Raw genomic sequence first — 144179 nt, forward strand, 5'->3', positions numbered from 1 at the left:
TTTTGAAGGATGCGTGAGATGAAATTGACGGAGCATCTCTTTATCAAGGATGTTAGCCTGAGGCTCCCAAGAGTTTTCTTTGGGGCCTAAACCCTTCCAAGAAAGGAGGTATTCAAGTGTTTTGCCTCATCTTCGGACATCAGGAATCTCTTTGACCCTGAATTCTAGGTCAACTTCTGCGTTGATGGCAGGTGGTTCCTGAGTCTTGGAAGAGAATTCACTGAGTATGAGAGGTTTCAAGAGTGAAATGTGAAAAGCGTTGTGGATGTTTAGTCCAGGTGGTAACGTCAGACTGTAGGCGGTTTTGCCAAGACGTCAAAGGATTGGAAATGGTCCAACGTAGCGAGGAGCAAACCAAGTGGAGGGTAACTTCAGTCTGAGATGTTTGGTAGATAACCAGGCTTTGTCACCGGGCTTGAAGACAGGCGCTTGAGAATGGTGAGCGTCATAGAACTTCTTAGCGCGGTCACTTGCTTTAACAAGCATATCTTTCATCTGAGTCCACAGGTTATGGATTTCATCAGCAGTAGATTGAGCTGCTAGAGATGGCACTGAGAACTTCAGTGGAAGTGGCAGTTTTGGAGAGCATCCATATACCCTCAAGGCACTTTGGAATGAGACAAATCTTCGCTTACACCAAGCGCTTCCCGGGCCAAGAGATCTGCTGTCAGACATCGACGCACGGCTCCTGAGTTCCTTCCTGGCCAGAAAGTCTGGTTAAGCACCCGTTCTATTTGACTCAAGATACCTTCTCAGAGGTTTGCACCAAGGTATATTGGTGGTTTGCACCAAGGTATATTGGTGCAAACCATCATTCGTTGTGTCGGACCAGTAACTTACCAACTCCGGCTGCCACCTACATTGGGAATCCACAATACATTTCACGTATCTCTCCTTCATGAAAGGCTCCTGCACCTCCTCCACTGGTCGCAGAGACTGACACCACTTATAAGGTCCACAAAGTCCTTAATGTCCACCGTAGGGGCTGCTGGTGAGAATACCTCCTTTCCTGGGAGGGTTACAGCCCTGAAGAAAATTTGTGGGAGCCAGCCTGTAACATCCTGGATAAGAAACTCCTCCTCCAGTTTCATCGTGCCCATCCGGGCAAACCCAGATCTCCAAGGGGGGGGGGGGGGGCATAGATGGGGGGTACTGTTATGTGTGCAGGCCACAGCAACACGCGATGATGTGAATTAAAACTGCACCCCATTAAGCTATCGATGGAGCATAATTAATGCTCTAAAAGACATCAATAGTTGGGGTTAATATGATGGTCCCATAGAATAAAATACTATTTAGTGTTATTTTTGATGAATACGTGTTTTGTTTATAATTTATTGGTTCGTATCATCTTCTAAGGCTTTTTTCTATAATCATTAGAAGACTAAAATTTGGCAGCACAGTAATTGCTTCAATTGCCCCAATACTGACTGGGTAAATATAACATCAGGACATGCTAAGGAGGAAAAGATTACAAATGAAATAAATGACTGCTTCATGGAGCAGCTGGTCTGGGACCTAATGAGAATGGGAGTCATTTTAGACCTAATTCTTAGTGGAATGCAGGATTTGGTGCAAGTGGTAATGGTGGTGGGTGTTAGGGTCTGAGTAAGACACAGGCACCAGAAGCTCACTTCATCAGCAGTTTTAATGAAAATGACATAAGCAGCGCTTTCTGTCTTACAATAATGCAGGAGAATAAACAAAGTAGCCAAAAGGCTTCCCTTACTGGAAGAAATGACGGCAGAAAAAGGCCAAATGGCTCTCTAGTCTGCTCAGCAATTTGTTTATGGTAGTAATTACTAGGGATGAGAATAGTTTTTTGACGATTTAAAATATCGTCTGATATTTTTTAAATCGTCAAAAATCATTAAAGAGTGTGATACAATAGAAATTCCCCCGATTTATCGTGAAAAATCGTTAATCGGGTTTGTGTCCACTAACGGGAGTTATTTGGGGGGAGGGCGGGAAAGCCGGCACACCAAAACAACCCCTAAACCCACCCCGACCCTTTAGAATGAATCCCTTACCTTCCCCCACCCTCCCAAACCACCACAAAACATTTTAAAATCACCGGGTTGTCCAGTGGAAGGCCCGGGACCGATCGCCCGCTCTTGGGCCGTCAGCTGCCACTAATAAAAATGGCGCCAATGCCCGATAAAAAAAACCCCACCCTGCCCTTTAAAACTGACCCCTTAGCCTCCCCCACCCTCCCGACCCCCCCCCAAAACCGTTTTAAAATTACCTGGTGGTCCAGTGGGGGCGCCAGGAGTGATCTCCCACTCTCGGGCCGTCGGCTGCCACTAATAAACATGGCGCCGATGGCCCTTTGCCCTTACCATGTGACAGGGTATCCGTGCAATTGGCCAGCCCCTGTCACATGGTAGGAGCACTGGATGGCCGGCGCCATCTTTAAAGTATGAGCCTGTGTGTGAGAGAGAGCTTAAGAGAGTGAGAACCTGGAGAGAGAGAGAGAGAGAGAGAGAGAGAGAGAGAGAGAGACTCTTTTAAAGAGCCAATCTGACACTGTAAGAGGGACACTTTCAACTCAGGATGGGGTTTTGGGGTGAGGGCAGTGTTACAAGGGTCTACAGACCCTTGAGCTCCATGCTGAACAATACAACCCACCCTGAGTTGAAAGTGCCCCTCTTACAGTGGAAAATGCAAGGGTTATGTACATGTCTTGGCCCCACCCCTTTTCTGCCTCCTTATTCTTGACGCAAGCACAGATATGTAGACATGTACTTCCTGGCTTCTTCAAATTCATGTTGCTCCCATATACGCATCTATGGGGCTATTTTTGCATGAGCAATGCTTTTAAAATCTACCTGTCTGTGTATATGAGATAGAGCATACAAGAGTGGGATCCTGGGTGAGAGAAAGTTAGTGTATGAGGGCGCACATGTGAAAGAGAGGAAGGAAAGAAGACAAGAGAACAAGAGAAGAAATAGAATAAAAGAGACACTGAAAAAGGAATAAAGAAAAAACAGACAAGGGGGAAAAAGAGACTGGGACCAACTGATTAGAAAAATAAGATCAGACAACAAAGGTTAAAAAACAATTATTTTGCCTTTCAGCAATTGGAATAAGCCATCTTTGGAAATGTGCACTTCTTATATATTTGTATTTTGCTTCTCTTCATTATTCTAGAGTTCACAGAGTCTGATTTCTCTGACTTTCCATTTCAGTTTTGCCTGTATGTTTATGTTTCTATTTTCAATCTTTAGCCCCATATTCTGTATTAGGTGTGGCACATGTAGAGAGAGGCTGCATGTGTGAAAGAGAGGTAGTGTGTGTGAGAGCATTGGCATGTATATGAGTGAGGGAATGTGCGAAAGAATGAATGTGTTAGTATGTGTGTGTGAATGAGAGAGATCTCCTACTTCCCCCAATCTATGATAATCTTAGGGTGAGTAGAAATCAAAAGGTCCCAAGTATGGAGAGCAGGAGATTTTGTAATCCTTATTATTGGGTGTAATTTTATATTTCTATTGTTTTGAAACATTTTCGTTTTTTTAGGGGGGAATATTAGAACATTTTTTAATAATTGTATGTTTTATTCATCAGATGTTTTGAAATATTTTATTGATGTTTGGGAGATAGAACAAATTTGTGCAAGTTTTTAAAATTATTGGATGTTCGTCAGCTGTGTTGACATTTATTTTTTTTATTAGCATGGTTTTAATATTTTGAATGATATCTTATATCTCTTGATTTTATTGCTTGATGTTTTACTAGGAATAATACAGTTGGGCTTCTGATTTCCAATACAGTTTTTATTGGCACAGTTTTTGTTGATGAGGGTTTGTCTATATTTAAAAGGTCCAATTCTTGTGTTACTTTAATTCTTCCTATGAAAATGATGGTACTTATCATCACTCACTTTTACAGCACTATGGTCATCTCGTTCTCATTTCTATTTGAAACAGAAGTTTGTTCTTTATTAATTTCATTTGCATGCAGAAAATGGTTTTGAATATTCCTGCAGAAAATATTTTTTTCATTCACATATTTTATGTTTAAAATCATGAGAGGTCTAGAACGGGTAGATGTGAATTGTTTTTTTACTCTTTCGGATAATAGAAAGACTAGGGGGCACTCCATGAAGTTAGTATGTGGCACATTTAAAACTAATCGGAGAAAGTTCTTTTTTACTCAACGCACAATTAAACTCTGGAATTTGTTGCCAGAGGATGTGGTTAGTGCAGTTAGTATAGCTGTGTTTAAAAAAAAATTGGATAAGTTCTTGGACGAGAAGTCCATTACCTGCTATTAATTAAGTTGACTTAGATAATAACCACCGCTATTACTAGCAATGGTAACATGGAATAGACTTAGTTTTTGGGTACTTGCCAGGTTCTTATGGCCTGGATTGGCCACTGTTGGAAACAGGATGCTGGGCTTGATGGACCCTTGGTCTGACCCAGTATGGCATATCTTATGTTCTTATGTTCTTATTGTAACTGCTGTTAGTAGATTAGGCGATTATTTTAAGGGATGGATTTAGCTAATTTTCCCTCTAAGGACTGAGTTGCTATGAGCATAAAATTGATAGGCTTTTTGCATCACAAGGTAATGTAGGAGGATGGACTGTGTTCACCTGGCAGCAGCAAATTTTCTGGTACACCATCAACTGCAGCAGTCACCCTACATCCCTGCTCATATAGCTATGGTATAAACCCCACAGCATTTTTGTGGCTTATGAGGTAGATAGTATAACCCACAAAGGAGGTGGACATGTTCTATATTCTCCATTATAAAGCTCAACATCATCCCCATTAGTCCCCACAGGGATCCACCCCTTACATAAATGCCTTTATTTGCTTTTCCAGGCCGTGTTCCATAGCTCAGTGCAGGAGTAACTTTGATGGTCTCCCTTCTAAGTGACTATTTCTTATTGCTTTCTCTGACAGGATAAATTAATTTTAAATTTTCTTTTCCTCCCATTGAAATAACTGGCAGTTGATCTCACACACACTTTTTTCATTTACTCTGTCCAATCACACTGGAATCAAATCCAAATAACAGTTCCAGAAAAGTTGAAAAAAGGAATTCCTATCTCATGCTGTTTTTCATCATCTTGAAAGAAATAATTCCACTTTTGCTTCTGGTTTAAAATGAGGGGTTATTTATTAAGCTGCGGTGGGATTTACTAACCCGCAATACTAGGTTCCACAAGTTAGTGAATCCCACTGGATTGTTCCCAGAGATTAAAATACTATGGCAAGATTTAACCCACACAATTGCAGCACTGCATCCTGGGGCCACCATCTTCTTTAAAAGGATCCTTTCAGTCCCAGTCTACCCTACCCCACCCTGGTACCAGTGTTGACCCCAGTCATCTTAAGTAGCCAAATTGTAAAAAAAAACAAACACAAATGTATCTGTGGGTTTGGCCCCACCCGAGTCCAATACCCTGCCCCCTCTAGGCTAGTAGGGTTGCCAACTGGCTCCACATTTTCAGGACAGGTTGATCCAGTCCTGGTTTTACCTTATTGCATGCTGGGACTTATTCTGATATCTATATTGCATTCCCTAAGAAAAGCAAGCCTATAAGTACCTGCATGCAGGGGAGTTAAACCAGGACTGGATCAACCTGTCCAGAAAATCTGGAGCCAGTTGGCAACCTTAGCCCCTCATGAATTGAAAATTGCTCTCCTAGCCTCCAAATCTCCCCTACCCAATCCCATTCCCCAAAAAGCTTTCTACAGCACCTAACAAGTCCCTAGTGGCTAGTGGTTCCTTGAGCACATCTTTGATGTCCATGTCTGGCTAGCCATTTTCAAAATAGTGCCAACCGGCCACTGATGGACATTTGCACCTATCATGTGATGAGACTGGAGGAACTGGAGGTTGAGGGGGGGGGGGATTTTCATTCACAAGGTTTGGGATGGTGATGGGGCTGGGTTCGCAACATTTAAATTAATTTTTTAACAACTCTGGCTGCCTCAAGGGATGGCAGAGGATGGGAAAGCAGGATTTCATGAGGTCGTCCTGAGGATTTTTCAGTGCCACTATGGCATAGGGATAGGGGTGGAGTCTCTGGGCTACATGGGTCCTTTAAGACAAATACTGGGAGCATAAGGATGTATGTTACCATCCTGATGTTCCTAGGAAAAATAGCTATACCTGTTAAAATGTAGACAACTTTTGATCAAGTAAGGCTACTTGTGAATTTTAAAATAAGCTGCATTATTTCATTAACATACAATTTCACTATTTACCTGGTTTGCATGCATTTTAATGCTGCTTTGTATCAAGTGTTTTGGAGGGAAGATAATGAGTGGAATTTAAAATTCTGCACACTATCCTTGTTAAGGCATTTTATTGCACAATAAGGTTTACCACACAATAAACCTCAACTCAACTCAGTAAATGACTCCTTTAGTATAAAGGGATCAACTAAATCAAGAAGGGCAGGCACTTGGCACTCTTGCAGTTCCCACAATAAACTGAGTCTCTATGTAGTGAGGATCTGGGGTGCTATGAAAACCCCAGGTCTTCCATTTCTTTTGCACAGGAAAAATACTCAGCCACTGGGGTACTGGGGTTATTCCAGCAGGGAGAAGGTTTATATCTTCAAGGCCCCTGGTGCATAAGAAGGACAACACACTCAGTCCAAAGCTCAGTTTTATGGGTCAGTGGGTACTAACAGTGATCTGTGTGGAAGGTCGATGCTCTCTTGAAATAAAGTATGGAAACCAGTAATGGTGTTCAACTGAAAAAAATCTTTACTTCAACAAACAAAATAATTATAAGAACATAAGAGCATAAGAATTTGCCATGCTTGGTCAGACCAAGGGTCCATCAAGCCCAGCATCCTGTTTCCAACAGAGGCCAAACCAGGCCACGAGAACCTGGCAATTACCCAAACACTAAGAAGATCCCATGCTACTGATGCAATTAATAGCAGTGGCTATTCCCTAAGTAAACTTGATTAATAGCAGATAATGGACTTCTCCTCCAAGAAATTATCCAGACCTTTTTTGAACCCAGCTACACTAACTGCACTAATCACATCCTCTGGCAACAAATTCCAGAGTTTAATTGTGCGTTGAGTGAAAAAGAACTTTCTCCGATTAGTTTTAAATGTGCCACATGCTAACTTCATGGAGTGCTCCCTAGTCTTTCTATTATCCGAAAGAGTAAATAACCGATTCACATCTACCCGGTCTAGACCTCTCATGATTTTAAACACCTCTATCATATCCCCCCTCAGCCGTCTCTTCTCCAAGCTGAACAGCCCTAACATCTTCAGCCTTTCCTTAAAGGGGAGCTGTTCCATCCCCTTTATCATTTTGGTTGCCCTTCTCTGCAATTATACTTAGCTCAAAGTCTTTGTAGCTTGGTCCTGTATTTTGATCCTTTCCAGGTCCTGCAGTTGATGTGGATGCTGGATCTGTGATTTGTAGATCTTCTTTTTTCAATGTGTTCCTATGCTTTAATAAGTAAAATGGGGAGGGAATAACTACACTCTCCACGACAATGTTCCAAAGGTATACTTAAAGCAGTGTTAACTCAGTATGGTCCTGAAGACTTGCTGGTACTGTATTTTAGTTAAAGGGAAAAATAAAAGGATAAGTCATATTTTCCTTATTCTCTCTGTGTGGAGAGAATAAAAGATGGTTAATTTCTTTTGCAGCAGTTGTACTAACTGTAGAATTCACACTATTTGTATCTGCAGCACTTTCCTTTCCTGGCACAATAACTGTAAGTCAGGGGTAGCTCTTTGCTGATTCTTCAGTTAACTTGGATTTCCTTTGCTAAGGATTATCAGATTCAACTGTTGTCCTGTGTAAAGTTTAACAGTTTCTAATATAGAAGGTTACAGCAGCCTTTACTACTGACTGGCTGTGGTAAAACTCAATCTCACTCAATCTCAGAGATAAATTCTTAAATTATTCTGGAGTAAAAACAATAGTGAGTTCTTTCTTTAAGGGACTCTCAAAGATAAACTTTGGATCTCCTAATAGAAAAGGTGGTATCAAATACATTTTTACTTTCAAATTCTTTCAGAAATAAAGAATATACAGTCCTCTCTTAATAAACTGAATATGAATAAATGTGCATCTTCAACTGGGCAATTACTGACTCTTGATTTTTATCTTCTGTACTCACCATACGCAATAAACCAAATATACTTATTAATTTATAGTATCTTCTTCTTTTAGGCACTGAAGCAGATTCTGTGGAATCACAGGAGCAATGCTTATTCATTTGTCCTGTTCCAGCTGTTTTTCCTTCTTTTCTTGCTTTTAATCTTTGCTGTTTTTTCTCTCTGCTACTTTCTTTTTCAACTGATGCATTGCTTCTGCCCAAAGCATGTGTAGCCAGACCCTTTTTTTCTGACCTGGGGTACCCATCCTTTGTTGATGATGTCAGACAAAATAATGCCCTGGGGTAGCATTTACAATTACATAACATTTTCCTTTTCCCCTGCTTGTAATAGCAGGAATGATAACTTTTGATACTGTCTAGATAATTGAAATAACTTTCAGTAACCTTAATTAAACTGAAGCACTGCAAGAACTAGTGTATTCTTCCACTGGCCTCTTTACTGCATCCTCTCATGTGGAGAACACCTCATGGAATTTCTAATTACTTAGCAAGATGCCAAGCCTGAATGTCAACAAGGAAGTTACAGCAAAATCCTTAACTGAAATCTTGCCATTTAGAGGATCACAGTCATATATTAACATTGGTTTCTGCCTATATCATATCCAACACTTTATTTTAAGATAGTTTTCTGTTTTGAATCTGTTGTAATGCAATTTAAAGGAGCTGAGGCACAAAGGTGTTTTTGACCACTTAAAATCACTCAGAATCCTCATGCAAAGGTAATATACAGGTAAATATTATCTCCACACATGAATCCATCACTTTTCACCTGATTTTTAAGATTTGATACACTTTTAATATTGCAGCCGCAAACTTGAATTCAGAGCTTTAAAAATGATGCAGTGGTTTCCTAAGCGCTCCCCCCCCCCCCCCCCACACACACATACACACACCCCTAAATGTGGGGAGTTATTTTACTTACTTTTATGTTTTTCATCTGTTTTTAACTTTATTTTTAATCATGGGAAAGCCCACTTCTCAGGAAAGGATGTGACATCATCAGCCTTTTTCCTTCCATTGCAGCATATGACCTGACTTCCTCTCTGCAGCAGGGGATTTTCCTGAACCAGTTGCTGGATCTAGCTTCCTGCTTGCAAGCTCCAGTTCACAGGACTGCTGCTACCAAAATGAAAGTTAACAGTGCAGCTCCTGCTTAGACCCTCAATCCTTCTGCCTCTTATAGTTGAGTTCTGGCTCTCTGACTGCACTGGGTCTGCAAACAGTTGACAGCATAAAAACACACAGCATGCTGCCTTTCTTTATCCAGCCCAGCTCTGCTTTCTGCAGCATAGCTATTATGGTTACTGGCCCAGGCATTGCTTTCACAATCCAGTAGCCAGGTAACTTTTAATTTACTGTTCTCTTTTTAATCCTCTGGTTTCATTAACTTCTGCTAAGAGGGTTCTGGAAATGTGTGCAGAGTATAAGGCAGAGCTTTCCAAACTGTGTGTCGGGACACGTTAGTGTGTCGCCTGCAGTGTGCAGGTGTGTCGCGCAAGCCCGGTCAACTCTGATGCAAGTTTGGGCTTTTTTTTTTCTAGAGATTCACTTTTTTTTTTCAGTTTATGGGTTGCTTATTATTGGGTGATTTTTGCTGTCAATCGCGTTTTTTGGGGGGGCTTGGTGGGTGGAACGAGCCCAGCCATCCTTGCATTGGCTGCTGCTGCCGATGAGGCCTGGCCATGAGGAGTACTGACTGCAAGCAGCAGTGTCTGGTGATCATGGAAGGGAGTGAAGCACTTAACTGGCAACAATCAAAAAGACGAGGTACATGAGTGTGGGGGCCAGACATGTGCTGGGGGGAGAGAGATGAGTGAGTAGGGGGCAAACATGCTGGGGGGACAGACATGTGCTTGAGGGGGAGAGATATGAGTGTGTGGGGGCCAGACATGTGCTGGGGGGAGGAGAGAGATGAGTGTGTGGGGGACAGACAATTTGTTTTATTATTGTTTCTCATAAATTATAACAATAACATGAATCTTGGAATATATATTTTTAATATAAATTTAAGGTTTTCATGAGATAGGTTGTGTCATGAAACATTTTATTTATGTATATATTTAAGGAAACATACATAAATTGTCGAAATATGTTTCGTTCGTTTAACCTTTAACCTCTGGTTTACTAGTAGACTGAATTACCGTGTCGTGAAATTATGTTTGTCTAAAAAGTGTGTCACCAACATGAAAAGTTTGGAAAGCTCTGGTATAAGGGTTAGTGTAAGAAAAATAAAAAGAAATTGTTCAGGAATAAGTATTTGTTTTGCTGCTTTGCTGTTATGGTCCGTTGTTGTCCTCTTGCAGTTTCTCTGTGGAAGGTGACTCATAGTGCGCCACAGAACTGTCACTAGATAAAATGGCGTCCTATCCCCCTCAGCTCCCACCAGCTTGGTAACTAGGTGGTCACCTTGTGTATGTCATATTATTTATGAAAAGCTGTATTTGATCTTCTCTGAGTAAGGCATATTATCCTTTTATGGAAGGGACAGCTCTTATTCTAATCTTTTTCTTTTTAGAATATGCAGTTGAATTGTTTGAGCCATGATAAAGTGATGTCAGATGTGGTATTCAGTGTTGCCAGCCCATCGTCTTACTATGTCTTTGAGCAATTATCATAAATAATGGGAGATCCTTTGAATCAAATGATGGCTGCAAAAGAATTCAATAAAGTGGTGGCAGAGATGAGGTTAGTATACATGTTTGCTTATAAAGATTGCAGCACATGATTACTCTCCCAAATGTCCCTGAAATAAGTCAGGGATATGTTTAATTGCTGCTGTTGTCTCCATTCAATCCTATAAGACCAGGGTAAATTAGGTGTTATGGGGATTGAAGCATGAGAAGTGTATTCTTCTTCATGGCATTGGATTGCGCTGACAATGTAGCCCCTACATGTTCCTTGCTGTTCCCATGCCTTTTTCTATAGGGGACCAATGTCATGCAAGTGACTTTGCAAATCTGATAAAGAATAATGAGGATCATACATAAGGAAATAAGGCTATTAATGTATCCTGCAGCTCAGAGTGAGATAGGAATGATTTCCTATGAAAGTTGCCTTCATTTGGGTACCTGGATGGGCCCTGCTCCAGGAATGAATTGTAAAAATGTTGCTTCCTTCGCTACAGTTTTATCCCTTTCTCTTCTCATGATTATCCTTTTCTCTCTCCCTCCCTCCTCTTTTGTCTTGCTTCCTCCCACCATCATATAGATGTTGCTTTCTGTGATGTCATGTTAACTATTCTTTTTTCTTATAACACATCAGTAATATATAAAGTGACCTAGCATACTAGTTCTGTATTTGCAAGTAGATACTTTGAACTTTGTCTTTATATATAACCCTGATGAATAGTTCTGAACACTGGGCCTGACTGCTTGGCAAATATGCTATATTTTTTGATAAGATGCTGTTTGAGTTTATCTCGTAGCAAATCATAAGAACATAAGAAATTGCCATGCTGGGTCAGACCAAGGGTCCATCAAGCCCAGCATCCTGTTTCCAACAGAGGCCAAAACCAGGCCACAAGAACCTGGCAATTACCCAAACACTAAGAAGATCCCATGCTACTGATGCAATTAATAGCAGTGGCTATTCCCTAAGTAAAATTGATTAATAGCCATTAATGGACTTCTCCTCCAAGAACTTATCCAAACCTTTTTTGAACCCAGCTACACTAACTGCACTAACCACATCCTCTGGCAACAAATTCCAGAGCTTTATTGTGCGTTGAGTGAAAAAGAATTTTCTCTGATTAGTCTTAAATGTGCTACTTGCTAGCTTCATGGAATGCCCCCTAGTCCTTCTATTATTCAAAAGTGAAAATAACCGAGTCACATCTACTCGTTCAAGACCTCTCATGATCTTAAAGACCTCTATCATATCCCCCCTCAGCCTTCTCTTCTCCAAGCTGAACAGCCCTAATCTCTTCAGCCTATCCTCATAGGGAAGCTGTTCCATCCCCTTTATCATTTTGGTTGCCCTTCTCTGTACCTTCTCCATCGCAACTATATCTTTTTTGAGATGCGGCGACCAGAATTGTACACAGTATTCAAGGTGTGGTCTCACCATGGAGCGATATAGAGGCATTATGACATTTTCCGTTCTATTAACCATTCCCTTCCTAATAATTCCTAACATTCTATTTGCTTTTTTGACTGCTGCAGCACACTGAGCTGACAATTTTAAAGAATTATCCACTATGATGCCCAGATCTTTTTCCTGGGTGGTAGCTCCTAATATGGAACCTAACATCTACTTATTGTAGAGTCAGGAGGCTATTAAATATACAAGAGACTTTTTATTTGCTAGTCTAGGTTGGAAGAAAGGAGACCTCAACAAACTGTATCCCTTTGTACATTCTTCCTGCAACTAGATGTTGCCCTTGACCTGGGCAATGATACCATTGCATGATTAAACTATCCCATGAGACTCTGTGCACAAGCAGGCTCATTAGGGCTCTCTGGCACAACAACGGACCCAATGCAGTTACAACTTAACCATGTATAGTTTAGCACCAATGCCCATGGAACTGAATCAAAATGGATGTACTGCCCTGGCGACTTTCTATCATACAAAAATCATGTAATCCAGCAAAGTGATTTTTGGATTGTTTTTATAACCACATGTACTGTCTGGTATGTGAAGCGTTTATGCTTGTCCAAAACCCCCAGAAGGAAGGGACCAGGATTAAAAGAAAAAAATGTTTTTTTTAATCACACCCATCATTGATTTATATAAATCTTACACTGTTAGTAGGCACTTGTACATCACCGTTTAAATTGAAATCAGTACTCTCTGCATGACAGAAATGTGCTTAATCTCCTGGGCAGGCATATCTTCTGGTAAGAATTACATAAATATTTATCAGAGTCAAACAGGAAATATTTTCCCAGAAAAGCAGGGTTACATTAGGTCAGGAAAACTAAAACATGGCTTTGGTTTTACTTTTTTTCATGAGAATTGAGCAATTAGCCTCATATTTAGATAACCTATCGTGAAATGTTGTTTGTTGTGTGCCGCCACTTTAATTTATCAACAGATTTGTTAAACTTCCTGTCTAAATGTAATTTATTCCAGAAGTTGTAAAAACAGTTGACATGTGCTAAACTTTACCTTCAGAGAATGTAAGCACAGTGCATTCCAAGTTGTATAGCGTAGGGCCCACTGATTCATACCAATGTAATACAGTTATAGGTTAGTTTTTTATCAGAAAAATAACAAAATGTACTATCTGACTCAGTTTTTACTTGCATGGAAATAAAGGTTAACAAAAAAATAATAAATACAAGAAATAATAAGATAATAACCTTTAAAAGGCAAATTTAATATATTTCTTGATTAGCTTTTGGGAGCTCTTATTCCCTTCCTATTTTGACCCGAGGAATCGCTACCACTCTGAGGGAGCACTAGGGATTATATAAAGCTAAGTAGTTGGTGTGCCTGGGCAAACTAGATAGGCCGTACATTCTTTGTCTATCTTCACATTTCTCTGCTTCTATGAAGTAATAGTTCCTGAAAGTCAGTCACAAAATATATCGTTAGTCCTATAAAAAAAGTTTCATCTTCTTATTTTGTTAACCTTTATTTCTGTTCACTCAAGTGGACTAACTCAGCAACCACTCAAGGATAGCAACTTTTAAACAGACGTGCAGGCACACATGCGCGCGATCGAATAGCCCGCGCCCAGGGACACGGTCATTTTATAACATACGTGCCTATATGGAAATGCCTTTGAGAGTTATCCTCTCAGGCCCTAAAGTGCATGCTAAACCAATCCCAGAAAACATTTGCATGCATGCACTGAGCTCAGCGCACATGCCCGTGTTAATGAAGGAATATTAAAAGCTGATTTGGCTTTAGTGAGCATGCAGAAATAGTGGGGTATGGTCCTGTACTCACTAAGGCCTAAAATTTAACATTCATTTTGTAGTACGACAAATGGTTGGTGCCATTATCGGAAATGGCATTGACATTCCTCTAACTGGGGGAGGTTACCCCTGTAATGCATGTGAAAAGGTGTGGTCAGGGGGGCCCAAAGGGGACAATGGGGAATGTGAATTAACCCTGGGGACATGGGAGAAAACCTAGGGAGCTTTTTGAAAATGGTGGCCAGTGTTTGGTTATAATGTGCATTATTCTAAAATTGCATGCACTACAACCAAACAAAATAGAATGAGGAAAAAAAAATGACATGGGGAGAAAACCTAACCAGGCTAGAATTGAAACAAAACACATATCCCTAGTATGTTGTCCTTGCAATATCTCCTTTTAGTTTTGCCCACTGCTCTTCTACTTGTGTGAAGGAGCAGCCTAGTAGTTAGAGGGGTAGGCTCTGAACCATGGAGGCAAGGTACAAATCCCAATGCCACTGTTGTGACTTTGGGCAAGTCACTTTATCCTCCATTGCCTCATGTGTCAAACACACCTTGTGAGCCCTCTTAGTACTTGAATATAATCTGCTTTGAAGTTACTGAAAGGTGGAATATTAAATAAATACTTCCCCATTTTAACATTAGTTTTCCTGAAGTCTAGGACCCTCACCTTTGAATAAGCCAGCAGTAACTGTGCTCTAATACTGAACCACAATCTGCAGTGATCCCCCAACTATAACATCAGAAACACTCTCCCCATTTGTAAGTGCCAGGTCTAATATCAGCCTTTCATCCGTTGATTCTGTTAATAGCTGCCGGAACAGTTCTTCCTATTGACAATCCAGGACCTCTCTGCTTCAAGATGAGACAGCAACTGGGATGTCCCAATCAAAATATGGTAGGTTGAAATCACCTTGCTGCAGTACCTCCCCTTTCACAGCAATTCTGTGAATGTCGTCAATGAAATCTCTGTCCATTTCTCCTCCCTATGTAAATGGATGTTCCATTCCTGCTTTCCAGATTACTCCATGGTGCCTCCTCCTTACCTTGCAAGACCTGCAGTTCTCTTGCTTTAATATTATTTTGTATATATCTCCTCCCTTTCTTCCTGCACTGTTCTGTATTTAGAGCCTGGTATGACTATATCTCAGTCATGGTTCCAAGTCAGCCTCTCAGGGTTGGAACAAGGGTGTTAATACAATGGTCTTGCGTGTAGCCCTACCTTTGGTCTTGCGTGTAGCCATTCCCCATCACCTACTGGTGGCAGCTCCAGCACAGTCAACCCCTTCCCCTACCAGCGGCAGTGACTCTAGCACAGCACTTACAATGACAGTGGCTCAGCACAGTGCTCCGTTCCTTGGCAGCATTGACTCTGGCAGATCATCCCCCTTGATCTCTTCATTCACTTTTTGCCCAGCATCACCCTCTCTTTGCTCCCACCCATATTGCCCAGCCTCACCTCTTCTCGCTTCCTACCCAGCATCTCTTCTTCTCTTTACTTCTCCCTCCTCACATAATTCCCCTCCACTCCATGTCTAACATACCAGCATTACCCCACTCTCATTGCCCTCTTTCTGCACTGCTCAGCACCTTCTCTGTCTATCCACCTCCACCTACCCCCACCTTCATGCTTTCTCTACTCCGCCACTAGCTCAGCACACATTCTCTCTCTATAAATCTGAACCACTCAACACACAATGCTTTCTTTCTTCAATCCCCACTCACTCAGCACTTTCTCTCACCTTCCTCCACCCACCCACTATATGCCCTACCCACCCAGCACCTTCTCTCTCTCTCTCTTTATACCCTATCTGCACAGTACCTTCTTTATCTCTCCCTCCACCCCTCCACCCCTCCAAACTTCCCAGCAACCATTCCCCTCTCTCTCTTCCCTCCTAATGCGGCAGCTCCGGGCCTCATTCTGCAATCTTCAGCCTCTCGCCAGATGGACTCTGCCAGTGGCCCCAGACCTCTTCCTATTCTTCAACTGCTGAAGAGATGCACTCCATCAACAAGCCTATGCCTCTTTCTGTTCTTCAGCTCTAGGTGGGAAGGGTTCCACCAGTGGCCCTGTCTCCAGACCTCTTCCTGTTCTTTGGCTGCTGGCGGAAGGGGATCCTCAGCAGCCTTGCCCCTGGATCACTTCTTCTCCAGCTGCTGGTGGGATAGGTTTCACCAGTGGCCCTGGGCTTCACACTGATGGGATTTTTCCACCCCCAAAATTTTGTCACTCTAGGCAACTGTTTAGTTCACCTAATGGAAGTGCCAGCCCTTCTGCCTTTCGAGCTGGATTCTTTACTTCCCATACTATGAGTATTAGAGTGCATAGCTTTCCAGATATTGTTTTTTCCCCTCTTTTCTCTACATATCTTTAAATATTTACTTACCTGAATACTTTAACTTACCTTAGGGCTTTAGCCACCTATCACCTATGATCCTAGTTTAAAGCCTTCCTCATTAGGTTTTGTAAGCTGCTGCACCCCCATCTTTGACAGGTAGATCACCATCTCTGCTCCGTCCATGGATGTGTGTGTGTATTTCTAAAAATATTTAAAAAGTTATGAACATAAGGTTTTGATCTGTGAGGAATCAAGTATTGCTCTGGAAAACTGATCCAGGTTTTGCTAATCAATAAGAAAAAGCTAAAGTCTCCTTATTAAGTATAGCTAGAGGGACTTGCTCTTTTGTGTGGATGGTGCTGGTCAGTATTAATTAATGATCCCATGTAGTAGTGCACATTGCTAATAGGTAAAGCACGACTCTTAATATAATGATTCCAACTCGTGGAAAGGCACCTCCTCTTCCCTGTGCCAATCTTCTCCACAGCTAGTACAGCAATTATGTCACTCTTCGGTGTTTTGGTTTTCAGGGTCTCATACTAAAAACCAATCCTATCGCATGCCATGATCTGTATTAGATGTTTTTAATCTAGAAAGGTTACTCAGAGCATGATTCCAGCAAGATGACAGCACACAGTGTTTGACAAGTCCCATTCATCTTCAGGTAGAAACTGAACTCACCAAGCAAGAATTCAGCTCCATTAGCTAAGTCAACAAGAATCGAGTTTTTGGCATATCAGAACAAGATACATGCAACTTCTTCATTCCAAATGCTATTTATGAAGCATCTATATGAAGTATTCTTTTATCTACGGTTTTCTTTACTCTTACTGAACTATTCTCATGTTTGTTAATCATTCACTTTAGGTCTTCAAAAATTCTGCCAGCCAGTGTTTCTGGAAAGCTGTAATTTTCCAAAGTCGTATATATTTCAGTTACTTAGAACTGAATATCAGAAGGCCTTTCTTATCACTGCCCCGCTTCTGGTTTAGCTGCTGAGAACACATTCTAGTCTTGGGGCTGTGCTCCAAAATAAAAGCAGAGCGGCATCGGATTCCCTACTAAAGTACAGCACGGTGGTCAGAATAGGACGGTGGAGTAGTTTTATAGAAGCAGGCCATCTATTTTACAGCACCCCACTTGTGAGACTGTTGCACTGGTTGCTGCCGGTCCCTAAATAAGGTCAGGACCCCTTGTGGAAGTGTGGACTTTTAGTTAGAACTCAGAGATTGAGGTGTTTTTTTTTTTTTAGTTCCTGGTTTATGCTTAAGAAGAAATTCTAGGCCCTTATACCTTGCACCCTAGATTGGAAGGATTCAGAAACTTTCTCTTTTGAGAAAACAGGCTTGTTTGTGGACTTTCTTTGAAGGAAGTTTTCCCACTCCTTCTTTCTGTTTTGAACACTGGGAATGCTTTCATTTTGTTTTTTTCCGTTTCTCTCCAACTGAGAGTCACAGCACTCGTCTAACCAAATTCTGAAGAGGACTGAAGTGGAACCCATCCGGTGCACAACCTTTGTATATAACTGTAACCCAGGTACTTTTCCGTGTTACCAGTAAGTCCTGGGGTCATATAGAGTAGCGCAGTTAGAAAGATAATTAGGGGGAGGATCCATTCATTGGCAGCCTTCCCATTGCAGTACTGTAATGGATATCCCCTGCAGGAGGTTTTATAGCAGAGCTCTGCAAAGGGTTCTGGGGGCAGTCTTAGTTGAGCGTTTGAGAGGCTGGTTGGAGTTTTTCCTGAATTGCATTTTGAGCCTACCTGGAGCCTTGGAAGCCCTCTGAGATCCTCCATTCTGGTCAGGACTCCACTGCTGTTCTCTCCACCCGAGGTGCAGAGTGGTTGTCCAGGGACTATTTTGCTTGGTAGGAGCCCTGCTGATCATCCGGGCCTTTCCGAGACTCAGGGATTAGGGGACGCTGAGTTGAAGATGCCCCTGAATAGGGAAGACCTGCCCTGAAGGGATTTCTGGTGTTGTTTGTTTTTGGGGAACAGAAGAGATTGATTTCCAAGACCTGGGAGGAAGTATTTTTTTTTCTGTCCCTCTTCCTACCCATCTGTGGACCTGTGAGATCTGCAGTTCCATACAGGGGATTCCTTCCATCAGGGATCCCATTCAAGATCAAAGACCTCCAACTATGAGTAAGAACTCATTTATAAAAGGAGGACATTCAATAAGAACATAATAGTCTCACAACCCTGGGGAAAGAGAGAAATTCGCTCTTTGTGCAGAGTCAGAGTTTTGCCACTGGGGAAGGGTTTCCCACCCACTAAAAAGGCCCTAACGAAAGGGGACAATTGCTCAGCCTAAGTCAGGAGGGTGGTTGGATTCCTGGCCTTTCTATGAGACTCTTGCACAGATAGAGGATACAAACTTGTAATTAAAGAGAGATAAAGAGAGAGAGAACTGTGATGCTGGATATTCATATTTATTATACCATAAATTTATTATTTTGGACATTGATTCAGTGGTTCCTGCGTCTTATTTGGGTACACAGTGGGGCCAATGGAATACTGTGCGCTCAGCCGAGCGCACAGTATAAATCACAGTCAGACGCGGGCGGGTTAAATAGGCGCTAATCCACCCCCTAATGCAATAAGGGGATTAGCGCCTATTTAACTCTCCTCGACTTGGAGTGAATGAGTTAGCGCTCATCACATGCAAATGCATGTGAATGAGGCTATCACTCATTCACTCCAATGCAAAAAAATAAATGTGCGTCTCAGATGCACATTTATTGCTCAGCTATTAACGCCTGCCTGGAGCAGGCGTTAATAGCTGAGCACATTGAAAAGAAGTACAGAAAAGCAGAAAAAACAGCTTTTCTTTGAAAGATAAAAAAAAAAGAAAAAAAAACCCTCAGCCGGTCGCATTGAAGACCGACACCGATATGCTCGGTGTCAGTTTTCATAACCGGCCAGCTGCATTATGAAAACCAATGCCAATAAACTTGGCAGTTATGAAAATAGACGCAAAGTTTATCGGTGTCGGTGTTCATAACCGGCAGACCGCGGTAACCGCAGGGTTGGGTTAGCAAGGAAGTGCTAAGGTAGCACCCGCGACCCTAGCGTCTCCTTGCTAGCGTGACCCCCTAATTTCTTTATAGCATAGTGCCCACCCTTGCAGGCACCATGCACACGTTAAGAAAGCAAATCCCACTTTTCGCATTTATTATAGCATCGGCCCCAGAGTATACAAAATTTACATCACCCAGGAAAATGCCATGGAGGAAGTCAACCACCCTGCTCTGGGACCTGAGAGAACCCCTTTCTGCCCCCAGTCAAAAGGACCTAAGGGAAGTAGAAGAGCTAGCCAGGGTCCCTGCCCCAAAGAGTAGATAAATATGGCCACACCCATGCTGGACCTGCACACTGAGTGGGGTTACACAGTGTTCCAGTAGCCAGGAATTGGAGAAAGAGGTATCCTTCAGCCTCATCAGGAGCAGGAAGTTGATACCAGGACATTTGAGTCAAGATATGGAAATTGTAATTAATTATCCTGCTAATGTGCACAATCCAGGAAAGAACCCCAGCTTCCACTGAGTAGAGAGGGATATGTTTGAGATTGCATTATTGAAGAAAGTGTCCTAAATGTTTTCTGGATGTTGCAAAAAAAATTAAAAAAGAATTGTAAGAAGTGTCATGTTTCACTTTAAAAGAAGCTTTTAAATAAAGTTGTGTTGGAACTCAAATCTGTTTCCAACATGAATATCACTGGTAGACATAGAGAGGTTAAAGAAAACGCCCAGGAGGTTATCCTTCCACCCCTCCCCCTCAGTGAAAAAATCCTGTATATATTGGGGTAGAATAACAAGTGTCGGAAAATGTTCAGCCCTCAAGAGGTGAAGTTTGAGCCCCATGCATGCCTAAAAAGGCTTCCAGTCCAGGGGTTACACAAGGATCATGTAACCTCCATTGTTTTTTTTAAATTCAGACAAAGTAATTACCTAACATGTTAACTGGAGCTGTCTGCTTGTTAACCCCTAAGAACGCCATAAAAAATGTTGGATGATAGATTTATTTACTTATTTTAAACAATGAGTGTGATACAGAGAAAATAAATACTATAATCACCCAAATCCATACGACAATAATAGATGAAACACGTTGACAGAAGCTACACCGGATCTTGGTGGGAGCGGGTAAGTGCAGACCCGCTTCCAGCAGGAAGTTCTAGGAATCGGGGGGATGGAGTGAGGGTCCGGGGTGGGAGGTGCAGTGGGGAGAAGATTGAGATTGCACGGTAGGAGGATGAAGGTGGGAAGGCCTGCAGTCAGTGCTTTTTTCTAATCCAGGGAAGAGGCTTAGGGAAGGGAGGAAGGCTAACAGTACACCCAGGATATTTGTGATTTAGGAGGGGGTGCAAGGCCCAATAGGGCATCTGTTAAATTTGCTGGGGGGGGGGGAGGAAAACTGGTAAACAGGCCCCTTTAGTTCTTTTCCCACAGCGCTATTTGCCCAGATAACTTCAAAAGATATCTGGCCACCCAAGGCCAGGTAACTTTAAAACCTAAATGGATATAGTCGAACGTAACCGGTTTGGTTTTAAAGTTATCTGGCTACATGTATATCCAGCGGGACATTTCTCCCACTGAATACACAAGACAAGTTATCCGGCTAACTTTAGCTGAGTAATTTGTCCACTAACCAGCCTACTGAATATGACACCCACTAACTATCCCAGTCTACAGTGACTGCACAATAACAAAGTCACCAGAAAAAAAATGGGGTAGATTTTTAAAGAAGCGCGCGCGGGGTACATTTGTGCACACTACCCAGCGAGCACAAATGTACACCCGGTTTTATAACATGCGCGCGCTGCCGCGTGCATGTTATAAAATCCGGGGCCGGTGCGTGCAAGGGGGTGCACAGTTGTGCACCTTGCGCGTGCCGAGCCCTAGGGGAGCCCCAATGGCTTTCCCCGTTCCCCCGAGGCAGCCTCAGAGGGAACTTTCCTTCCGCTTCCCCCCACCTTCCCCTCCCTTCCCCTATCTAACCCACCCCCCAGCCTTACCTAATTCCCCCCCCCCCCCACCTTAGTTTCAGGAGTTGCCGGTGAGCCATCCCCTGGTACGGCCTCTGTGCTGGAGGCCTCAGTCCCGCCCCCGGACCGGCGCCCATAGCCCCGCCCCCTTCCTGCCCCTTTTTCAAGCCCGGGACATACGCGCATCCTGGGGCTTGCGCGCTCCGCCGAGCCTATGCAAAATAGGCTCGGCGCGCGCAGGAGGGTTTTTAAAGGGTTATTCGCGTAATATACGCGCGTAACCCTTTGAAAATCTACCCCAATGTGTTCTTCCCCAGAAAATGTACTCATCATGTGTACTGTCTAGCACATTGGACAAGAACGAAAATTAGTATTAGGATAACTGTAAACACTATTGCTGTACTTTTCCTTATTTATTCTCCTTCCATTTATTATGTCAAAATTTGTGTTATGATCACTCTTAGCAAGCAGGTCCATCATCATCATTACTCCATGTACCAGGAGTAACTTTTCCAAAAGTTACAAATGTAACTTCTCCAGGATATTCAGTATGATTGACTTAGATAAATCTGCTGCTGAATATACCCTGAGAAAGTTAACACACAGACGTTTACTCAGATAAATTTGGGATGGCATTTTTCTGACCATACTTACATGCGTAACTTTAGCTAGAGAGCCCACAATATGTGCACTCACAGGCTAAAGTTTAGCCCACCTACCTTTAGCTGGCGTATTGGTAGTTCAGTGGTAAAATTCTTGGCTTCTATGCAGAAGGCCCAAGTTCGATTCCTGGCCAATGCAGCAGAAACCCTTTAGGAAGTGGCTCAGTGAAACCTAGAGCTGCTTTATGATACAGGGGTTGGAGGTTTGATTCCTGTCCAAAGATTTTAGGGGGGTACTTGTAACCTGGATTGGCCACTGTTGGAAACAGGATGCTCGATCTGACTCCGTATGGCCACTTCTTATCTTCACTTCATAATGCCTCCAACAACATCCCTTTTTATCTGGATAAATTCTGTGTCCACAATGAATTATGTGGACAAAATTAATGTGATCAGCAAGGGGAGTTATTTTGAATGGATTAACTCCAAATGTACCTACAGTACCTGAATGTAATCCACGTTGAAGTGCTGAAAAAAGTGCAAAAAGCGGAATATAAATCTAAATAAATAAACAAATAAATAGATAGATAAATAAATGTATCTGCACAAAGCCTTTGAATATTGGCCTCTGTTTTCTTAGAATTCCCCAATGAGAAATTCACTCGGGAGTAATTTAAATCCATTAGTACTACTGTGTTTCCAATTTTAGCAGCCTGTCTTATTCTTGTTAGCATTTCATAGTCTGTTTCACTAACTGGTCAGGTGGATATTCATATACCCCAACTGCTATACTCTGCTCCATCAAGCATGGAATTTCTATCCATAGCAATTTCAGAATACAATTTGTTTGGTTTATGGTATCCTTCATGACTTAGTAACATGCAGGCCGATACAGTACAGTGCGCTCCGGCGAAGTGCACAGTTAATCCGCGTTTGGAGGCGTGTTTTCGATGCGCTAGCTTTCTCCCTTATTCAGTAAGGGGTAATAGCGTGTCGAAAACGTGCGTCCAACCCCCCCCCCAAAACTAATAGCACCTGCAACATGCAAATGCATGTTGATGGCCCTATTAGTTATTCCCGCACGATTCAGTAAGTAAAATGTGCAGCCACGCTGCACATTTTACTTTCAGAAATTAGCGCCTATCCAAAGGTAGGCGTTAATTTTTGCCGGCACCGGGAAAGTGCACAGAAAAGCAGTAAAAACTGCATTTCTGTACACCCTCCGACTTAATATCATGGTGATATTAAGTAGGAGGTCCCAAAAGTAAAAAATAATTTTAATTTTTTTTTTTTTTTTAAATCGGCCCACGGCTCACGGGTTGAAAATCGGATGCTCAATTTTGCCGGCGTCCGGTTTCCGAACCCGTGGCTGTCAGCGGGTTTGAGAACGAATGCCGGCAAAATTGAGCATCGGCAGTCAAACTCGCTGACAGCCGCTGCTCCTGTCAAAAAAGAGGCACTAGGGATGTGCTAGTGTCCCTAGCGCTTCTTTTTACTGCGGGCCCTAATTTGAATTTTTTTTTTTTACTGAATCGTGCGCACAGGAGAGTGGGCACTCGCCCGCTCTCCCGTGACTTTTACTGTATTGGCCTGATAGTAAATGAGGGCAGATAAAAATCCAAATGGTCTATCCAGTCTGCCCAGCAAATTTCTTGGTAACTGCTGCTCAATGCAGGCTACCCATATTCAGAAATGTTACATCTAAAGTTAGCAATAGTTTTCTCCTTTTCTTCATTTCATCCTCTAGCCATTAGGGATCCTCTACGTTTATCCCATGCGGCTTTGAATTCCATTACTGTTCTTGTCTTCACAACCTTTTCCCGTAGGGCATTCCATGCATCCGCCACCCTTTCCATGAAGAAATATTTCCTGACATAATGCCTGGAGTTTCAAATCATGACTCTCACTTCTACAGCTTCCATTCTATTGGAATTGATTAAGACCATAAATCTTGCCATACTGAGTCAGACCAAAGGTCCATCAAGCCCAGTATTCTGTTTCCACAGTGTCCAGGTCAGGCCACAAGTACCTGGCAGGATCCCAAAGGGTAGATAGATTCTAAGCTGCTTATCCCAAAAATAAGCGGTGGATTTCTGCAATGCTACCTTAATAATGGTTAAAGGTCTTTTCCTCCAGGATCTTGTCCAAACCTTTCTTAAACGCAGCTGTACTAATAGCTTTCACCATAGCCTCTGGCAATGAATTCCAGAGCTTAATTATACATTGAGTAAAAAATATTTTATCTTATTGGTTTTAAATGTATTACCCAGTAACTTCATTGTGTGTCCTCTGCTCTTTGTACTTTTTGAAAGAGTAAACTGATTAACGTTTAATCATTCCATTCCACTCATTATTTTATAGACTTCTATCATATCTCTCCTCAGCTGTCTCTTCTTCAAGCTGAGAGCTCTTACCTCTTTAGCCTTTCTTCATAGGAGAACTGTTCCATCCCTTTATCATCCTGGTCACCCTTCTTTGTACCTTTTCTAATTCTGTTATATCTTTTTTGAGATACAGTGACCAGAACTGCACACAATACTCAAGATGAGTTCACACCATGGAGTGATACAAAGGATTATGATTCTCCATTCCTTTCCTAATAATCCCTAATACCGCACATTTTGTTTTACCTCCTCCCATCTAACCAAGTCATTTCAGCAACAATACTCAGCCATAGGCAACCCTTGGTACACATGCAGCCTGAGCTTGAACCTTGTTAGAGGGTGCTGTTACTGTATGATAATTTGGATGCCTTCCCTTTTTCCCCGGGTCCATGAACTGTGTAGGGATGTGAATCGTTTTCCATATCGTCTTAATGATAGAAATCGTGTGGCAGGAGAAGAAAATCGTGTTTGGCACGATTATTTCATTGAAAAATCGTTAAAAATCGTTTTTTCCGATTAGTGCGCACTAACTCGAGTTAGTGCGCACTAACTCCCCGTTAGTGCGCACTAACTCGAGTTAGTGCGCACTAACTCAAAATGATACAAATAGACACTTTCCAGGTCACTGAAGGTCAGTTAGGAATGAATATGTGTTCCTATTGGCTGGCAGCCCTCTTATCTATTGATGTTACCAAGGTTTCCACTGAGGTGATGGTTGGGGGGATGGGAAATGGAACTGGAAACTCATGAACACCAACAGAAAATGAAACAAAGTGTTCACACTTCCCAGGTCAGTAAAGGTCACTTAGGAATGAATATGTATTCCTATTGGCTGGCTGTGCTCTTATCTATTGATGTTACCAAGGTTACCACTGAGGTAATGGTTGGGGGGATGTGAAATGGAAACAGTTGGAAGCTTCACATGTGATGATCAGCACTCACGTGACTAGAACTTCTTTGTTTATTATTTTTGTTAGCAGGCACCTGAAATGCTAGTGCATGTTGAATTTGCCAATCACTGTGCATTTTAGAAAGGTGGTCCTGGCTGGAACTGTACACAGTTCAAATATATGTAATTGATTGTTGGTAAGTGTATTTTTTAAGTAGCCACACTGGCACAAGTATGTTTACTTTTCCTCCTACTTAACTCACTAGCTCAGCTTTGTAAGAAGGGCTTCTCTGCTTGAGTGAGGGTCAGGCAGCTCCCCCCTGTCTGTGAAGCCAGCCTCTCACTAGTAATGCAGGGAGGGAGCTGTCTCAGACTTCACCATCCTCCTCCCCCCCCCCCCCCCTCACCCACACACCATTCACTAGCTGGGACATGGGGGAAGTCAGGAGTGAGGGTCAGGCAGCTCCCCCCTGTCTGTGAAGCCAGCCTCTCACTAGTAATGCAGGGAGGGAGCTGTCTCAGACTTCACCATCCTCCCCCCCCCCCCTCACCCACACACCATTCACTAGCTGGGACATGGGGGAAGTCAGGAGTGAGGGTCAGGCAGCTCCCCCCTGTCTGTGAAGCCAGCCTCTCACTAGTAATGCAGGGAGGGAGCTGTCTCAGACTTCACCATCCTCCTCCCCCCCCCCCCCCCTCACCCACACACCATTCACTAGCTGGGACATGGGGGAAGTCAGGAGTGAGGGTCAGGCAGCTCCCCCCTGTCTGTGAAGCCAGCCTCTCACTAGTAATGCAGGGAGGGAGCTGTCTCAGACTTCACCATCCTCCCCCCCCCCCTCACCCACACACCATTCACTAGCTGGGACATGGGGGAAGTCAGGAGTGAGGGTCAGGCAGCTCCCCCCTGTCTGTGAAGCCAGCCTCTCACTAGTAATGCAGGGAGGGAGCTGTCTCAGACTTCACCATCCTCCTCCCCCCCCCCCCCCCCTCACCCACACACCATTCACTAGCTGGGACATGGGGGAAGTCAGGAGGGAGGGTCAGGCAGCTCCCCCCTGTCTGTGAAGCCAGCCTCTCACTAGTAATGCAGGGAGGGAGCTGTCTCAGACTTCACCATCCTCCTCCCCCCCCCCCCCTCACCCACACACCATTCACTAGCTGGGACATGGGGGAAGTCAGGAGTGAGGGTCAGGCAGCTCCCCCCTGTCTGTGAAGCCAGCCTCTCACTAGTAATGCAGGGAGGGAGCTGTCTCAGACTTCACCATCCTCCTCCCCCCCCCCCCCTCACCCACACACCATTCACTAGCTGGGACATGGGGGAAGTCAGGAGTGAGGGTCAGGCAGCTCCCCCCTGTCTGTGAAGCCAGCCTCTCACTAGTAATGCAGGGAGGGAGCTGTCTCAGACTTCACCATCCTCCCCCCCCCCCCCTCACCCACACACCATTCACTAGCTGGGACATGGGGGAAGTCAGGAGTGAGGGTCAGGCAGCTCCCCCCTGTCTGTGAAGCCAGCCTCTCACTAGTAATGCAGGGAGGGAGCTGTCTCAGACTTCACCATCCTCCCCCCCCCCCCCCTCACCCACACACCATTCACTAGCTGGGACATGGGGGAAGTCAGGAGTGAGGGTCAGGCAGCTCCCCCCTGTCTGTGAAGCCAGCCTCTCACTAGTAATGCAGGGAGGGAGCTGTCTCAGACTGGTATCAGGGTTAGGGCACTGTGTGCAGGAAGATCACAACACTCCTGGTATTAATAGGGATAGGGCACTGTAAGAGATGACTGTAGTAGATTGAATAAAGATCTGATGTTTCTGCTCTCCTCACACCAAACAAAAACAACACACAAGCAGAGAAGCCCTTCTTACAAAGCTGAGCTAGTGAGTTAAGTAGGAGGAAAAGTAAACATACTTGTGCCAGTGTGGCTACTTAAAAAATACACTTACCAACAATCAATTACATATATTTGAACTGTGTACAGTTCCAGCCAGGACCACCTTTCTAAAATGCACAGTGATTGGCAAATTCAACATGCACTAGCATTTCAGGTTGCCTGCTAACTAAAATAATAAACAAACAAGTTCTAGTCACGTGAGTGCTGATCATTACATTACTTTTTTTGTCAAGCTTCCAACTGTTTCCATTTCACATCCCCCCAACCATTACCTCAGTGTTAGCCTTGGTAACATCAATAGATAAGAGCACAGCCAGCCAATAGGAATACATACATACATATTCATTCCTAAGTGACCTTTACTGACCTGGGAAGTGTGAACACTTTGTTTCATTTTCTGTTGGTGTTCGTTAGTTTCCAGTTCCATTTCCCATCCCCCCAACCATCACCTCAGTGGTAACCTTGGTAACATCAATAGATAAGAGGGCAGCCAGCCAATAGGAACACATATTCATTCCTAACTGACCTTCAGTGACCTGGAAAGTGTTTATTTGTATCATTTTCAGTTAGTGCGCATTAAATCGAGTTAGTGCGCACTAACGGGGAGTTAGTGCGCACTAACACGATTTAACGATTTTTAACGATAAATCGTTAGAATTTCTATTGTATCGTGTTCTATAACGATTTAAGACGATATAAACATTATCGGACGATAATTTTAATCGTTGAAAAACGATTCACATCCCTAGAACTGTGTCCCCAGCCCTTCCAAGCCTCAAAAGTTGGAAGTGACTCTGAATAGCCTAGGTGACCTGTAGGAAAGCACAAGGTGTTGCCACTGAGATATCAGAAAAACCCCAGGACAGTTCTTTATTAATATGTTATATAATATCTTGTAATATGCCAGTATTTCTATTTATTTGAACAGAGATGCATTGTTTTAGTTTTTCGATAGTGTAGCTCATAGAGAATGGGATATCCCAGTATGGTTAACAATATAGAAAATTCATAACAGAAACCAGACACACTGCATTATTTCCTAAGACATTTCCGTTGGTCAGTGCAACTGGTTGTTTCACAGGCTGGAGATAAAAGGAGGTAAACAGATGTCACTTTTAAATAAATATTCTGCACAGTGTATGTGTGCAGGATGCCTAAATGAAGGCAAGAGTGACCCAGTCTTTTATTCTTTTTAGTTCCTGGCAAATGCAGCTTCCAGATACTCAGACCTACACTCCTGTTTAAATTTGTTGGACATCTTCTTCAGAAGCAAGAGTCCCACAACACAAGACTTTTGTTAAGATTGTACTTTTGTGGAACTGCAAACATGAATGGGCAGAAGAAACGGCAGCTGAAGACTTACCTGATACTTGCAGTGCTGTCTGCTCTCTTAGCCCGTGTCTTCTGTTCTGATGCTGATAGCCATCCCACGACGGACGTCTGCTCTACAAACACCATCTTACCTGGACCAAAAGGTGAGGAACAAAGAAAAAAATCCCTTCGTTTTGGAGCTTGTAATTCAACCTGTTTTTACCAACATGCAATAAAAATGTCCTCTCTGGGGGTAATATCTCTAAATGGGTCAGTTATTTGGTGCATACCGTAACAGAGCAGTGGTGTTATAGGGCACTCGAGAAGGATCTACGAGTGTTGGACTTGGGATGATGACAATAACTTCAAGGTACCGAGATACAGAATAATACAAACTAATAAAGGCTCTAACAAAGGCTGAGGTATATAACTCCTAGACACAGCAAAAATACAAATGCAAATTGTAAGGCATGTTAGAGATAACAAATGACATTATCCCATACTTCAGTGATAATTCCAATTTAAAGTGCAGCAGCTCTACAACCTTTCACTTTCTCACTTCAGTTGCCCTCAGCATCCCCATGCCTATTAATAATTAGAATATTTTCCTTCTGGTGATGGAGTGTCCTGATTGAATACATTTCAGAAATGCAATTGTTTAAAAAAAAAAAAACCCACACTGCCAGGCATTGTTTGTGTATTGCTTGTGCTACTGATAAGAACATTTTGGTTAATCGACTGGTCTTTTTATTATTTTGAATTTCCAATCCATGTTTTAAACTCAGAGGAGGAATGTGTGTGTGTGTTTGGGGGGGGGGGGGGGGGGGGCAGGCAGAGGGAGAAAAGGATGAACAGGGATGTAATATTATTTTTACCTGTTCCTAAGGTCCATACTTGGTAAGTAAAGATCAAAAATATTAATAGGAGACTGCACAGAATATTATAATCTTACTGTATTTTAATTCCATAGACATTTTTATTTTAAATATGTGTTCCTTTCCCTTCTCCCTGGTTTGTGTCCATGACATTTTCTTTATTTCTTCTGCCTCATTTTTCACAGGAAAGAATGGCAGATAAATAATTTCTTTTATTGCTGTGCAGGAGGGCAAATCAGCAGTAATCTGCTCTTAGGTTTCGGCACTGCTTATATAGTGCCCAGTAGATACTGTAAATAAATATGTCTAAATTGATATGTCTGCCTGTAAATAGCGCAGCCCATTCCAGATTGGGAAACTGGCACACTGGCATTTCAAGTATCACTTATGTGTGAGAAACTTTCAGAAGAGGAAAAAATTGGAAACTGTTATCTAAAAATGTTGTTTGAGATTTGTGATTTAGTAAATAAATTGTGTGTGATGGAGAAAACTTTTCTAACTTTAAATTTTTAGCATGTAAAATTTACTCTCATGAGCGTGAATAGCAACTGAACAAAAGGTGCATGTATGTAATCATAAGAACATAAGACTTGGACATACTTCGTCAGACCAAAGTCCATCCAGCTCAGTATCCTATTTCCAACAATGGCCAATCCAGGTCACAAGTACCTGACAGGATTCCAAGGGGGTAAATAGATTCCAAACTGCTTATCCCAGGAATAAGTAGATTTCTGCAACTCCACTTTAATAATGGCTTATGTACTTTTCCCATAATCAAAAAAAGAGGAAAGTTTAATAATTTTATTTGTATTCACAAAGGGCCTCATTTTCCAATATCGCATTGGTAATGCATTAGGGGGCGTTACCAATGCAAATGAGGCTTCTTTCGTGCAGTGGGGAAACATCGCGTGCGGCGATGTTTTCGCGAAAACATTAGCACCGCACGCGATGTTTTCCCAGTGTGCGATGATTCTTTCGGTGTTTCATCGCAGTGCACGATATTTGCCGGTTTTTGCAAAGAGATTTGGGCAACGTTCTCTCAACCTAGGTTGAGAGAACCTAGGTTGAGAGAACGTTGCCCAAATCTCTTCTTGGAGTGAGTGTCCTCACTCCGGCGGCCAGCAAATCTTCACTAGAGACCACTGTTCTTTCCGTATGTCTCATGTTGAATGTGAAAGTGGCCCCCAACCCCCTACACTCATACCTAATCCCCACCTCGAGTTACTAGGTGGCCCTCCGATAGGGATACAAATACCTGTCTAGGGCATAGGCAATTAAGAGACACTATTGTGAAATCATTTTGAAATTTCCCACGTATCCTATAAAAAGACTACAATATTTTTTCAGGCGATAGTGTCAAAATGAACGAGTAACTGCATGGTCCTATCTCAACGGGGTTGTGAGCCCTTGGGTCATGGCGTGACTCAGGGAGGAGCCCCAAGACACACTGCTAGAGGTGAGCAGGTACGAGCATGGGCAGAGCAGGAGCAAGGCTGGACTGGAGACAAGGCAAGGAATATCCGGAACAGGAACTAAGCAGGCTCAGCCCTCCACTGGACCTACACGCACCAATGAGACCCAGCAACACAATGCTGGTCTCGAGAGTAGCCCTCTGGCCACTTGATAGCCCTTTCGGACCCGCCACTTGGGAACGACGAGTGTGTGAAGCCAGTCGGAGGCTAAGGGCAGGAACAAGAAGACTCAGACGAAGACTCAGGATACTCGGAGGACTCAGACGAGGACTTGGGTTGCTCAGAAGACTCAGACGAGGATTCAGGTTACTCAGAAGACTCGGACAAGGATTCAGGTTGCTTGGAGGTTTCAGGCAAGTATTCAGGACTCAGCAAAAGTACTGGGTGAGAACTGCAACACAACGTGCCCTACACAGCCGCCCATGGCTGGTCACGGACCACATTGAAAGTGAAACAGACTCCAGACGAGGCAATGGAACTTGAAGTCAGGACATGACGAAGATTCAGGAGAGGCCTGCACCGGGGCGCGCCCTACACAGCTGCCTGTGGCTGGTCGCAGACCACGCTGAAGTGGAGCAAGTTCTGGCAGAGTCTTAGGCATGGACGGAAGCAGGCACAAGGAACTCTGAAGACCGGGACAGGATTCAAGACTCAGGATTCAAGACTCAGGATTCTCAGAAGCAAGGTATTAAAAACAGGAGACGTCCGGAGGCTTGCGCTGCAGATGAGAAGAAGCCCTTGTACCATGAGTCGCCCTATACAGCCCCCCATGGGCTGGTCATGGACCACGACAGTGGCATGCCAGGAGAGGTGGACAGACGGACCTGGAACTGGACGAAGAGCTGAAGATGATACAGATGGAGTCAGGACAGGAACATCGGACATCAGGAACATGGAACATGGCACCTAAGAACACGGGACATCTGAACACGGAACATCTGGACATCAGGACACCAGGAGAACTGGACATCTGAAACATCAAGAACATGGAACAAGCGACAAGGGAGCTCAGGTAAGGGACAAGACCAGGAACATCAGGATGAAGAAGTTCAGGAACATGAAAAACATGGAACGAAGATCCATCAAGGCACAGGAAGACCACGGAGGACCTGGATCGGGAAGAAGACCACAGACGCTGTGAAGACCGGATCCGAAGGCCCTGAGGAACTGAGGCTGGGCCCTTTTATAGGGCTGGTCCGGCGAAGACTGATGACATCACTGGAGAGGGCCACAGGGCTTTTCCCGCCGCTGGCCCTTTAAGAAGAATGAAGAGGTACGAGCCCGCACCTAAGAGACATCCGGAGGGAAGGCTGCATCAGCGGCATTCCTGCAATGTGGGAGGCCAGGAGGACAGTGGCTTCCCTGCCGCTCAGCCAGAGGACCCCGGTGGCGCCTTAGGGCCGTGAAGGCAGAGTGACTGCGGCACACAGCCGCAAAGAGGCAGAGTCCCAGCGGTGGTGCTGTGCTGTGGAAGTCCAGGAGCAGCAGTCCGGGTGGTGGCGCTAGGACCGCGAAAGCACTGGCCCAGCAGCGGCCTCTGGGCCGCGCGAAGGATGGCGTTGACGGCTGCCTGCCGCCAGAGATAAGGGACTGCCGAAGGCAGAATCCCAACAGGAACTGAAGTTCGCCAATTCTGAGCCTATGCAAGGAGGTAGCCCTCAGTGAGAACAGCACCCGAGAGAGAGAGAGAGAACAGGCACCCTGACATGAGAGTACACAGTTAATTGAAGCATATGTGATGCTTGCACAGCAGCTAGCAGACTTGCTGCACTGGACCAACACAGAGTACCTAAATATGCAAGAGCACAAGAAGAACGTGGCAGTTCTGAAAAGCACCATGCAGATATTGCCGAATCAAGAGACACAGGCACAGGCCAGACATGAGTGTGATCAGGAGGAGATTACAGCTCTGCGTGCAGCCACCAAGGCACAGAACCAGAAGCTGGACACTGACCAGGAATGCATCCGCCTCAAGTACACTTCTCTGGCGAGTACCCAGGAATTAGAGCAGTGTCTCCAAGCCACAGTGAATGAGCTCAGGCAGCAGCTCAGGCAGGAGAAGAGCTGCAGGGTGAGTCAGGAGGCAGTGAAGGAAAAACAAGGAGAATAGGAGACTGCAGGCTGAAATGTTGTCCATTCTGGAGTAGGAACAAGTGCTCATGCATTGGGTGCAGGAACTAAGCAATACTCTACAGCAGCTGCAAGAAATAAAAGCAGGCGGATGGATCATGTGAAGCAGGAAATGTTTGAGGCCATGCAGCAGACACTGAAAAGAACCATCAAGAACCTGCAGGAAGAGCTGCACATGACAACAGCAGGGCATGCGCACGAGCTAAAAGCACTAATGGCAGCAGGAGCAACAGAAGGCCTTTGAATATGTGCTGGTGAAGGAGGCACCGGTGAGAGACACTGCTGCATCCCAGAACCCCCTGGCAGAGAATGTGACTGCTGTCCAGGCTAAGGACATGGAGTTAGAGTTATACCTAAGGCTGGCGCTGCAAGGGAAGGAAGTACTAAAACTTCAGCAGGAAGTGCAGTCTGCTAAACTAGGGATGCTGGGGACACTTTGTAGTTTTCAGATAAAAGTTAGCGGCACGCACGGAGAAAGTGCTCCACTGAACCAGGAGCATCAAAATGAGTCCATCAGAAGGCAAGAAAGTTTAAAGAAACTCCTACAGAGTCTCATGAAAAGGACGTTAATGCCCTGCAAATTAGGCTGGAAAAGATTTCTAAAGAGAAGGAATCTGTGGAAAATAAGCTTGAGTATGCCAACAAGGAGAATACAGGGGTGATAGAACTTTGGAAGGCAAAGCTGCAGTCAGAACTACAAAATGTAATAGAATGTTTAAAAATCAGCCAAGATGCTGAGAGATCTGCTCTGGCAAAGGAGATTGATGCTCTGGAGAATACACAATTAGACACCATGGAAGGGAAGAGAAACCACAACAGCAGCACCCAAGAGAAGTTACAAGAGTCCTACCGGAGAAAAATGGAATCTCAGAGCTCCCGATGAACTCAGATTAAGGACTATGGGTGGATGGTGGTATTAGTGCTGTCTGGGGTAATCCTAATAAGTGGGGGTGAGCGTGACCCTAGAGCCCCGACCCCAAGACTAGATGGCAGGAGGCCAGATGAAGGGGAGTGGGGAAGAGAGGCACTTCCGTGGATGGGATCCAGGAGGAGTGAAAACGCTCAGATCAATGGGTCCAGGCTGAGGGGGGGGGGGGTATGTGAAGGAGTGGCCTTGTTTCCCCTCCTTAAGCAGGCATCTAGCCTGGTCCACCTTAAATCCCACAGAGGAAGAAAGCTTTGTGGGTGGAACCCTGCTTGGCAGGTTAAGAGGGCCCCCATGTCTCCAGGATAAGAGTTCCCGACCCTCTCTGAGAAGTTGTGTTGGAAGTATATTGCAAAAGTAGGCAGTTATTGTTAGATATATTTTCTAGGGATGTGAATCGTGTCCTCGATCGTCTTAACGATCGATTTCGGCTGGGAGGGGGAGGGAATCGTATTGTTGCCATTTGGGGGGGTAAAATATCGTGAAAAATCGTGAAAAATCGTGAAAAATCTAAAAATCTAAAAATCGCAAAACCGGCACATTAAAACCCCCTAAAACCCACCCCGACCCTTTAAATTAAATCCCCCACCCTCCCGAACCCCCCCCAAATGACTTACATAACCTGCGGGTCCAGCGGTGGTCCGGAACGGCAGCGGTCCGGAACGGGCTCCTGCTCCTGAATCTTGTTGTCTTCAGCCGGCGCCATTTTCCAAAATGGCGCCGAAAAATGGCGGCGGCCATAGACGAACACGATTGGACGGCAGGAGGTCCTTCCGGATCCCCGCTGGACTTTTGGCAAGTCTCGTGGGGGTCAGGAGGCCCCCCACAAGCTGGCCAAAAGTTCCTGGAGGTCCAGCGGGGGTCAGGGAGCGATTTCCCGCCGCGAATCGTTTTCGTACGGAAAATGGCGCCGGCAGGAGATCGACTGCAGGAGGTCATTCAGCGAGGGTTCCGGCGCCTCGCTGAACAACCTCCTGCAGTCGATCTCCTGCCGGCGCCATTTTCCGTACGAAAACGATTCGCGGCGGGAAATCGCTCCCTGACCCCCGCTGGACCTCCAGGAACTTTTGGCCAGCTTGTGGGGGGCCTCCTGACCCCCACGAGACTTGCCAAAAGTCCAGCGGGGGTCCAGAAGGACCTCCTGCCGTCCAATCGTGTTCGTCTATGGCCGCCGCCATTTTTCGGCGCCATTTTGGAAAATGGCGCCGGCTGAAGACAACAAGATTCAGGAGCAGGAGCCCGTTCCGGACCGCTGCCTTTCCGGACCGCCGCTGGACCCGCAGGTTATGTAAGTCATTTGGGGGGGGTTCGGGAGGGTGGGGGATTTAATTTAAAGGGTCGGGGGTGGGTTTTAGGGGGTTTTAGTGTGCCGGCTCACGATTCTAACGATTTATAACGATAAATCGTTAGAATCTCTATTGTATTGTGTTCCATAACGGTTTAAGACGATATTAAAATTATCGGACGATAATTTTAATCGTCCTAAAACGATTCACATCCCTAATATTTTCTGCTTATATTAATAAAATTTGCAATTGCATGAGAACATGCTGGAGTCAGTGTGGTCCCTGCTTCAGCCCACAAGCTCAGTCATTATCACAGATGGGATGCGTTGGTTAAGAGGTGGGGATGGGGAGGGGTCTAAGTGAACCGGTGGAGGTCTGGATGAACTGGTGGAGGTGTTGGTGGAGGTCTGGATGAACTGGTGGAGGTGTCGGCCAATTGGCGATTAAAAGTCCGTGCGCAAATAAATATTTTCATAAGCGGGGTACACGCATACATGAGAAAATGCCTGCCTCCGCTCATAAACTGAGGGCTATCACATGAACAGGTTACAATTACTTCCCGTGTAAAATATAGACGTGCACTTTTATAAAAATAGGCGCAGAGATTATGCAAATCAAGTATGCATGCTGATAAATGCTTGATTACTTTCAGGGCAGAGATATTTTACAAAACATGCAACTGTTGCCACGCAGTTTATTAGACACAGCCTTAACCTATGACACTATGCACACATGTCATGACTCGGGCTCTCTAGTGAAAATGGCCCTCTTTGTTTTTCTGACTGTGTGGTCCCTGACAGTCTATTCTTTATCAGATTCTCTGCTGCCAAACTCACAGAGTAACATGGTAGATGATGGCAGATTCAGGCTGCACAGTGATTCAGCTCTTCACTTTTAAGGCTATATCCCAACCGCCAGCCATCAAAGCTTGACAGCTTGCAGGATATTTCACTTATCAAAGTCCAGTTTTTGTTGTTTTCCTCACTGGTTCTCCATCATCCTGAGCAGATGGGCCATACAAGCAGGATTGTCCCTGGGTGATTGGGGAGAGGGGGTAGCCCTCCAATGACAGCCATGCAAAAGCAGCCGTGTCAGAGCTTACTTCCATCCCTGTAATGACAGCGGCAGCACTGTGTCCCCAGGCAGGCGTCTGGGTTTCCCACTTCTTCCAATAACCCTGTATATAAATTCCCATACTTAATCCAACACCCATCAAACCCCTTGCCTGCCCCCCCCCACCTCCATATTTTACCACAATGCTCTTTTCTTCTCCCAAGACTCTCTCCCTCATGCTCTGCTGTCTCCCTCCATTCACATACTGTCTCTCTCGCTCTATTTGTGACAGGACTTCATTTACTTAAGTATGGGATTTACAACAATTTCCAGCAAAAAGCTATTTGCCAAATTCAGTGAATAAAAATAATCACATCCTATACTTTAAAAAGTGGTTCAGAGGACCTACACAAATCTGGAAACTTGAACTCCCATTTGCAGATTTTTCCACCAGCCCCTGCAATGATTTGCTTAATTCATTGACAACTTCCTTATACTATGCATGGTTCTCGTTAGGTGCGAGCAAAATCTTTTCTTTCATGGCATCTTTTCATTTCATTTTGAGCTTTGGGGATTTTTTTTTTTTAATCATTTTCGTTTTTGGGCTTTAGTGCTTGCTGAATGGTACCCGTCATGCTAACATGACTGAGCAGATGCTAAAACTGAAATCCAAAATGAAATGAGAAAGTTTGCTTTCTTTTTTTGTCATTTCGTTTAAACATGACTGGAAACATACTGAATTGTGACAGCACACCCCTAGTCCTCATTCACCCAGCTTGGATATGCAGAGTGTTTCTTATGATTCAGCATCTGGATTTCGACAGAGAAAGTGCCCTGAAAAGGCTCACGCTAGAATGCGGCTGGAGCAAAGGACGAGATGGTTGCATGCCAGTTGCCACACGACCTTGTTTGATTATGCTTAAACCAGTTACACAAACCAAAGCAGAAACGGGAAGTGAGAAAGGGTCTCCATCAAATAGCTCACTTCCCCACTGTGGGTAGCGGATAGTGCAGGGGTGGCCAACTCCCGTCCTCGAGAGCCTCAAATGGCCCTGGTTTTTCAGGATACCCTCAATGAATATGCATGAGAGAGAACTGCAGGCCCTCCCTCCGTCGTAGGCAAATCTCTTTCTCTCATGGATGTTCATTGTGGATATCCGCACAACCTGGGCCTGTTTGTGGATCTCGAGGACTTGGTCACCCCCTGGGATAATGACAAAATGTCTGTGGAGTCCTAACATAAGGGTCCTATTTGGAAACACATCTTTCTGGATGAGTATAGGTGTGGTAGGGGGGTGCTCTAGGTAGAGTCCCGGAGAATAAACGTGGTGGAAATGGAGCCATTATGTGGGGTGGAAGCACTTACCTTTCTTTTCCTGGGTTGTTCTGTGTAACACTATGAGCTGTGGATAGGATTAGAAACATGGGGTCCTTTGCTATTAAAGCATCAGTTGCACCTTTATGTGCAGGAGGCTAGTTAATCAGTTACAGAGAAAGAAGACTAGATTCATGGAAAAAGGTCTTTTCCCCCCTGTTTTAATACATTAGTCCTTCATAATTTAAGCTGCACATGCTTTGTACCTTTCTTTAGCATAGAGGTGTTGTTTCTGGCAGGAGAGAGTTTGGTATGTGTGTTTTTTCCTGCTGCTTTTTTTTTGTATTGTTTCCTACAGGAATAAGGACACAGAAATGTTTGAACGTGCACGTTGTTTTGCCCTTTCTTCACACTGATATCACGCCATGAACACGCTCCATTTCTTTCCTCTGCTCTATTCCAGATGTTGCTGAGGTCAGAAGAATGACTTTGCACTTCCAAAAAGGGGATATTAAACATTATCCATATGGTAATGAATGAAGCTGTAAGGATTATGTGCCAGAGAGTGGGGGTTTATTTGGCTTCTCTAAGATGTCTGGGGGGGGGGGGGGTATCTCGGTGTCTTCTTTTAAATGTGGGACCTGAATAATTTTATTTGGCCAACTTGATATCTTTTCCCTGGAAATATTTCTAAGTCCCAAGTGGATTGGATCAAGTTCAAAGTGTTTCAGATTTAATATCTGTCATGTGGAAATCAATAGTTTAATTTAATTTATTTATAGCCTTGATTTACTGCAATTTCACATGCACCTTCCCAGTTCAATAGAAGTAAAGAGGCCAATATTTTTTTAATCATGAATGCTTATCAGTGCTGTACATTCACTTTATAATCTCTGGCAACAAAACGTGCGTATCCAATGATCAGGGCATCTGACTAGTCCACTGCTTTCTTTCTGGTGATATGGAAAAGGTATTTGACTAAAGGGTGAATCAGGCAAAATGTAAGGACAACTGAAGTCAAACTAGGGGAACAAATTATCTTCTGTCCTTTGGCTTCTCTGTGCCAGTGTTGTGCTGGAAGGGTCTCCCTGGAGCTCCCAAGAATCATTTTTTAAAATAATTTTATGAAGACAAAGAGAGTCTCACCAAATGGTGCAGAGCTGACAACTGTCCCTTGATAAAATATTGTTTAACAGCAAGATCCTCTTTAGAGGAACTTGATTGCACCTCACTGCTTTGTCCTGTCTTCCTTCTTTGAACTTCATTGCCTTTGGGAGGCATGCATTTCTGGAGTGCCACAAACAGGTCCGGTTTTCAGGACATCCACAATGAATATGCATGAGGTATATTTGCATACAACGGAGGCAGTGCATGCAAATATATCTCTTGCATATTCAGCGTGAATATCCTGAAAAACAGATGTGTTTGTGGCACTCCAGGACCAGAGTGACATAGCCTTGGTACCGGTATGTCACACAGGGCACAAATCCTTGTAGTCACATGTTCAGTACTCAGAGAAAATTAGAACCTGCATATAATTGGCATTAAAGAGAGATGAGCTTGCTTTTAAATTCATTCTTGGTGTAACAGAGATTATTATATTGCTCACAAGTCGAATTAAATCAAATAGGTGAATTCAGAACAGTGCTTTTTGTGCAATCTGCTATATGCTAAAGTCACTTTTCAAATTACAGTGTGTTTTTCATACATAGTATTATTTTTGGAGAACCTCTCTAGGCCAACTTAACTTTGGTCATGTTTTTTAGGCTTCACTGGGTTTCTGAAAACCCAACTTAGTTAAAGGCCTAACAGCCAAATTGAACACAAGCATTTTAAAGTGGTTTGTTTGTTTTTTAATAGTAAAAACTTAGGAAACCATACATCTTTGATACCAAACATTTACTATCTTAAGATGAAGTTAAACATATCTACTGTTGATGTTATTGTTGTATTGCTCATCATGCATTTGGTTTACAAAACACTGGGCTAGGCAGCCGGTTCTTCCTCTGTGGCCACAAAGTATACTACCAAATTAGAAACTTAAACACAAAATTCCACCCCCTCTACCGGTGCATGCCCCCAGCTACACCTACCCCGATGGATGCATGTGGAACCTAATTGAGTAGGAAGTGTTTCTGTAGTACAGTCACCCGGGCTTAACTCTGACACCATCCCTTAGCAAATCCATTCTGTCCTCTGCTGGCTCCATTTCTCGTTCTCCTCAGTGGGCTGCTAATACAACCACCCACTCTACGTCCCTCTCCAGTCAGTATGTGTCTTTTGATATTAAGTCAGTGTCCCATTTTCCCTCCAAGCTCAACATACTCACAAAAGCTTGTTAGACTTATTTTTCACAAATCCCTAACCAGCTTTGCCTTCATAGCTCCCAAAAATATTCATAACTCCTGGGTGTGAGAACCCATGTCTCAAAGTCTGGCTTCTAATTGCACAGTTTCTCACCACCCAGCCCTGCTGGGAGGGAACTCAGCCCCTTCTATGTGTTTTTGCCTAAATCACTCCTTTGGCACTCTGTGAACAGCACTGATTATTATCTCCTGACAAATTGCAACAACAATCACCTTAGAAACTGTATGGGCTCCAATTTAATTGTTGTAAAAGTGAATTGATGGCTCTTTGCAGCTCCAGTTGAAACTAATGCCAACTGATGGTTTACAACAAGACATGCAAATACATTTCTGATTTTTCTTTCTTCCAGCAAAATTTCTCCAATTATTCCAGCCAATTTTGGGGGGGTAATTTGGCCTCTCACTTCTCACTTTTGCAAATTAAGCTACAGGTCCTCCCATAGGAATGGGAAAGAGACAGTTCATCCCAATTTAATCCCAGCTTTCAAGAAAGTCCCAAGTCTCATATCTCTCCTATAGTTTCCTCCTCTCCTCCCTTCTCACCCTGCGATACCAACGGAGCACCTGTATTTTCTCTCTTTCCAGATGACTCTCGCCTGCGTCTGTAGCACAAAATCTCAATCCACTCTCGGCTCTCCTCAGGTCCTCTCCCAAGTAGAAAGGCACACCCCTTTTCTCCAGACACCCCAAAAATCTCTGAGTCCCTTGGACCTTGGGGTCCTCAGAAACACAAAATGAATTCTACTCAAAAACGACAACCAGAGGAGGAAAAATACTTCCTCCTCTGACAACCAAAGTAGTTACCAAACATGGACAAAACTGTTGGAGGCGCTTTGTCTCCTTTCTAGCCCCACCACCTAATGAACCGAATCAGAGCGGCTGCCCCTTAGCAGGATAACGCCGAACTCCGACTGAAGAACCGTGCCCTGAGATGGAGGCAGGGGCTTAGAAAGGCTTCAAGCACACCAAGGAGGACTCTGATTTCTCAGCTCTCTGTACCTCCCCAGGAATTTGGCTCAATCTTTACTGGTAAGGAATCCTATGGTTCCTTACATATTTATAAAAGTTAAACAAACTGCTGTCTGAGCTTTGAATGATGGATCATTTTGTTCAATGCTTTAAAAACATGAGCCAAGGGCTTGAATACTTTGCAATGGGTTAATCAATTTGACATCCAGAGATTGCTTGGAAATGCGTTTTGAAATCTGAAAGGTGAACAGTAGGCTTTAGTGCCACCACGGCTGTGTGCCATATATTATTTCCCATAGAAGTGATTTTGACACTTCTTGAATACTTTTTCACTTGGAAATAATTAAGAAATCTACCTTTATGAAACCTGTTTGTTTACACTATCACATAAAAGCTACAAACATTTTGAAATACTGTCTAAAGTTTTTCATATAAAAATTATTTAAAGTGCCAGTGCAGCTATTTCCACAAGAGATCATGGTATTCACCTTTAAAAAAAAATACTTTGGCCAATTCTAAAGTCTGTGGTCTCCTATAGGACATGTACACCATCTCTCCTAGACCAGTATAGTTTTGTTCATTCTATTCAGATCTCACAGCTCTCCATTTATATTCTGCACACTTACAACATGTATGTAAACTCATTTGTGTACATACACATTTTATCTTCTTCAAAATGCAATACAGTCAGGGAACCAGGTGTTGCGGACCTGGATCCTTGGGCTCAGGGGTGGTTCTATAATGAGGCAGGATGAGGCGGCCACTTCAGGGGGCAAGATTTTGAAGCGGCAAAATTGCTCCCTGAAACCTTCCTGCCATAGCCTCTTCATTCAGGCAAACTCTGCTGGCAGAAAAACCTGCAGTGCTCGTGGCGTGGAGCAGCGACATGCTGGCAGGGTTCCCACTCCTCGGCAGCAAAAGAAAGGTCACGTAGTGACACAGAATTGTGACATGCTAGCAGGGTTCCCACTGCCTGCCAGCAAAAGAAGGGTCCCACTGCGGCGTGGAATTGTGACGTGCCGGCAGGTTTCCACTCGCTGCCAGCAAAAGGAAGGTCCCAGCAGCGTGGAACAATGATGTGCTTTTGGGATTCCCACTCCCCACCAGCAGGCGCGAACAAAAGTACGCTGGATTTTATGAGATACACGCGTAGCCGCGCGTATCTTATAAAATCCGGGGTCGGCGTGCGCAAGGGGGTGCACATTTGTGCAACTTACGCGCATCCCGGGGCTCTGTGCGCGCCGGCGGCCTATGCAAAATAGGCCGCCGGCGCGCGAGGGCCCTGCGCGCGTAAATCCGGAAGGATTTACGCGTGCAGGGGTTTTAAAATCCGCCCCTAAGGGACCATCAAGCCCAGCATCCTGTTTCCAACAGTGGCCAATCCAGGCTACAAGTATCTGGCAAGAACCCATAAACTAAGTCTATCCCATGCTACTGATGCCAGTAATTGCAGTGGCTACTTTCTAAGTCAACTTGATCAATAGCAGGGAATGGACTTCTCCTCCAAGAACTTATCCAAACCTTTTTTAAACCCAGCTACACTGACTGCACTAACCACATCCCCTGGCAACAAATTCCAGAGTTTAATTGTGCATTGAGTGATAAAGAACTTTCTCCAATTAGTTTTTGATTATATTTTCCTTTTAAATCCATTATGATTAACTACTTGAGCAATATGCTGAATCACTTTGGAGACCCAGATCTCAAAGATTTTAGATTACCTAACATGAATAAAATAGTTATTACTTTGTATCAGCAAACAGTAAAGAATCAAACCTCCATCTTGCCAATCTCCCATTAGTAGCCTATGTGGTAGCCTAGATTTTTTCCCCCCTCCAAATAGATTTAGATATAAAGACATATATTATTTTTAGATTTTTTTTTAAACAGGTGTAGTCGAAGCATCTTCAGGACATTCAACTATTTGGGTAATAAAATAATTTTGAATACATTCATTCTTCCTGCCAAGGATAACTGGATGACTTCCACAGTTGACATTTAAATTTCATATTATAAATAAGTAGGGAATAATTCACATTATATAGCTGATTTAAATCTATTAGAAGCCTGATAGGGGGATTCCCACATTTTTAAAGGAGTCTAACACCCATTTTAAAGAAAAATCAGATCCCTATAACCTTAAAATGCTTGGGTATATTCCTAAGGATTCACATTAATCTAAATTCAATTTTAATCCCAAAAAAGAGCCAAAAGAAAAAAAGTTCAGTATCAATTCCATTAGAGTGTTTCATGGGTGGGTTGGTCACATGTACTAGCATATCATCAGCAAATGCTGCAATCTTAAATTCATTATATGAACTCTTTCAATATTTTTATTAACTCGAATTTTCCTCAATAACGGTTCCATTGATAAAAGAAATAATAATAGGTGAGAGAGGATATCCCTGATGTGTTCCTCTTTGAAGATCAAACTCCTCTGTTTTGAACCCATTAATTAATAACATAGCCTTAGGATTTGAATATAAAAGTCTCATTACCCTCATTAATTTCCATCAAAGCAAAACCTTTCCAAAACAAATACAAATAATCCAGGTCTACATGGTCAAATGTTTTCTCTGTATCAAAATTGACCAGAGGTGATGGAGAGTTTGACACTCTGACACACAAAAACCCCCAAAATGTTTCTTAAATTAGAAATGGGATTTATTTCCTGTATTTCCGAAATTAAATTAGGGAGTATAAGGGCTAACCTATTTCCCATAATTTTCCTAGGAGTTTGAGATAAAAATTAAGGAGCAAAAGTGGTCTGTAAGACTCTGGTAGCAAAAGATATTTCCCTTTCTTAGGAATTATATTAACCAGTGCCTTATTGGTTTATATTGAAAAGTCCCCCTTTTTCAATTTCCTGTTTGAACATGGCACCAAATGGCAGTGCCAAATGGTCTTATAATAGTTTATAAAACCCTGCATCATACCCATTGGGGCTTGGGGCTTTCTATAATTTAGCTTGCTTAATTCCTGTTTGGATTTTCAGTAGTGTTATCGGCACGTTTAGTGTACTCAGCTGTGATTTGTTTGGGCAGTTCAAGTATCTGAAAGGCTGTTGAACATATTTACATTAGACGATGCAGTGATGAAGTGTGGGCAAGCAGCTTTGAGTTCTTGCCCTTAGGTTGAGCTGATGTTATGACATGAGCATGTTCAGATCAATTCTTCTGCCCAATTTCAAGTGTTGGCAAGATCAGGAGAGCAATTCTGCCTAACCAAAAAGGGATAGTGAGAGCCAGGCATATTACACTGTAGCTGAAATGTTTTAGAAGAATTTGAGAAGGAGCTGCCTAAAAAACAAAAATTGGAAGCTTATTCATTTTTCTTGAGCTTCACAAGGCCTTTGAGATGCATTTTTAACAGTAAATGCAAATATTTATATTTGCAGAAAGTAAAAAATATCTCTCTTAGCTGAAATATATTCTAAGATCATCTTCAAGGTGAATCAAGCCCTTGATTTATACCTTTAGCATTTGTAAATGATTTCATTTTACTTAATACTAATAAACCAAGTTAATATTAGCATTTCACTTTGAAACACAGCCCTTCTGTTTCTTGAAATAATAATCCAAAAATGCAATTGATGCTAATTCAAGAAAAATATTACATGTGGATAGTAATTGTCCGTTTTCCTCAGTTTTGTGGGGAACCACTAGCCGCAGGTTGCGTCATTGGTAAACTGCCTCTTTTGCGGAGGTGGTTCTCTTTCACTTAACAAAATGGTCAGGGGAAGCCACATTAAACAAAATCCTCCACTCTATAGTCTTTAACTTGCCAGTGGGATCTGATAGGGCAATCGGCAGAAGCACAAACTGGTATCTGTGTTCAAGGCAGTTTAGATCAGAGTCCAAGCCTATTTTAAGCACTCGTAATATGTGGGAAGGACTGGTACTAAAGCCCAAATGTCAGAATGACAATTACTTGGCCTTTTAAAACTTGATTCATCCAAATTCTATTATGCTTTTGGAGGGTGAATATCTGAAAAATAAAAAAAAGCAGTTGTTCTGCCTGATTCTTGGCCAACAAACAAATGCTCATCACAGCCTGACAAAAGGTACTCAGAGCACACAGGAGGATGAGCCACCATGGGATTTCCACTCTTCCCATCATGATTCAGGATTGCCAGTTATCAAGAACCATTTTTACTGATAGTCTGAGAGACTGAGAGATTCTTCTACTGACTTCAGTATAAATATTTCTTGCTTGTCACTGGACTTCTACTCTCAGAAAATTTCAGAGGGATGTGGAGGTGGGGGGGGGGGGGGATTTTTACACTTGTAGATCTAAATTTCCATTTTACTTAAACTATATCAGCAATGGTACATTTTAGGACTTTTAACACAAATGTCTCTTGTTTCTTTTCAATTTTATTGTAGATCTCATGTATCCTCTTGTAATAATCCAGTGTTGAATGCCTGTTTGATGTGTTCATGACCTCAAACATTGATTCGGATGAGGAGCATTCTTCCAACAGACAAATTTGGTACTTTTCAGTGTCTTTATTGGCCACATTGCTGAGGATCTTGAGAGAAAAATATGCTTGTTTGCAGATGATACAAAAATCTGTAAGAGAGTGAACACCTCAGAAAGACTGGAAAAATGAAAGGGGACTTGAAAAAACTAGAGTAGCTTCAATGATAAAAGTGTAAAATCATGCCTTTGGGATTCAAAAATCTATTACTCATTTACATCAATTAGAAGGACAGGGACTGGAAACTGTTAAACAAGAAAATATCTTGGAATAATCATGATAACTTAACAACATAGTATTGACAGCAGAAAAAAACCAAATGGTCCATCTAGTCTGCCCAGCAAGCTTCATAGGTAGTAACTGCTGCTTCATACAGGTTAACCCCATGCCTTATGTTAAGGACAGTAATAATTAACAATCAAAACCAAGCAACTGTCTAACCCGTAACAAATTACTGCTAGCAACATTTTTATGTGGTGAGTAGTCTTCTTGATAATTCAAACAATGCTGCTTTCCCTAATATCTATGTATCAGTACCCCAAACTGTAAAATTTGGGGCCCAGTGTTGACTGTCATCAGAATCCAATAATCCCTTTTCCCCCCACCATCAAAGCAGAGAATAATGTTTCAGATACATCAAAAACATTAAGGCTAATTGGCTAAGGGTAATAATCCCCATGCCTTCTGTTAAGGATACTAACTGCCACTCCTTGCAACTTACCATCATGCAACCTTTTCCTAATTTTCATCCACAAGCCTTTAGAGATCAATAATGTTTATCCCATGCCCTTTTGAATTTGTTTACTGTTTTCATCCTCACCACCTCTTCTGGAAGGGCATTCCAGGTATCCACCACCCTCTCCATGAAGAAATACTTCCTTATGTTGGTTCCTAGTCTTCCCCCTTGGAGTTTCATTACGTGACCTCTAGTTCTACTGTTTCCTTTCCATTGGAAAAGGTTTGAAGTTCATGCACCCTGTGAAATTATAAACTGGTTCAAGGAGGCTCACTCTGATGCAGATCATGGGTTAACCAGTAATAGTTTGGGTGATTCAAGCTGAGCCAAAGGTCACAGTTCAGAGTGGGTTTGGACCAAATGTGAATCTTCTTACTCATCATAAAACAATGACTTGGTTAGTGCAGAACACTGCCATTCCAACATTTAAATTATCGCGTGTCGCAACTGTGCTCTGGCAAGTGCTGTTTACTAAACTAATGATTGTGAGTGTGTGTCTGTGTGTGCCTCAAAGCAAATCTGTGTCCTGTGGTCTAAAGCACTGCAAACAAGTTATGTTCCCTATTCATAATTGTGTTTACAAAATCCTGTTGCTGGAAAATCTCAAACCGTGTCAGCAACAGAAGCTGCCAACCGACCCATATTTCCTGCCAATAATGTGATAGGGCTTCCCACATCCCAGAGGCTGCTCCAATCTCTGACCATTGTCATCCTTTTTACTTTTTCTTTTATTTGATTTCAAGAGAGAACTATAATTTTAAAATGGGTATATATGTTTTTGCTCATAATTCCTTAGATAAATTTAGTGATATATTTATTTAAATAACACCCATGAAACATTTATGTCATTTATGTCAAGCATGTCTTTTCTTCTTATTTCATTGACCTCCATAGGAACTCTGTGTAAGTAACCCCCTCTATCCCATATAAACAAAAAAGATGACTGAATGTGTAACTAAGTGACCTTAGAAGATACGAATACATGTTCAGTCGCTCGACTTATGGCTCATATATGGAACAATTGGATAAAAGCATGCTTGGGATCTGAAAGAATCACATACCACACAGATGTGACATTCATACAGTCTAAGTAGGGAATAGGATATAAAAATGTGCATTTATAAAAATATGAATGCATATCTTGAGCATTTTTAGTGCATACATATATTTAGTGAATATATATATATATTCAAACATTGGCATTGACCAACCAAAATTTATTTGGATTCTAAGCAAAGAATGCCAATCTTAATTCTTCCATAAGAATTCCTCCTACTATTGTGGAACACCACCCTTTGGTGAGGAAATGTGGCTTGACTTTGTCAAAAATTATTTCACTAACATTCTTGGTTCCCCACTGCCTCCATCCCATTGGAGTCTCCTATTTGGAGTCTATGGCCCAATAAGAATATAAATCAAATTAATAATAATTTGAACCTCAATCTATTATTCAGCCATATCAAGCCAAACTGTTGCGCTTGGGCTTGTGAACCCTTGGCCGACGGGAGGATGGTATACCTTTCGGAAGATCCATAGGTTCTCTCGTTGGGTGGCGAGGCAGAGCCGAAGACGGGACCAGCTGACCCTCGGCACTGGAGACTGAGGCGACTGTGGAGGCGGATGAAGAGATGAGAAGAGGAGCTGTGTCTTCACCACTGGAGTCTGTGGCCCCCCCCCCCCAGGAGGAGCCCGTAGGGACCCAGACTGCTGGGGCTTAGGTGGACCTTTGAGAAGTCAAGGTATCGGTGCAAGGGCTGACTGGAGCTTCACCCTGGAAGCCCGCGGTCCCCCCGGGAGGAGCCCGTAGGGACCCGGACCGCTGGGACTTAGGCGGGCCCTTGGAGACGATAGTCTAGAAGGAGTCCTAGGTCAAGTGCCAGAGGGTCATCGCTCACCAGTCCGAGGTCACACACCGAGGGATCACCACTTGCCAATCCGAAGTCGTCACCAGAGAATCATCGTAAGCCAATCTGAAGTCAGGAACCGGGATACCAAGACAAAACAGGAACAAGATTCAAAGCTCAAGGAACTCACCGAAGCAAGCAGACTAGACAGTGTTGGAGGACGTTGCCAAGTCACTGGATGAGCAGAGGAAGCCTCCCTTTATACTTCCCCTGCTCTGGCTGATCAAGAACAGGTGAAGCTTGTTAAAGGGATCAGGTCCCTTTAAATCTGTAGAGGAGGTGTGGCCTCGCACCTAGGGATGGCGGTGGCCATCTTGGATTTGCCCCGCGGAGGAGAGACGCAGCAGGACGCCATGAGGGGGGAGCAGGAACGGCTCCCCCTGCAGCGAGCCACACCGAAGGCCCCGCCAGAGCGAGGCCGGAGTCAGTGCCGTCCCCTGGGGCTCCCGCGGTGGGGAAGCACCGCGGGCAAAGTAGGGGGCCGCCGTCATGGTCCGCCATGGCCACAGAACACAACACAAACAAGATATCTTGCACACTGATCCACATTTTAAATCACAAAGTTCACATTCATCCAAGGACAGGACAACATCAGAAGAACCATCCATATTACTGTCTGACTTGCAGGTAGAATCACAATCATCATACGATTCCTTCTCATACCAATAAGATGATGAGGCATCTACTAGCCTCCCATCAGAGCTCTCACTGCAACCTCCCAGAGGTACATCTCCTCCAGAGGACATGTCAAATATGGCTTTACTAGAAAAAAATGCATAAAGCCATTCCATTCACTTTACAAAAAGAAACAGAACCTAGAGAGGATATATTTGAAGTTCTAAACTATATCCAAGCTTCTAAACAAGTAGTGGTAGTTCTAATTCATAGAATATTACAAGAACGTCAAACAAGAATGTGGCAAATACCATTATCTACTCTACCTCATTGTAGTCACTGCTCATTTTCCCTACCTGAATGATGGGCTCATATCCAGCAGTAACAGTCAGAAAGCGTATGCCTCCACTCTCTGTAAAATGAATATGTTTTTGGCTTCTATCCATAAGATTCATTATCAATTACCAAATACAATGTGCAACCGACACGTATTAGATTTCATAGAAGCGCACCTGGATACTTCATAAAGAAAGGCATTTCTCGCTTAAGAAAGAGTACACAATCTATCCAAGATAATCCTAACTCTTTCCAAACATTTTTGGCCTGCTTCATCATGAAAATGCTAGACAATGTGGCAACAGCAGTTCATTTTATACTGTTTACACATATCCATGTAAAACAAGCCAGTGGCGCCTAAAGTTTTAATCGTTCAATGTAAAGCGTTCAATGTAAATCGTTCAATGTAAAGCGCCTAAAGTTTTAATCGTTCAATGTAAAGCGCCATGCCTAGCGCCAGTTTATGTTACAATGTGAACCGATATGATATCCTGGATGAATGTCGGTATATAAAAATTTTAAATAAATAAATAAATAAATAAATAAATAAAGTTCCAGCAGAACCAGCATCTATAGCCAATATTGCACAACACCCTCATCCAATCACTAATTTGACTCCCTCAAATCTGCTGAAATGACAATCCTTTCACCAACCTCAGATTCAACTAGTGATAAACACAGCTGCCTACAGACAAGGATGTGGATGTGAACAACCTTTGTTGTTCAGGGAGTTTGGCCTTCACAGGAAAGCTTGCTTCTCTAGACCAGAGTTAAGAGCAATCTTTGATGCTCTAAGAGTGCTCAATCTCCAGTTACAAGGGAAAGTGGTATTGATTCAAACAGATAACCAAGAAGCAATGCACTACATCAACTAAAAAGGAGATGCAGGCTTTTACGACATACCTAATCTTTGGCTCTTACTGCCTGGTTGTTATGAATTCGAGGTGTTTGGTGGATTCTTAGGGGCAACAGTGATAGTGGGAGGAGCCCCATGGGGAGCTGTAGCACCAGGCTAGATTCAGATGCACAAAACACAGAGAATAAACTTTATTATACAGCTTGTAGGCTTCTCCAGAGGTGGTAGTAGAGAGTGGATTCAAGTAGCAACAGTCTGTAATCCTCGGCGGTGGAGACCCGTCCCACAATGGTGGTGTAAGGCCCCAATGTAAGTATCCAGTGAGGAGCTGTGTGAGAAACAGACTGGAGACGTTATACTCACTCCCTTGTAGCATATAGAGAGAATTACCCACAAGCGTTGAGAGTGGATAGGTAGAAACAGTCTATGATCCTCGGTGGTGGAGACCCATCCCACAATGGTGCTGTAAGGCTCCTATGTAGGTGTCCAGTGAGGAGCTGTATGGGAGACAGTCTGTAGATATTATACTCACTCCCTGGTAGCGTATAGAGGGAGTTCCCCACAAGCGATGAGAACAGGTAGGTGGTAACAGTCTGTAGTCCTTGGCAGAGGAGACCCATTCCACAGTGGTGGTGTAGGGCCCAATGCAGAATGGCAACGAGGAGCTGAAGATAGAGCAGACTGAGAAGTTGTACTTACTCTCTGGTAGCTGTAGGTTGAGTTCCAGCAGTTGAAGAAATAGTGGCAGGCACCAGGATAGACACAGAGACCATCGAGGAGCGAGTACCTGGAATCAGGAAGGCACCTGGAAATAAGCAAAGGGCCCCCAAGGAGCAGGTACCCAAGTTAGTAACCCCGTAGGGTGAAGGTAGCTTCCAGCAAAAGTAGAAGCAGCAGAGCAGCTTAAACCGGAGTGATTCCAATCCTTGCTAACTCAGCAAGAGTCAGCAAATGGGCAACCTTTTGAAGTCGGAAGTAGTGACGTCACTTGGGGGGACGCCCTCGAGGTTCCTGCCAACGTCAGCATATAGACAGGAGACGTGCACGCGCGCATGCCCTAGGAAGCCCTGAGGCTGAACATGGTGGGACACCACGCCAAAGCCGCTCCGGGATGCCGGAGAGTGCGGCAAGGAGACGCTACGGACGCCATTCTCCTGAGGCAAGTGGAGAAGGCTAAAACAGAGGTGAGGCACGTAGGACGAATCCGTCTAAGTCTGGACGCATCACTGGTTATTGAAAGTAAACCAGTTTCTTCTATTGTCTCTGGAACTGAGTAAAGTAATTCTAGAATCAATAAAATGCTGTACTACAGCTTCAAATGGAAATGATTTTTATCTGGTGTTCACAGATTAATCTGGACTCCATTACGTGTCTGATCCCACTCCTTCTTCAATAACTTTTAAACTTTCAGAATCAGGGTTGAAAACCAACTCAGAGTCCATCTTAGTTCTATAGCAGCATACACCAGAATTCAGGAACAATTACTATTTTTCAGCTACTTATAGTTGACAGATTCTTGAAAGGCCTAAATTATCTTCTTTCTCTAATTAGATCCTCCTACACCTTGGAATCTAAATATAGTCCTCACTCAGCTCATGAAATTGCCCTTTGAACCTCTAGCCACAGCAAAACTGAAATCTCTTTCTCAGAAGGTGGTGTTTTTGATAACTGCAATTTCTGCTGGCAGAGCAAGTGAGCTACAAGTGCTAGTCTCATATTCTCCATATACTGAAATTTTCAACAGAGGAGATTTGAAAACTCGACAGAAATTTTTACCAAAAGTAGTCTCCCAGCTTGTCCAGAATCAATTCATTGTCATACCAAAATTTTTTGAGACTACACACCAATAAAGGTGAACAGGTATTCATACCCCAGACCAGTCAAATAAGGATTTTCAATTATAAAATGAACATTTTCCACATAGATTTTTGATTGCACATATTATTGTTATAATCAGTCAGAACTAAAACTTCATAATAAGATAAAAGCATATTAGGTTAGGGCTATAGCATTTTCCTTGGTCCATCTTCACTCTGATTCCATAAAAGAAATCTCCATAAAAGAAATCTGATCTTCTATCCTTACTATCACATCAAGATGGCAACTCTGGCCAAGCTGTTTTCAAAAGCGTATTGAACTAATTCCTTTAACTCTCCTTGTAGCCTCTATAAAACCACATGTTGCATGTTGAGAGTACTGTTGCGTGTGTACAGTGGACCCTTGGGCCGACCTGATGGGGGAAGACATAGATGGATAAGAAGTCTCCGTGAAGAACCCACAGGCCAGTAGGCGGACGTTGGCTAAGTGCGAAGGAAGGTCTTCACCCTGGAAGCCCGAATCTCCCCGGGAGGAGACCTTGAGGATCCGAGCCGCTGGGATTTAGGAGACTGAAGAAGACTTCGCCCTGGAAGCCCGAGGTACCCCCGGGAGGAGCCTGTAGGCACCCGGGCTGCTGGGACTTAGGTGAACAGCAGAATGAGGGGACGGTCCGATGTCGAGGCAGGCGGCAGGACAGAAGCGTCGAAGGCAGGCAGAAGTCAATACCGGAGAAGCGAAACAGGAACTGGAGACAAGGGACTGAACCAGCAACCAGGACAGAAGATGGAGATTCAACCAGGAACTGAAACCGAAGACACGGAGCCGAACCAGGAACCAGAGCTGAGGGCAAGGATCACCTCCAGAAACTGGAACTGAAGACACAGAGCCGAACCAGGAACCAGAGCCGAGGACAAGGATCACCACCAGGAACTGGAACTGAAGACTCGGAGCCGAACCAAGAACCAGAGCTGCGGACAAGGATTCCAACCAGGGAACCGACGGAGCCCGGAACACAGCACAACACGGAAGGCAAGCAACCCTGTTGCAAGGCACTGGTTGCAGGCAGACGCCGGCTTTAAATATCTGCCGGCATCTGACGTCACAGAAGGGGCGGCCCGCGATCCGGCAGGAAACGGCCTTTAAATTGCTCCCCCTTGCACGTGTGCACGCCTAGGAGGGGAGGAGCAAGACTCGGAGGTTCGGCGGCGTCTCCCTCGTGGAGACGCTGCCGCACAGGCCGCACCAGCCGCGGCGAATGTTGCCCAGGACCAGGGCCCAGAAGCAGCGAACCGCCCCGAGGACCCCGAACCTGCCAGCCTGGGAAGCAAGGTAAGGTCCCGGTTGCTAACGCTGCGACTGGGACCGCAACAGTACCCCCCTTCTTACGCCCCCTTCTAGAAGGCCCAGGTTTACTGGGATGCTGCAGGTGGAATTGTTGAAGCAGGGTTTTATCAAGGATGTTACGAGCTGGTTCCCAGGTGTTCTCCTCCAGACCGAATACTTCCCAGGACAGCAGGTACTCCCATCGTCAGAGATGAAACCGAATGTCAAGGAACTCTCGGACTTGGTAGGTAGGTTCTTCTTGGAACGACGTGTTAGTGGTGTCCGGGATCTGTCGATGGTATCTGGAGAGAACGAGAAGCTTTAGCAGAGAAACATGGAACACATTATGGATGCGCATGGAAGATGGCAGGCGGAGCCGATAGGACACTGCTCCCACACGCTCGGCAGCTCGGAATGGACCACAATATCTCGGGGCCAGCCTACGAGATGGAATTTGAAGCTGAATATTCTTTGTACTCAGCCAAAGTCAATCTCCTGGGAGGAAGATGGGTGCTGGCTGACGGTGTTGATCGGCCCATTTCTTCATGGCTTTGGCTGCTCTAGCCAGTTTACACTGAATGGATGTCCACAGAGAGCGTAGCTGTTGAGCCGAAAGTTGAACTGCCGGTAAGACGCTGAGCAGTGACAATGGTAGTGGCGGCTTTAACTGTTTACCAAAGCCAGTTAGAAAAGGAGAACTTCCCGTGATGGAATGTGTATGATTATTATATGAGAATTCAGCCCAGGGCAGGAGTCTCACCCAATTATCTTGTCTCTCATTGGTGAAAGAGCGGAGGAATGTTTTCAAGGAACGATTAGTACATTCCGTCTGTCCGTTACTCTGGGGATAGAAAGCAGTTAACAGTTTAAGCTGCACATTAAATTTTCTGCACAGCGCCCTCCAGTAGCGGGCCGTAAACTGAGGTCCTCGATCAGAGACGATGTCGTGTGGTAGACCGTGGATTCTGAAGATGTGTTGCACGAATAGTTGAGCCAGCTCAGGTGCTGATGGTAATTTAGGAAGTAGCACGAAGTGAGCCATCTTGGAGAACCGGTCTACGGTCACCCAGATGACTGTATTCCCCTCAGAGACTGGAAGATCCACCACAAAATCGGTGGCGATGTGGGTCCACAGTTCCACTGGTATGGACAAGGGTTGCAGCAGACCCCAGGGCTTCCCACCTCGAGGCTTTTGTCTCGCACAGGTGGGACAGGAATCAACAAAGGTGCGAACATCTCTCCTAATGGTCAGCCACCAGTAGAAACGATTCAATAAGTTGAGAGTTCTCTCCTGTCCAGCATGCCCTCCAGTAAGTGAGTCATGGGCCCAATCCAACACTGCTCTCTGCGAGCACCGAGGGACCACCATCCTCTCCAGAGAACTAACTGAGGTACATGATAGATTGATTTTTGCAGGGTCTAGGATGTATTGGGGCTGATCCTCATTCTCCTCCAGCTCCGCGGTGTGGGATAGAGCATCTGCCCGCACATTCTTGGAAGCAGGCTGGTAATGGAGCACAAAGTTAAAACAATTGAAGAACAGGGACCACCGAGCCTGTCTAGGGTTCAACCGTTGAACCTGACATAAGAATTCTAGATTCTTATGATCTGTATATACAGTGACAGGATGGATGGCTCCCTCTAGCCACTGTCTCCACTCTTCAAAAGCAAGCTTGATGGCTAAGAGTTCTTTGTCACCGATACTGTAATTGTTCTCCGCTGTCGAAAATTTCCTGGAGAAGTACGAACAAGGCAGTAAATTCCCCGTACTGGTGCTTTGACTAAGCACTGCCCCCATGACGACATTAGATGCATCCACCTCCACCACGTAAGGCCGAAGAGGATCTGGATGGCGGAGGCAAATGTCCTGAAGAAAGGCTTCCTTGAGTAATTCAAAAGCACGGCAGGCTGAATCCGGCCAATCCACGGCATCAGCTCCCCTCCGTGTAAGCGCGGTGAGTGGGGCTACCATGCGGGAGTAGTGTGGAATGAAATGTCTATAAAAATTTGCAAAGCCGAGAAAGCATTGTAAGGCTTTAAGCCCCTTCGGGCGAGGCCAATCCCTGATTGCGGCCACCTTCTAGGGGTCCATCTGAAATCCGGAGGCAGACACTATATAACCTAGGAAGGGCAGGGAATCCTTCTCAAAATAGCATTTCTCCAACTTAGTGTATAGACCATTGTCTCTGAGGATTTGCAAGACCTGGCGGACGTGCTGGCGATGAGAAGACAGGTCATGAGAGTAGATCAGGATGTCATCCAGATACACGATGACAGAGGTATGCAGCAGTTCTCGGAGTAACTTGTTCATGAGGTGTTGGAATACTGCCGGGGCATTGCATAGTCCAAAGGGCATAACGAGGTACTCATAGTGCCCATCCCGGGTGTTAAAAGCGGTCTTCCACTCATCCCCCAGGCAGATACGGACCAAGTTGTAGGCACCTTGCAAGTCCAACTTTGTGAAGATCTTGGCTCCCTGCAATCTATCCACGAGCTCCAGAATCAGCGGAAGTGGGTAGCGATCACGCTTAGTGATGGCATTGAGGCCCCATAGTCAATACAGGATCTTAAAGACCCATCCTTTTTTCCCACGAAAAAGAAGCCCGCCCCAGCGGGTGACTTGGAGGGCCGGATGAATCCCTTCGCCAGATTCTCTGTAATATACTCGGACATGGCTCAAGTCTCAGGCAGTGATAACAGGTAGACCCTGCCATGAGGTGGTGTCATTCCAGGTAGAAGATCAATGGCGCAATCAAACGGACGATGCTGGGGTAAGATCTCCGCCTCCTTCTTGGAGAAAACATCAGTGAACTCTTCATAGGGTGCCAGAAGGAGTAGGGCCGTGTGAAGAAGAGGAATACCCGGTGCACTTGGAACCTTCAAGCAGTTGGAAAAGCAGAAGGGACTCCATTTAGTGATCTGCAAAGTATTCCATTGGATAACTGGCAAATGCTTCCGTAACCATGGTAACCCTAGCACCACAGTGTGGCCGGCCTTCTCCAATATTAAAAAGGCCATCTCCTCCGAATGGATCGCCCCAGTGCGTAGAGTTATGGGTATCGTGGAAGCGGAGATACTCCCTGGAAGGAGTGTTCCTCGGATGGACGTAATGCATAGTGGGACTTCTCGAGGTAGTGTGGGGATTTGCAGTTGGCGAACTAGATCCTCCAGAATAAAGTTACCTTCTGCCCCAGAGTCCAGAAAAGCGAGAGTTTCAAACGATCCACCTGGGTACTCCAGAGTGATCGGTACAGTACATTGAGAAGCAGTATTAGCACAACCTAGGAGTAGCTCCTCATGACCTCCTAGGCTCTGGCGTTTTCCAAACACTCTTTGCAGCACACCAAGAAGTGACCCTTCTGCCCACAATAGAGACATAAGCCCATTGTTCGGCGGCATTGTCTCTCCTCCGCGGAGAGGGGCGTTCGCCTCAACTGCATGGGTTCCTTGGTGGTTGCCTCTTGTCGTGCGAACCCCAGGGCCAGAAGTGAAGATAGTGGTCTGGAGAAGGTGGGAGCCAATGGCAAGGTGCACTGCACTGGTCGATCTTCTTTAGCCCTCTGCTGAATATGTCGGTCGATTCGCCCCGCCAAATCTATAAGGGCATTGATATCCTCCGGGATATCATGGGCAGTCAGTTCATCCTTGATGCGCCCCGCCACGCCCTCCAAGAATACTCCTCAAAGGCTGTCCTCCCGCTATCCTACTTCGAGGGTGAGTGTGCGGAAATCCATGGCGTAATCTGCCAACGAGCGGGAGCCTTGGCGCAGTTGAAGTAATTCAGAAGTAGCTGTAGTCAGGTGACCTGGCTCATCGAAGGCTTGTTTAAAGTTGGTCATGAACTGTGTCAAGATGTTTAGCAGTGGGTCATTTCATTCCCAAAGTGGGGAATCCCAAATTAACGCTTTCCCATCCAGTAGAGACAGGATATATGCCACTTTCACTGAGTCCATAGGAAACTGACTGGGCAACAGGGAGAACCTGATGAAACATTGGTTTATGAACCCTCGACAGGTCTTAGCCTCCCCAGAGTAACGTGACAGTGCGGGCAACTGAGTGGATGGGCCAATGTTCACCACCGGGACTGGCGGCGGCACTCGTGGTGGTTCCTGAGGCATGGCATCCAGGCGATTGGCAAGACGCTCCACCGTAGCCACAAGCACATTCAGGCATTGCTGTTGCTGTTCTATTCGTTGAGTCATCCCGGGAATGGCCTGCAGACCAGACATATCCACCGGGTCCATGGCCTTGCAAACTGTTGAGAGTACTGTTGCGTGTGTACAGTGGACCCTTGGGCCGACCTGATGGGGGAAGACGTAGATGGATAAGAAGTCTCCTTGAAGAACCCACAGGCCGGTAGGCGGACGTTGGCTGAGTGCGAAGAAAGGTCTTCACCCTGGAAGCCCGAATCCCCCCGGGAGGAGCCCTTGAGGATCCGAGCCGCTGGGATTTAGGAGACTGAAGAAGACTTCACCCTGGAAGCCCGAGGTACCCCCAGGAGGAGCCCGTAGGCACCCGGGCCACTGGGACTTAGGCGAACAGCAGAATGAGGGGACGGTCCGAGGTTGAGGCAGGCGGCAGGACAGAAGCGTCTAAGGCAGGCAGAAGTCAATACCGGAGAAGCGAAACAGGAACTGGAGACAAGGGACTGAACCAGCAACCAGGACAGAAGATGGAGATTCAACCAGGAACTGGAACTGAAGACACGGAGCCGAACCAGGAACCAGAGCCGAGGACAAGGATTCCAACCAGGGAACGGACGGAGCCTGGAACACAGTGCAACACTTCCGGTTTTAAATATCTGCCGGCGTCTGACGTCACGGAAGGGGCGGCCCATGATCCGGCGGGAAACGGCCTTTAAATTGCTCCCCCTCATGCGCGCTCGCGCCTAGGCGGGGAGGAGCAAGACTCGGAGGTTCGGCGGCATCTCCCTCGTGGAGACGCCACCGTGCCGGCCGCGGCGAGTGTTGCCCAGGACCAGGGCCCAGAATCGGTGAACCGCCCCGAGGATCCCAAACCTGCCAGCCTGGGAAGCAAGGTAAGGTCCCGGTTGCTAACGCTGCGACCAGGACCGCAACATTGCATGTGTATTATTATTAGTAAGAGAACTATAAATTAATTTAGTCCCATATGAGAGAGAATATGCAGTTGTAATGATTTATAGGGATATGCATTTGTTTAAAATGAAAAAGTGCAAAAAGCAATGAATAAGCTAATTTGTTTCAGTTGTGATGGAGAAGGTACAGAGAAGGGCAATCAAAATGATAAAGTGGAAAGAATAGCTCCCCTATGAGGAAAGGCTGAAGCAGGGGACACACACACTCAAGCAGTGAAAAGTGATGTACTCATGCTTGAGAGCTGAAATGATACAATAGGGGACAGGCAGCAGGGAAGCACATAGCTCATTAGCTCAGAGTATCAGCAGCCATGGGGGGGACGGGAGGGATGGGACTGTGGGTTTTTCTGGGGATTCACACCAGTCCCTGGCTCCAGGTCGTTGGGGCTGTGAGGTGAATCCTGGGGATCTCTGGATTGGGGGTGATATTGAAGGACTAGGTAGAGCTCAAAAATAGCTTGCTCTGCATCATGGGAACTACAAGGATCTCTGAAAGTCATCAGGTTGCTAAGAGTGCTGAGATATGTGCTTGCTTAGTTTGGCTTGGTGGGTCTCGTCCTGAGAGTAGCATTGTGTGTTAAATAGTATTATTCTATTAAAACGATGGAGCGTTTTAATTCACATCAGTGAAATTGTGTAGCAGTCAGGCAGGGGAAGGGGGGTGGAGGGACACTGTGGCTGCCAGGGTTACTTCAATGATAACTAATGTTGCAGTTGGATGGCTCTCCTACACAGTAGCTCTGAAATGGGAGAGATAACAGAGAAAAATAATGATGTAGATAAAAGAAGTCTTTTTTTTATTTTTTTTTTAATCATCTAGGTGCTTTCCTGCAAAGCATAACTTCCCTCTTTTGCAGTTACAACAGTTTCTGTAGATATTACCAAAAGCATGTTTATTAAAACCAAACAAAACAAAGGGCATAATGCTTCTACTGACAGAAGGTGCTTTGTGGGAAGTGTAGCCTTGATAGCTCAATGTTCTTCCAAGAATATAGTACTATACAGAAAGAATACAGCAGTTCTATGATATATAATGTATTGTTCTAGTGGTACCAAACAGCGGTATGAAATTTATTCCAGGAAAAGCAACCTGAGGATGTATTCACTACAAGGTTAGTAGTATGCTGTTCAAAGGTGAGATTGACAAGTTCCAGCCAAAAAATGGGTGAGTTCTTAATGATGGATCCAAAGTGCTATAAACATCCATCTAAAACAGTCAAAATAAAATGACTCCCTTTAAAAATGGATGAAAGGAAATTGTATAAAGTAGCTTTTAGACTAGACACTAAATTTCATTTAAAGACTACAAACATTCAGTAAGTCTTGGGGGTTTCCTTTATTTTGAGTGACTGAACTTGTTCAGCACGTGCAATCCAATCAATCAACCATAGCCTCAGAGCTGTTTGTACTGCTGTATTTCAGTCTATTTAGAGGACAACGTCTTAATGGTATTTCTCTTTATTTTCTTTCATGGTTTAACTTCTCTATCTCTCCACCCTTTGACTCACTTATCTTATAGCTATTACACTGTAAGTTACAGAGAAAAAAATATCAGTGAGAAACATTGGGGGTTGAATGTTAATTTACAGAGAAAAACATAATCTGCTGTGCCAATGAAAAATTGACACACGTTAAATATATTATTTCAGTAGTTATGCAATCTGATCTTATCTTCATGATTATAAAATGGTTTGCTGTAAAGCTGTCACTGTTTGCCTGGACCATAATGCTATGCTCTGAATGCCTTCTGGCATCATGGTAAGCTTTGGAAAGATAATCTGAATAATAATAATAAAAGGGGAAGGCTGCCGGAGGGCCTGTTACAACTTCACTTCAGGTAGCCTCTTCCTGGATGGGCAAGGCAAACTGGCTTTTACTATTTACTCAGATTTTCTTTTTAAAGTTCATTCTGATGTGATTTAATAGCTCAGTGACATGATAATGACAGAAAAAAACCATTTTCCTCATCAAGTCGGCCCAGTTATTCCTGTCCACAGTGCAAGGACATATCCAAGCCATAGATGTTTTACCGCTTCTAGTACATTTCTCTTTATCCAAGTCAGTTTTGAGGTAAAAGTGTACTATTCACATATGAAATTCTAGGGCAGACAACTCAGAGCCTACATCAGGAAATTGTAATGCTTGGCAGACTGCGGGGCCATCCCGCAGCCAGCCACACTCACTCCAGCGCCGCCATTCCTGAAATGACATTGACATCGGTCCCTCTGCTATGGGTGGTCTTAGGCATGTACGGCCATCTTTTGAAGGCCCCATAGCGGAAATCTTCAGGAAGATGATGTCAGCACTGGCTGGGTATTTAAACCCCAGCCATGCTCCTAGTGCCTAGCTGCCTGAATTGCATGTTGCTCTCATTCCTGTTCATGTTTCTGCCTGCCTGTTATGTTTTGTTAGGGTTGGGTGGACCCTTGGACACTGTGGCAGCTGACCACGCTCACGGGGGGAAGTCTCATGAGGGGCCACAGGTCAGGGTCAGCTCTGGACACACAAACACAGATTATATCTTTATTTAGACAGTTTGTGAAGCCACCAGAGGTAGCGGTAGTGAGTAGAAGATGGAGCCTGGCTGGGCTAGTATTCCTCAGGGCGCTGGAACAGCGGTTCCTCCGGTAGCAGTGCTGTAGTGAAAAGAACTGAGAGAATGAGTACAATAAGACATTCACAGAGTTCCCAGTATGGAGAAGCCCTGAGGTAGGGAGAACTGGCCCTCGAGGGGCGAGTACCAGATCCCTGGGAGCAGAGACTCGTCGGCAAGTACTCAAGCAGCAGTTCCTCGTAGGAGATGGCACTGGCCCTGGAACAGAGACAGGCCCTCAAGGAGCGAGTACCTGGTTCCAGGGAAACAGCTCTGAGGAGTAGATGGTAGTAGTACTCACAGATGATGGCTGTAGCGAATTCTTCCAAGTTGAAGAAGAGATGGACATAGGCAGTGAGTCAGGGAACATGAGCCCTCGAGGAGCAAGTACTGGTTCCTGAAAGCGACCTGAAAGAAGCAGAGAGGCCCCTGAGGAGCGGGTACCCTGATAGCAGCAAAGAGTCTAAATAGAAGTTGGAGGCAGAGTAGATGGGTATGGAGAGCAAATCCCATCCATAGGAATTCCCTTGCTAAGTCAATGGCTAGCAATAAAGTGCAGGCTTACATATCCGGCCAGCGTAATGTCAACACAGGGGGACGCCCCTGAGATTCGCGCCATAGAGGAAATAAGAATGAGGGCCGTGCGGCGTGCGCACCCGGTACCTGAGGTCCCCGGACCAGCTTGGGCGCAGTAGGCAGCACCCAAGCTGGTCTGGGGATGCCGGAGAGGACAGTGGGCAGATGCTGCGGCAGCCAGACATTCACAAGGAGCAGGAGGAGTCGCAGAAAAAGAAAGGTAGGCGGAGTGAAGCCGATGGGCAGCGACAGTTGCAACAGTACCCCCCTTCAAAGGGTGGTGTCCTCTGCGGGTACCAGGTTTTGGTTTCTAAGAATACGAGAGATGGAACTGATGGAGCATCTCTTTGTCAAGGATATTTGCCAGAGGCTCCCATGAATTTTCTTCGGGGCCGAAAGCTTCCCATGAAAAAGGTATTCCCAAGTCTTGCCTCGTCTTCAGACATCAAGCATGGCTTCGACCTTGTATTCTAGGTCATCTTATGCATTGATGGGAGATGGTTCCTGAGACTTGGAAGAGAACTCACTGAGAATGAGTGGTTTCAGAAGTGAAACATGAAATGTGCTGTGGATGTTCAATCTAGGTGGTAGCTTCAGACTGTAAGTGACGTTGCCAAGACGCCGGAGGATTAGAAATGGTCCAATGTAGCGAGGAGCAAATTGAGTGGAGGGTAACTTCAGTCTAAGGTGCTTAGTGGAAAGCCAGACCTTGTCTCCAAGTTGAAAGATAGGCGCTTTGGAATGGTGAGCGTCATAACATCTTTTAGCTCGATCACTCACTTTGAGTAGCATTTGTTTTGTCTGAGTCCATAATTGGTGGATATCATCAGCAGTAGACTGAGCTGCTGGGGACATCGCTGAGAGCTTCAGTGGAAGTGGCGGAGATAGTAAACGTCCATATACCACTTCAAAAGGTGTTGATCCAGTGGAAGTAGTTGGATGACAGTTAATGGTGAATTCAGCCCATGGTAACAGTTCGGCCCAGTTATTCTGGCGGCAACTCACATAGGCCCGAATGAACTGTTTCAGGGTCCTATTCATCCATTCTGTTTGGCCATTTGATTGAGGATGATAGGCTGATGTATAGTCTAGAGAGATGTCGAAGAGTTTGCATAAAGCCTTCCAGAATTTTGCTGTGAATTGTGATCCTCGATCCGATACTATGTGCTTTGGTAGGCCGTGAATGCGAAAGATGTGGGTTATGAAGAGCTTTGCAAGCTCCAAGGCTGAAGGTAAGCCAGGCAGCGCCACGAAATGGGCCATCTTGCTGAAACGGCAGACTGTGATCCAAATGGTATTCATACCTCCAGAGAGGGGAAGATCAACCACAAAATCAGTAGTGATGTGTGTCCAAGGCTGCTCCGGAGCTGGAAGCAGTTGCAGTAATCCCCACGGTTGGCCAGAAGTAGGTTTGTGCTTGGCACAGTTGGCACAAGATGCTGCATAGGAGAATGTATCTTCCTTGATAGTTGGCCACCAGTAATACTTCTGGAGCTTCTGCAGGGTACGGCATTGACCAGGATGGCCAGCCAGCTTGGAATTTTGAGCCCAAAAGAGCACTTTCCTGAGATGTTTAGGCACAATGGTTTTACCAGCAGGCACAGAATGGGTAGCACCCAAGATGACTTTCTTTGGGTTGATTATGTGCTGAAGTTCTTCTGGAACATCCTCTGAGAGAAAGGAGAGTGACAGGCATCAGCTCTGGTATTCTTGTCTCCGGGGAGGCATTTGAGCACAAAGTCAAAACGGTTAAAAAATAAGGACCATCTGGCTTGTCTATGGTTAAGACGTTGCGCATGGCGGAGATACTCTAGATTCTTATGATCCGTAAACACAGTAATTTGATGTTGAGTGCCTTCAAGCCAAGGCCGGCATTCCTCGAATGCCAACTTAATTGCTAGGAGTTCTTTATCTCCGATCCCATAGTTCTTCTCTGCCAGAGAGAAACATCGCGAGAAGAAAGAGCAGGGATGTAATGCTTTGGAGTTTCTGGTTTGGCTCAGTACAGCCCCCATATTGACGTCAGAGGCATCAACCTCCACGATGAATGGCTTGTTGGGGTCTGGGTGACGCAGGCATGGTTCAGTGGAAAAGGCAATCTTTAAATTCTCGAATGCAGAAATGGCCTCCGCAGACCATTTAGAAGTGTTGGCCCCCTTCTGGGTCATTGCAGTTAAGGGCACAATTAAAGAAGAGTAATTCTTTATGAAGCTTCTATAATAATTGGTGAACCCCAAAAATCATCTCAGGGCCTTCAGGCTGTTAGGTTGGGACCAATTTTTAATACTCTCTAGTTTTTGGGGATCCATCTGGAAGCCATCTTTAGACACAATGTAGCCAAGAAAAGGCACAGAGTCCTTATGGAATTCGCACTTGGATAGCTTGGCGTAGAGCCGATGTTCTCATAGTCTTCGTAGTACTTGTTTGACGTCCTATAGATGGGTAGACAAGTCCTGAGAAAATATCAGGATATCATCTAGGTATACCATGACACTCTTGTACAACAGGTCCCGCAAGATGTCGTTCATCATGTTCTGGGACATGGCGAGTGCGTTGCACAGGCCGAAGGGCATTGCTAAGTACTCGAAATGACCATCTCGAGGGTTGAAGGCCGTTTTCCATTCATCGCCACTGCGAATGTGAACTAAGTTGTAGGCCCCCTTCAGGGCAAGTTTCGAGAATATTTTGGCACCTTGAAGCCAGTCGAACAGCTCTGAGATTAAAGGCAGGGGATATCAGTCTTTGATCATGATCTCATTCAGACCTCGATAGTCGATACAAGGACGCAAAGTCCCGTCCTTCTTCTCCACGAAGAAGAAACCTGCGCCGGCTGGAGACTTAGATGGTCTAATGAAACCATTCTGTAAATTCTCCTCAATGTACTCGGAGATAGCCTTGTTCTCGGAGATAGCCTGCAGAGAGTGGATAGACACGTCCTTTAGGAGGTTCAGTGTTAGGTTTCAGCCTTATGGCACAGTCGTAAGATCTGTGTGGAGGGAGGATGTCAGCAGCTTCTTTGGAGAACACATCACTGAATGATGTGTATTGAGGCGGCAGTCCTGGCATCACTGGAGCTGTAGGCATGCAGAGGAAGGCAATTGCCATGACACCCTGGGCCCCAGCGGGAGAGATCCAAGGTGGCCCAGTCGAATTGAGGCTGATGCAACTGCAACCAGGATAACCCCAGAACGATAGGGTGTATAGCCTTCTCTAACACAAAGAAGGAAATTAATTGACTCATTATGGAGGGCTCCAGTGCGAAGGGTCAACGGTTCAGTACGCCAGGTCACGTCACCCGGCAAAGGCTCTCCATGGATAGATGATAGGAGCAGTGGAACTTCCAAAGTGAAGAGGGGAATCCTCAAATGTTCCACTAGGCATTGAAGTATAAAGTTGCCCCCTGCCCCTGAGTCCACCAGGGCAAGAATTTGAACTTCGGATGGTCAGCAGATCAGAGAGACTGGGAGAGAGCGCGGAGGAGAGGTCGTGGTAAAGCCTAAGAACAGTCCTCCCGCACGACTTAGGCCCATCCGTTTCCAGGACGAATTGGCCATGTTGGGACATCGTGACCAGTCTGTCCAAAGTACATATACAGGCCATGCCTATTCCGGTCTTCTCGCTTTTGAAGTCAGGTGACTGTGACCAGGTTGTATCAGTTCTTCTCCACTGGCGATGGGTATTGCTGGGACTGTCTGGAGTGCAGGCTTAGCACAAACCTCCTTCTGAACTGGTCTGGTGGTGAGCTTGAGTTCTTTCACCTTGTCACAGAGCTGGTGGTCAATTCTAGTAGCCAAAGCCACTAGTTCATCCAGTGAGTCAGGTGTCTCACGAGCGGCCAGCTCGTCTTTCAAGTGAGTATCCAGACCTCTGAAGAAGAGGGTTTTCATGCATTTGGAATCCCAGCATAGTTCCGTAGCAAGAGTCTTGAACTCTATTGCAAAATCAGCCAGTGGTAGGTTGCCTTCCTTCAGGTCCACCAGAGTAGAACCAGCAACAGTCATTTGAGCAGGATCGTCAAAAATGGACTTGAACACATCCAAAAATCCGTCAATATCCTGCAGAATTGGATCCTTACGTTCCCACAGCGTTGAAGCCCAAGACAAGGCCCTTCCATCAATATAAGATAGAATATAAGTAGTCTTGGCGTAGGCCGTGGGGAAGTGAGAAAGCTGTAATGCAAAATGCATGCAGCACTGATTTAGAAAACCTCTAGTCCTTTGAATCTCTCCAGAGAAATGAACTGGAGCAGCCAGAGGTACAGTAGTCTTTACAGTTACTTCAGGTAACTGACCTTCATTACTGGAAGTAGCGCCTTGATTCTTCTGTGCGTGTAGCTGATGGAACGCAGAAGTGAGTTTCTCCAATGCGTCTTGTTGTTCAGCAATGCACAAGGCCAGGCCCGGAATGGCCTGCAGAGCATGGAGCTGTGCCGGATCCATCGAGTTATCAATCTGTTATGTTTTGTAAGGTTTGGGTGGACCCTTGGACACTGTGGCAGCTGACCACACCCAGGGGGGGGGAGGAATTCCCGTGAGGGGCCACAGGTCAGGCTCAGCTCTGGACACACAAACACAGATTATATCTTTATTTAGACAGTTTGTGATGCCACCAGAGGTGGCGGTAGTGAGTAGAAGATTGAGCCCGGCTGGGCTAGATTTCCTCAGGGCGCTGGAACAGCGGTTCCTCCGGTAGCAGTGCTGTAGTGAAAAGAACTGAGAGAATGAGTACAATAAGACATTCACATAGTCTCCAGTATGGAGAAGCCCCGAGGTAGGGAGAGCTGGCCCTCGAGGGGTGAGTACCAGATCTCTGGGAGCAGAGACTCATTGGCAAGTACTCATGCAGCAGTTCCTCGTAGGAGATGGCACTGGCCCTGGAACGGAGACAGGCCCTCGAAGAGCGAGTACCTGGTTCCAGGGAAACAGCTCTGAGGAGTAGATGGTAGTAGTATTCACAGATGGTGTCTGTAGCGAATTCTTCCAAGTTGAAGAGGAGATGGACACAGGCAGCGAGTCAGGGAACATGGGCCCTCAAGGAGCGAATACCAGTTCCTGATAGCGACCTGAAAGAAGCAGAGAGGCCCCCGAGGAGCGGGTACCACTTTAGCAGCAAAGAGTCCAAATAGAAGTTGGAGGCAGAGTAGCTGGGTACAGAGCATGGCGGGAGGCAGCGCCCAAGCCGGTCCGGGGACGCCGGAGAGGACGGCGGGCAGACGCCGTGGCAGCCAGACGTCCACAGGGAGCAGGAGGAGTCGCAGAAAAAGAAAGATAGGCGGAGTGAAGCCGTCGGGCAGCGACAGTTGCAACACTGCCTTATTTCAATTCAGACCATGTTGTTCCTGCCTGCTTTGTTCCAGTGCTGTCTTGCCTCTGTTCCAGTCCTGTTCCTGTTTGCCTTGTTCCAGTCCTTCTCCATGTCTCCCTATCCTTCCTGGCCTAGTATTCTTCCTGCCTGCTTTCCCTTTCTGATTGCCTTTTGGATCTCAACCAAAGCTATCTGATCTCCACCTGCTCTGACCTCTGTCTGCTTGATAAAAGTTCTGTAAGAAACATAATGCAATGCTGAATCTTTATGGATAGAAATTCCAGGTGGAAAGGGGAATAAAATAGCAGTGGGGTGAATTATCGTCCACCTGGCCAGAATGAACAAACAAACAATGAAATGCTAAAAGAAGTTAGAGAAGTTAACAAAATCAGTAGCACAGTAATAATGGGTGATTTCAATTACCCCAGCACTGACTGGGTGAATGTCACATCAGGATAGGCTAGAAAGATAAAGTTCCTAGATGAAATAAATGACTGCTTCATAGAGCAGCTGGTATAAGAACCAACAAGAAGCGATGCCTTATAGGTGGGTTTACCAAGATGCCACCTCGGGGCAGTGCAATTAGTATTAAATGCAGCTGCTCATTTCTTGACTGGAACCTTGTTAAGGAATCATATTACTCTGGTGCTGAAATCTCTGCACTGGCTTCCATTCAGAGAATTTAATTTAAAATATCATTGACTTTTAAGGCAATTCTTGGGGAGGGCCAGGATTATCTGAAGATGGTGGTATCTAGATCTGTACTTAATAGGCACAGGAGGTTCCCTTGTTATCAGTCCTGGGAGTTGCTATGTTGAGACTCCAGGAGATAAGGAATAGGGCCTTTTTTTGTATAGCATCACTTTTGTGGAATGGCCTTTCAGAGAAAATCAGGCAAAGGCTCATTTATTTCATGAGGCAATATTTTAACTGTTTTTATTGTGTATGTGATGATGTTAACCACCCAGAACAGAAGTCTGGTAATTAGGCGAGTTAGAAATTGCTGTAAATAAATACATACATGCATACATACATAAATCTTTCAAGAAATGGACAAGGATTCCGAATGAAGAAAACAGGAAACAGCATAGCATTGATAAGGAAGGCAAAGAGAGAATTTGAAAAGAAGCTTAACGTGGAAGCAAAAACTCAAAAACTTTTTCAGGTACATTCAAAGTAGAAACCCTGCGAAGGAATCATTTGGAACATTAGACAATCAAGGGGTAAAAGGGAGGCCAAAGCCATAGCAGAGAGACTAAATAAATGCTTTGCTTTTGGGCTTCATTAAAGAAGATGTAAGAGAGATACCCATGCCAGAAAAGATATTCAAAGGTGATGATGCAGCAGAACAGAATCAAATCTCAGCATACCTGGAGGATGTAAAATGGCAAATTGACAAACTAAACAGTAGCAAATCTCCTGAACCAGATGGTATACATCCCAGAATGCTGAAAGAACTGAATAATGAAATTACAGACCTGCTATTAGTAAGTTGTATACTATCATTAAAATTGTCTATGGTACCTGAAAACTGGAGGATTGCCAATGTAACACCAATTTCTAAAAAGGGATCCAGGAGTGATCCAGAAAACCAGAGACCAGTGAGTCTGACAACTGTCAGAGGCAAAGTGTTAGAAACTATCCTAAAGAACAAAATTGCTGAACATATAGATAGTAGGGATGTGAATCGGGCTTCGGATGATTAAAAATATCATCGATATTTTCAAAATCATCAGAAATCGGGGGCTCCCCCAAAACGATAGGAAAACCCCACGATATTGTTCGTGGGGGTTCTCTTATCGTTTTGGGGGAGGGCAGGAAAAATGGCACACAAAAATAACCCCTAAACCTACCCTGACCCTTTAAAACTTTTTACAGGTACCTGGTGGTCCAGTGGGGGTCCCAGGAGCGATCTCCCGCTGCCACTAATCAAAATGGCGCCGATGGCCCTTTGCCCTTACCATGTGACAGGGTATCCGTGCCATTGGCCGGCCCCTGTCACATGGTAGGAGCACTGGATGGCCCGCGCCATTTTAAAGATCACTCCCAGGACCCCCACTGGACCACCAGGTACCTGTAAAATGTTTTTGGGGGGGTTGGAAGGCTGGGGGAAGCTAAGGGATTAGTTTTAAAGGATCGGGGTGGGATTTTTGTTTATCGGCTCGGGCGCAGCTGATAAACAAAACCGCAATCAGGCCGGACGAAAAAAAAACATGATGTGAATCGGAACCGGAATCCGAACCGATTCCGGTTCTGATTCACATCTCTAATAGATAGGCATAGTTTAATGGGACATGGCCAACATGGATTTAGTTAAGGGAAGTCTTGCTTCACTAATCTGCTCCATTTTTTTGAGGGGGTAAATAAACATTTGGATAAAGGAGAGCCAGTGATATAGTGAATCTGGATTTCCAGAAAGCATTTGACAAAGTCCCTCATGAGAGACTTCCTAGGAAATTAAAAAGTAATAAGAGAGGGGACAGTGTGCTATTGTGAATTGAGAACTTATTAAAAGAAAGAAAACAGAGAGCAAGGCTAAATGGTAAATTTTCCCATTGAAGGACGGTAAATAGTGGAATGCTGCAGAGATTTTTTCTGGGACAAATGCTTTTTAATATATTTATAAATGACTTGGAAATAGGAACAATGAATGAGGTGAACAAATTTGCAGATGATTCCAAATTATTGAAACTTGCTAAATCACATGAGGATTGTGAGAAATTGCAAGAAAACCTTGCAAAACTGGGAGATTGAGCATGCAAATGGCAAATGAAATTCAATGTAGACAAGTTCAAAGTGATGCAGTTAGGGAAGAGTAATCCAAATTATAGCTACACAATGCAAGGTTCCACATTTGGAGTCATCATTCAGGAAAAGGATCTAGGCAACATCATTGATCATATGTTGAAATCTGCTCCATGTGCAGCAGCAGCAGCCTAGAAAGCAAATACAATGCTAGTAATTATTAGAAAGAGAATGGAGAATAAAACAGAGAATATCATATTGCCTCTGTATCGTTCCATGGTATAACCTCATCTTGAATATTGTGTGCAGTTCTGATGACCACATCTCAAAAAAGAGGAACAGGAGATGGAATGAGTTCCCTATGAGGTCAGTCTAACGTGGTTAGGACTCTATAGCTTGGAGAAGAGACAGCTGAGTGAAGATATGATAGAGGTCTATAAAATGACGAGTGGAGTGAAATGAGTTAACATTAATCGGTTGCTTACACTTTCACAAAGTACAAAGACTAGGAGATCCACAATGAAGTTTTTAGGTGATACACTTAAAACTAATAAGAGAGGATCTGATGGACTCAATACATAATTAAGCACTGGAATTCATTGCCAGATGATGTGGTGAAAGCTATTAGTGTAGCTTCATTTAAAAAAGTTTGGACAAGTTCCTGGAGGAAAAGTCCATAAACTATTATTAAGACGGAATTGCAGAAATCCACTTCTTATCCCTGGGATAATCAGCATGGCATATATCTACCCCTTGGGATCCTGCCAGATACTTGTGACCTGGATTGGCTACTGTAGGAAACAGGATACAGGGCTTGATGGACCTAAGGTCTGACCCAGTATGGCATGTCTTATACTCTTATGCTCTTATGACCTTTTGCCTGGATACTGATGCTACATGATCTCTGCCTTCCTGACCTTGGCCTGGTTACTGACTCTGCCTGTCCACTCTTCTCAGGATCCTTGCCTACACCCACTACATCTAAACGCACCTATTCCTCAGCTCCTGGTATATCAAAATCCCATCTTAGAAGAATTTGAGACTACTTACTCCTCAGAAATAGAGTCAATCATAAGAAAAATTAACCCCTCATCACACCCAGCTGACTCAATCTCAGTAAAAACACTAAAATCTATCCCAAACATTATAGCCAAATCCATCGCAGACATCATCAATACATCCCTAACTCAAGGACATGTACCAACTGACATAAAAGGAGCCTTAGTCAAACCCATCTTTAAAAAAACCCCAACTGAACCCCACGGAACTAAGCAACTAGGGAACTCTATTCCACAGGAATTACAATTAGAAGCAGACATCAAATTATTTAAAAAGGGCATTAAAACTTGGCTTTTCAAACAAGCCTTCCAAGAGCTGATAACATAATGATTTAAACTACTGATTTTATACCAAGGTAATATATATATTTTTTATTTTATTATCTCTATTCTTTCTATACTGCCTCTATAATTGTTTAAATTTTAAGATTATTTAGCCTACTATTTTAGTTTACTATTTTATTATGTACATTATGAAACTATATCTACTTCCTCTCTTCTTTTGGAAATGCGAGTATTATTAAACAGATACTTGCTAACTACTGTAAACCAATTTGATATGCTCGCATGAAAAGTTGGTATATAAAAATTATTAAATAAATAAATAAACTTCAGACCTATATCCATCCTCCCTTTCCTTGCCAAGATTCTGGAAAAAGTAGTAAACAAGCAACTAACTGAACACCTAGAGAAACACAATGTCCTACACCCTTCCCAATTTGGTTTCCGAAAGTTCTTCAGCACGGAAACACTATTAATCTCCCTCAATGACACAATCCTCAGAGGACTAGATAAAGGACAGTCTTACATCCTAGCCATGCTAGATATCTCAACAGCCTTCAACACAATTAGCCACGAGATCCTCATTGACAGACTAATCGAAATTGGGCTATCTGGCATCACACTACAATGGTTCATCTCATATCTAGAAAACAGACATTACAAAGTCAAAATTGGCAATAATGAATCTGAACCTGTCAAACTAACACAAGGCATCCCACAAGGCTCCTCCCTATCATCCACGCTCTTCAATATATATATATATATATGCTCCCCTTATGCAAACTACTAACTGACCTAGGATTCACATTCTTCATATACGCAGATGACATCCAAATCCTCATCCCCATCCCAGAATCCATTTCCAAATCTCTCCATCTCTGGGACAACTATCTCACCTCCATTAATCAACTCCTCACCCAAATGAACCTTGCTCTAAACACCACCAAAACTGAACTCCTAATTATAAGCCACAAATCTAATGATAAAATACACTCTGGACTCTCTCCCAACCAAGCAAAATCCCCAATTGCAAATGAGGTAAGAAACCTAGGCGTCACACTGGACAATGAATTGAGCCTAAAAAAATTCATAAACTCAACAATGAAAGACTGCTATTTCAAACTCCACATTCTAAAAAAACTAAGGCCCCCTCCTCCATCACAACGATTTCAGAACAGTCCTCCAGGCACTCATCCTATCCAAAATAGACTACTGCAATTCCATACTTTTAGGACTCCCAGCAACCACACTAAAACCTCTGCAAATGTTACAAAACGCCACCACTAGAATCCTCACAAACACTAGAAGAAACGAACACATCACCCCTTTACTAAAAGGCCTGCACTGGCTCCCCATACACCTCAGAATTCACTTCAAGAGTCTTACTCTAGTTCACAAGACCCTATACAATCAAAATATAAACTGGTTCAACACCGCCTTCCACTTTCACTCCCCCCCCCCCCCCCCCCCCCGAAGATCCACCAGATCCACCAATAACGGCACATTACAATAACCTCACCCAAACTTACACACCTATCCTCGACTCGAGAATGTGCACTATCCCTGGCCAGCCCTGTCTTCTGGAACTCAATGCCCCTAGACTTAAGGCTTGAACCAAACACACAAAACTTCAAAAAGAATTTGAAAACCTGGCTTTTGAAACAAGCCTACCAATGACTCTCACACATACTCTCACTCAGACCCACAAGCTCGTTTACCCCTTCTCAAGCCCTTATGTAAATTTGCTGTTCCCTCCTACAATTTGTTGATCTTCACAGTTATGAAAATTATAGTTACATGTTCCTATTGTCTGCTTACCACTTTCTCCTTACTCCTTTTATTCCCATCCTACCTCTCCCCTGCCCTAAAAAACGCTGTTATTCAAATTAAGATGTAACTCCCTTTCATTCCTCGAATTGTTTTACTGTAAACCGATGTGATATGCAAACGAACGTCTGTATATAAAAGCATTAAATACATAAAAAAATAAATAAATATCAGAACCTATACCCCAGCTCCTGGTATATCAGTATATGCTGTGTGTAAAGCTGCATGATGCTAAACCCTCATCCGAATCAGCCCTAAAGCTATAGCACTATCCAGTCCTTTGCTATCCATGTTCCATCCATCACAGCATCCATACACTGACAGCACTTTTCTTAATCCGCACAACCTCCCGCTAGAAATTTTTAAGCCTCTGTGGCAACCAAAGGTCTGTGTAGGCTGCACACCCCCTAATAACTTTACTATTCTGGCTGCTCCAACTTGTATTTGGTGAAGAATCGAGGGGTGGGGGGCATGGATGGCAAAACAGTGTAATGTCACCTATGACAGTCAATTTATACAGCATCTTTGATGTGTCACAATGTCAAGCAGCACACCTTGGACTCTCTATAAACAGTCTCTGTACACTCTGAGTGTAATTGGGGAAATGTTACAGTACAAGGCCATTGCAACCTAAGCCCATGTGCTGCGCTTTCATAGGCGCCATTTTTTCAACAAGCCTACAAATTCCATCAGTACTGTGCTAACGCTGTTAGCGCTGTATGAATCTGCATACCATGCCTGCTCAGGGGTCAAGACTGTAGTGGCAAGGGAGGGACCTCAGAGTTCTGCAGCACCCACAACTGAGCAACTGGCAAGGAAAACACAGCAGGTCATTCACAGTAGACCAACGCAGTTATGTTTTGAGTATGGATGACTCAGTCCACTTCCTGCACCTACACAAGTGCATTGAGCTCTGTGTCTGCTTCTCTGTAAGGGCCCTGTACAATAAGGCTTTTCTCCCATTCTGTGTGAGTGGATAAAATGCTTTACATCCCGCCATAATTTATTTATTTATTTATTTAGCTTTTCTATACCGGTATTGGTACATATCTTCACACCGGTTAACAGAGTGTCTTAAAATAATAAAAACATAAAAAGAAGATAAGATACAATACATTTAATAAAAAACAAACAAATCCATCATATAAGAGTAATACATAAAAATAATACATAAAAACTCATATTAAAACCGAAATTATCAAACAGATAAAATAAAATAAAAATAGAATAATATTTCTAACTGGCTGCTGCTTGGAAAGCTTGCACATATAACCAGGTTTTTAGAGCATGTTCTAATGACTGACTCAGAGTCCTTCCTGGGCAAACCTAAGTAGCTGGGCACCTAAACTAATTATGACTGAGACATAAATGACATATACTCAGTGTGAGTTAGTGGGGTGAGTGCATGAAGGGCCAAGGCAGCAATAAATGTGTGTTTGGCAAGATCGCAACTCGGAAAGGCCATCAGCCAGCATGGCAAACACATTACAGCTGTGGGTGCAGTAGGGACATATATTCTGCACTATGTGCCCTTTACTATGTGGCCAGGTAGTGAGCTCCTGACCTCTTCAGCTGACAATCTTTTCTCTACAGCTAATGCCATGCACAGACCACTTCATTGTCAGTGGAGCAGTACACCTGCCATTCTCTGAACAAACAGTGGAAGTAATTTACAGCACTTGATGCTCAGCCCAGAGGATAGCATCTCTTCCTAATTCCCCAACATTGGTGACACGCATGTGCATCTGCAAGGCATGCAACCATGTTATAGGAACTGTCAACAAACAATTTGGGTCAGGACTGCTCAGCCTATGTGCTTTCCCTGTGCTCATATGTGGCAGTGCACTGTAAGAGATTCTTGGTATATGTAAAAGGGGAACAAACAGCAAATGTTAAATGGTCATACATATGTGTGTACACCTGCACTGCATTAATGTCATTGATGCATAAGGCACAATTTCCTTGCACATACATTACTTAATTCTATCTGAGTAATGATTCGTGTCAGAGGACAGTTGAAGGCAGGAGGTTCAAACACACTGTTGGCCTCTATGACATATACCTTTGTTCTTGATCAATGTGGATGATGTAAGAATGGTTAGAAATTAAAATGTGATAGTTACGTCAGTAGTCAGTGCAAATGACACATGAAGGCAGGAAACTAGCTGATACCTAATCCTGCCTTCACTGAGCGTTATGTGCATGCAACTGCAACCTCACCAAGAAGCTAACACAACATATGTGATATCACGATGGACTATGGTATCACTTTTTTCACAATATATTTTAGAAATTGCATAGCTATGTGTAGCGGGGTGCATGTGAGTTGGAGTGCATGCAAACCCCAAGATGAAGGCTAGCTGGTAAGGAGCTGTGCATAGTGTCTATGGCACCACATGGCTACGGTGCTTTCAGCAAGGATCAAATGGAAGGGGTGCAACTACTAGGGATGTGCAGAAGGACGCCATATGTTGCATTCAGGATTTGTATTCGTCGGGGGGCAGTTACGTTGCATTCGGCAAGGGGGGCCCCCGATACGTTTATATGTTAATTCTTATTCGTTTCCAGGCTAAAATTAAATTAACTACAACCCCCCACCCTCCTGACCCCCCAAGACTTACCAAAACTCCCTGGTGGTCCAGCGGGGGGTCCGGGAGCCATCTCCTGCACTCACACCCTCGGCTGCCGGTATTCAAAATGGCGCCTATAGCCTTTAAGCTACTATGTCACAGGGGCTACCGGTGCCATTGGTCAGCCCCTGTCACATGGTAGGAACAATGGATGGCCGGTGCCATCTTGTGCAGGAGATCGCTCCCGGACCCCCGCTGGACCACCAGGGACTTTTGGCAAGTCTTGGGGGACCCTCCTGACCCCCACAAGACTTGCCAAAAGTCCAGCGAGGGTCCGAGAGCGACCTCCTGCACTCGAGCCGTTGGCTGCCAGTATTCAAAATGGCGCCGATAGCCTTTGCCCTCACTATGTCTCAGGGACCGACCGTCGGCACCATTTTGAATACTGGCAGCCAATAGCCTTTGCCCTCACTATGTCACAGGGGCCGACAGCACACGATCCCCTGGCCTCCGACACTATGTCGGAGGCCCCTGTGACACTATGTCACAGGGGCCTCCTACCCAGTCCCGGAGCACCCCGCCCCACCCCTTTTTCAAAGCCTCGGGACTTAGACGCGTCCTGCGGCTCTACATGCGTTGCTGGGCCTTTCTAAAATAGGCGCGACACGCGTAACCCCACCTACGCGTGTAAATACGATGGATTTACGTGCATAGACTTTATAATCTGGCCCTTAGTGAATACCAAGGTGATTTGTTTTGGCATAAATGGTCATTTATGCTTGCATAAGTGTCTGCAAGGTTTAATATTTAACACCTTTCTGTAAAATAAAAGAAAAGGAGCATAGTATCATGCATTTGGAGTGTGGATATACAAAGAGCAGTGCACAGTGTTTATATATATAAAACACAACTAATACAAAGCAACATATAATAAAAACAATAACATAATTAATATTCACAATTTTTTAAAAATAAAATGCCTTTGCCTTCTTCCTGAACAGTTTGACCTCTCTCTCGCCTCTCAACTCTGGCAGTAATGCATTCACCATTTTTGGGCCTATATAGCTGAATGCCTTGGCACACTTACTCTGCAATTTACACAATCTTGCAGTGGGTAATTCTAATAAATTGGTATCTGAGATAGAGACAATTTAAAAGATTCATGACATTTATATTTAATCTAAACCAAAAATATTTAATTCTTTGCCAGTGCTTGTACTTAAGGTAGCAACATACAATACATTAAAACTAAGAATTATATCTTCTGCCTCCAAGGTGAAAAAGGTGAAAGGGGCAATCCTGGAGAAATTGGAAAACTTGGAAAAGAAGGTCCCATGGGGATGAAGGGTAAGTATATTTTACTGAAATCCTAGAGTATAATCTTATGGTATTGTTTAGATTGCATTAAGACAGGCCCATGGTGTATAAATCTTTTAACATCTCTTAAATCTTTAGCAGAATTACTCCTGTGGGACAAAGCATAGACCTGTAGAACATAAACTAAAATTCTGCAGGAATCTTGTATAACACTTGTCATTTTTTTTTTGTTTCTACATTGTGTGTTGGGGGGGGGTTATTATTTTTTCTTTTATTTTTTTTTGGTTAAGTCAATTTCTGAATTTTAGCATGTGCTAAATTATTTTAGTGCACATTAGAATCACTTAGCAAGCACTAAAACAACTGAATGCTAGGAAAACCACAGAAACAGTCCCTTGAATATTTAACATTGGCAGACGGGACTATCCCATGTATTATCTCCTCCATGTCTTGACTGCAGCTAGGTAGAGAATGCATCTAGCAAGGTAGACAGAACATGATGCAAATCTACTCTTCTTTCACCTTTCATCCTTCCAAATCACATTAAATCTTCACTGATGGTAACGGTGCTGTTTGTATGTATATCTGTGCATGTAAAACTGCCCCCCCCCCCAAAACCCAACTCACCACCCAATCCTCACCCTGAGTTACAAGTGCCCCTCTTACATTGGTATAAATAGTTAACTGTTTAGCAAGCCTCTACAGAGGCTCTCTCCCTTTCCTTCTCTCCCCCCCCCCCCCCCAGCAGCCCAAAACACAACAAAAGCCATCCACATGCCCCGTATAGCAAAATGATGAATCTTGGCCCAAGCTTAGGTGATTACCTACATCTGTGATATAGCAGGTTGCAAAATATTTCCAGTAAATGTACCCAGATAACTTTAACCTTAACTTAAGTGACAGAAAAATAAAATAATCAGTGCTGGCCTGCAGACTCAATCCCTAGTTCTTCAACTCCACCAATCATTCAAATATAAATTACATGGACTATTGACATTGGATTAGAAAAAGTGATTCCCTAAACAGAGGTGAGGGATTTAGGAATTAGCTTACAAGTGAATCCTCAAAGGGGTTAATACATGTAAATATAAATACTACCATAACAATTATCAAAACCCTTTTACCCATGTTAAGTGCACTTAACAGTGATCCAAGCTTTGATTACTTCTCAGCTGGATTACTACAATAGACTCTATATAGGTCTTTTGGAAAGACTTATGTGTAGGCTACAGGTTATGAGGGTGCCTCATAGGACTTCAATGTGATCAATATTGCATAAGCAAGATTTTGATTCACTGACTTTTTGGGCATTGAAGTGCATGGGCTCTGATTATCTGATTAAGGCTAGAGGTAGAAATGAAGAAAAGGGTGCATGGGAGTATCGTGCAAGAAGCAGCAACTACGACCCCTAACAGAAGGCATGGGGATTACTACCAATCAGCTTTCATGATTTTCATGCAACTGCAACATCACTCTCCACTTCAACAGCAAAGGGGAATAAAGGGAATTAGATTCAAACAGCAGCCAATGGTGGGCCCTGTTCTTTTAAATTAGGGGAAAAGCACAGGACTGCTTCTAAGGGCAAGTCCAAAAGCAAAGCCTGTTCAAACAGCATAGTCTGAATTATCATGAAGGTTGTTCACCCAAAATTACTGCTAGTAAAAATGATGCTAGCAGTAATTTTGTAATTTGTTATGACTTTGACAGTTGCTTGATTTTGATTGTTAATATTGCTACCCTTAGCATAAGGCTTGGGGGTAACTTACATTGAGCAGCAGTTACTATACTTAACAGAAACATTGTGGTAACCCAAACCATAAGAAGCTTGCTGGGCAGACTGGATGGACCATTTTTCTGCCATCACTACGATGTTACTGTGTAAGAAACTGAAGTGGAATGTGCCCGGGCAGTCATTACAATCTAGTCAAGAGGCCTTTATTAGTAGTTACAACTTAAATCAGGCATACTCGCTTGCTGGCCAGGGCATATTTTATAATTATCTCTATATTATGGAATTCCCTGCCAAAATGATGTTAGGTAGAGGATAATTACTTTTGAAAAAAGTAAAGGCTTCTGAGCTACACATCCCTACATCCATAGCAACATAAATTAACTAGGAACTCAACAATATGAAGATGCAGACAGCAGTCCAACAGCGAGATGAGCACTTTCCAGTTTTTTGCACTGAGTGCCACATGTATGATTATCTACCAGTTGGGAAGAGGTTGCAGAGAGCTCCTGGCTCTCAGGGAATGAGTCCAGTCTCTGGAGATTAGGATAGCAGAGGCAGACAGTAACCCTTTTCTTGAATGTGGCATATTCTCTCAGGACACACAAAAATATTTATAATTGTCTGGGGCTTTCTTCACTATGTCTCTCCCCTCTGGTAACTCCCAAGGTGTGAGTCCTTTCTGTGGGGTGAAACAGATGTCTGTGGCACAGGCAGTGTTGTGCTGGCACTTGTAATGAGTGTGTTATTTTCACTGTGGTTTGTGATGCTATAAGTAGTGCAGGGACAAAAGTTACTAGACACAGAGCTGGGTGTTCAAACAATAATTTACTGGTTCTACAAAAGTTAAATCAATGTCCACTTATGAATAAATAAAATTACAGCTGACTGTCTTCTTCCTGCTGTTTAAGTGTCTCTAGCTCAGGTTCCTTATAAAAGTCTTATCTCTCCTGCTTTGAGTGCATAAGAAATACAGTACTGGGGAAAAATCCTACTCTACGTGGGGTCCCCTTAGAATATAGAAAAGTCCTACCTGAATCCACAGTTGGTTTTGTCTGTTTACCCAGTCTGTGCCTGTATCCCGGGGTGAAGGCTCTGTGACGGGTCCCCAAGAGCTATTCACCTTCTTCCTTATAGCTGTGACCTCTCTGGAGGAAAAGTCCAGAACTGTGCTTTGCAAGCCCAGCTCCAGGAAAGGTGGACAAAATCCTCCTGCCCAACAAAAATGCTTGTCAACCTCTAAGAGCTCGAAAAATCCTCTCTGAAGGGGATTCCCCACAGGCTTCGGTATCCTGGCCTCCGGAGCTGGGAAACTGCCTTCACCAAAATGACCAGCTTCCTCTCCAGTGAAATTCTAAGAAAATCAGAAAGACTCTAACAAAAATCTCTTCCTCTAAATTGAGACCAACTCCAGACAGGCAGGTAGTACTTAGGAAGGAATGGCCTCTAAAGCATATAAATGAAATTACAGATCTGTTACTGGTAATTTGTAACCTATCATAGGGATTGTCCGCCCTACGTGGTAGGTGACCAATGTAACCCTGATCTTTAAAAAGGGCTCCAGGGGTGATCCTGGAAACTATAAACCGGTGTCTGCCTGCAGTGCCAGGAAAAATCATGGACACTATTCTAAAGAACAAAATCACAAAACATATAGAAAGGCCTGATTTAATGGGGCACAGCCAGACAAGACAAGTTATGCCTCACCAATCTGCTAAAGGTTTTTTAAGGGTTTAATGAACATGTAGATAATGATGAGTCAGGGGGTTGTAGTGTATTCGGATTTTCAGAAGGGATTTGACAAAGTGCCCCAGGAGAGATGCCTGAAAAAATTAAAAAGTCATGGGATAGGAGGCAATGACCTATTATGGAATCCAAACTGGTTAAAACATAGGAAGCAGAGAGGAGGACTAAATGGTCAGTTTGCTCAGTAGAAAAGTGTAAACAGTGAAGTACCTCAGGGATCTGAATTGGAACAAGTGCTTGTTAATATATTTATAAATAATCTGGAAAAGGGAACAAGTGAAGTGATCAAATTTGAAGACAATACAAAATTATTGTGAGTTGTTAAATCATAAGTGGATTGTGAAAAATTGCAGGAGGATCTTGCAAGACTGGAAGACATGGCATTTAAATGGCAGATGAAATTTTATGTGGACAAGTGCAAAGTGATGCACATGGGTAAAAGTAACCCAAACTGTAGTAACATGTTAGGTTCCATATTAGAAGTTACTGCCCAGGAAAAGGACCTGGGCATCATAATGGACAGTACTTTGAAATCATCGGTTCAGTGTGCAGCCGCAATCAAAAAAGCAGACAGAATGTTAAGAATTATTAAGAAAGGAATTGAGAATAAAATGGCACATATCATAATGACTCAATGGTGAAGTTGCACTTAGAATACTGTGTGCAGTTCTGATAATCACATCTCAAAAAATATATAGCTGCATTGGAAAAGGTGACCAAAATGATAAGGGATAAAATGGCTCTCCTACAAGGAAAGGTTAAAGAGGTTGGGTCTGTTCAGTTTGGAGAAGATACACTTATGGGGGCTATGATAGAGGTCTATAAAATCATGAGTGGAACAGAACTGATACATGTAAATCGGTTATTTACTCTTTCAAGAAATACAAAGACTAAGAGGCACTTCTTGAAGTTAGTAAGTAGCACAATCAAAACAAATCTGAGAGAATTCTTTTTTAATAAACACACAATTATGTTCTGGAATTCATTACTGGAGGATGTGGTTGGCAGTTAGCATAGCTAGGTTTAAAAAAGGTTTGGATAAATTCCTGGAAGAGTCGTTATTAAACTGTAGTTAAGCAAGTGACTTACGAAATCACCACTATTATTGCGCAATAGTAGCATGGGATCTATTTACTGTTTGGAATCTTGCCAGATACTTGTGACCTGCATTGGTCACTGTTGGAAACAGGATATTTACTGGGCATGAATGATTCTTAGTCTGACCCAGTATGGCCAATTCTTATGTTATTACAAGGTTGTTGTCACAGGCATGCTGGATCTCTTTAGTGGAAGACCAAAAAGGTTGGGAATTAGTTTGGCACAGTGTATATGACATTGATATGATCTATTAATTGATATATATTAATTGATGGCTTGCATGTTTAAATTGTATGTTTTTATGACTATTATACATGTTACCTTTGTATGGCGCTTTGGGAGATTTTTTAATATGAAGGAGCCGGGTAATAAGTTTTATTAAATAAATAAAATGGTATGAAACGGATTCTAAGTGAATTGCAAGAAAGGTAAATGAGGGCTCTGCAGTGGTTTACCACCTTATTTTGAAACAGAAATTACCCATACTGTTGAACCAGCATAGTATGCCTCTGAAAATGCATTGAAATGAACTACTGAGCACTTAAATCTATAAACATTTCCCATTAGAAAATGCTATTCTCATCTTAGTGTGCTCCTTTCATTTTTTTCCCTTTACAGTTTAAATCTGCACCCCCTTCCCTTTCAAAACCATCCATTTCCAGGGATGTGATGTGACCCATGATTTGGAGACAGGCATGTTCTGCATTTTGGTTATTCCCCGCCTCTCCAACACCCAAAGCATTATGGTACTTGTATTACTGAATTCAAGTGGCAGAAGCAGAACTAACTACAAATATCACAGTGCACTGGTATGGAAGTCTAGAATCCAGATCTGGCCAAACTTTTTACTCCAAAAGTCAGGTAACATTACATCCCTGCATGTCATCACCTCTCCTGGAAGGGCTTAATAACAGAACTTTGTAGTTCTCAGTGTTATAAATAATTTGTTTTCCATTTCAGGAGAAAAAGGAGACCCAGCTGATGTAGGTGATCAGGGAATGATTGGAAAAATTGGTCCCATAGGTACAAAAGGTAGGATATGTATTTATAGTACTGTAGAAAAGATTAAAACGCTGAACATGCTCATAAGTGGTCTATTGGCTTTAGAGAGTTACTTTTTTTCCTGTATATTGTCATTTGTCTTTAAAATGCCCCTGGATTCTAGGTTCTATCTTTTTTTTTTTTTATTTTAAATGCAAAGCAAAGTTTCTACAATCTCAATAATCACAATTGGTAGGTTACCATGTTTCTTTTTTGACAATTAGAACTGCTGCAATTTTTTATAAATGCAAAACCAGCATGCCATTTCTGTGTTTAAAAAAATATATGATCATGGCCAGAAATTCAATTGACAGAAAAACAAAAGAAACAAATATGACCGCAGATAAGTACATCAAGATCCATGTAGTCTGCTAAATTCTGATGCTGTACCACAGAGCTCCCAAACTCAGACTGTACCATCACATCATTGCAATCCAGGACCCTCTATGCTTATCCCAGGCTTTCCTGAATTCTGTTACTGTTTTGACCTCCACAAGGAGGCTGTTCCATGTATCCACCACCCTTTCGGTGAAGAAATGTTTTCTCATGTTACTCCTGAGCCTTATATCATGAACTCTTGTTTTAGAAATCAATGCCCTATATCTTATGCTTTACCTATTCATTGGAAGATTTTGAATGTCTCTAACATATCCCTTTCTTCCTCCTCTCTTCGAGGGCATGCATTTTTAGGTTTTTAAGTCTTTTTTCTCAAAGCTTATGCTGCAGACTCTGCACCATAAATGTAACCCTTCTCTGGACCACCTCTACTCTGATTCTTTGGGATATAAAGAAACGTTTGGTGGAGAAAACCTTAAACCTGGCACTGTATTCAAGGATCATACAATAGTGCTTATAGCCACTAGTTCAATGTGATGATGGTTCATACCAGGTTTTATCTTACCCTACAAGCATTATTTATTTATTCATTTACAAACCGCCTTCCAGATCATAAAATATGCATACCAGAAATATAATGTATATAATACAGAGCCTCTTTCAAAAAAAGGTAGAATAAAACATTCTCCCAACTAACCTATTCATCACATCTCCCTTAATAGATCACCTATATAACCCTTCCCCAGATCCTGAAATAGCCAAGCCTTCAATAGTTTCTTGAATAATAAATAAATCTTATTTGTAGTAGTAAGATATTCCTAGGTTCCTTCATTTTCACTTTAAAATGATTTTCACCCATAAATTCCCAGGTTTTTCCAAATGTGACAATTGGTTTAAACCAATATTCATCCTAATTTTCGGTTGATTAAAAAGCTGCTCCAGATCTGCAGATGCAGCATTTCAAGGTCTCCAACCACTGCTGAAAGCCAGTGTGGGCCAAAGTGCAAGCTGTGTCCCACCCTCCACCAGTGAAAGTGCTTATGCCCCAGTGCTGCCCATGCCAAGTTTCAAGTCTTGCCCCATCATTGCCCACCCCCCCCCCCAAGCAGCCAAAGTGCCTACTGTCTGGTGCCGTAAATGCATTTCATGCAGGCCCTGTCTACCAGAAGCTCTTTCCCGTAGGCTTCCTGGCGCTGCATAAAAGCAGAAGAGTAATGCTGCAGAGCGAGGGAGCCTCAGAAAGGGGTTGATTTTAAAAAAATCACATGGGTCTCCATGTGCACGCAGTTCCAGACACACGCACTCGGACGCATCAGCGCGCACGTGTTATAAAATAGGATATCCGTGCGCACATGCACACCTGATTATATAATCAGCATGAGCATGTGCAGGCGGATGTCTGTCACTCGCACAATGGGAGGAGATCTTAAAAAAAATATACGCATCCCTACCAATCTGCTCCAATTAAGAAGCGGACTGGGAGGGAACTTCCCAAACCCTAAACCTATCCTTCCTCTCTCTTCCCCGACCCTAATCTATCCCTACCTAACACCCCGTTTTTTTTCATACTTACTTCTGCTCCGGAGGAGAAGTATCTTCCATGTGCCTGCCGGTTGCCGGCATGCGCTTCCCTGGGACAGTGGCTAATGGTGTTAACCCGGCCTGCCCCGCCCATCCTCCACCCCCCCCCCAGCCCGCCCCTTTGGAGATGCCCAGCACTTCAGTGTGTAACGGGGGTTACGCGCGTGGCCGGGCCTTCCAAAAATGCCCGCAGCACGCGCAAGGCCCAACTACCTGCGTAACCCCTGTTATTTACAAGTGTGGTCCTTTTAAAATCAGTCCTGTATCAATTAGTGCAACAGTCAATGTACAAAACGTGTTTCGATTCTTAAACACAATACAGATATTTCACAAAATATCATTATTTATTTATTCATTGCATTTCATTCCTTTGTAAACAAGAAAATAGTTACAAAATATTTCCTTTGTAAACAAGAAAATATTTACAAAAACATATTCAAGAGTATACAACACATGCCACTTTCAAAACGAGTGGACACATCAATATACTAAAGCTATTGCACATATAAACATGAAAACACGGACATGTCAAACCCATCAACCCCATAACATACATCAACAGCCATACCTCATTCATTCCACATAAAAAACATTTCCCCCCCTAAAATCTACATATGCATATCAATGCTCGCACTATCTGTTAAACCTTGGGTGTTGTAAACCCCTTTCTAGCATGTCCTGATGAGACATTGACCCAGTAAATACCAGAGTAGTTGAAATCTTCCGTTATTATTGTATTGCCAAATGTATTTGCTTTTGTAATTTCAACTAAGCAGAAAATATGCATAGAAGTTACACCAATTATCAATGCAGTCTTAAGCATATAAATCTGCTTTGAAAATTATACTGCCAAAAATATATGCCCACAAGTATATTTGTTAGTTGGTGTGTATAGTTTTGCCAAGAGAATGTATGCGCAAATTTTTTTTAAAGTAAAAAAGCATGCATTTTCTTTGACAGTGGACTCTGTTGCAGAAGAGTCCCACTGCTGCTACCATGTGTGGCAACTGGGAGCAGCCACAGCTTGGGAAATAGTCAGTAGGACAGATGGAGGCAGGCTCTGGCTGGTTGCCACATACAAATTGTATGTACAGTAACAGAAAAGTAAAGGCTGTTTATCTTTACAGACCTTAGCCATTCAAAGTTCTCAAAGTAAACTGGCTTCCTGCCTTCTCCTTGGTACTTCTCTAACCATTCTGCATCTTGACTCCTTATACTGTGGCGACGGGAGCCTCCCTTCACCCATAATCCCTTGCGGGCTTGGTTCTTAAGGTGTTCCAAGGGAGTTTCCTTCACATGTAACATACTATCATAGCAATTTTAAAAAGCCATTTACACACCTAAATTATATTTCCACATGAATATCCTAGGGACAATTCAGTGGCATATACTGTAGTAATTTTCAAAAACCCACCTACATGTGTAAAGTGTGTTTACATGGGTAAAACCCAATTTTAAATGTGTAAATATTTTAAAAACCAGGCCCTACTTTACCCCCAGAAGCCCCTTTAAAAATTACCCTCCTTATGTTGTTCACCACTTCAAATGATTTTGGCTAGGAAGACAGTTTAGAAATTTTACAAATAAATCCTCTGATAATGAATGTCTGGCATCTTTTTTTTCAGGATATGGTAATGAATGTGAGGAGTTTTGTGGATGTTAGATGGCACTCAGATAAGGAAAAGTGGTAGCTATATGAGGGGAGGAAGGAGGTAGAGACTAATCCTCAATTACTCTTCTAAGAATTTGACCATATATTTATGTTAGAATTTAAAACACATTTAAGTCAAATAACCAACTTTTTAAGTTGAATCTATGCTCCTCATATTGATACATGATTTATTGCACTTTGTCTTGAAATGGGAGGGGGCTTAGGGTGGTAAATAGTTCATTATCTAAAAAAAAATCTATTATTTTGCTATTTTGAGGAAGTTTCGATGCATAGATATGTAGAAATTACCAGCCCATTTTAGACCTTCCTTATTTGGTGAAAATTATTTAAAAAGTGGTCACTGTTCAAATAACAGGGTTTTTAGAGTACATAGGGGGTCTTGATTATCGTCAGGCTGGTTTTCATGCATCTCATGCATTGCATTCATCCACTGTTATGGTCTCAATAGTGGGTGATGGTCTGCTGTTCTCAGATAGAGGAGAATCAGGTTTTATTTGGTACTATTAGATCTTTCAAGTGTCTTTGATATGGTGGACCACTCTCTTTTATTAACTTGCTGTCATTTAGTGGAGCTAGAGGGGACTGTTACCTATAGATATCATCTTTCTTGAAGAATAAAGAACAGTCAGTATGGCTGGATGGCATTTTATCATCACTTAAAGAAGTAGTCTCTGGGATTCTTCAGTGGTCCCCATTATCTCCATTGCTTTTAATATTTACACTCTCTGGGCAAGCTTATTCAGTCATTTGGGTTTACTACCCATGGGTAGCATCCAGATGGTGGCATTACTGGGAAAAGATCTTGAAATTGTAATTACTAGATTGAACAAATGTTCAGAATTGCAGGCTGGTAATAAATAGATCTTAAATTCTAGCAAGCCTGAAATGTTACAGGTTGGACTTATGAATTCTGCCTGAAATTGAAGGGTTGACAATCACTCCAGTTTCAGAAGTGAAATTCCTGGGAGTTGAGTTGGATTCTTTTTTTAATCTGGAAGGTGGAGATTGCTTTTGTGGCATGCAATGCTTATTTAAAAAATAATTGGTAAAACAGGTCTGTCCTTTTTTTGAAGGAGGGGCTTTAAAGACAATGGTTTAAAATATACACAGATGATATTCAGTTTCTAGTTCCTAACTCAATTTCATGGCCCAACACACTCTCTCTAACCGATCTATATCTGAAAACCATTAATACTTGGTTGTCTCATAACTGCTTAAAGCTAAATACCACTAAAACCGAAATCACGTCCCCATCTGGCCGTTTACCGACCAAATTAGTATTTAACAACCACACCATTCCAATTGTTGTTCACGTACGTAATTTGGGCGTTATAATTGACTCCAATTTATCCCTAACCACGAACATTTCTACAATCGTAAAGAAATCATTTTACAACCTTCATTTACTAAAAAAACTAAAACCTCTACTTTATCCAGATGACTTCCGAACGATCTTACAATCCGTCATATTAACTGGAATAGACCACAGTAACTCTCTCTACCTAGGCCTTCCCGACTCTTCGATTCGCCCTCTTCAACTCATTCAAAATACCGCTGCTCGCTTATTAACCAGCATCCCCCGTCGCGAACATATCACTTCAATGCTACAATACTTACACTGGTTACCAATACATTTTCGAATTCAATACAAAATATTAGGGATGTGCATTCGTTTGTGATGAAATAGGAAATATAGACGATATTTCCTATCAAAATTAGACTACTGTAATATTTCCTATCAAAATTAGACTACTTAGACTACTTAGAATACTTAGACTACTTAGAATATTTCCTATCAAAATTAGACTACTGCAATTCACTTCTCCTAGGCCTGCCCTACGCCACAATTAAACCACTACAAATCTTGCAGAACTCCATGGCACGAATCATCACAGACACTCGTAAGAGAGAACACATCACACCCATTTTAAAAGAACTGCATTGGCTCCCCATCCCTTTCCATATAAAATACAAAACCCTTACAATACTCCATAACATGCTTCACAAAAATGACCACGAATGGCTCAAGGAAACACCACGTTTCCGTACATCCAATCGTCCATCCAGAGCCTCCACGGCGGGCACTTTACACATCCCACCCCTCAAAATAGCAGACCACTCAACTACCAGAGAGAGAGCCTTTACCATAGCCGGCCCCTCCCTCTGGAATTCTCTTCCCACGTATCTCCGCCTTGAACCTTCCTTACCCAACTTCAAAAAAGGCATCAAAACCTGGCTTTTCTTACAAGCATACCCTGACTCCAATCAGACCTAAACCCCCTCCACTGCCACTTCCAATTCCCTTACCCCTTCTAATCCGTTGATGCATCCTAGGGAATTGCTGATTTTGTAAATTTGTTAATTTTTTATTCTCAGTTTTTTTAACACAGTTCCTATCAATTTCTCTCTCCCCTAGCACTTCACTACCTTTCTCCTTCCCGCAACTTCTGCGCTTACTGTCACCTGACCCCCATCCTCTCCTTTTTCCTTCACTGCTCCACCTCCCCCCTCCCTGTTATTTGTAATTTCCTCTTCCTCCTTTACAATGTTGATTGTGAACCGGCATGATATGTCCTATGAATGTCGGTATATTTTAAAAGCATTTAAATAAATAAATAAATAAATAAATAAATAAAACTTGAGGTCTAGTCAAATTAATGGTCCACGGTCCACGGTATTACAATTGAATTCAGAACGGAGGTTTCCAAGAGAGAGACGTACATGAAAGAAGCCAGCTTCAAAAATGGATATTGCAATATTTAAATTTTGAACAGATTGTAAGTGGAAAGTTCCACAGGGAGTCAGGTCAATGGTGTATTAGATATAGATTATAATACTGTATAGATTTATGAGAAATACACATGCTGGCCTTATTATGTACTTCGATGATTTTAAAGGTGTGAATGAGTGTGTGTGTGATATGGTTTTTACATTTCTGAACACATTCCTGAAGTTATATTGAAAGCACAATAAAAATTTTGCACTTTTCTCTTATTTTGTGGTATGTATTGTATATAAATGCCATTTTGGAAGCCTAGATAAAATGTATTCTATGCATTAAAAAATATCAAAGGAAGACCATACAACTGCCAGTGTATTTTAATGGTGAGGTAATGGAGGCAGGTATAGCTAAAAGATCATCATTCAAAAAATGGAAAGTGACCCAAATGATGAAAGCAGGCAAGAGTATAACCCCTAGCAAATTGCTTATAAAACAGTAGTTAGAAAGGCCAAGAGAGGCAAAACTATTAATAAAAGCTTTATCAAGTTCATTCATAGTAAAAAGCCTTAAAAGCCTGTGAGGGCTTCAGATGAGCAGATAGATGACCAAGGGGTAAAAGGGGTACTCAGAGAGGACAAGATAATAGCAGAAAAAATGAATTAATTCTTTGCCTCGATTTTTAAAGAGGAGGATGTTGGGAACATGCCTGCAGCTGAAATATTCTTTAATGGTGGAGATTCTGAGCAACTAAAACAAATATCTATGACAATGGAAGACATAATATATTGACTGAAGAACTAAAGTGTAACAAATCACTAGGACTGGATCGCATCCACCCCAGAATTCTATAAGAACTAAAGCATGTTATGGGTAACCTTTTATTAGTATTCTGAAACCTATCATTTAGAACTTCCACGATGTCTGAAGACTGGAAAGTGGCTTACAGTGATGCTAACTTTTAAAAATGGATCCAGGCGTGATCTGGGAAACTACAAACATTGATGTGAAGCAAAATGGTAGAAGTCATTCTGAAAAGCAAAATCACTGGCCATATAGATAGGCATGGTTTAATGGGGAAGAATCAACATTGTTTTAGCAAGAAGTTGTCTTGTCTTACCATCCTTTTAGATTTTTTTTTGAAGATGTAAATAAACATGAATGTAATGCCCCCTTGACTGCTTACCTCGTGGGGCGTTCCTGGGTTCAGGACCAACCTGACGGGAGCCCCCTAGGGCAGATTCCGTCGGTCCTCACATTCTTGGCGCCTTGTGCCTCCACCGGGGGAAGAAAGAGTTAGTGGGTGGGATTTCCCTCCCTTCACCCCAGGAAAACAAATGGCACTGTGAACAAGGCTGGCATTATGTACAAATATATGCAAGTTTATTAGACTATACAAGCATAAACATTTCTGCATGACTATGTACATTACTAATAGGATGTTAAGCAGCACACTTACATGCTCGTGGTTAGTAGTCTCGGTCTCCACAACTATATACATTTCTACAAGGTAGCAAGAACATCTAATATTTGGCAATTTGGGGTTGTTGGTCCCCACAGTACACTACCCTATAGAGTAGAGGGGACTTTGTACGTTCCCACTTACTCAAGCATTGTTATTATCCTCCCCCTTTTTCCCCAGTCTCATCCAAGTGAACCGATGCAACTGGGCTGGTGAGCAGTGTTGGACTGGAGGGATCTGTCTCCTTCCACTCTGCTGAGAGGTACGTGCCAACACTGGGGCCAGGGTGACCCAACTTGGCCTCCCGGTCTGTCATTGGGGTCCACATCTTCCTGGGGGACCTGACTCCACATCGCCGGACTGCAGCTAGGGTCCCTTTGCTCTTGGTGGATCGCTTGACCTCAGGATATGCCGCTGGGGTCCTCACCCCCTCAGGGGACGCATCTCTGCCTCGCTGGACCTCCTCTGGGTTCCTGTTACTCTTGGGGGACCCAACTCTGCCTCCTGGACTTGCTCAAGGGGGATCACTTGATCTCTGCCACTGTCCTTCAGTTCTCCTTCCTTGGCAGGAAGTTTTTTCCCCAGCTTAGGCTTACAGCTCAACTAGGCTCATGGCTGTCTTGTATTCAGTGGGTTTTGCCCTCTGCAGTCAGTATTTTAGCTTCTTTTAAGCTCATGGCTAGTCATGTGCTATTACCCAGCCTAGAAGAGTCACTTTCTTTCAGCCTAGTTTCTACTTCAGCTGTTGCCTGACCCTGTATGGATCACCTTTCAACCAAAAGAGTAGAGAACCCAACAGGACCATAGATAGGAAACCATGTACCCCATGTACCCCTCTATCCTGCCTATTTTTTCCTGTCTGGGAACTTCACACTCAACATGTATGACTACCCCTGCTAGTCAGGGTGAAAATCTGTCTGCCTCTCAGTACTGTCTTCCAGCACATTTCTCTCACAAATCCCTTCCCCAGTCATAGTTCTGTATTTTATAATTTTAAATCCTCTGAATTATTTGCTAGTAATATTTCCTACAAAATTACCATGAGGTCCAGGGGACTATGACATGAAAATCCCCTACCTGAATGTCTGACTAACCCATTGAATGGTCAGTTAGGTATCCTCACAACAGGACATCTGGCAACCTTTTCAGTCTCCTGTGTTGCGCTAGGGGGGTGGACCCATGCCTTGGAGCAGTGGAGAACAGCTCCCTGGTAGGGACCAGGAAGCACCTACCCCCAGGGGGCCAGCACTAGAGGAGACAGAGGCTAGGATGAGCTTCACCACTGGAAGCCCAAGGTACCCCCAGGAGGAGCCCGTAGGGACGTGGGCCTCGCAGGGTCTCCCAGAGAGATGGAAGTCAGGCATGCCCACAGACAGGAGGGGAGCATGGTCAGGTTCAAGACTGGAGGTCAGGTGGAGCAAGGAGGACCAGAACAGTGTAGGTGATGACAAGGCTAGGAACAGCGCCGGAATCTGGAGATGTGGTCAAGCAGCCAGAGGTCAGAATCTGGGGGTCATTCCGAGGAGTGGTCAACGTAGCAGGGGTCAGGTTCTGGAGGTCAGATGAGGTCACAGGCAGGCTGAGATCAGAAGGCAGGCAGCAGGCAGACGGGTCTAGGAGCAGGCTGAGGTCAGAAGGCAGGCAGCAGGCAGACAGGTCAAGGATCAAGCCGAAGTCAGTATCAGTAAGACAGTCCAGAGGTACTACCTGGGGAGACAGACAGATGAACAGGAACAGAAGGACGCTGGAATACTAGGATGCAGGAACGAGACTGGAACAAGACTGGAACAAGGTTCAGACGCAGTGACAATCTAGCAAACAACTAACTCGATTGCCAAGGCAAGGAAGTCCAGGAAGGAACTTCCTTATATCAGGGAACCAATCAGGGCACACCGCGGAGCTAGGACCAGCCCCTGGCCCTACAAGAGGCCGGGCGGTCTGCCACGTGAACATGCACATAGGGGTATGGCCAATGCCACTGAGGATGCCGAGCTCCGGCGTGAGGCCTGGTGCATAGTGGAAGGCCCAGCGACCGCTGCCACGGGACGCTGATGCCTGGAAGAGCTCGCAGCTACCACTAGGGAGGCCAACCCGAGACCTGCCGTGGAACCAGAGAGGTGAGCAGGCCCATGCGCGGGCCAGGCGCAGACAGGGTGCGTAACGTCCTGAGCTTGTGGCTCAGGTTACATAGTTGTATTGTTCTGTTCTTTTCTCTCCTATTGCTCCCTCAAACCTCAGATTCTTGGAGGGGGGGGGGGTGGTTCATGAAGAAAAATATACACCTGTTGATATAATATATTTAGATTTCAGAAGGTGTTTGACAAAATCCCCCATGTTAGACTCCTCAGGAAATTACAAAGTCATGGGATAGGAGGCAGTGTTCATTGGATGCTTGTAAATGCCTTCAAGAGAATCTTTCCAGATTGAAAACAACCACAATAGAACAAATGCTTAACTTCCCTTTTGTAGTTCTAAAACTGACTCTTTATAGTTTCAATTATGGTTTAAATAAAATGCCAGAACAATAACCAAATTCAAGAAATCATGGGATAAGAACAAGGGATCCTTGGATGCGAGAAGGTGAGCGCAAAGCCTGCCATCTAGTAGGTCCTGTAGTATAGCAGCAGAAATGGGCAGATAAGATGGGCTTTGCGGTCCTTGTCTGACATTTTCTGTGTATCTGTGTTATTGATCTCCTTAAAAGTAGAAGACTTTGGAGCATGTGATTTCTCTTTTAAAACTCAGAAGCACAAAATACAGTATTATGGCAGAAAAGAAACAACAAAATACTTTTCTGTACTTAGATGTCATTCTCCATCAGCTTTCAGGCCCTAGTAAACATCTGATGAATGGACTTATAAGGCCCTAAAGGCTATCGTGTAATAACATTTATACTCATAACAAAAGACATCAAACAAGTCATTTGAAGGTAATCATGACCTTCCTGAGAATTTTTTTATTTATTGAAAAAAAAATATATAATCTAAAAAAAAGCTTTGCTTGGGTTGTCAAGTTATTCAGTAGGATAAATTTTGTACTAAACCTTTTTTCCTAGAACAGGAGGACATTTTTCAAAGGGAGTTAGCCAACTAGATTCATGGGGTAAATAATGCCCTACCCAGTGCATTATTTAGCTGCTCAAAAAATGGGTGTTGCAAGAGTCATCTAAAATGTACGTAGGTAGTTCATAATGCAAGCAATTTTACCTGCATTAAAAAGAAACTTTCCAGGGATATGTTTAGTTTGAGAAAGTTAACTAAGCACACATAATTGATTTTTGAAATTTATGTACATAGTTTCCCCTGTGCAACTCACTAGTAGATACAGCGGGTGCAAAGTGTATGGATCTTATTTTATCTGCAATAAGTGTTAGTGAATTTTCAAAGAAAAACTACTTACGCAGTTTAAAAAAAAGTTCCCGTGTAATTTTCCACTAGGCAATTTTAGAATAATTTGCCCTCTATGAGATTAATCAGTTCTTCAGTAATATGGCAAAATCTTTGTCTTTCTACTGTACATTGCCTGCTTGCTACCTGACACAGGCCACTAGGTGGCACCTAACTAACGAAGGCAAGTGTGACCCTCATGAAATCAGGTTTGAAGTACAGTATTAAATTAGCAGCCTACCTTTCAGAGCCAGATTTGACCTATTAATGTCAATGAAACAGCATAATTTCATTTTGAAGCAGAAATTCCATGTACTTTCTACAAGCTAAAATAACAATATTATTTAATTGGGTGATGTTTTAATAGTGACTTACTAGATCTATATATTGTAATGTATAAGAAACCTTGTCTTAGTAAATTGCAGAGAATGTAGTTTTGATATGCTGTCAGAGACTCACTAATTAAAATAAAAAAAAACCAGAATGACATTTCAAGGCAAGAAGGTCAAATTTTGGTTTTGTTACTCTAAAACTGTGATAAGAAGCTGATCATTCTAAAGAATGAGCCTGAAATGAGTAAAATCTCTGTGCTAATATTAAATCCAAGCATAAACAGGTCATCCCTAGTTGTCCCTTCTCCTGGTTCCAGTAGCACATGAATTTCAGCTGTACCCGTTCTGAATAACAGAATTCTTGGAGATAATGCTCAGCTATACCACAGTTAACTGCTTTGGAAACAATTTAAGCTGTTAAATAACCTCTTGTTGGATGCATATTCTATTTTTTTATTCAGGTGAGAAAGGATGTAAAGGTTTATCTGGACCAGCTGGAGGAAAGGGCAAAGCAGGTACAATAGATTTTTTTATCTCCACCTGTACAAAATTTCTACCTTAATGGCCTAGGGCAGAGGTTCTCACCCCAGTGCTCAGGACACACCCAGGTAGTCATGCTTTCTGGATGGCCACACAGACTATGCATACAATGGAGGCAGTACAAGCAACGCTATGTCATGCATATTCATCCTGGTTATGTGTCCTGAAGGCTGGGTTGAGAACCCCTGGCCTAAGGAAAAGGCTAATGGTACAAGACTTCCTACCAGAGCCGTACCAGGCAATTTGGCACCTAGGGCCAAGTGAAAAAAATGCACCCTCACTTTGACACACCATACGACACCACAAGCTGGGAAACTGTTAAATCAATGGTAGGGGGCTTTAGTTTTTATTTTCACCCTGCAGTCACCTCCTGTTCCTTTGGATTTCCAGCTCAATTGGAACCAGTACGATCCTGGTGCCATAAGCTTTCATTCAAAGACTGAACTGGAAACCCCAAGAAGCCAGATGATGCACACCATGCAATAAGAGAAATTTATTTATGAAATGCATTTCTATTTGAGGGACAAAAATTACTTTTTTCTTCCCAATTTGGCCAAATATGCAGCTCATTGCAGGAAGCCTTTTCTGGGATTGACAGCTTAATTTAAAATACTGGGAGCTAATTTTGGAATTTTAGATCTGGCTTGAATGCATGTGACTCTTCATAATAAAACTACAACTTTTGATTCTATGGAAGATTTAAATGTGTACATCCAAGAGCACTTGAGCATTAACCATATGGCATGACCCTTCAAGCAGTCATCTGAAGGCAGCGAAGTAATATGACAAGGCGGTAGCTAAAACCAGAACGATAATGGGCTGCATGGAGAGAGGAATAACCAGCAGGAAAAGGGAAGTGATAATGCCCATGTACCTGGAGTACATGCTTCGAGCAATTTTTAACCAGTAAAGCGATAAAGACAGGATGGAAAAAATCCAGCAGGTGACCAAAATAGTGTGGGATCTGTTTCAGAAGACCTATGAGGAGAGGCTGAAGGAGCTAAATATATATACTCTGGAAGAGAGGAGGTGCAGGGGAGAAATGATACAGACCTTCAGATACTTGACAGGTATTAACGATGCGCAGACTTCAGACCTTTTCCATTGGAAACAGTAGAACTAGAGGTCACGATATGAAACTCCAGGAGGGAATGATTCAGAACCAATATCAGGAAATATTTCTTGATGGAGATGGTGGTAGATGCCTGGAATGCCCTCACAGAAGAGGAGATGTAGATGAGAACAATTAATGAACTCAAAAGGGCATAGGACAAACACTGTGGATCCCTAAAGGCTTGAAGAAAGGGATGGTGTAACATTTCTGCATGGGAATAACCTGCACGAGTGGCAGTTACCCCCTTAACAGAACGACTGGGGGTTACATGCATGAAGCAGCAGTTACTACCATAAGCAAATTGCTGGGCAGACTAGATGGACCATTTGGTCTTTATCTGCCAACATTACTATGTTATGTTACTATGAGCTTATACTTTCACAAGATTTTCATCATGTTACTCAGCTAAATGTACAGATCTCCTAATACGCATTAATGTATGCCTGTATGTTTGGAGAAATAAAAGGTTCCAGTTTCATCTTAGGCTGGAAGTCAGACTTTATATTCAGAATTTATTGGGTCATCTTAATATATTAAGGGGCAGATTTTAAAAAAATACACGCGCGTGTACTTTTGTTTGCGCAATCGCCGCGAACAAAAGTACGCCGGATTTTAAAAGATACGCGCATAGCCGCGTGTATCTTTTAAAATCCGGGTTCGGCGCACACAGGGCTGCGGAAAATCGGCAGCCTGCGCGCGCCGAGCCGCGCAGCCTGCCTCCGTTCCCTCCGAGGCCGCTACGAAATCAGAGCGGCCTCGGAGGGAACTTTTTTTTTGTCCCCCCCCCCACCTTTCCCTCCCTTATCTAACCCACCCCCCTGCCCCCCTGGCCCTACCTAAATCCCCCTCTACCTTGTTCAATGGAGTTACGCCTGCTGCTGGCAGGTGTAACTCACGTGCGCCGGCTGGCCAGGCCCCGACACAGGCCAGGCACACGGCCATGCCCCCGGACCGCCCCGGACCGCAGACACACCCCCCGGACTGCCCATTTTAGCAAGCCCCGGGACTTACGCGTGTCCCGGTGCTTTGCGCGCGCCAGTGGCCTATGCAAAATAGGCGCGCCGGTGCGCACAGGGCTTTTAAAATCTACCCCTAAGAATTCATCCCAATACATAAACAACGATGCAGTCTGTGTGTTGATTGATGGAATTATGATACTATTAATGTGAGCAAAACAGTAGGAATTATTCTGGTCTTTTTCTGTTTCCTTTATAATTGATTGCAGTGTTGTTATAAACTGGGTTTTAAAGGGTGTTATCTTTCTTGTAGCACGAGACACACTTATGTTATACCACATTTAATGGTGGGAGTGTTTGAGAACAAGCTTTACTCCTGGTTTCTTAATCTTTGTTTTTATCTTTTGTCTAACTTTTCTTTTGTTTTTTTCCAGAGTGTTTTTATGGAGTGTTTCATATATACTATATCTTGGCGATTTTCTTATTTTCAGGATTTTTCTTGTTATGGATTAAAGAGATTGTTTCAACAGAGTGTCCTTAAATGTCAACAGTCCTAATTATCAGGGGAAAAAGAAAAACATTTTATCACATGCACAGTCTTTTCAGGCTGACATAATTATGTTACAATAAACTCATCTGTCTTTGAAACAAATGCAAAAATTAAAGGGGGATGGATTGGCACACGGGCATACAGGTGCACCTTTTCGTCGGTCTGCACCCAGCGATGCCCGGAATGGCCTGGAGGCCGGCAAGGTTCGCCGGGTCCATGGCCTTGCAAACTGTTGGATTCATGGACCCTTGATCCAGCTAGAACTGATGATGGAGCACCGTGGGAAGGCCCACCATGGAGGTTGTAGCCGGGAGGCGGTCCAATCCAGGAGACCAATCGAATCTTCACCACTGGAAGTCCAAGATCCCCCCTGGGAGAAGCACTTGAGGACCCGGACCACTTGGACTTACGTACGGTCTCCTGAGGGTGAGTATCCGAAGAAAGGTCCAGGAGTGCTGAGGAGAGGAAAAGCTGGAACTAGGAGGTCAACCAGAACTTCACCACTGGAAAGCCAAGGTCCCCCCAGGAGGAGCCCGTGAAGACCCGAGCCGCTTGGACTTAGGCAAGGCCTCTTGGACAGAGCAGTCCGGACAAAGAAGAGCAGAAGGAAGGAACCAACAAGGATTCAGGGCAGGCGGCTGAAAGCAGAAGTGGAGACGAACCAAAGTCGAGGCAGGTAGCGAGCGGGGAACCAGGGCATGAGCCAAAGTCAGAAGCCAGTGGATGAGCTGAAGTCAGAAGGATGAGCAAGGCAGGAACAGCAACTAGCACACTCCAAGGAGTCAACCTCATTGCAAGGCTAGGAGTGCAGCTAGTTGCAGGGTTTTAAACCCTGAGGGCGTCTGACATCCTCCTCAGGGCTGTCCTACATTTCCCGAACTGGCCCCTTTAAATACTGAGCCCCTGTGAGCACGCTCGCGCTATGGGGGCGGCGCCAGCAGCAGCGCATTGGCAGCATCTCCCTTGAGGAGGGATGCTGCGGGCAGCAGAGCCAGGCAGGCTGGACCAGGCCCCAGCGATGCTGCAGCGTCCCGGGCTGGCCCCGAGGTAAGTGCAAGGACCGGGGTACAGCCCGGGACCACAACACTACCACAATCTAGGGATGTGCATTCGTTTCCTACATATTGGTAAGCGCAACGTATAGGGCCATATTCGCTGTATTCGTGGGGAAGCGAAACGTATTGCGATTCCCCACGAATACAACAAATCTTCGCCGAATTATTCGGCAGTCTAAAGGAGCGAGTTTAAACAAACCCCCCACCCTCCTGACCCCCCCCCCCGGCCATCCATTGCTCCTACCATGTGACAGGGGCTGACCAATGGCACCGGTAGCCCCTGTAACATAGTAAGGTCAAAGGCTATCGGCGCCATTTTGAATACCGGCAGCCAAGGATGTGAGTGCAGGAGATGGCTCCCGGACCCCCCGCTGGACCACCAGGGAGTTTTGGTAAGTCTTGGGGGGGTCAGGAGGGTGGGGGGTTTGTTTAAACTCACTCCTTTAGACTGCCTTGTGGGGTCCCACAAGACTTGCCAAAAGTTCCTGTTGGTCCAGCGGGGGTCCGGGAGTGACCTCCTGCACTCGGGCCATCGGCTGCCAGTATTCAAAATGGCACCGATAGCCTTTGCCCTCACTATGTCACAGGGTCCAACCAATGGCACCGGTCGGTCCCTGTGACAATGGATGGCCGGCACAAGATGGCACCAGCCATCCATTGCTCCTACCATGTGACAGGGGCCGACCAATGGCACCGGTAGCCCCTGTGACATAGTAAGGTCAAAGGCTATCGGCGCCATTTTGAATACCGGCAGCCGAGGGTGTGAGTGCAGGAGATGGCTCCTGGACTCCTCCGCTGGACCACCAGGAAGTTTTGGTAAGTCTTGGGGGGGGGGGGGGGTCAGGAGAGTGGGAGGTTGTAGTTAATTCAGTTTTAGCCGGGAAACGAATAAGAATTAACGCATGAACATATCGGGGGCCCTCCTTGCCGAATGCAACATATCTGCCCCCCGATGAATATGAATCCCGAATGCAACGTATGGGTCCCTCTGCACATCCCTACCACAATCCTACTCAAGAACAGATTATTTTTTAATATTGACTGAACTGTTGGCTGGGGTTTCTTGTGCTAGCATTCATTCTATATTAATTTCAGATCATGCCATAGTCTCATTTATTTTATCTTGGACAGATCTGCATCCTTCTCTTTCTTCATGGAGATAATATTAGTATATTATATGATCAGCAGTTTGTAGATCATGTTTGGAAAGCTAATGTGAAATATTTTCAGTTTAATGAACTTGATGACTTGATGACTTAGCCCTCCAGGTCATATGGAATGCCTTTAAGGCAATTATCAGAGATGAAATACTTAGTTTCACCATAAGGAAAAAAAGAGAATCTAACCGTACCATTAAAATCTGGAAGGGGAAATTTCCCAATTAGAAAAAGTGTATTGTACATAAAAATAATAAAGTACTATTATCGTTGCATATTCTAAAATATCAATATAGTAAATTGTTAAGTGATAGAGCAGGCAAGTCTGTATTCTTAAAAAAAGGCAAGCTATTATTCTGAAGATAATAAGGGCCTATTTTCAAAAGGCCCAGTGACTCACAAAGGCCCAGCGACGTGTCTAAGTCCCGGGGCTTTACTAAAGGGGGTAGTCCATGGGTGGGGCGGGTGGTCGGGGGAGGGGCAGGGGTGGGGTCAGAGGCCTCCAACACAGCGGCCATTTGCCGCTGTGCCGGCCCTGCCCCGCCCCCGGACTGCCCTTTTAGAAAAGCCCCAGAACTTACACGCGTCCTGGGGCTTTACATGCGTCACCGGGCCTTTTTAAAATAGGCCCAGTGCACGTAGGGCTTTTAAAATCTGGCCCATAGAGCGAACTCTGTGTGGACTGGAGAAAAGCCAGGGAGAAAACTGTAGAACAGTAGCACTGGAAACTTGGAGACAAGCAGGACCCCAGGCATTGGATGGTAAAAACTTGAACATAGTACACACAATAGGAACACAGCAGCATGGAGAACAGGACAGGAAAACCAGAATACAATAGGACTGGGACAAGGTTACAGGCCAGAAATAGCAGACAAAGCAATAGCACTTCCAAAGGGTAGAGGCTGATTGAGTTGTTGGACCAGCACTGTGTGTGCCTTCTGGATATGCCTTATATTCTGCTGGGAATATAGGGCAAACCCAGTGCTAGTCCAATCAGAAGACTGCAGGGGCATGTCTGACTCTCCCCGGAAACAAGACAAATATATTAAAACTCTCAGAAAAGCCAGCAGCCTTGAAGCAGGTTCACAGCCTGGAATCCCCAGGCTATGGGTTTGAAACCCCACAATTAGTTGATCTCCTCAATATCGTTCCTGATGGGGTAGGTGAGACTTTATAAAAATGGTGATATTTCTGGAAATACATTTTATCTTAAGCATGAAACCTTTATTTTTTTCCTACTGATTTCTATAAAAATGTTGGTAGACAATTGTCTAAATTCCTGTGGAATGATTGTACCCCTGGAATTGCTCTATGAAAACTTAAAGCCTTCAAAGAGAAAAGGGGAGATAGTTTCCCAGATTTGTATTTATATCATCAAGCGTTCGGGGATGGTGAGTGATCCTTTAGATATACTCCAAGTGAATAGAATTTGAACATTAGTGTCTCCAATCCCTTTGCATATATTGCCTGGACTTAAAATTATATCTATAACAAAAACCAAGAAGGCCACTAAAAAATCTCACATGCATTGTATTAGAGACTGTCATAAAAAAAAAAAAAGAGCTTAATAGTGGTTGTTTGGTACAAAGGCCTATTGCTAACCACTTAGGTGTAACTCAGCTCAAAAAATAATCATTGGTCTCAGTGAATTGTTGTATCCCATGGGGTTTTTTTTTAGAAATGTTTTTTCTCTTGCAGATACTGTATAATAGTTTTGAAGAAAGCACTGAATTTGAAAACACTTATCTTATTGCATGACAGAACAGTCATTTTTTTTCTTTAGCCCTGTACCGCCACAATCTGGCGTTAGAATTTAACCAGGTTGTGGGCTTTACAGGGCTAAAGCAAAAGGAGTGTTCTGTCATGCAATAAGATAAGCGTTTTCAAATTCAGTGCTTTCTTCAAAGTTTAAAATAGATAAAGGCTTAACCTGGGAACTGTGGCAAAAACATAATTTATGGACTTTTGGTCAACTGTTAAATGATGGGGTATTTTTGTCTTTTCCTGCCCTGCTTCAGAAATTTGGATGCCTGCTTCACAGTTTGTTTGTTTTTAATAGTTGCAGCTTTAACACTGTATAAAAGAAAGTAAGTTACAGATTGGTAGTATGAATGAAATCTTCCCCTGAAGGTAGGGGGGGCATACAGCAAACTAGATCAAACTGGGTGTGTGGCTTCAGGATTTTACAAATTGTTAAAAAAAAAAAAACCCAGTCAACTGGATATTTCAGGCTTGAAAAGGAAATGGGACTCTGATTTAAACTGTCAGGAAGATGCAATCTTATGGGACCATTATTGGAAATCGACTGTCAGGATTGCTTCATCTCTGTTTTTTATTGCCCACCAAGGGTTATGGTCTCCTTGGCAATTACACAGAGCAGGAAGTGCAGAGGTCACATATTTCTTGGTCATGTAGTAGGGATAAAGCGAGTTTGCCACACATACCTTTTAACTGTCCCATTGTCAGAACATTCTGGGAGAAGATTTGGGAGAGAAATAAGGAAATTGTTAATACTGACTGTGGTATCACCTACGGGTCTGTTATTTTGAAATCCTTTTATCTGGATGGTTCTTTGTCTATCCCTCAAATAAAATTGGTTGACTTTTTTATCTACTGCTCTGGTTAATATAATCTAACTAGAAAAAGTTTATTATTTTTCATTATTAGTGGAACTCTTTAATTTACAAATATGAATGTGTTCTAGCTGCTTAACTGATGACAATTTTTAGACCACTGGATTGCTTTTTTATTTGCAAACTCATCATTTTCTGACTCATATACATGCAGTACTTTATTGTTTTATGATTTTTGCCTCTCTGTAGATCATTCATAGATTTCTAATTTGATTCTATTGCGTTTATTACTATTGTTTTTTTCAAAACAATAAAGAAATTTGAACTGGAGGAAAGTCAATAAAATTAAGAGGAAAAATAAACAAATATGGTTGTCAAAATAGGTGATTGAAAAGGTAAAAGGTACATGAAATCTCAGAAAGAAAAAAAAATATTTTTCTCTACCTCAAAATGTTGAGGGAAACAAGGTACACAGGACAGGAAAGATAACCTAAAGAAAGATGACTAGATGTTTTTTTTTTTCAGTTGTTAGAGAAAGGAGGAAGTGCAGAGGTGAGATTGTAACACTGAGGATGAAAAGGAGGAATATGTGGAGGGTTGAATTGAATGTTCTGTATTCACTGTGTTCACTGAAGAATGGGTTGGAGAAGAACACCAGTAATACATATGGTAAAGAGGCTGACCTGATGGGAGAAGTAAAGCTCCTGAAAATATAGCCAAGAAATGCATTAAGTTAGTTCAATAAAAAAGGTATCAGCTTATCATTTATTTTTTCTTTGTTAAGTTTTCTTTCCTTGTGGTACAGAATAAAAGAGATTGCAGCCAGGAATATATTAGGTGTAAATGTTTGTGCTTGTCTTGTTGCTTCATAATTTCCATTTTTGTAATTAATCAGGCAGTGTGTGTGACTGTGGAAGATACCGTAAATTTGTTGGACAGTTGGAAGTTAATGTTGCCCGACTCAAGACGTCTTTAAAGTTTGTAAAAAATGGTTAGTTGTTTTATAATTTATTTATCAATGTTAAATCAGACCCGATGTTGCTTCACTGTAAGACTTTTTAGCTTACTTACTGTGTAAAGAGAATGAGAACAAATATAACTTGCGATTAATTTGTAAGACATCTTGGCACATTATCATTTCCATTGACTTGAGTGACTTCTATAACTATGTCTCTCTGGAGTTTACAAAATCCCAAGCAAATGAAAAGGGAAGGTTATAAGTGAATTGCTGCACAATTTAATCTGAAACAGTTCAGCTATATTGGCTTAATAGTTGCTATTACAAAAAATAGTGGCAGATCTATGAGTCTTATTTAAAGGATATAAGACTGAAGGGTATAAGACTGAAGGGTATAAAACTGAAGAATGAATTGCTTCTCTCCACAACCTTCCCCACCCCTTCCCTATATAAAAATACTACATACAATGGACACTCTCATCTTGGGTCAATAATCTCCCCAACAGAAGATTCATTTGAATGTCTCCTAACATTCACCTTATTTCTAAGTAATATACGGTATCAAGACAGAATCCACACACCAATACAGATAACATATCCCTTTGAGGGAATAGCCAGACTTTCCTCCCAAACACCAACAATACTCAAGCCAGAGTCATCCAACTAGTTATGCCCAAGCAGTGGTATATATCTGACTCAGTAGTCCACCGTCCCCACCTTCTTTGCTGAAAGGGTGGTGGATGCTTGAAATAGCCTATCTGCAGAGGTATTAGCAACCTAAACTGTGAAAGAATTCGAGATGTAGAGGAAGATGAGATGGGAAGGGAAGGAAGGAGGAAAGAATGGAGTAATTGAGTTCTGGTTTAGCTATGGGAATGCTTGGAATGTTAGAGGACCAAAAAGGGAAGACGACAAAATCAGCTTGCAAGGAACTGCATCAAGCTCCCAGGGAAATTTAGGTTTAGATTAGAACACTGTTAGGTATAACTGGAGAAGGTGGCAGGTTGTCTAGAATGGGAAGAGAACGGCATGGCTATAATCCCCAGCTAATGGCAAAAAGGATAAAAAATCTTCTTCCTGAACAGCTGAAAGTTGAGAAATCTCCCTGAACACAGAAGGAAATGATGACTAGGCCTAGAGTAGGGTAAGCAGGTGCAAATGGGTTCACACTGGGTGGGCTAAATGGTTCTTATCTGCCAAAATCTATGTTAGCAATCCACCACCTTAAGTCACTAAGGACTCCAGCAACAGTTCATGTAAAATATGTGAAATATGTATAAAAATAAAACACGATAGTTCAATCTGTTATTACAGTACTGTAATCACGCTTTATCTCTGATTTCACTTCCTTAGAACTAAGGATTTCCTGTGCTTAACCCAGGCTTTTATGAATTATGTTATTGTAATGGGAAGCTTTTCCATCCACCACCCCAGTATAAAAAGCGGTATATAAAACAGTTTAAATAAATAAATAAAATAAATACTCTCTTTGAACCTTCTATCATGACCTCTTGTTCTAGGACTTGTCACTAAAAAATGCTTGTTCCTTATGTATTATTTATAGCTTTGAGTTACTGAATGTCTCCATCATATACCACCCCTTTTCACCTCTCTTCTAGTTTGAACTGAGGTTAGCCTGGCTAATCCTGGTTGCTATAGAAGGGTAGCCCTCCAGTTACTCCCCTTGGCTCTTATGGATGGACAGCCAAGGCTGGCTTCCTTTCTTTCTCAGTCCTTCAGGACAGTCTGCCCACCACTGACTCTCCACACACTCCCTGTCTCACTCTTCTACTTTCTCCAAGGAAATTGTCAATGTTTCCAGTCCTTGCTATGGTTTCTTTCTCCATGGCCCTCTGCTTCTCTTTAATTCTTCCTTCTAGACTTGGAGAAGTGGCTCCTGGTCTGGAGTCAAGGTTAGAACAATGTTGCTCCCTTTCCCATAGCTTCACCCAGGGCTCTCCCTTCCATGTCCTTTTTTAAACATTTTCCCCAGCTTTATTTAGGCTGGTTTGTTCATATCCCTGGTCTGTTTCTTTGTTCCTTTCCCTTGCTGGATCTGTAGATCCCATAAATTCAAGTTACAACTGACTGGCAAATTTGGACAAAAATCTGAATTACAATAAACGTATCCAAATTGACTCAGCCATACTTTGCTTAAACAAGAGTAGAGATGGAAACAATACTTGAGCAATATACAGTAAGTAAAACTAGAAATAATAATTTGATATCTAAAGTGCTTTTCATCAAAGCAGGATCACAACATCTTTACTATATTTACTAGAGATGTGAATCGGAACCGGAATCGGTTCCGATTCCGGTTCCGATTCACATGTGGGGTTTTTTTCATCGGGCCCGATCGCGGTTTTATCGGCTGCGCCCGAGCCGATAAACAAAAAACCCACCCGACCCTTTAAAACTAATCCCTTAGCTTCCCCCACCCTCCTGACCCCCCAAAAAACATTTTACAGGTACCTGGTGGTCCAGTGGGGGGTCCCTGGAGTGATCTCCCGCTCCCGGGCCGTCGGCTGCCACTAATCAAAATGGCGCTGATGGCCCTTTGCCCTTACCATGTGACAGGGTATCCGAGCCATTGGCCGGACCCTGTCACATGGTAGGAGCACTGGATGGCCCGTACCATCTTGTGCTCCTACCATGTGACAGGGGCTGACCAATGGCACCGGTAGCCCCTGTGACATAGTAAGGGCAAAGGCTATCGGTGCCATTTTGAATACTGGCAGCCGATGGTCCGAGTGCAGGAGGTCGCTCCTGGACCCCTGCTTGGTCAGCCCCTGTCACATGGTAGGAGCACAAGATGGCGAGGGCCATCCAGTGCTCCTACCATGTGACAGGGTCCAGCCAATGGCACGGATACCCTGTCACATTGTAAGGGCAAAGGGCCATCGGCGCCATTTTGATTAGTGGCAGCTGACGGCCCAGGAGCAGGAGATCGTTCCAGGGACCCCCACTGGACCACCAGGTACCTGTAAAAGGTTTTTTTGGGGGTCGGGAGGGTGGGGGAAGCTAAGGGATTAGTTTTAAAGGGTCGGGGTGGGTTTAGGGGTTATTTTTGTGTGCTGTTTTTCCTGCCCTCCCCCAAAACGATAAGAGAACCCCCACGATCAATATCGTGGGGTTTTCCTATCCTTTTGGGGGAGCCCCTGATTTCTGATGATTTTGAAAATATCGTCTGATATTTTCAATCGTCCGAAGCCCGATTCACATCCCTAATATTTACTATTTCATATAATATGAATATGAAGCCTAAAGAACACTGAGACCTATGTGGTCCATCAAAGCATTTATATGGTCATTTTGGCATGTTAGACAAATGGAATCAATTCCCCAGAATGGACTCCTGATGAAGCGTTTTACCAAGTGAAACACTGGCCTGGTTGGGCGTTGTTTGTGATATTTAACCATCAGGATTTGGGAACTGTGATAAGAATTTTGAGAAATTTTATGCAGCACACATCAGTACACAATTTGGCACACTATAAAAAGAAATAAGATGGATGATTGAATAGACCGGGCAGTTCATTGAAAGTTGAACACACTTGTCTGGCTTGCTGACACCTTAGAAAATATTTAAAATAAAACAAGATTTGAATAATTTAATAACCATTGTTCACATTAGTAGCCTTTGTTTTTCAATGGATTTGTTTGGTTTCCCCCCCTTTTTTTTGAGTATATCATATGGGTAACTTTTTGGTGGCTTATTTTCATGTGATTGCTAAAATATATCTGCCATGGTGCTGCATTTTTGGAAGTGCAAAGCTAAAGATAATAGCAATTAGCCATACCGGCTAGATCATAGGACTATGGATACTATTAGAGTTGAAGGTCCATTCTCGACAGAAAATTAGTTCTTTTGCAACACAGTAAATGATGACAGTTAATGATCAAATTGGTCCATCCTCTCAGCCCAGCAGAGATTCCTCCACTTTGGTTAGATGCACATATAAATTCCCATATGCAACCCTAAACCATTTTGTCTCTTCCCCATGTATTTTATCTGTCTTCTCAATCCTTTTCCCACCTCTGCTCTCCACATCCTTCCCAATCAAGTCAGACTAGATAATCCTCGGTCAATCATACTGACTATGTCATGGAAACCACTAATCAAAATCATTAAGCCTTTGAAAAATGCTGTAAGTTTCCAAAATCCAAATACAGACATAAACTATAACACACAGGGTTTCATTCATGTGTTCATTCTCATGCATCCATTAACAAACTTTACACAGAAAAGGCTGCTTTGCTAACTTCTTGATGAGATTTATTTCTCAAAAGAATTTCCTTAACACAAAAAAATAGGAATTTCACCTTTTTTTTATTACAAAAAAGGGGAATCATAAAATGCTGACTGCAACTTAACAGTACCTATTTTGCATATAACCATGCACCCCTCCCAAAAAAGTTAACAATTATTTTATTTATTTTTATTTTATTTTATTTATTAGAAATTCTAATCTGCACTCATAACCAAGTTTGAAGCGGGAAACAAAAGTAAAAACATATATAATAATATAAAAACAAACAAAAACAAAAAATACTTACATAAAAAGAATATCATAATAGCCTGTTACTGGGGGAATTTATAAGGGATGCGTGCCGACACCATTACTAGTTTTCCCAGTTCATTCCCAGTTTGCCCAGTTATAAGGGATAGGTCTGCCAAAACCCCCTAGGCTATTAGCCTCTCTTTCCCCCTTTTAGCCCCAGTCCTTAAAACCCTGCGAACTAGCCTAGATTTTTTTTTTATTTTATGACTTAGATGCCATCCACAGCAGCAGTAAAGTTACGTGGCAGGGAACCTCGACACACTTGTGCATGTTAATACTTACGTGCACAATTCATATTAAAGTCCTGGAATGCACAGCCAATGCCCCGCCCATACCACACAAACACCCCACCCCTTTTTTTGGGCTTTCTCGAATATCTCCCAGTTTTGGCGTGCACCAGTCTTTTAAAATTTCCCTATTGTTGTTTATAGTGCAGAGCTAGCTAACTGAACTGGCTATACCTGAAGCATACATACTAAGGCATAAAGAATACATGTAAATGATAGCGTCATCTTGATAAATCAAGAAAATTGGTATTATTCTTCATATATCTGTAATCTCACTAAAATCTTGTGAGCATAAATACGTTTTTAAGGCTTTTTTGAATAATTTAGAGCAGGCTAACATTCAAAAGTTATCTGGTAGGGAATTCTAGAATATTGGGCTCTTTCTCTCTTGAAATAAAGGTGGGCTGATTTTACTGTTGGAACTGCAATAAATATTTATTAGTTGGGCACTGCTCATGCATAGGTTTGTAAACATGCAAAGTTGCATTGGCCCAAGTGGTAGCTTCAACATATACCAAAGTATGAATAAGAATCGCAAGCTTATATTTGATCCGCCATTTAAGTGGGAGCCAATGAAATGAAGCAAGAATGGGAGTAATGTGGTCTCTCATGCGTGAACCTGTCAGAATCCTGGCTTCAGTACTCTGGACTATTTGTAATTGCTATATGGTCAATTTTATATGAAAGTGAAATGAGAGCATTGTATCCAATATTATTCCCAGATTTCGAATTGAACAGGCAAGGGGAATCTTGGGGCCAACAAACTCAAAATTGGGCAGAGTTACAGTAAGAGAACATGGACTTAGAACAATCATTTCTGTTTCCTTATTTAGCTTATTGTTAATCTAAGGCAAAAAATATAAAATCAAAAGGATTTAGACCAAGATAAGCTATAGGACAAGAAATGAAAAAGCTCTGCAAAGTGGGGCGAAATATATATTAAAGAGAGTAGATGAAAGAGCAGAACCCTGAAGGTCTCCAGTAGTCACAGGACTCCAACTAGAGACTGCAGTGCCCATTCTAATCTGTTGACATTGATTGATTAAATATGAAGAAGACTACATAAGTACTGTACTAGATAGCCCAAAAGTATGTAACCTGGCTAGATGAATTTCATGGTCGACTGTGTCAAAGGCAGACACTATGGGATGGATTTTCAAAAGGTTACGTGCGCCGGGCCTATTTTCAAAAAGCCCGGCGACACACATAAAGTCCCGGGACGCGAGTAAGTCCTGGGGATTTACTAAAGGGACGGTCTGGGGTGGAGCATAGGTGGGGCAGTGTGGAGGTGGGGCTGGGGGCGGGACTAGAGGCCTCCGACACAGCGGCCATTACCTTTGTGTCAGAGGATTGCGTGCCGGCAGGCTGCCAGCAGGCACAAAAGGTAAGATAAAGGTTGGAGGGGGGGTTAGAATAGGGCTAGGGGGGGAAAGGTTGGGGAAAGGTTAGAGGAAGGGGTGGGAAGGTCAGGCTAGGGGGAAGGGAAGTTCCCTCACAGGCCGCATATTTTTTACATGCATATTGATCGTGCAGTTTTCCCAAAGACCATATTTGTGGGTAAAGCATTACTTTACCTGAGGAAGTCCCAATGAAATATTATATTAATCTATAATCTACATGGGTATCTGGTAAAAGCTCAACACTTGGGGCAACTCAAGTTGATTATCTTGGCCCACTGACTAGGAAGGGAGATTATGAGGGCAAGGAACCCAAGAATGACACAACCCAGCAAGGCATAAACAATTTTTTTCTAGAGACATAACTGCATTTTTAGGTGGGAGGGAAAATCCCATGTTGAGGGCGGAGGTTAGGTTGGTCATATTAACAGTGGTTAGGCTGATGTCAGAAAAATAAACAAGTAAAGATAAAGTGCTATATGTCTGTTTCTTTTCATAAAGTTATTGCAGGAATCAGGGAAACAGATGAAAAATACTACTACATCGTAAAAGAAGAAAGGAGCTACAGAGATGCCCTGACTCACTGTAGGATCAGAGGTGGCACTTTGGCAATGCCCAGAGATGAAGCATCCAATTCACTGATTGCTGATTACATCTCCAAGTCGGGCCTGTTTCGAGTGTTCATCGGAGTAAATGATGTGGAAAAAGAAGGACAGTTTATGTATACAGACAACACACCACTTCAGAACTACAGCAGCTGGAAAGAAAGCGAGCCTAATGATGCTTCTGGGCACGAAGACTGTGTGGAAATGCTTAGCTCTGGTGCCTGGAATGATGTGGAATGCCATCTGACCATTTATTTTGTGTGTGAATTTATGAAAAAGAAAAAAACAGATCTTCAGAGGGCTTAGGTGGTTCTTAGAGGCAGCTCCCATCGAAACCACAACATGTAATACCCATGAGAAATACCTATGTTCACCTGACACAGAGATTATTTTAATGTCTCAGATATGCATTTATGATTATCTCTTTTATCACTTGTTATGTGGTCCCTAAGTATTATAGTATGAATGGATCAAGGTACACTGATACTCCTCTTAACCATCATCATAAAGGGGAGGTAGTTTTCTAAGGCGTTATGCGTGGAAATGTCACATACTGCCATAATATAATTTAAAAAAAGAATTTTATTGGTAAGCTCACATAAACAATTTTTAAATACAGGCTAAATGATTAATATACTTACCCCCTAGTGTTTTATTATATTTCTATGTTGGGGAAGTAAATTTAGATATAACCAGGCAGGCTTGGGCATGTAACAGAGGTGAGGGAGAGAGATGCCCCTTAGGCCAGTGAAGGACCTTTGACCTGCTGAGCATGCTGTCCAGAGAAGTGGGAGAAGCAGGGATCACTGAGGTTAAAGACAAAAAAATTCATGAAGCAAGAAACTCACTTCTTGCACACCCGTAGCCGTTCATTTCTAAGACAAATATATTAAAGATTATATAATCACAGTAGGACATTCATGCAGACCTGCAGCAGCTTGACTGGCTAAGCTATTGCTATTTAACTAATAGGACATGGACAAGTACTGAAAACCAACAGGCATTACCAGGGAAGGCTATTGTATTTGGCAAATTCATTCACAAGGAGGTCGATTTTAAAAGCAGCGCGCGCACATGGATATACCAATTCTATAAAATGTGTGCGCCGGCGAGCGCATGTTATAAAATCCAATGGCTGCGCACACGTGCACTGGATTTTAAAATCCGCGTGCGTATGTGTGGGTGGCGCGCGCAGGGGAGAGAATTTTCCCAAAATACATGCAGTGACGCAATCGGGCCTCCCCCAGTTCCCTACTCCCCTACCTAACCTTCCTCCCTCTTCCCCTCTTCTCCCCGCCCCCTAAACCTAACCTGATAATCCCCAAATTTTTTATTTTAGTACTTACTGCTCCTCTGCAGCAGAAGTAATCTCCGCGCGCTGGCTGACTGCCGGTGCGCGCTTCCCTGGTACAGTGTAGAATGGAACCGGAGGACTGACTGAGGTCCTGGTTACTGGAAGTGAGAAGATAAGGTCTCCGTAGGTCTGCTCTATCCCTGAAGGTTAGGCTTTGATTTTCTTGGGCTCTATTACTTGGTGCATCTGTTTATCTAGGAGGCACAGATATCATGTGTGAGATTTCTTAAAGTCAGGTCCTTACTAATTCAATGAAGGTGTTACTTCTTTGATAAGATCCAGTTGATTTCTAAATGAAACTTGTATTGAGAATGTGTTTTATGTGCTGTATGCTACTTATTTTCTCTCAGCAGTCCCCTTATTGATTAGTACTTGAGAGATACCTGAGTAGTTTCCAAAACACTGCGGACAATTATTAAATAAAGAGATTGGTATTTCTCTTTTGGACTGCAGATATAACAGATTTAATAGTGGTTTTCAAATATATTTATTGAATTTCACAGTAGCAGCTTCAGGATACTATGTTTTGCCATTTCTTGCTATGGAGTTAGGCCAAGTAAATGGTTTGCAGCCTATTTAAATGATGTACTGTGGTAGCTGAAGTGTGGGCAAGTAAGCTCTTAGGACAAGTTGACATCATGGCAGCAGATTGCTCGGTGTGCTTTCTCCACCCAGCTCCAGATGTTGGTGAGATTAGGAGAGCGAATCCATATATCTGAGAAGGGATCCTGAGGATCATGCCTGTTGTAATGAAACTAATGCAATTCTGTGAAGGGTTCAGTCTAATCTGTATAATTAGGGTTGATTTGGTTTTCCTCAAGATATGCTGGGCCTCTGGGCTCTGCTTTTTTAAAACAGGATGAGATAATTTTCATTTGCTGAATTCAATAAATATCTTTGATCTACCTGGAAATGGGAGATATAGTTTTGAATGTTAAAATAAATAAATATTAATACAATCTACCTGATTGAAATTTTTCTAAGCCCCAAATTTGGGCAAATCAAGCTCTTAATATAGATTCAGAACTCTGCCTTCAAACTGGGAAGCAGTAGATGAGCAAATGTTTTCCTAAATTCATATAAATGGGTACTGTACCAGCTAGGAATGCAAATCAGAAAGAAAAGGTCTTCTAGAAACAAATCACTTTTTAAAAATAGTGTCCCAAGGTAATGGTAGCCACCATCAGCTTTATATCATTCACCACCTGATGGTCTTGAAGTCTTCTTTCTAGTATGCTCATAGAAACTGAAAATAAATGAATCATCCTTCACTTGCTGTGTATTCTTTTACTCTTTGTAAGGCACCTTTGGGATGGCGCCCAGTATATACTATAAATAAATAATGGTTTGGATTGGATTTAGATGTGTCTTTCTCTCTATTTCCAATAGTCCAAATGCCAAAAACATCTCCGTTTACCTTAAGGCTACCAAGTTTTCAAAAGAAAAAGTAAGACAAACTAGATCTTGACAGCTCAGTACTGTTGCAGAAAAGAACCATCCGTACAGTCAAATAACAAAACTGGAGCCACAGCAATATCACAGGAGCAAAAAAAAAAAAAATGTTTTTCTTACCAATGTTTCAATCCAGCAATCTTGTTTTAATATCTCCAGTTAATGAAAGACTTTTAGTTTCTCTTTCAGTATTAATTATTTTTCAGTCTTCAGTCTATTCTAAGTAGCTAAATGAATTCTGTCTTCTACATTGTGGCACTACAACACAAGTCACAATGTATCTTGCCTTGTATAACTGTTAATTATAAAACGACTTGGTAAGTGCATGATCTTATTTCTGGGACAGTAAAGTCAGACACTGGAAGATGTTTGTTTATAGGCTGTCATAAATAACACTCGACTGCACGTATGTTACGGTTGTGGACCCTTGGACCGGCCAAACCCTGCGGGCGAGGGTGGAATATGCCCTCAGGAATGGAAAGGCCAGCAGGCGGCACTGAGGAGAATCTAGAGGATTTCTTCACCGCTGGAAGTCCGAGGTTCCCCCAGGAGGAGCCCATAGGAACCCGGACCTCTCGGACTTAGGTGGGCCCTATGCGACCAAAGACCAGAGGAGAGGTTCCTCGAGATGACACGGCGACCGCAGAAGAAGCTTCACCCTGGGAAGCCCGCGGTCCCCCCATGAGGAGCCCGTGAGGACCCGAGCCCTGGGACTTAGGCGAGGCCTAGGTGGCCAGTGAACAGATACCTGCTGCAGCGGATGAAGAGGAAATCGGAGTCCAGGGACAAGCCAAGGTCAGGATCCAGAAGTCAGAAGTCAATGCCAATGCCGAGGTCAAAAGCAGGAGTCAGAGTCAGAGACGAAGCCAGGTCAGGAGCCAATAATTAGAAGACAAAACCGGAACTAGGAACAGAGGCAGAAGACTGAGTCGGAGGACGAAGCAAGGGTCGAAATCCAGGAATCAGACGTCAGGAAGAAGTGAGAAGCAGGAACCAGGGAAGACAACTAGCTGCTCCAAGGAGCTAATCTCGTTGCAAGGCAAGAGAAGGCTCCACTGCAGGGTTTAAATAGCCCTGCAGCGTCTGATGTCATCCAGAGGCAGGCCCTAGCTCTCCCGCGCTGGCCCCTTTAAATCTGGAGCCCTAGCACGCGCGCCTAAGGGCGGGACCAGCCGCAGGAGGACGCCGGTGTCTCCTCTGAAGTGGAGCACCGCATCCGAGGCCTGTGATTACTACAGTACAAATGCATTACTGTTCTACTTTTGTCTGATTATGCAATCAATAGCTACCAGAATAAATGCCTATAGCCTTAATATACCCCTCAACAAAATTTAAAGTATAATGCTCCTACTCAAAATTCAAGACTATTTCATAGTCCCATTTGATAGATGTGAACCACATCTAGCAGCTGGGAACTCTCTTCATCCAACTATGCTAGGCTGCAGGCAGGAGACTTTCTTATGTGCAGTGACCTCCGGTATGCTGAAGCTCATCCGTTGGGCTGTGGGAAGGTTCAGGTGTCATCTTCAGGTGTTAATGGGTCGTCGTCCACTGCCCTCTGGCTGAGCCACTCTCCCATGCTGTTTTTAAAAACCAGGCTATACATATGTAAGAGCTCATACGTAGTCAAACAGGAGCACAAATAGGGGGTCTCTCTTTCACTTCGGACTGCTGGACCCTTCTCTCCCATGCGTGACCTCTCCTGCCATGTGACATCGCCTGACCAGGGCATGTGATCTCTGATCTTGTGATAGCGTGAACAGCAAGCTGACTTGGATGTGGCAGAGTTCCCTTGTGAGCCAACCTATCAGATAAGTCTGCCCTTTCAAGATTGGCATGTCCTGTTGGTCTCTGCTGCAGGTCTTCACTTCGTTTAAATAACTTTATTAAACAACATTACAAATTATTCCATAAAGAAAAGTCTGTAATGACATCATAAGGACAACGATGAAATGCTACCTCATATACAGTCTTTTAACAGTATCTGGACAATAGTCATTTACACATGTAACAAACAATTGTTCCATATTCTTTTTAATCCCCTCTCATTTCCTCAGCCCCCTCAAACAAATTCTAGTTAACCCAAAATACGTACCACTAAAATCTTAGTCCAGATCTCTTGTTCTGGTACATCAAGACTCCAGTAGATATTATAATCAATATAAACAAGCACCTCCACCCCTACCCCAATCATATCATCCCACCCAAATATGACCTAAGCACCCAAGTGTCCAAGTACCAGTTACAATCAAGGCTGGTGTATCATCTCAATTTTTATTATAAATTATTCAAAATCCAAGTTCTACCAGAAAGGTTCTGAATATATTTATCCCAAATGTCCAAAAATCATTTTTTAGACATAAAGGAAATACGGGCTACTGACAATTCCATAAAGATCAAGTGGTATTGTGCCACTTTTATATAAATATATCCATACAAAAGGACCCAAAGGTGTATCCCACACACACAACTGCAAAAAATACACCCCCCCCCCCCCCCCATCTGTCCATGCAGAAATTTATTTTTAATTATTTTTGTAATTTTTTTGGAACTAATTCATAGGGTTCTTATCTACTCACTTATCTTACTAATTTATGAAATAACCAGAGGTCCATTATAAAGCCCACTATTATAAACAAATGTATGAAAAATGGTGTAAAAGGGGGGGAAAAAAACTCAGAGGGCCAGATTTTCAAAGGATTTATGCGTGTAACCGCTCCTGCGCATGCCAAGCCTATTTTGCATAGGCCCGGCGACACAGACAAGCCCCGGGACGTGCGTATGGCCCGGGGCTTTGTGAAAGGGACAGGGTGGGACCGAGGCCTCCAGCACAGCGGCCGTGCCGGGGGTTCTCATGCCGGCACTTGGCTGGCATGCACAACTACGCCTGCCCAGAGGCAGGCACAACTTATTAAAAAAAGGTTAGGGGGGGGTTAGATAGGGCTGGGGGGTGGGTTAGGTAGGGGATGGGAGGGGAAGGTAGGGGGCGCGGAGGGAACGGGGAAATATTTGGGAAATAAAACCATTTTGAAAAGGCTTTTACATCCACCCAAAGATATAGGCAATTTCTGCTATACATTCAATTTATCTTTAGTAAAAGCAAGTAAGGCAGGTATATTAGACGTATAAAGTCTAGAGATATCTTTACTCCCAGGTAAGTAAAAAAAACCTGAAGCCCGAAAGTCCCCCACCCAATTGCACTTAAGGTCTTCAGGGCTCACAAGGGCTTCCAATTTATCTTAACTGAGCTTAAATCCTGAGAATTCCCCAAACACATCAATCTTAATTAACAACTTCTGTAAGAGGAATAATCGGGTTACAGAAAAAGACTAAGTCATCAGGGAAGGCAACATACTTTAAAATTGTTGCACCCAGGGATATTCCACTTTTCTCCGGATCTCTCTGTATCGACATCAACAAAGGTTCCAATGCCAAAAGAAACAGCAACAGAGACATGTGACCGCCTTGTCACGTCCATCTGCACACAGCAAACATTGAGGAACATTCTCCATTTGAGAATGTTTGAGAATGTTTGAGGAAAAAAATCAACAGAACCAGGGGTCACGATTTGAAGCTCCAGGGAGGAAGACTCAGAACCAATGTCAGGAAGTATTTCTTCACGGAGAGGGTGGTGGATGCCTGGAATGCCCTTCCAGAGGAAGTGGTGAAGACCAGAACTGTGAAGGACTTCAAAGGGGCGTGGGATAAACACTGTGGATCCATAAAGTCTAGAGGACGTGAATGAAGAGTGGGTGGCTCGCGGGAATGACAGCTACTACCTGAAGATAATACCCTTATTCAATAAACATACAAACAGTTAATGCGACTCCAATATTACTCTAAGCTTCAACGGCAAGAGGAAATGTGGAAAAAAGGATTTGCATTCACAAAAAAGCGGGGAGTAGCTTGCTTGTTACGGCGGTTACTACCCCAAACCAAATAAGCCTGATACTTCACTTTCAATGCATATCCAGCATAGCTCTCTGCTTCAACGGCAGGGGAGAAAGACTGATACTTCACGCATATCTAGCATAGCTCTCTGCTTCAACGGCAGGGGAGAAAGTCTGATACTTCACTTTCAATGCATATCCAGCATAATCTCTGCTTCAATGGCAGGGGGAATGAAGAAAAGTGGATCTGTATACAGACAACAACCAACAAGGACTGAATTACATAGTCTGGGTAAACAAATAAGCATGGGTGTAGCTTGCTTATTGCGGCGGTTACTACCCCTAACTAATTAAGCTAGATATTTCACTTAGATGCAGTTCCAACACTGCTCTCTACATTAATGGTGGGGATGGAAGGGAAATAGAACCAAAAGGTTACTAAGAGCCAAGAGTAACAGATAAGAATGAGAAAAAAAAAAAGTGCGAAACTTGCTGGGCAGACTGGATGGGCCGTTTGGTCTTCTTCTGCCATCATCATTTCTATGTTTCTATGTTTGCAGGTCTTTTCTTACACATATACCTGGCCTGTTTGTCTTGAATAAAGAAGATTTAAATGGGCGAAATTGCATATTTATTTATTTATTTATTTATTTATTTAAATGCTTTTAAAATATACCGACATTCTTAGGACATATCATGACGGTTCACAATCAACATTGGAAAGGCGGAAGAGGAAATTACAAATAACAGGGAGGGGGGAGGTGGAGCAGGAAAGGAAAAAGGAGAGGATGGGGGCCAGGTGACAGCAAGCGCAGAAGTTGCGGGAAGGAGAAAGGTAGTGAAGTGTTAGGAGAGAGAGAAATTGATAGGAACTGTGTTAAAAACTGAGTATAAAAATTAACAAATTTACAATATTATTCCCAATATACAATCATATGCAAACATCTATTATTTGTTCAATGTAAAGCGCCATGCCTGGCGTTTGTTTGTGTTACACTGTAAACCGATGTGATATCCTGGATGAATGTCAGTATATAAAAATTTTAAATAAATAAATAAATAAATAATCTAACTAATGGGAAATATACATTCAGATACAAGAAAGATACAAAACTTGTACAAATTTTATTGAAACAGCAGCATTACCTTGCACAGGTAACACTATCTCAAAGATCTCATTCATACCTAATTCATACATTAAAAATCAAAACATATAAAATGTGTTTCAATATATAAAATACAACTCATATATGTTTAACAAAAATAATCTGTCAATGTTACAAATTTTACACACACCTATTATAAACAGTATAGCTTTCAACAGTATCAAAATCCTCTCATATTCAATATGGTATACAAAGTCATCCAAATATCACAAAACGATGCCTTTCATGCCAGAAAACACTCCTCCCCACTATAGCAAAGTCTTCTCATATTCAGCATGATGCACAATGTCATCCGAATATCTCAAGACGATGTCAAAACGTCAAAACATCAAAAACAATGGGAGTGCTTCCTATTCTCTCCTAGGCCTGGTTAGATATGCACCTTCTCAGGGCCTCCTCCCAGAACAGGTTCCCTGTTGCCTGGAGGTTACAGTGGACCGGGCCAAATCTCTGGATCTGGCCCCTTAAAGTATTCTGGGGTTTTCTTTAGTATATCCCTTCACACCTTCTAGGTTATCTGTGAATTTCTTTTCTGTGTGGAATTTTAGTTGTTCCATGTTTCTGCTGTCTCCAGTAATATAGCTTTTATTTTCTTCCTTTCTATTATGAACAAGCTTGCATCATTTATTGCAATAAATACACATTTTTTACATGCTATATTTTATCCTTGACCGGAAACCTGAAGCACTTCTATACACATTTGAGATTTATGGTTGCATGTCTGGTAATCCGCCCCATGTGGATAATTTTTGGACAGTTTAAATCCATTCCACCTCCGATTCAAGGAGGATGATTTAAAAAAGAAAAATGCACTTAGCAGCTATAAAGCTAAGGCTTTGATCTGCACCGCCACTAGCCAACATTTGTGACAGTCAAAAATAATTATTATATTTACCATAGATTGTAAAGATAGTTTACATCTTGCAACGGGACATTTATGTGCCAGTATATATTGGAACTATTTCTTACTGATGACTGCCTTTATATATAGCTCAAAGTAAATGCTTGCCACTACTTCAGGACAATGTTTTTTCCAGCAAAATCCAGCAAGCACGAATACACAAATGCTAGAATCAACAAACGTCAAACCAAAACTAAAAGCAGATTATTTTAGATTAATTTGAGTTATTTTAAGTATCCTGGCACAGAAATTCTCCAGCATCCTTAGGGCTTTGTGTAATCAAATTGCTACACGTTTACCCCCTGGCCTTTGGCAAGGTAGTTTTTACAATGGCAACAGATGCTAACTTGTGCACCTAAAGAATGGAAAAGCTTTACGCACAACACTCTGAACAAGTCATTAGACTGTCTTATTAGGTGACACATCATATGATGTCTGGTGTTGCTTTTGAAAAGATGTTCAGATTTCCAAACAAAACCCTCTTATCTTTTCTAAGCAAGACCCATTTTATTTTGTATAGAATTTTCTTCCTGCTAGTCCTAATATTGCTGGGGTTCTTTACTTACCCTGGGCACCTGGGTTTCTTCCATAGCAGGTCATGAAGATGTTTCAGTAGACCTCTTGTAGGAAACGTACTGACTTTTAACCCCATTTAGGAGTGAATTTTCAAAGAGGTTTTCACTTGTAAAAACAGCATATGTACGTGTAAGTGGCATGTATATGTATTTAACCTATTTTATAATCCTCAAGAGTACGCATATATTTTAGGTTTTACACGTATATGTTACTGGAGAGAAAAAAGTGGCAGTCTATGGGCATTCCGAGGAAGGGTTAATCAGTAGGTGCTATTTTATAGACGATATACGCATATAGGGGCAGATTTTTAATATTACGCGCGTGGAGTACATTTGTGTGCGCTACCCAGAGCGCACAAATGTACACCCGATTTTATAACATGCGCGCTGCCGCACGCATGTTATAAAATCCGGGGTTGGCGCACGCAAAGGGGTGCACACTTGTGCACCTTGCGCGCGCTGAGCCCTAGCGGACGCCCGATGGCATTCACCCCAAGGCGGCTCCGAAATCGGAGTGGCCTTGGAGGGAACTTTTTTTTTGGTCCCCCTCCAGCTTTCCCTCCCTTCCCCTATCTAACCCACCCCCCAGCCCTACTTAAATCCCCCCCCTACCTTATTTCGTTGAGTTATGCCTGCCTCTGGCAGGCGTAACTTGTGAGCACCGGCTCGCCATCCCCCGGCACAGGCCGCTGTGCAGGAGGATTCTGGCCTGCTCCCGGACCGCCACCACACCCAGGCCCTGCCCCCGGCCCTCCCCGAACCGCCGTCATGCCCCCGGCCACGCCCCCGGGACGCCCATTTTTTAAAGCCCCGGGACATACGCGCATCCCGGGGCTTGTGCGCGCCACCGAGCCTATGCAAAATAGGCTTGGCATGCACAGGGGTAGGTTTTTGGGGGTTACGCGTGTAACCCTTTGAAAATCTGCTCCATACTCTAGCACAGTGGTTCTTAACCTTTTTTCAGTCAGGACACACCTCACAGATGGTTCTCACATGCGTGACACACTGAACATGTACCATCACCAGGCTAAATGTAAATAAACACTCTGCATTCCAGGGGAACCCCCTCGACCCCCAACAATGGGTGCAGAGCAAAACTAGGACATTCCCCGTTCAATTTACCATACAAAAAAGATATTTCTGATGACATCTCAATAACAGCAACATAAACACTCTCTCCTACCAGGTGCAATAGACCTCCTTATGAAAAATCAGTAATTTACCACCAATGCATTTTCTATTGAGAAAACACAACAAATAATGCTGATACAAATGCCTACATGCTAGTAAAATACTTCACCTCGGTCACACACATAGAATCAACCTTCACCTAGTACAGAAAGACCACACATTACAAATATGGAAACAGAAACTGGAATGGTAACCCAAAAAAGCCACTCTGCATTCTGTGCAAAACAAAAATATAGCGCCTATCAGACTTCCAGAATCTGAAATAATGTACACAAACTAATGCGCACAAAGTTACACATGCATTATGGAACTCAAACAGTAATAACCCTACCTATGAAAAGGCAGCACTGCAAAAATTACACCAGGCCCTAAACACCAATACACCTCCTATTAGGAAAACAGAACAAGCCAAGCTGCTATAGATCCCTACCAAGAAACTATAAGCTCACAGAACACCCTTGGCTGGGTCACACATGCAGAACACAGACAGACCCTCACCAAATACAGAATAAAGTGATCATAAAGCTAATGTTTTTGTTTTTGCATTGTTGCACTGCATACAGAGTTTGGCTTCTTGCTGTTTCCAGTTCAGTTTTTGTCCCCACATTTTTATTTATCAATTGCCCGAGAAATATAAAATAATCTAAAACTAGAATATAATAAATGTTTCAAAATATCTAATAAATGGAAAATTCAATCATTAAAAATTTTCAAAATTATTAAAAATTCTCCAAACACCAATAAACTATTTCTAACTGCAGACACATCACATAATACCTAATAATTAAAATGGCACTCAATCAAGAAAGATAAACTTAAAAAGCCACCTTTACTTACCCTCTCCAGTAACTCTCGTACTCCTTTCCATTTTAGGCCAATAGCACATACCAGAAGCAGCAAGGGCTGCTGAAGCTCTGTCCTCACGTTCTTCTTCCTTAGGGCCCATGACTAGTCTATCTCACACACACACACACACACGCACACACCAGTCTTCTGCCTGACCAATCTCTCTCTCTCTCTCTCACACCAGTCACCTGCCTGACCAATTTCTCTTTTTCTCACACACACACACCAGTCACCTGCCTGACCAATCTCTCTCTCACACACACACACACACACACACACACACACCAGTCACCTGCCTGACCAATCTCTCTCTCACACACACACACACAATCAGTCACCTGCCTGACCAATCTCTTTCTCTCACTCACACCACTGACATTCCTGAGCAGTCTCTTGCTCTCACACATTTCTCTTACACACACATTCTCTCATACACTTACACACATGCTGACTCACTCTCTTGTCTCACTCACCCCCACCCACAGCACATATAGCAGCTGCAGCACAAGGTAGCCAGTATGCTGATATTAAAAGCAGTGTCTTGACAGGCTGGAAACTGCAGCAGGAGCGACCTCCCCAGCCCCACAGTGCTAAGAAGGCAGCACTCAGCTGTTTGCTTGTGCTGCGATTGATCGCGGCACAGAGCAATCAGCTGAGATTGTAATTTTATTCTTTTCTCCCCACCCCCAGCCTTTTTTTTTTTGCAGTTGATTATTATAATTTTATATTTTCTTACAGGTGTCGCGCTGGCTAGAGAAGGGGAGGTTGGAGCCGGGGAGGGGGGGTGCGGGGCAGTGGCACCATGCTCCTTCTGCAGAAGCAGCATGCAGGCATGGCCTTTTCTTCTTCCTGCATGCCCGGTAGACATCACTTCCTCTTCCGGGCCAGAGGGGCAGGAAGAAGAAAAGGTCACGTTCCTATTGCCGGATTCCACAAAACACTGCTGCTGTTCCCCTCGGGGCTTGAAGGTGCTGATAGCCCAGGCAGGAACGGCAGCAGTGTTCGTCTCGCTGAGGAGAAAGGGAGGGGAAGAGTAGCGGGTGCATGACACACCTGCTGGTGCTTCGCGACACACTAGTGTGCCGCGTCACACCAGTTGAGAACCGCTGCTCTAGCAAACATGTTTGTACACTTTTACACCTGCTAACTGACCCATGCAAATGCAATGTGACTTGTTTGTTGTCCACAGTTTTTGGGTGGGAGGTCTCGGTGAAGTGCTAGAGGGTCTAGGTGAACTGGAGGACTGGATGAACTGGTGAAGATATGAGCAAACCGGTAATTCCAAATACTCATATAACTATTTTCAAAACGGTACACACACATTACTTTATAAACTACCTGTCTCTACATTTAATTCTGGATGTTTATTCATACAGGTGTAACCGTCTCTTTTTAGTCAGTAAGGAGGTCCAGACAACTGATCCGTAAAGATAGACTTTTATTGCCAGCAAGATGCAGCTAAGACAAAGGCTCAGTACAACTGCATGCCCCTCCCATTCAGGAGCAGACTCTTATGCACTTTACAGTTCTTATCTTTTACACATGCGTTCTAAGCATTGCTGAGCAAGCATATTCCGGCTGAAGGGGCTACTGACCCCCTCCCTAGACACCCTGGAACTTTCGTGAAACTTCTCCCATGTTCTGCAGGAGAGGCTGCTGGGACTTGCAGTTCTAGAAAGGAATTTGCGAGTCTGCAGTAATACAGCCCATCACATAATACATCCATTGTTCTAATCTAGGTTACAGCAGTGAAAGCTTATCAGAGAATAAGAACAGCGAAGCCAAAAAATGAAAATGTGCAATGTGCTGACAGAGAGTTTCTCAATGTCCTAATTACAGCTGTATTGCAGACTGTAAGTAAACCCGTCATGAAGCAGGGAATTCTGGTACATGAAGTCCTTTGTCAGGTTGAAGCGTTCAGACCCCTTCATTCCCCCCTTTGATACTTATCATTCTTTATGAAAAGTATCACACCATCACAACGCAACTGTGGAGCTGAAAGAAACAGAAACAAGAAAAATTAGCAATTTGAGTTCTCAGGGGGCCCTAATTTCCCAAACAGTCCGATGGTTTCTTCACGGGTTTGAGACGGATGGGCCCTAATGGCTCCACCCCCCTTTGTAGCCCGAACTTGTCATGTATGGGAAGATGGCCCAGGATAAAACATGAGGATGGTTAAACAGGTTCTATAGGCTCAGAGGAATACATGTACAGTGACAGAAGCTGCGTGGCTGTTTTGCGTTCAGCAATGTCCTTCATCACCCGACGAAGGCGGTTTGAGCAAGAAAGGAATAATTCAGGGTCCTAAAAAACAAAACAGAATTAAACTGGCTGGGATAACAAACAAGCTCTTAAATCCACCGATCATGGAAAACCAACCACGGAATCCATTGGTCCAGTCCCAAGCACTATTCCATTGCTGGACAGGGACGTGTGCCATCTTGACCATGCGATCAGTGATGTCTTGGATAACCTTGTTTTGGTCATCTACCTGTAAACAACAATTGGAGAGGTTAAATGTTCCACAAACCCTCCTTCCTGGGCCAGAGGGTAATCTAAAACCAATCTATTCTGGTACACTGCAGTCATAATTTTGGTATTTTGTTTTGCCCAGAGTTTAAGAGCGAAAGCAGTCGTTGGTGATGAGCTCCAGGACTGCCTGAAGCCTGATGATTCGATGCAATTAATACTGCTTGGAAGGGTTCCCGAGTTGCCCCTTTTTGCTGCTTCATCTGCTCTCTGATTTCCTTGACAATAGGGTTTGATTTCCTGGTGTGTGCTTTGCAATGCATTACAGCCACCTTGCGAGGAAGCCAAACTGCGTCTAGTAATTCACGTATTTCTGATGCATTGTTCAATTGTTTTCCCTCTATAATGCTCCATGCACTTGAATTGTAAGGAAGGCATATTTAGAGTCTGTATAGATATTTACAGTTTGTCCTTCTGCCAACTGCAGAGCTCGAGTAAGGGCAATTAGTTCAGCTTTTTGTGCAGACGTTCCTGGGGGAAGAGGTTGAGCCTCAACGATTTCATCTTCGGATACAACAGCATATCCAGCAGAACGTATCTCATGAATGATTTGGCTGCTCCCATCAGTGAATAAAGTCCAAGCTCCTTGCCAGGGTTGATCCCTCAGGTCTGGTCTACTGGAATGTATTGTAGTCATGACTTCTTCACAATCATGGGCAACTGGTTCAGGTGCCGGCATAAGAGTGGCCGGGTTCAAGTTTTTGCTGTCTTGTATTTGAATTTCAGGAGTTTCACATAACAGAGCTTGATACTTTACAAGACGTGAATTAGTCATCCATTTTGGCCCATGAGTTTCTAGTAGTCCTTGGATAGTATGAGGAGTTGTTACGTTCAAGGTTTGTCCAAAAGTTAATTTGACTGCTTCTGGAATTAGTAAGCATGCAGCCGCAATGCTTCGAAGACAACCTGGCCATCCTTTTGCAACATTGTCCATTCCTTTTGACAGATATGCAACAGGTCGTTCCTATGATTCTAGAGTTTGAGTCAATACCCCTATGGCCATGCCTTTTTTCTCGTCGACGAATAGATGGAATGGTTTCATCACATCTGGCAATCCTAAGGCAGGTGGTTCAATTAAGGCTTCTTTTAGTTGACGTAAGCTTGCCAGTTCGTTTCCTTCCCATTGGAAGGGTTGAGATTCTGCCTCTTTACCCCGCAGCTTGTCGTACAGGGGTTGGGCAATAACAGCATAGTTAGCAATCCACAGCCTACAGTATCCTGCAGCTCCAAGGAACGCCCGGAGCTCTTTCTTGCAAGTGGGTACAGGTTGATCTCTTATAGAACTGGTGCGAGAAATCCCCAGACATCGGGTTCCTCCACGTATTTGGAAGCCTAAATACTCTACTTCCAATTCACAGATTTGCGCTTTCTTTTTACTTGCACGATACCCTTTTGAGTACAACGTCTTTAGCAGCTGAAGAGTGGATACCGCACATTCGAGGTACGTCTCTCGAAACAACAGAAGGTCATCCACGTATTGTATGACTGGCCCATACTTTACTTGATACATCTTTAAATCTTTTGCCAGTTGCTCACCGAACAGCGTAGGTGAGTGCCTAAACCCTTGAGGCAACCGTGTCCATGTGTACTGCTGCTTTACTCCAGTATCTGCATCTTCCCATGTGAAAGCAAAAATCTTTTGACATTCCTCCGCCACCGGGACGGAGAAGAAGGCATCTTTGAGATCAATGACACTGTACCACTTTGATGCAGGAGAGACTTGAGCCAAGATTGAGTACGGATTTGGGACGAGGGCTACTAGATCTGCTACTTGACTATTCACTTTTCTTAAGTCTTGTACTGGTCGATAGTCATTTGATCCAGGCTTCTTTACTGGCAACAGAGGGGTGTTCCAAGCAGATCGGATTCGCCGGAGAATGCCCAAATCATACAGTCTCTGCAGATGTATCTGGATTCCTTGCCTGGCCATATATGGAATGGGGTATTGAGGTTGATTTATCACCTGTGCATTCTGTTTCATCTCTATCCATATGGGGGTAGTGTCGATAGCTATTCCTCCCGGGTTCTGTTCGAACCATACTTGGGGTACACTATCCATCAGTTGTCTTCGTTTTTGTTGAGGGGGGTGTTGTTTTCATATCGATGTTCGATGGTTCGTTCGACTATGGGAAGATGTAGTCTCCATTCTTCTTGGAGGGGACAGATGAGTATCACTGGATGGTCCCCGAAGGAGGCTTTAACTTCCCCTGTTGGTTGAAATCTCAATGTGGTCTGAGGCTTACACAGCAGGTTCCATCCGATAAGGGATACCATGGTCCTGCCTACTTGTATAGTTCATTCTTTCTGCAGAGGGGCAGTGAGTACCTGACCTGAGGCACCCACTATAGAAACAGTCTCTTTCGTCGGGGGGGCCGATTGGTGCAGTCATGACAGATCGTTGGCCTCTGAGTCCAACAGGCCCCTGATTTTTGTTGTGTTACCTCGTGGATCTCCACCAGAGGGTCAGTGGGGATTCTTCCCTCCCGGTCTCTTCAGGCTGTATGCTCCTTGTCGCCTCCCCCGCCATCTGCCAGTGGGGGTTGTCCGATCTCCTTCCTCCTCGGCCCCTTTGTGTCGGTGCAGGTCCATTTTTGTCGTTAGTATTCACTGCAGAGCTCCCGTATTTCTTTTGCCATTCTTCACAGTCTCTCTTCCAATGGCCTTCATTTTTGCAGTACGCACACTGATTCTTTCCCAAAGGGGGGGTCTTGTTCCCCCTCCTCTTCGCGGTCTGCCATTGTCTTGGCTCCTTCCCGTCCGCGTGTCCTCGAGAGCGGCGGCTAACAGTCACTTTCTCCTTCATGTCTCTACTTGCTTCTCTCTTTTCTCTTCCACTTCTCTATTTCCACATACCTGGTCTGCTATAGCTTTTAACTGGCTGAGGCTCATGCCCTCAAAGCCTTCGGCCTTCTGCAGCTTCTTTCGGATGTCGGGTCTCTATTATTAAGTTCCTGGTTGCAGGGACGGGCCCTTTTCTTCTCTTCCTGATCCCTGTTCCCATACATCTCAAAATACGATGAAAAGATCACAGTCCATCTGGAAATTGAATAGGTGACCTGCGCCTGGAGGCAAATCAGTTCTGACGAGGCTGAGAAGCTGCAAAACATTGCTTCCTTCATACTTGTAAGTTTGGCATTGGGTTAATTCAATAAAGTAAACCTGGATCTGCAGGCAAGGATCCAAGGGGGGCGCTTTAGGTGTGCAGGAGTGATGATCAAACCCTTGGAAGCCTTGTATCAATTACATTGCAAACACTAAGAACATATGGTAATAGCCAGAGCCCAGCCCCCACCAGTGGTCAAAGAACATAATTGCAATATATATATATATATATATATATATATGTGTGTGTGTGTTTGTGGGCCACTACTTTATCATTTGGGCCGACTCATATTTGCTCTTGTTCCTAATCTTGCATAGTGGCCCCTTCTCTTGCCCACAACTTCCAATAATCCTTATCTTGCGCCTGCCACTGAATCAAAATTTTTAATATTAAGTCTTTGTTTTCTCCGTTTTTTTTTTTTTGTTTTTTTTTACAAACGGCATCCTGTAATTCCCACAGTCAGCGCTGCACATGCTTGGCTGTCTTATCTTGCCAGTTCCTTAAAACAGGGAGTAGCTCTGCATATTTAACTACTGCTAGCCAAAGAAGCAACAAGAAAAACTTTAACAAAGAACCCATTCTTAATCATTTCTCTAAATTTCCCAGAGACAGCTTCAAAATAAACTGTGTCAGCAAAAGAGAGTTCATACTTTATCATGCGTTCCAATGTAACTTTTAAATAACAGATAATATATATGAGACAAGCATTGAAACGCACAGCCATATTGAATGCACTACGCACTGGCTCAACGTCTTTTTTTTTTTTTTTTTTCCTCTGGCTCGATTCCCTCCTCTCTCCTGTAATTATCTCTGCCGTTAACCCTTAACTGCCATCAAGTTCTAAACTTCAACACCAGTAAATGCATTCTCCAGTAATCAAATCAGTATTTTAACTTAACACTGTACATTAATTTGTTGTATAGTAGTCTTGTGCAGCATCTGTAAACCAAAATCTCTTCTTATTAGGGTTTAAAACAATTAAAAACAAAAAATCCCTGGTACATGTGCTTGCAATTCACAGATAGCAGTTACATACATTACAATCCTTAATTAATAATGGGGACTTCCAGTTCCCCATTTTGTGCGCCTGAGCCACCATTACGAGGGCAGCTCCCTCCACTAACTTCTTTGCCCACGACAGAGGATTCTCAATGACTGCAATCCAAGCAGTTATGTACGGTATATCCTCAGGGCAACCCGGATTCCCTTCTTCACTAACTATTTTCTGGACCCTCGTGGCCGTTTGGAAATCGAAAGTTCCTACCGGAGGCCAATTTACACACAAACTGGGCCACCTATGGGTGCATCGTTGAATCATTCCGGGTTTAGTACATTTATGTCTATCGAACACTTCCCTATAGTGTTCCGTCATGACTTTTAATGGAGTCGAACCGCCCCCTCCCATCAGGATAGAATTCACAGACAAAGGAGGGAAGGGAAGACGGATAGGTAAGGGGTCCGTATCCGTCAGACACAAAAGGGTCACTTTCACACAACAAGAAACCTATTCCCACTATCGTATGCGTTACTTCTTTTTCCTCTTTTTATGCGCGTGGCTTTCGGAATGCAATTCCTACCAAACCACCGCTTGGGGTGTGATCAAAGCCCCCTCGGTCCCCTCACGGATGGACCGGTTATTTGCTACTCTTTTAGCTATTCTTCACTTTTCCCATCATTCCCATAATACTCGCCTGCAGGGTTCTTCCGAACGTCATGAAAGCCTTCTTCCCGGATCACCAGCCCAAAGGTCTCAGAGGATCTCCGTGGAATGACCCCCTCAGATACCTGATCACTGAACTCAGCGGTGGCCACTCACCAGGCAAGTCTGGGGGATCACTCCGCCACAAAATCCCCTGGACCAACTGGGGGGCTAAAATAGCGTCCCCGGTACCTCCTGGCTGAGGCTCGCCAAATGTAACCGTCTCTTTTTAGTCAGTAAGGAGGTCCAGACAACTGATCCGTAAAGATAAACTTTTATTGCCAGCAAGATGCAGCTAAGACAAAGGCTCAGTACAACTGCATGCCCCTCCCATTCAGGAGCAGACTCTTATGCACTTTACAGTTCTTATCTTTTACACATGCGTTCTAAGCATTGCTGAGCAAGCATATTCCGGCTGAAGGGGCTACTGACCCCCTCCCTAGACACCCTGGAACTTTCGTGAAACTTCTCCCATGTTCTGCAGGAGAGGCTGCTGGGACTTGCAGTTCTAGAAAGGAATTCGCGAGTCTGCAGTAATACAGCTCATCACATAATACATCCATTGTTCTAATCTAGGTTACAGCAGTGAAAGCTTATCAGAGAATAAGAACAGCGAAGCCAAAAAATGAAAATGTGCAATGTGCTGACAGAGAGTTTCTCAATGTCCTAATTACAGCTGTATTGCAGACTGTAAGTAAACCCGTCATGAAGCAGGGAATTCTGGTACATGAAGTCCTTTGTCAGGTTGAAGCGTTCAGACCCCTTCACAGGGACAGATTTTCAAAGGGGTACGCACGTAAGATACGCACGTACTCCCAGAAAACCTGCCCCAAGTTCCCCCTGCGCATGCCGAACCTATGTTGAATAGGCTAGTCGGCTCACACAAGCCCCGGGATATGCGTAAGCCCCAGGGCTTTCCTGGGGGGGGCGTGTCGGGGGCGTGTCGCGGCCGACGCGTCATCGGGGACGTTCTGGGGCGGGGCCGTGGGCATGGTTCCGGCCCAGGGGCGTGGCCACGGCCTCCGGACCTGTCCCCGGGCCGGAACATGGCGGCCCGCCAGCCGGCCCGGTGCGCGCAAGTTACGCCTGCCTTAGGCAGGCGTAACTTTTGGAATAAAGTTAGGGGGAAGGAATTAGTTAGGGCCGGGGGGTGTGTTAGGTAGGGGAAGGGAGGGGAAGGTGGGGGGAGGCGGAAGGAAAGTTCCCTCCGATTTCGGAGTGGCCTCGGAGGGAACGGAGGCAGGCTGTGCGGCTTGGCGCACGAAAGGCTGCCGATGTTGCGCAGCCTTGTGTGCGCCGACCCCAGATTTTAAAAGATACGCGCGGCTATGCACGTATCTATTAAAATCCGGCGTACTTTTGTTTGTGCCAGTCGCGCGAACAAAAGTACGCACGGGCGTAGTTTTTTAAAATCTGCCCCACAGTGTCACAATTGTTTTGCAAGTAAAATATATATGTATATGTTTATAAAATGGGTAACGAGAGTATGTGTTTTATTGCATTGGAAATATATGTGTGTACAGAAACATAAGGGCATACTTTCGGAGTAGAAATATGCTGTATTTTATAAACTATGTAGCTCCCACTACACAGTTTATAAAATACTAGCATTAATCTCCACATATCTACCTATGTGTGCAAATTCTATCCCGAAGATAAGTTTGAAAGGTGAGCTCTTAACACCATCCTTTTGAGATACCAAGGACTAAGAATTTATCTGAAATAGTTGAACTTTGTACAAAAGAAAATATAAAGCTCATGGTTTCTTGTAAATTCAGGGCTGTTTTTGAGTGCTAAATACAAATTTCTATTCAGAGCCATCCGAAGGAGTGGGCAAGCCAGCGGGGGTCCGGGAGCGATCTCCTACACTCGGGCCGTCGGCTGCCAGTAATCAAAATGGCGCCGAAAGCCTTTGCCCTCACTATGTTACATGGGCTACCGGTGCCATTGGTCAGCCCCTGGAACATGGTAGGAGCACAAGATGGCGCCGACCATCCATTGCTACTATCATGTGACAGGGGCTGACCAATGGCACCGATAGGCCCTCTGAAATAGAAGGTCAAAGGCTATCGGCGCCATTTATAATACCGGCAGCCAAGGGTCTGAGTGCAGGAGATGGCTCCCGGACCCCCCGCTGGACCACCAGGGAGTTTTGGTAAATCTTGGGGGGTCAGGAGGGTGGGGTTTTGTTTAAATTCACCTCTTTAGAATGCCGAATAATTCGGCGAAGATTCGTTGTATTCGTGGGGAATCGCGATATGTTTTGCTTCCCCACGAATACAACGAATATGGCCCTATACGTTGCAGATTACAAATACGTAAGAAACAAATGCACACCCCTAACAAACATACATATATAAATAATGAATAATTTGAAATCATAAATAAATAAAAACATATATAAAAAATGTGGAACAATGGCATAAAATCAATAACATATAAAATTAATAAATATATAACAAAATCAAAGACCTCACATAAAATATAATAAATAAAAGTAAAACAAGGAAGTAACAAAAAGACATATCATTATACCATGCATTATACATGTAAGAGCATATAGGCAACATCAATCTAAAACCAAGTGAAACAAGTTTGTGACAGACCTATGTATATTATTTAAAAAATTAATTAAAAAGTATATAACAAATGTGTATTTTTTAAAAAAGGTATGTAACAGACCTATGTATGGGCCTCATTTTCTAAAGTATCGCAGACCTGCGATACTTTAGGTAATGAGGGGCGGGGGCCGAAACGGGGGGACGGTCCTGCGCTAGCCAGCAGCAATCGCACCACCGCGGTGCGATCGCTGCCGGTTTCGCACCCAATAGCACCACCATAGAAGGTGAAGCTATTGAGCGCGAAGTAGGACACAAAAAGGCCCTTTCCTTTTCATCGTCCACGGCGTCTTCGCAGAGTCGGCCCCTGTGACGCCCCGACTCCTCCTCTTCCGGGGCCGACTCCACCCCCATCTTGGTATTGCATGCGATAAAGAACTTTTCGCATGCGAAACGTCCCTTATCGCGTGCAATCCGTCTGGTAAATGACCCCCTAAATCTTTTAAAAAAACAATCAAACCATGTGTAAAAAAAGATACCTTGCAAATAACTTGTCAAATTTGAAGCAAATTTGAAATTATTCTATAGATCCGCAGCACGGACCTATCTATTAAAAAATATAATAAAAGGCAAAATGTGAATATATACCAAATAATCATTAAAAAAGTGAATGTGTCAATGGAAATATTGTAAAAGACTCACCTTAACAAAGAACAAGTAGCTCATAAACTCCTGATGGCTCCATGCACTTAATGGTGCCTCATACTGGAAAAAAACAGGAAAAATACTATTCAAAACATATTAGGTGTCTTAATTTGAACACTAAGCTTAACAACTATGGAAATATTGACATACAACCAAAAAGAAAAAAGAAGAAAAAAGGGAAAATGATATTGGATAAAACATTAGCGTATCTAAAGGAACAACAAAGAGGAAGAGAAACAAATCGTGACGGAGATGTGTCCAATGAATAATAAACAATGTACACTCCATAAGTGAAAGACAAAAAATAATTGTGACATGCCAAACTCGTCATATATATGCATTAATTTTATAGGTGAATATTTGTTGTGAGTGTTAAAAGACATTTGCAAAGTTGTTTATATAATTTTTTGTGACGTTGTGAACGGAGGGGTGGCTGACTTGTTAAACATGAAAGACAATAGGAACATATGGAAACCTTAAGGCGGCAGTGCAAAATGAGAACACAAAACCATAGTGAATACAGGCTGTGAACGGAAGTGTGACTGACTTGTTAAAACATTAATGAAAAAAACTTAAAAGACAATAGGAACATATGGAAAACTTAGCTAATGTGGAAAAGTGTATGAGAGGCATTACTGGAGCACAACTTTACAGAGGCAGTGCAAAGTAAAAACATAAAAACGTGGTAAATACAGGCTGCAATTGTGACAAAATGATTTTTACCGTTTATGCCGCTGGTCAGCGTGTGCCGTCTCCACTCAAGACAAACAGCAAGAAAAAACAGATCGCTGCAGTGGGTATTTATCAAAACTGTTGGCGCCAAAAAAAGTGTCAATCTAAATGAAGGAGGTGTGGCTCAGCGCGTGTGACGTAAAAAAGTAAATGCGAAACAACTTTATTGAAAAACAGACAAATAGTGAGATGTGGAACCAATAATCAAAACAGACGACCACATATTGTGAAAGAAAGTGGGAAATTGATCTGAAAAAAAGGGGGAATCTCAAGTGAATCGCTGCTGCTTAATTACATGAATAAAAGCTGGTGTGAAGGGTATGAAGGGTAAGAAAATATTAGAAATATATATAAAGAAGGAAGAAAGAAAGGAATAAAATGAAAAAAGACCAAATTGAAAGGGATGTAACTGAGGAATAAAATTAGACGAAAAAGGTATTACATTAAACGAAAAAACTAATAAGAAGCTTAGGGCCTCATTTTCTAACGTATCGCAGGCCTGCGATACTTTAGAAGATGAGGGGCGGGGGCCGAAACGGGGGGCGGGCCTGCGCTAGCCGGCAGCGATCGCACTGTCGCGGTGCGATCGCTGCCGGTTTTGCACCCAATAGCGCCACCATAGGAGGTGTAGCTATTGGGAACGAAATAGGCAGCGAAAAGGCACCTACCTTTTCGCTGCCCGTGGCGTCGGCGCAGAGTCGGCCCCGGTGACGCCCCGACTCCTCCTCTTCCAGGGCCAACTCCGCCCCCATCCTGGTATCACACGCAATAAGGGACATTTCGCGGGCGAAAGGTCCCTTATCGCGTGTGAGCGGCTTGGAAAATGAGGCCCCAAATGACAAAAAGATGGAGAAACATTCAAGTAAATCTCTGCGGCGTGAATCCATGAATAAAAACTGGTGTTAAAGGTATAAGAGATATAAAAAGTGTCCTGCGCAAGAAAAAGTTTACCAAAAAATGTAATAGAATGGAAATAAAAAATGCGGAACTAGAAAAACTGTATTAAGTGAAAAAATGTAAAAATTTGTGCATAGGTCGAAAAATATACATAGGTCAAAAAATAAAATGATATATAAATTAAAAATCACTGTGAATAAAAACATTTAAAAAACGGATTACTATAATAAAGATCATAAAAAAACAGAATAGTCAATATCATTGTTGAGACCAAACGGAGTGAGAGTGTTGAAATTATATATATATATTTTTGTTCTAACTGAAGAAGTAAGGTATTAAAATCTCCTCCTCTCCAACTGTGTACTGGTTGTTGAATCACACAGACTCTGTAATCCTTGAATTTATGCTTATTGGCAATGGAGTGCTCCACTAACGGTTAGGAAGGTATTGAACGATTGATGTTGCTTTTATGCTCTATAATTCTTTTATTGAATTCTCTGATAGTTTTGCCAATATACATCATAGTACATGGACAAAAGGCAGCATATATAACACCTTTACTTTTACATGTAGTGAAAGAAGTCAGTTTGAAAACACAATCTCTACCTGGTATATTTAAAGAGGATGTTTTCATGTTAACATCATGCACTAAACATCTCCCACATGGGCGATGTCCAGGTGGTCTAATGTCATGAATTCACTTACGTGGTAATGCTGAAGGCGCTATTAAATCTTTCACATTTTTTTCTCGTTTATTGCCAACTAAAAGATTTTTGTTTTCAAATGAGGGTAGTAGTAACTAGTAAGGAAATCAATTTCTTGAAAGTAGAACACCCAATCATGCCTACCTTATCCATATTACCCAAGATCCACAAGTCTCTCACAGATCCACCAAGCAGACCAATTGTAGCAGCAAAAGGCTCCCTGCTCGAACCCCTCTCGACATTCATTGATATTTTTTTAAAACCGACAGTTTCTGAGAAGCCATCTTATATCCAAGATTCTTCACATTTTACCATTATCTTAGAGCAGACAAAGATTTCCGAAGAAGAATTTATTTTAGTTACATTAGACCTTGAAGCATTATATACGAATATACCACAAATGGCAGCTTTAGACATTATTTTACAAGTCTTGATTGAATGTATGACACACAAATGCATTCCTAATGAATTATTGCTAAATATAGCTGAAATCGCATTGACAAAATTTTTTTTCTGTTTTGATAATAAGATTTATCAACAGATTAAAGGTGTAGCTATGGGCTCCACAATGGCCCCTTCACTAGCGAACCTTTACGTGGCTAATTTTGAAAGTAATTTTCTTAATGAGCATATTTTCAAGGACAACATTATTATGTGGAAGAGATACATAGATGATGTCTTTCTCCTTTGGAAAGGTAGTACTGAATCACTAAAAGAATTTTTTTCATGGCTGAACACTTTAGATCCAAATCTCAAATTCACCATGACTCACAACAAAAAAACAATTTCTTTTTTAGATATTCAGATTAATTATAGTAATGTTTCATTCAGCACAGACATTTACAGAAAGCCCACTGACACCAATAAATTGCTACATTATAAGAGTCATCACAACAAATCTTTACTCAAAAATCTACTGTTTTCACAATTTTTACGACTAAGAAGGTTATGTGCTGATGAAACCACTTTTCAAAAAAGAGCAATAGAAATGAAGCAAAGATTTATTGCTAGAGAGTACCCGGCCAGACACGTACAGAGTTGTTACTTAAAGGCATGTAATCAAAATCGATCAGATTTATTAAAAAAAAAGAAAAGAAATCTATAGATCATATTGTCTGTCCCATTACTTACACATCAATGTCCCACAAGATCATCATCATTTTGAAAAAATATTGGCCAATCATCCAAGTACTACCCTCATTTGAAAACAAAAATCTTTTAGTTGCCAATAAACGAGAAAAAAATTTGAAAGATTTAATAGCACCTTAATTTTTAAATAATATTCATAGGTCTGTCACACACTTGTTTCATTTGGTTTTAGATTGATGTTGCCTATATGCTCTTACATGAATCGATATGTCTTTTTGTTACTTCCTTGTTTTATATTTATTTATTATTTTTTATGTGAGGTCTTTGATTTTGGTTTTATGTATTTATTCATTTTATGTTATTGATTTTATGCCATTGTTCCACATTTTTTATATATGTTTTTATTTATTAATGATTTCAAATTATTCATTATTTATATATGTATGTTTGTCTCATAGCCCCCGAGGCAGCCACTAGGATGTGGCGAAACTCGGCCTGAGTCTGGAGGTTTTATTGTTTTCATACGTCTCCAGCAATTAAAGATATTGAAAAAGACATTCTTCAGCAGGAGGTAAGGGATCAGCACTCCATGCCGCTGCTGCTAGGAAGCAGTTGCTGCTGGCACTATCTGAAGGGGAACTGCCTCCATGCCATACCCCTGCAATTGATCCTAACACCAGGAGTGGGCATCAGGGCCTTAGGGATAAGCTGTTGATTTTTCATTTCATTTCAATCAGTGGGCACTAAATGGAATTTAGTGGGCACTAAAATAAAAACAAACAAAAAAACACTGGGAAAAAATCTTTTTAGCTGCACACCCCTAACAGGCCTAGCTCCACTCTCCTCTGTCTGTCCTTTTAGGCAAGGATACAGATTTCTTAGTATTAGGCTGGCAGGCAGCAAAAAAAAAAAAAAAGAAAAAAATGTGAGCAATGATGCAGAGAAGAACTATATAATTACCAGGATACACTTGGCTGGTAATATCCCAAGAGAACTCTTTAGTGCAATGAAACACACTACTTATGAACTGCTCGGTTCTTCAAAGCAAAGTTTAGATCCTGGCTGCTGTAACGATGTAGCTAATTATTTTACTAAGAAAATTGCAGATCTTGGCAATCATTTTCCAGAAATGTATGATATATCAATGCCAGAGGCAAGGTGAGAAGGTTTCCCAGGGGTCCTATTTTCTCTTTCTCTCCAAAACTGAGGCGTCCCAAACAGTGAAGAAGACAAATTCTTCTCCATGCCCTCTTAATCCAATTTTTATGGGCTTACTAAAATCTATACCCGAAGATCTGAGTTCATATATCACAAAGCTAGTAAACCTATCATTAAATGATTGAAGGCTAGCTCCCAGAGTCCATGAAGCAAGCAAAAGTTCACCCCTAACTAAAAAATTCAAGTGACAGATTTATAACCAACTACTGCCCAATCACTTCCCTGCCATTCCTCACTAAATTCATCAAGAAAGCAGCACGGTCTCAGTTATCTGGGTCTTTAGATGACCATTCTATTATTGAATCACGATCTGTATCAGTTTGGTTTCAGAAAGGGCTTCAGCACTGAGGCCCTACTTGTATCTAGATTTGATACAGTCAGAAAAGGCGTTGAAAGTGGTAAAAAAAAATGTATGTTAATACTTTTAGACATATCTGCAGCCTTTGACACTCTCATCATATTCTACTGACATGAAAGTGGGATTGCAGGGAGAGTGTTGGGTTGGTTTGCCTCTTACTTACATGGGCATAAACATTAAGCACAAATTGCTAACCAATCCTCAAAATGGCATTCACTCTGTCTCACATTCTTTTTTACATTTATCTGATTCCATTATGCAGGTTTTTCCAATTTTTCATCCCTATGCATGTCTACCACATTTAAGCAAACTGTAATAGACCTGTCACAGTTAAAAGTTGGCTAACACATGATAGACTGAATGTAGAAAAAACAGAGATCAATGTTATAATCCCCAAGAGGGTCTGTGGAATCCCCAAGGATCGGTTCCCTTGGCTGTAAGGGGAATCAGGGAGCAGAGCCTATATAAAAAAAAAAAAGGGATTGAAGTCAACAAGACCACTCTCTCTATCTCTTTCTGCCCCACTCCCCCACCCTGACCTCCCTAGTGTCTTTGCTTGGACTTAAAAGGACGGGAGAGAAAGGAAACCCAAAGCTAGAGGGAACAGCAGGAAGAGAGGCAGCCAGGTCTGCAGGAATAGCCGGCAGCAGCAGCCCTGGAGATGGGAAGTAACTGCGGGGCCATTCTTCCAGGGAGGAATTCAGCACAGCAGGCCTGAAGCACTGTGGGATAATTATTTGAATCTTGCTTTGGCTGCAGAGCTGTATCATGTGGCAGTGTGGGAAATGCTGCAGGAGAGGGGAGTGCTACTCACAGAGGTGGTGTTTCTCTTTCATTTCAGCCTGCACCTATGGTTAGGGGCAGAAAGTGTGTGCAGGGCCAAGCAGGTTGCAAGCACAGCCAGCTCATTCTGCCCCATTTGTAAGGGACAGTCAAGCAGGGACCTCCAGGAGGAGGTGACTAATACGGCCCAGCATCCAAAGGAAGAGCAATTGAGTGCAGAATCCCTGATTGAATCTGCACAAATGCTGTTGGCAGAAAGCAGCCCAGGACCATCAGGAGAGTTAAACCCTCAACTTCCTTCCTTTGGGGAGAGCAGGAGTAGCCCTGGTGCTAGGTCTCCCAGCAGAAGGGGGTCCATCCGTAAGGGGGTAGGGGGAGCAGGAGAGCTGCATGGATCAAGCAGGAATCTTTTACCCAAACTTAATCATGGCAATGCATAAAGCTTATGTAGCCTTGCAAAACCCCTCAGAGCCCAGGGCACCGGAATACCCAGCATGTAGCTACAACCCCAGAGGGGCAGCTGCTAAGTGACTGAGGGTAGGAGGGGGACCATCCTTCCTCAGGCCACCCGGTCATTCAGGATTCGAGGAAGGCATCCTGGGTTGGAAAAGAGTCATCTCAGGGATCCCCCGAACTCACAAGAAGAAAGGAAGTTCTCACTAGAGGACGAAAACTCCACCATAGCTTGCCGATTTCAGAAACAGGAAATAGCAGCTTTCGTTTTCAGCATGGTGTCAATCTTAGGGATGCTAAATGCATTGTCATAAATTCTTCCTCTGCAAGTTGCCCTTTGAGGGAAACCAGAGATCTGGAAAAGCTGGTGAAGCCCCCGATTTTATAACATGTGCGTGCCGGGTAGCGTGCACACATGTACGCCCGCGCGTACATATGAAAATTCACCCCTGAAATTTTTAGGATCTCACTTTGATATGGAGGGTCAAATTTCCTTGATTCTCAGCAGAATGACCAAAGCTCTGAACAATATATTGAGGTCCCTGGGATACTGTAAGAGGGGCACTTTCAGTTCAGGGTGGGTTTTGGGGGGGAGGGGCAGTGTTGCTCCCTAGGCAGACCAATGTAACACTTCCCCCCCCCCCCCCCCCCCACCAGAGAGTACAAAATCACTGCAGCAGCTGTCACAAGTAATTGTGCCAAAGACATATGTGAAGAGTACGCAGTACTCTGTATGGAGTGCAACAATAGAAAACCAGATCTATCACAGTGTTATCATAAAACAAACAAAAATCAAGAAATATAAAACATCAATTATAATAGTAAAACCATACTAATAAAAAGAATATTTCAAAACAGCTGATGAATAGAATATCCAATAATTAAAAATTATTTTCACAAATTGTCATCCACCTTTGGCCCGGGGCCCAAAGGAAAATATTACCACAGGCCCTGGCTCAGAGGGATGTTTAGAGAAGGGCCAGTTTGACAGGAGGGATCAGATGCAGAAGGTTTGAGGGCTGGATCAGCTGAAGAGGGCTTGACCTTAGAGGGTAAGAGAGGGGGAATGAAAGAAGATTGACTAACTGGAAGATGTAAGAGAGGACCTGGGGGTGAGAGAGGATCAGCTGGTGGGATGTGAGGGATGGGTTGGTGAGGCTAGGAGGTGATAGAGGGGCTGGGAGAATAAGGAGGGAATGGAGGATGAGTGAAATGAGGGGATGACAGACGATCAGTTGGGGTTATAGGAAGGGGGATGCAAAAGGGCTGAAGGAGTGAGAGAGGAGGTGAGCAAAAGAGATGAGAGTTGCTGAGGAATATGAGGTAATCAGCTGGAGGGGTGGCGGTTAAGACAGAAGGTTTTCTGAAGGGTGGTGCTGGTGGAGGTTGTGAGAGGATCAGCTGGTGTAAGGGTGAGAGTGCAGCAATTATTGGAGGGGGATTGCACCCCTGCTAATCTTGTTTTGAACGTCCTGTGGGATTACTTTGGCTAAAAGTTTGGGGACTCCTGCTGTAAGCTTTGCCGAAGGCACATTGCACCAGCTCTGTACTGGACAAAGGGGTGTGATATCAGTTGAAAAAGATTGGTGTTGGATTGCATGTGGGAGTATGTATGTTCAACTACCCATAGCATGGGACTCTCAACTGCGCAGAATGGAGGGCCCAGTTTGGGCTTCATCTGCTATCATCTGTATCTTAACTATAAGATAAGTAAGAGTATGGGGCAAAATAGATTTATTGAGTTATTAGAAAGTTTGTGTGAACTGATAAATGACAAGTATTTGATTCTTCTTTAAATCAAATGCATGTTTTCTAATGGTAGAGGTGGCAGTTATTAAGTAATTGTTGTTTTCCTGACTGTTCAAATGGGATGTTGGTATTTTTATATTTGGGATCATTTGGTTAAATCTCACTTTGTGCACAGTAATAAGGCAAGTAATATAAATTTAAAATAAATAGTCGTGGGGAAGGACAGCGGTGAAAACTTTTACTTTGTGTCCAAGTGTTTGGAATTTTCACAGTTGAAATTTGGCAACCCTAGTTGTCAACCTGAATCAGCCTGTGGTACAGCCTACTCTCTACTAGCAGTCCTCAGCAGGCTTGGCTTCCAAAACTTTCCAGGTTCCTCCTTCCTCCCTGCACCACACCCAGCCCCAGCTCTATTTAAACTTGCCTTGCAGAACCTCCTCACTGGTTCATTGAGTTACTCTTGGCTCTTTCTCCTGCCCTCTGTTCCTTGCTTTGTTCTGTAGCCTCCAGGTCTTCCTGTCTTGCCTTGCGGCCTTAGGACCTTCTTGCTTTCAGCCTTGCCTTGTGGCCTTAGGGCCTTCTTGCACCCAGCCTTGCCCTCCAGGGCTCCTTGCTTAGTGGCCTTCAAGCCTCCTAGCCTTGCAACCTTCGGGCTTATATTTTCTGTGTTATATGTGATCCCTGTTGGTTCTCATCTTGTCCTCCTTATCTAAATCCTGTCCTTTCCTGGTCTTGTCCTGTTCTGCCCTGTCCAGTCCCCGAGATCTTGTCTGCAGTCCCCTGGCTGTCCCAGTCTCCAGTCCTCAGCTCCTTCCCTATATTTGTATCCAGTCATCAACTCACTGCCTGTTCCAGTCTGTCTCTGCTCAATATGTCAAGTCTGTGTCTGCCCAGCTCTTATCAACTTATCCAGCCCATCCAGCTAAGTCCTACTGGCCCCCAGAAGTCAACCTGCAGGGGAGGGGGCTGGCTAGGCAGAAGTCAGACCCAGCTCCTGCCTTGTGATCCTGCCCTGAGAGGGTATTCCTGAATCCCACTAGTTACAACAGGCTGCAAATAGATATGGTCACCTTTGACTCAAGATTATTAAGTCAGCCATTCTGGATTTTAATGTGAGCCAGAGAGTTTGTGATCTCTGTGCATGCTTGCTATGCTTTACTCAGTTCAACTCACCAGATGGAGGAGTGGACAGGAAAATTTCACTTGATCTAAGCAGTTTCCATCTAATCTACAACTATAGTAGGAGACACACTGCAGATAGCATCCACAGACTTTAGCCCAAATTTTCACAGCGGTCTTATATGACTAAGTCCACTTTCAAACCTTGTTGGTACTGCCGGTAGGTACAAGGACATATGCATGCCGAGTTACACTGGCTCTTCAGAAGATGTAAGTTATTGTGTGTACATTGACATGCATACTCGGGGAAAATCACAAACATATGCATAAATGTCTTCCCTGCCCTTACTCCGCCCGGACTCTGCCCCCTGGAATCTCTCTCGCTAGTCTGGGGGAAAGCACGTGAGAAATTGTGTTCTGCAAGCAATTTTTCCCGGACAGCCCCCAGAGAAATTTTCAAAGTCCAGTTTACATGCATAAGTTATAAGCAGAAATCCTTTCCATAGAAAGTTATCCCCAATAACTTGTTTCTTATGAGATATTCTGACATTCTTCAGAAAGGTTTATATTAGCCTTAAAAGTTGGGGTACCTTTCCTGTCAAAAAGCTTTCCATGAACACTATAACCTTAGGGATTTCAAAGAAAAGAACCAGCATATCATGGGTGGAAAAGTAAACCAACTTCTAATAGTATCTAAAACAAGAAAAAGTGCATCAGGAGAACATCTGTGCTAAAACCTTTCCCTTTAGTGACATCTAGTGATGGTTACTAGATTGAATGAGCACTGAAACTATACAATACAGTACCCGACATTCTTGTCACTATTACAAAGGATGCACACAAAGGAATTTTTCACTTTTATAAAAATGTGCATGTTTCAAAATATTCACCAGAGATCTCAACGGGAAAATGTTTGCACGAGAACTGAAAATCAAAATCTGCAAAAAAAAAAAAAATCTTTCTTTCTGTAGTTTTTCACGGAGAGAAAATGAAACAGAAAACAAAGAAAAAAGGGAGAATATGAAAATGCAGCTAAAAGAGGTGTAAATTGCACTTTTTTGTAGTTTTAGTTTTTTGACACATTTTTCCCAATAACCTCTGATGAAAAATGTGAAAAACTAGAATTGTTTTGCAAATGCAAAAACATTTGTTTTCACCATTTTGCAGTAAAACATTGCAGTGGGGTCAAGCTTCTAAAACTCAGAAAACAGATAACTTATCCCGCTAAACATAGCCAGATGAGTTTTCAGGGATAAACTTCCTGCTGAATATCCTCAAATAAAATTATCTAGCAAGAGGGAGTGAGAGCAGTGGTCCAAAGATGTGTTTCGCCTAAGAGGGGATGGGCAGTGATCTGCCTATTTCTACTTGTACAATTTTAAAATCTTTGCAGGGTATTGGGGGGAAGGGGAATTGAATCAGCAGGATGGAGGATTGATCTGCTGGCCTGCTGAATTGCATTTTTTTATTTTTATTTTTTTGCCTGTTCACTGCTGAATATCCCAGCTACGTTAGCCCGATATCTTTGTAAGTGATAATGTGGAGGGATGGAAAGAAAAGTTTATCTTTTTGCAGATTACACTAAGAAATGAAACAGAATGGATACCCGAGGGATTAGACACAATGAGAAGTGATCTAAGAAGCTGGGTCAAAAGCCTGGCAATTACAATTCAATGCGGAAAAAAGTGCAGTCATGCATTTGGGATGAAGACATCTAAAGGAGCTGTATCAGATGGGTGAGGTGAGGGGTTGCTGACAGATAGGCACGGACCAGGAGAGAGACGTCAAGGTGATAGTGTTTGATGATCTAAAGGTAGCAAAGTGTGTGACAAGGCAGCGACTAGTGCCAGAAGGATGCTGGGCTGCCTTGACCAGCAGAAAAAAAGGAGGTAGTAATGCCCCTGTACCGGTCACTGGAGTACTGTGGCCATTGCTTGAACTGACACTTCATATGTCATTCATGTTAATCAAGATAAACTTTTTTCATGGCAACTAGAACAGTAAATTGAAATTATAGCAATAGCATTTTCCTATTCATCTGTAACATTTAGCATTGTCGTTAATCCCAAGAGCACACAAACAAATTTCTTTTTCTTCAGGGGCTGCTCTGGCTTGCAAATTACTCTCACACTTGACTCTTAATCCCAGGGGGGGGATTCTTTTTATGGGGGGAAGCACTTGGTTATAGCCCAGATGATGTTGTGTTGCTCGCAGTGAGTGTGTGTAGACTGTAGGTGCATCTCATGAGGTGAGGGGCTGGAAGACATCAATCAGGACCATGCTCTTAGAATAAAATAAAAGTTTACTGATTGGAAATCATTAATTTAAGTCCATTTGTCCATATGAGTGAATTTACATCTGACTGTTGATATGTGTAGTCCTGGTTAGGTAGATGTCCTTTTATTCAGGCATCTGGGAAGAGCTCCCATGATGATTTTAATGCATAAAACTCACCCAGCAGCTATCTGGGAATCCCAGAGGAGGGGACCCCAACGTCATAGTAAAAATCCTAGCGTAGTTCATTTTCTGGTCCCTTGGCTGTGGAGATCCTGTTGGGGTCTCCTGATCTTGTTCTTCCATCCTTACTTCTTGTTTCTGGGGGGACTTATCATGGGGAAAAGTCAAGTGGGATCAGGCTACCTCAGCACCGTATCCCAGTAGGGAGGGGAAATCCAAAAGTCTCCGCACTCTGTTCTAGTCCAAAAAATACTTCTTAAAGTTAAACTGGATACATCTTCTCTCGCAGCAGGATCCATCACTGGTGCTTGCTTGCCCACCTGGGGATTAGAGTGAGCTCACACATCTTTGGTCCTCTGGAGAGAGCCCTTTTGCCCCAAAAGAATATCAGTTATAAAAATCTCTCTGTAAATTAATAGGAGAAGGACCCTCTGACAGGAGTCACTTCCAAATGAAACTCCACTTCTAAATGGAGGCCTCACCAGAGTGTAAAACTGAAACATTAGCAATGGTAACATGGAATAGACTTAGTTTTTGGGTACTTGCCAGGTTCTTATGGCCTGGATTGGCCACTGTTGGAAACAGGATGCTGGGCTTGATGGACCCTTGGTCTGACCCAGTATGGCATTTTCTTATGTTCTTATGTTCTTATCCTTACTGTTCAAAGGCTTCCTCAAACTGAACCCAAAGTGTCCTAAAATGGCAGGGCTAAAAAGGGTTTAGGTATCCAATCCAGGCCCTCCATGTGGGAGGGACTCAGGGGAATGGAATGGCTCATTCTAAAGTGCGTTCTATACAGGGACAGTGACACCTGGTGGCCAGACCGGGGGGGTGTCTGCTGCAACACTGCCAAACATTATTCAACATAAATGTAGTTAATTGCCTCACAGTCTAAATGGGAAATTCCTCTCTTCATTCACAAGAGGCTTTACATGACAAAACTATGTATATTATTTAACATTTTCTGTTAATTCAACAGTTTATAAAAGGAATCAAAAGCATATTGCTTATTTTTGCAACAAAAAAAAAATTAGGGTCCCTTTTCCTCAAACTGTATCAGCTTGAGAGATTCATAGCAGCAGCACCACTGGCCTCTGATCTCTATCTGACTAGCCACCAGAAGGAGAACTAGAAGCTAGAGGATACTGAAGCTTTAAGACATCCTTAAAGGGATTTCAGAATTTGAATAAGCCTCTAAGAGTAGAGAATTAATTTTAATGATTACAGATGCATGAAACGGGCTCCCAATTGAAATTAGTGGAGACAAAAACAGTAACAGAATTTGAAAAAAACCTGGGTCAAGCACAGAGGTTTCTTTACTGTGAAGAAGTGAAGGGACATTGTAACAGGAAGGAATTTGAACATACTAGATGGACTTTACAGTCCTTTTCTATGCTTAATGGAATAAAAGGTCGAAAGAATGGGTTGGCTCTACAGCTCAGGATGCAATGCTGAAGCCTGCAGTGTGGGGAACTGCCAATGAAAGGTGTGAGCTAACGCCAAAAGAAAGGGGGTGGTTCAAATCCCTAGTGCCTTGTGCAGGAAGGGAAGGAAATTAAC

The 144179-nt window shown here is 43.3% G+C and overlaps 1 protein-coding gene across 4 annotated transcripts; it reads left to right on the plus strand.

Annotated features, from left to right (window-relative positions):
• Window positions 1-28203: 28203 nt before the first annotated feature.
• On the plus strand, window positions 28204-111802 carry COLEC10 (collectin subfamily member 10). 4 transcript variants are annotated; one of them, XM_029591937.1, is made up of 6 exons: window positions 28208-28552; window positions 76194-76265; window positions 81769-81840; window positions 93799-93852; window positions 102178-102273; window positions 108988-111802. In XM_029591937.1, the coding sequence occupies exons 1-6, from the start codon at window positions 28405-28407 to the stop codon at window positions 109395-109397; spliced, it is 852 nt and encodes a 283-aa protein (XP_029447797.1). In that variant the 5' UTR covers window positions 28208-28404; the 3' UTR covers window positions 109398-111802. The 4 variants fall into 4 exon arrangements, with proteins under 4 accessions (XP_029447800.1, XP_029447799.1, XP_029447797.1 ...); XM_029591940.1 differs by lacking the exon at window positions 102178-102273 and having other exon boundaries at window positions 28204-28552; XM_029591939.1 differs by lacking the exon at window positions 76194-76265 and having other exon boundaries at window positions 28207-28552.
• The last annotated feature ends 32377 nt before the right edge of the window (window positions 111803-144179 follow it).

Source organism: Rhinatrema bivittatum, chromosome 2 (assembly GCF_901001135.1).
Source record: "Rhinatrema bivittatum chromosome 2, aRhiBiv1.1, whole genome shotgun sequence".
In the NCBI taxonomy this organism is placed as follows: Eukaryota; Metazoa; Chordata; class Amphibia; order Gymnophiona; family Rhinatrematidae; genus Rhinatrema; species Rhinatrema bivittatum.

Coding starts and splice junctions, on each gene's coding strand:
- COLEC10 (XM_029591937.1), top strand. CDS start 28,405: ATGAATGGGCAGAAGAAACGGCAGCTGAAGACTTACCTGATACTTGCA. Junction 28,553..76,193: donor CATCTTACCTGGACCAAAAG/GTGAGGAACAAA, acceptor TCTGCCTCCAAG/GTGAAAAAGGTGAAAGGGGC. Junction 81,841..93,798: donor TGGTCCCATAGGTACAAAAG/GTAGGATATGTA, acceptor TTTTTTATTCAG/GTGAGAAAGGATGTAAAGGT.